Source organism: Strix aluco, chromosome 3 (assembly GCF_031877795.1).
Source record: "Strix aluco isolate bStrAlu1 chromosome 3, bStrAlu1.hap1, whole genome shotgun sequence".
Lineage (NCBI taxonomy): Eukaryota > Metazoa > Chordata > Aves > Strigiformes > Strigidae > Strix > Strix aluco.
Genome location: NC_133933.1, coordinates 5,313,576 through 5,457,754, shown reverse-complemented (window position 1 = coordinate 5,457,754; position 144,179 = coordinate 5,313,576).

Genomic DNA, 144,179 nt, shown 5'->3' with positions numbered 1-144,179 from the left:
GAAACCTATATTAAAATGACACTAAGCTGCAACCCACAAGCTCAAGTCACACTTTGCAAAGTGTTTATTAATTAGTTGCAAATACAGAAAGCTTGATGACATGTATCACATAGATCTAATTTCAACCATGTCTTTTCTTTAACGAACAAAATATGCCGTACCAGCAGAGCTATGACCAAGTGATGATAACATTTGGTTTTCAGACCATGTACGAATCAGAAAGATAACTTTTTTCTCCCAAAACAACAAGAAAATGGAAAAAAAGAATAATCCCAGATCTGGCTTTTTGACCCCTACTGAATAAGCAGGGGCAGATTTTCAAAGACAAGTAAGGTTTCACCATTCCTATCTACTATTGTTTCAAGCAGTATGCTTAACACTGATCTAGGAATTGAGTGCTTCTCTAAAATGTCTAGATTCAAAAGGACCATACATGCGCTAAGACATTTCATGCCTATTTTACAAGAAAGATGAGGAAACAGAAGGCTGAGATGAATGGCTTCAGATTCCATTTTTTTCCTTTTCTTGGTACAGGCTTGCTATGGTGACTTTGGGTCCCCATAATCCTGTTTTCCATCTCAGTTACATTCTTTACCGAATGAGATAGACCTCTGTTCTGCACAGAATCAGAGCCTTTCTTTTCTACTTTTTCTAGCTCAGGAATAATACTTTGCACTGTCAGACATGTCTCAATAGCCTGTTGGGAAAAGATCAGAGCCAGAGACCCTCTCCAGTACCATCCCTGATCTGGACAGACAGAGGACCAGGGTTATGGGAAATCTACCTCACAACTTAGATGCAGACCTGCTTTGACACCAGCAGAAATGAAAATAAAAACTAGAAGCCCTGATTCAAGCCATCTCTGCATTACCATCCTTTCACTAACTAAATCAAATAACCATAGTGTCTCTATCACACTTTCTGAGCAGATCCCTTCAAGGTGAGCAGAGAGGCAGCTAGAGAGCAAAAACACAACATCAGTGACCTCAAGAAGTAGAATGGAACTTTTCTCCAGGGCTGAGTAGATTTAGAAACAATATGATCTGTTATATTAGGTGGAGAACAAAATTCTGGCTTTAGTTGAATGTAAGTCTTCCATTGACCTCCAGGGGCACACAATTTCACATAGTGCTTTCTATTCTGTAGCTTAATATCATCGCAATCCAGGGTCATAATACTGGGAGTTCAGATTCTTCTTCAAACCAGACTGCAACTAACTGAATTTTGGCATGGCTTTCCTGACCATTACGCAGTTTTTAGAATGGAAATAATGTTAGTCGAAGTGAATTACAGTCCATACCCTCTTTGGTAAACTCTAGAATAATTCCACATTTTGGCTTGTAGACTTGCAAAACCCCAATCAGAACTCATCTCATTGCAACAGGGAGACAGTTATCCAATATGGATCAAACCATAAAACTTTGTTCCCACAGTGTTTTCACATTATGTTTTAACCAGGATCCAGACCCTGTTTTGCAAAATTAAGAAATTAAGCAAAGGTCTGTTCCGGTTTCCTGCATAACTGCTCTGACTAATTCTGTGCTAATTCATCTAAGGAAATTTCAACCCAGCTGCCAGCAGGTGTGCTGGAATCTTCAAGGCTATGGCGAAGTCAAATGCAAAGGGACAGCTGCTACCCAGGACACAACGCATGTTAAATCCTCAAAGATTTGTCTTCCCCTACAGTTATTTTTACTGACTCTCATCCATCTTCCTGTACCAGAGGGCTCAGGCAAGTCAGTGTGCTACTGGACTACATCTTTTCTAACACATGATAAAAGTGATTCTCTGTCGTCAGGGTTTCAGAGAGATGTAGACTGCTTCTTATGAGAGGTGCCTAAATATCTCTGAAAAGCTCAGTCTTACAGAGATAAGACAAGGCAAACAGAGGATGCCCAGAGGGCCAAAGGCCAGGAAGATCATGGGACCTCTTAGCATGAGATTCCCAATGGGTGCGTACCCACAGGCTTCCACCAGCTTTGACTTTCCCAGTGATGCCAGTGGGACAGCTGGGCTTAGGTGTGCACAAAGTTGATATCAGACTTTATCATGGGTTTGTGACTGCTCATCTTATGCTTCAGTTCCTTTGATGTTTTAACTTTTCTTTTTTGCAGAAATTGTTCCGGTGACATTGTTGTTTCAGATTTCCACTCAGACTGGCCTTATTACAGCAAAATACAAACCCCCAATATTTATGATGTTGTTTTGTCTCCCAAGTAAGCAGAGAAGTTTTTTCCCATACATTTTGGTTTGATCTTATCTATTAAAGGCTATAGCCCCTTCATTCTATGCAGGTCTCTTTATTTTGTTCTTTAGTAAGAATACAACTTTAGTAAGAATACAAGAATGAAAAAATATGTGTGATGAAGCCTTGAACCCCCTGAGACCTATTCAGTGTGGAACTTTGCTATGAACTTGAATGTACAAAGGAATGTCTCTCATTAATGGACATTTATATATAATCTGCATAATGACTCTTTTTCTATTCCCTCTCCCCTTTTTATGCCTTTTATCATTTGACATTGGCCATACATTGGCTGTCAGAGGTCAGTTACAAGACCAAGCTTTGGATGGGAATATTATAGCACAGTCAATGGAGAATGTAAAATATATAGTTGCCTTTGACTCTGTCAAAAGCCTTTTTCCATATTTAAGGAAAGAGTTGAAATGAGGATTAGATTTAATGTTGATGCAGGTTAAGGTCAAGAACAGTCATATCTTTTTATATCTATTGAACTAATTATAAATTCTAACTGGTTAGCTGGAGTTATTTCAGTTACAGTGGGTACTATGCCTTTGGAAAGCTATTTTGAAAATAACTGGAAATAATTATTTGTATTAATTTATACATGATATTGTATGTATCTATCTGTTTTCTTCAGGTAAAATTTAGAGTATAACTACTCTGATAGTTGACTTAAAAGAAAGGCAAGTACGTTTTTGTTCAAAATCCCATACTCCTCAAACTAAGAAATAAGCAGATATTCCTGTTATAATATCACCTTTCCTCAAACAAATGTATTTTCCAAAGCCCTGAAAAATGTGGCATCCCAAACACAGAAGCTTGAATTATTTTTTTTAAATATTTTTTTTTAGCTTATCCACTATTAAGAGTGGGGTTTGCGAACAAAATGCAGAACCTCAATTCTGCTGGAAATCTGTAGTTCTGAACAAAACCTGTCATTCATTTAGAACCATTGTGTCTCAGCAGGGCTAAAGTATTAGATGGGATATTTAAGTAGCAAAGTAGAAAGAGTAGCACTCTGAGGACCAAAGTACACATTCTGCATGTTTGTATATTTTCACCAAAGTCATACAAATATTTTTGAGGCCAGATATTTATTTAGGATGTTTTTTTAACTGCAAGACATGAAACTGATTTGCCCCTACTAGTCCTAACTATAAAGCCCAGGTTGCTACAACTTTCACTAACACATGCAGGAGGCAAAAAAGACCTCCAAGGAGACGGGCAGAAGTTCCCACAACAGAAGCGAGTAATGAGATCTGAAGCAGAACTAGCCAGGAAAACGGCACTAAACCAGCTTCAATTGCCTCCCCCAATGGAGTTCGACAAAAATTTTTAAAAATAAAAGTCTTGAAAAAAATCATATTATGACTTTGGAGCTGTAAACTTGATATTTCCTTTTTAAAATTAATTTTCTTTTCAAAATATACTTAAGTCTGCATACTGAACAAATAAATCAACAGATATAACATCTCTCAGGTTGCCCAGAGAAGCTGTGGCTGCCCCCTCCCTGGCAGGGTTCAAGGCCAGGTTGGACGGGGCTTTGAGCAACCTGGGCTAGTGGAAGGTGTCCCTGCCCATGGCAGGAGGTTGGAGCTAGGTGACCTTTAAGGTCCCTTCCAACCCAAACCATTCTGTGATTCTATGATAACAACAGGGTGCCTGAAGACATGCAGACTTGCAGTCCCCACACCCCTGGGATCAAGCTCCATCTGTCACTGTGTGTAGTTGGAGTCACACTTTGGTATGGTAGGACATCCCCATAAGCAAACTTAGTACACCCTGCAGTGTGTATCTCCTGGTGTTGTGGCTATTCTGTATAGGAAATAGTGATGCAGGAATGGGAATGTTGACAGGACTGCCCTCCTGAGCTCAGTCCCACCACACAATGCTTGAAAGAGAACTTTGTATATCATCTTCCTCTCCTCCAGGGGTGGGAAAGGAAGGCTACAGTCTGAATTGACATTCCCACCTCTTTTCATTAAATATATTTGGTTAGTTGCAATTGGGCCCTTGGAATTAGGCAGTGATTCCTTGAAGACTGCATGGAGTCCAAGAATTTCCCCAAGTTTCAAAATTCCCTATGACATGAGAAACTTCTTCAGTGGATGATAAAGTTGTTTGTTGAGATTGGAAACGCCTAACTTCTCCAATCCTTTGAGCTTCCCTTTCCTCTCCCTTCTCCACTCCCCAAGTCTCCCCTACCCTTTTTTGGCATCCTCTGCTCCCAGACCCTATCTACTGCCCCCATGCCATCCCATGTTTTTCAGCAGAGCTGAGTGGGGGGACACTTGTTGATGCACTGCAGATGTGGGCTGTTAGTGGTGCTTTCACATGGAACTCAAATTGCTTGAAAAGGTTTAACCCTGTGACTAAATTCTCAAACCTGCAAACTGTAAGCAAAGCCCATGCTCCCATCTAGGCTGAAAAGGGCAAGTTAATGAAAGAAACCCCCACCCTAGCAATTCACAGGATGCATGAAAAGAAACCTAAACCCCCCACATTCTCAATGCTAATTAAGCAATAATGATCAAGGCACAGAGTATTTCCTGGGGATTAATAACTAACTGGGAGGAGATGATGACCCCAGACAGTCATTAATCCTCAGGAAATGCCCTGCATCGAAGTTGTTATTGCTAGTTCAGGCTAAATATGTGAGAAAAGAGATTTTTTAGTCTATCTTGCTGGAGGTTTTCAGTATGTTTTCTCTTTGCTTGTGATTATAAGCCCCCTGGAGCAGGACCTCTCAGGTCCATCAGCCAACCAGATAGCACGAAATATTCCTCCAGACCCCACTACAGTCAGAATTAAAACTGAAATCAGAGTTCCTTACATAGACTCTTCTGCAGATGTATCTTGCTGTTCTCTAGACATTTAAAGCTTGATCCTGAACAGTGTGAAGGTGTGTCAGCTCCCACTGGACTCAATGAGGAGCTCAGTGTCTGGACCCCACATCTGTGTAACCTCTGACACTCTCTTCATCTGACCAGCACCAAGCCCATGGAGCTTACTGCTTAATACCAACCCTGACTCTAGGGTGTGCTTGATTAACGTCAGGCATATGTATGCTTAACTGACTTGAATAATTTAATAGGTGATGTGTAGTGACCAGGAACCCTTTGCACCTGAGATCTCATTCTTAGGTCTTTAACTCCCAGCAACTCATAGTCAATAACAGGACACATGTGCTGAAATTCAAGCGTACATAAAATTTTCAGGAACTGAAACTGCATTTAATGGCAACAGTGGCAACCAGACAGCAATCACCATGCTGTAGGCATCACAGAGGTGCAGTGTAAGGCCGGGGCTTCGTGATCACAGTGAGGCCCTCTCACTTTAAATCTCCCTTATCTCCGGTGTGTGTGTCTGCAGGGAACACACACTGGGATCTTCAAAACAAACAACAATTTCTATCAAGCTTTTTTAAAGGAGAAATGACCAGACCATCCTAATAGTACAACTATATATCGCAAACTGTTGCTTGTAGTGAAGGTCCCAAGACACACACACATATTCATGAATATATATGCAAAAGAAAAGGAAGAGAAAACTCCTGTCATCACAAGTCCCCCACACGCTGACGTTTTCTGGTCTGCTTAAGAAAGAATTTAGCTTCTGAAAACAAAAAATGGAAGTTAAACAAAAACTTCCTCATTATCATTGGTAGTCTTTAAATTTTACTGAAAAAAGAGCTTTTTATATGCCATTAAATACTTCCTTCAGCTTAGAAAGAAAAACTAAGCAAAGAGAGAAAAAATTTAAAAGTTTAATCTACATAAATCTTCCCAGCTAGGTTTAAAAAAACATGAACACAATAGTATAAGTAATAAAAGGTAAACTGTCTTTTCTAAAATATTTACTGTTTAAATAATGTAAAGGTTAATAATGGTACAGGGAAACAAATATGTGGTACACATTTACATATGTATAGATGTGATATGCTCTTTTTAAGAACGGTTTTAGATCTAAGCATCATTCTCTCAGCTCTTCTGTGTCACTCCTTGTCAAAAAAACCCCTAAAGGATGAAAAAGGTCTGATAACAATAAGCCCTGCCTGAGTTCAGCTCCTACGTTAGTTTGAAACCATGGAAAGCAGTCAGCATCTAATAGGATTAAGCTAAAGGAAAATACTTAAAAGAGGATAGTTAAAATTCAGCTCCAACTACTGGGAAAATTTAAAAGTGATTTTGTTTTTCCCTAACTATAGTATCTCTAATCAGAAGAAGAAAAAAACGTTAGTCAATGCAATATACAAACTACAGAAAGCTCTTAAACTAACAAACAGCTAGATGAATTAGCAAACTCCACTTTCACAGGATCCCTGCTTTATCCTCCACATAAATCTCTTCACTTTGCAGCAATACCAGCCCTTAGTGTTAATAACACGATGTCAGCAATTTTGGTAAGATTTATATAGGAAAACTACACTGAAAATTGCCTGGTCATTATACATTCCTTTGGAATCAATGAAATACTATAAATCTTTAAATACATTTGTGCTCACATGATTCAGACATACTCCCTAAATGTACCCTGACATTCATTAGGGGATACTTAAGCATGGTGTTGCAGAGGAAAAAAAAATAATAAAGTCGCTGTGTTAATTATTTTTTTCTTAAATGGAGTACCTACAGAGAATATTGCAAGAGTGAGGTTGGGAGATCTATTTGTCAGATGGAAATTAATAACTGTTCTAAACCAGAACCAACCCTACTGCTCCTCCATACCATGAGAGCAGTCACTTGGTCTAAAGTTTCACGTTGGCCTATTTCTTATTACCTGGGTTAAGCTGGCATCAAGGGGCTATCATCTGTCAAAATATCAGCAGGAGAAACAATTGACAAAGCCACCACTTGAGAATGTTGAGTAAACTAGGTAAAAAGCAGTGAAAGAAGTTAATGTGCAACCTGGCACACAGTACCAGCCCAAGCCGTGAGAACCACTTATGTGATAATTGGTCCCTCACAATATCTTCTGCTCTGTAAAACATTGTCTTGGGCTTGTCTTTCAGCACAGGAACGGATCTCTTTGAGACGCAATGAAACAAACACCCACCTGAAAGCCCCCTCCAGCTGACAGGGGAGGAATTCAGGTGGGAAAGCTTGCAATTTCTGAACAGCTACAAACAGTTTCAGGTAACTCCAGACTCACCCAGGGTCAGTAGAAAAAAGCAAACCGTTTTTTGAAAGAAGAAGAAACACATTTATATGCAGCCATTTATTCACTTCGGACAGAAATTAGTAACCTCTGGGATTCAAAGTATCTCTCTCCATTTTTATCCTTCTTGTTGTCCAGCCTTTAAAAGAAAATTCTTATTGCACTGAGCCTTACCAGGGGGAGAAATGTAAAACCAGGAATCAGAACAGAAACAGAGAAAATTAACAAAGCTGGTCTGTCTACAAAGTAGGAATCCAGGCAGCAGAAATATCAGAATATATGAATAGAGTATGAAACATCTTGTAATACAGGTGTTTCTTAGGGCACCCAAGCTTTTCTCAGCCTTTCTTTATGTACGGTATATATATACACACAGAGGTATATACAAGTTTTTCAAAACTGGGGGAGCGGGGGCCAGAGCTACTAAAAACAAAGCTAGTGAAATATCACCACATTAACACTCATACATGTTCATATACATATGCATTTTGAAAGAACACTGCTGTGCAGAGGCAAGAGTACAAGTCATCATCTGAAACCTATCCTTAAAGGTTTCAGGTTAAAGGTTTCACCTTAAAGGATAGGTGATGCAAAAGCTTTAAGTGGAGGGGTGAAATTCACCCTATAAGGCAAATTATTTTACTTTCTAAAGTTGGTTCACTTTGAGCTTGTAAAGTGACCTAGGAGACTGTTCTAAAATGGGATCTTCTTGAGAGAAAGGATCTGATTTGTAGCTACTGGAAAATATGAAATCTGTGTATGTTTTGGCACATCTTTAGATTCTCAAGAGTCAAGAAATGGGCCTCTTTGTTTTTTAATGATTCAGAGAGTGGCAGCCAGTCCTTAAAAAGTGGGAGAACTCAATGTTTGTAGAGCAAATATAATTTCCTTTATGACAGAAAAGTTCCCATAGCAGAATCTGTTATTTCTTGTGTTGTTTTAAAAAATAGTGATCCATGTTCGGGCTTGTTGCTAGAGCAACAAAGATGTGGGCAAATGCTGTTCTCAAGAGATACGCTCAATAGCAGGCCAGGTGTTCTTTTGTATGGATCTGGGTCTTGTCATATTAACAACTGTGGATGAATCATGACAAATTTCCTTCAGATTCACCAAACATTATGACAGCCATAGTTTCCTACTCAGTTCGTACTAAATCAACCCCTGTTCCATCAAAAGCACCATCCTTTTCATAAGTAGTCATATACTGACTGCTCTCTCAATATGTCAATGGAAAAGTAAAAGGACAAAACAAGTGTTTGGTGTCCAAGATTAATAATAACCATTATGGGATTTCCTTTGATGAGATCACCCAGTGTCTCACAAAAACAGCAATACCACAGCCAGAACAACTACATGGAAATAAAAGAGATAAAAAGAAAGCACAGAGATGACTAAAACTAGTTCTCAGTGGAATAATGCTTGTAGATCCTGCTCTTATGCTTGAAAAATAAGTCAGAGTTGTGCAAAGAACATTGTAAAGTCTGCTATACCTGGACTCTGCTCAGCCCTTGGGAGGGAATGAGAAGGCTCTCATCTGAGGACCCATGTCCACGTGCAGATGAAGAGGGGTCCCTGGGGAAAGAGTGCTGCAGCACTGCACAGATTCCAGGTCAAGGATGCAGCTGTAGACTGGAAATCCCCTTCTGTACTATCCTTAGGCAGATATTTATTCAGATGAATAAAAGGGGTCCTAGAGGTGAGCTCAAACACTGGAACCATGAACATCCATAATACATAACTGCCAGTTCACTCCCTGATCATATCCACACTCCTCCAAGTAGCTCCCTCCCGCACCGTGTCCAGGCACAGGCTACCAATATTTCTCTTTGGGAACTGCTCCCAAAGCAGCAGATATAAGACGTAGTTTGATTACCTCAACAGTTCTGCAATGCTACCCCAGCAGGCTTTACACCCTCAGACACTCCTACGTGCCCTTGTGCCATACCCCTGTGCACATATCACCAGTTTCGTGCTATACAAGCAACACGCTTGAGAGTTGAAACACAGCAGCACTATGTTTCAGGCACTTGATACTGGGGATAAAAACACTCGTGCTAACTCTGTAGGACTGTCCAGGGTCCCCACAGGGGTCAGATGAATTCCAGTTCAAAATGCCATGAAGCAGGAACATGACCCTGCTCTAGTAAGGGAATAACATGAATCAGTCTGCGCCACTTTGCTTTGGGCACAGGGACTGCTCTCTGCGTCTCTTTTATTTAGAGATATAGACACAGCTAAGGAGACCTGAGGCCTCTGAAGTAAAAAAGCTGTGGTTTTAGTCTCCATAATCTGCTTTTATTTGTCTTCAGCTGCCATGTTGGGGATTTCCCTTGTCCTACCTTTCACCCACCCTCCTTTTAACTGAACTAGGAAAGACTTACAAGAAAAACAGGCAACTTTCTGTTTAAAGGACCTCAACTCTTGTAAGCAGAACATTGCTACAGCAGAATTGTGTTGGTCCTCAGTCAAGGCTTGACTGGTCTTACCCCACTGTTTTCTGGACAATCTTACTCCATCGACTTACTCCTGATTTAACATGGTCTAAGAGAAAACCTGGCCCTCCTTTTCTTGCCAGAGGAATATTGTTAGTAAACTAGGAATTCAAGACTGTTTTAGTCTTTGCCTGTAGGTCAAGGAAGGCTGAGATGGTCCAATGTTGTAATCGCCAGTAAGAAAACCATGACTTTCTAAACCAGTACTAGCATAGGGAGTGCTCAGCAGATGGAGTGGTACAGAGATACACATCTGGAATGCAGGTGCTCCACCAGATACTTGGTGGCATTCCAGCAGCTGGATTTCTCTGTAGGCACCCTCCACTGTTTATTGCCAAGAAAGAGGTTTGTCCTAATTGCCATTAACAATAACAACAATATCTCCTCCTCCCTCAAGCTAAAGGCTGGAGTCAGTCATACATGTCACTCTGCTCCCCTTTAACTCTCTTATGATTAGACCACCCTCCTCTTCATCTGCTTTGCAGACTGCTACACTGAGGTGGATATCAGGGCCACCACCAGCTGCAAGTCCTTTATTGCTTGTCAGTTCTTCAGCTGAGCATATTTTTTATTTCCCAGCAGCTGGGAAAAAACAGAGGAGAGCAACAGCTACTTCTTGAAACTTGAATTTATTCAGTTTTACTGGTAGCTTTCAAAGTCTGAGCATTGTCTGCTGTGCTAATGAAGGGTCATGTTTCTGCAATGGAGAATTTACTAGAAGACCTTTCAGACAGGATAGCTCTAAATATAGCCACACTAAATAAACACATCTCTTCAGAGATAGGCCCCATTAATTCATCCAGCCATATACCCTGTTTGAGCTGTGCTAGGCAGCTCTAGTACTCTACCAGGGAAAATATATGTGTAACTTTTAAGCAAGGCAGAAGTTTATGCACATGCTCTGTAGGCCACTCTGGACAGTGCTTAAATGCATGTTCCCCTGAAAGTATGCCGCAGTATTGCAAAGAAAGTGTGAGGAAAAATGGAATTGAGGAGTTTAACTGAAATATCAGTTTAGCTGATTGCTAATCTGTATTTCAGAATGTTGGGGTTTTTTTTATGTCAGTTTAATTTTCATTCTGAAAGGTATTAAGAACCATAGATATTTAAAAGCCAGTTTCTTATTTTAAAACCTTAAACAAGCTATGTAAAACCTACCACAAATATCTGAAATGCTCCATCTGAAGATGTCTCCACAAAGAACAGAGATTTGCTTCAAGCAAAGAGAGGCGTATTTGATATAAAAGGATTTGTGGAATCCTGCTACTGCTTTACTTCTTTAACACCTTTTAGAATCTAGATGGATACAAAAGCTAATTCATTACAAAGTCAGTAAAGTTTTAATAATAGGATCTTGATTAATCTTCTCAAATTGTTGTGCTATTACAAAATATATAACTAAGTAAAAAGATTTTTGATTACAGACTTATAAAAAACAAAATATTAAAAAAAAAACTGTGGTTGTTCAAGAGCAGTTATTAGAAAGAATCACTTTGCACTCTCTCAGCACATGAAAGTTTGTAAAGTCCCTCTATTGTGCAAATTCTGAAGCTTTCTCGCTGGTTGAACTTGTGGCCATCTGTGACGGAGATAACATGATTAGTCATTTCTGAACACACCCTTTTGTCTGAATTACTATATTACCTATTTCCACTATCATTTACCTTCTTTCATCCACTGCATCTTGACTGATAGGTAGACAGCGATCTTTCTGGGCATGGCCTTGATTCCTGACTGAGAACGGCTCACATTAGAGTACCAATGTATAGAAGCATTAATGGTCATTGGTATAGTTTTTTTTCTCTATTGGATGAAGTTTTAGTTCCTTCTTACACACCTTACTCCAGCTGTCCAGCTCTTGAATATAGGGAAAAAAAGGCAGGCGGAGTTGCTCATTGATTTTTTTCTTTTCAGCTCGAAAGCTTTGGAAAGAAAAGATTGCTGCCTTCTCTCTTCCACCCTCAAGTTTCTGAGCACCATGGTCTGTGAGTAGTTAGTATCATACAATGTGCACCAGAGGCAATCATTTACTAACTCACCATTGTAAAAAGAAAGCCTACAATTCACAGGCGAGCCTCAGACACAGAGCGATTCTGGACATGATTACTGTGTTGGTGCTATGCACACACTTAGTGCTGTGATGAAGGTCCCAGCCTGGCCAAATAGGAAGAATAATGCTGCTTTTAGGGCGCTCATCCAAGCATTAGGAAACCATGTCAGATATATTCCGCATTACACAATTTTAAAACACCAACTACAGGTGCCTAAGTTACTTGTCACAGTTACTATGGCGTGTAAAGTCAAAAGACCATTAGGTGATTAAAATATCCTTACTCAGTCATGAAGGAAAAGTAGTTAAGGCACCTAAGTTCAGCATCATAACAGAGAGATCTTACTCAATTTTTCTTTCTTCCAAAAAATAGTTGTTGCCATAGTGGTAAACGCTCTAAATGAAAAAGGTTTTATCATCATAAAATTGTGAAAGCATTGAGTACCAGTGGTCCCAGACTGTCTTATAGAGCAAAAAGATGGAGACCTTAACATCAAAGTAAATTATGTTTAGAATAAATGAAAAGCCACAGGATGATCCCACTGAAAGCTTGTTAAAAGCAGAAAGCAGAGCCCAAACTGTTTGCTGTTTTTTAAAAAAAGCTGTAAACCTAAGTTAAGTTCCCAAGTTAAGATTTAGTTCCTCAAATGCCCAAGGAATCTCAGTTTTTACCACATGGCTTATACTACTTCAGGCATCCATGAGAGGTCTGCAACTCCTTGACTCTCTTACCAGGCTGGAGGTTGAAGTGGGGAGAAAGGATGCTGTTTTAATTTTTGCCAATATAGAAATGATCCTTTGAAGAAATTCAGCCAGATTAGCATTGCTAGATCATAGCTGATTACTTCTGTCCATCCCAGGTGACCTCAGTAACTACACCATCATGGTACCCAATAGAAAAATAAAACAAAATATATATATCTAAAAGGAGAGAGAATCAAGCAATTTTCTCAGGGATCTGAACAAAAGGAGTGTCTGTCTTCTGAGACTAATAGTTGAAATACTGAGGGTCGAAAGCAGTTTATTTCACCACATAGCACTGATGATGGGATGCTTTGACTATGCTATCCCTTGACCCATTCTATTAGTGGAAAGCTTCTTAAGACTTTCATATTCTCCAAGGCCTCCCTTTTTCTTGACCTGGACTGAAACCACATACCATACCACAAACGTATGCTATTTCAGGCACTTAGATAGAGTTTTACAATTCCAGGCTGTGATCAATTACTGACTATTTGAGATTTATAACAAGTGCTTTTTCCACAGAACTGAAATCTGATGGTGACTTCAGCTAAGAGCTGAAGAACTGATATTTAAAGAAGAGGCCCCAAACTGGATCCCTATTTCAAGATTTATCAAACTCGGAATTGGCAACTTTTGTGCCAGATTTAATCAAACAAACGCTGTTAAAGACTGAATCAATTACAATGGGACTTGTGTAGGTAAAACGTTACATGAATATAAAGGTATGATGTGAAACTGGTTACACTGCAGATAGACTGGTATAGTTGCACATATGTAAACATTTATTCTTCCCTCTTTTTCAGATTATTTTTTACCACAGTGGAAATAGCTTAAACTAAGACAATCATTTTCTGGACGAAGAGGCCTGGGTCAATGACTAGCTAGAAATTAGAAGGGTGGTTGTCTCTATGGTCAAGAGAACACAACAGTCAGTTCTAGAGGATACATCTACTTGCATAAGACCACTTCACCAGGCTACCTATGTAATTTGGTTCCTAACTTTAACACAACAGTTAGGCGCCTGAAGTTGGATGGGATGAACACAGACCTAGAGAGGGCATTATAATAATGACCCAGAGAGAGCATTATAATAATGTAGGACTACAGTCCTATAATCTCTTTATGCATTGCAGAAAGGGACTTAATGTACAGATAAAATCTATTTTACTTCAGGCTCATGCAAAGGACCAAGTATTTAAGCCCTCACTGTGTAACACCACATCACATGGAAATGTTCAAGCTAGCTTGAAATAATGTCTACAGAGCCAGAAGTGGTATATTTTTATATCAGTGTGATATTTCTAACACAGTAAATAGCCATTATAGGACACAGATCCAAAGCATCACATTAATGTGAACTTTCTTCCTCTGAAAGCCATATGTAGGGTATTTGCACTGAACTGTGAAGGTAACACCATCTCACTGGGAACTTCCTGCTCTAACAGCATGAGGATGTGGTCATGCCCTTAGTGAAGGCTTTCATTACTCAACCAAGTCATATTTTAATGTAGCACACAATGAGAGCTGCATGAAGAAAATGCTACACTATGCCAGACTCAAAAGTTGGGACTGCAATCCCCTTAGCAATACTGCAGGAAGAGGGAGGAGGTGTTATTTCTCTTTTAGAGTAGATATGTGTTATTCCTTCTGTAGAAATAAGCAAGAATGCCTATAGCAACTCTTCTAATGACAAGAGACACCCCACATGCAAGAGTGGCTCAGCACCATCTTTCTTTCAGAATTATCTATTTCAGAAATACAGGATTCCAGTCAAAGTCTCCTTTAATCAAGAAGCACTGTTAATCATTGCTAGGCACTTTGAAAGCTCTCCTATTGAGTACTTCATTAAAATTTAGTAATGAGTTACACCTCACATGACCACAATGAAAAAAGTACCCTTTTCCCCGATTAAGAAAAGACACAGAGAAATCATCTGGGTTCAGGATGCAGGCTAGGGTGTGGGTAAAACAAGCTGTGTTTCTATTAAGTAGGTAAACACGGGTCCAACTGAGAGGCCCATGGTCATGTGGGAAGCTTGTTCCGAAGCTGGAATTGAAGTCAAATCCCTCAACTGCCTGCTCTGTATTCTTCCTACCCAGCCTACCTTCTGGTTGGCCCTAAGATACCTTAATGATTATGTATAAGTTACTCTAAAAGAACAAACAACTCATATAGCCTTGAGGATTACCGTGATTCTCAGGAATATATATATTTCCTTCTCACCTTCCCCCCACCCTTTTAAAGCATTGTAAAGAATTTTTAAGAGAATGCTCTGCAAAAGACCAAGTGAATTGCCTTGTTTTTCTGAAGTACATCTGTAACCCATCTTGCTAATTCCCAACACAAACAATTTTGTGCACAAAGATACTGAAATTTCCTTTTTCCATGACTGCACCGGTTTTATATGCCTCCACCATTATGTCTCAGTAGTTCTAGGACCAAACCTGTCACATTGCAAATACGGCACATCTTGACGGGCCATACAGATGTATTCCAAGTGTTCAGGATACAACTCAAAGCCATACACAGCTGACTTTCTTGGCTAACTCTCACCCTCTTGGAGTTTTATTTTCTATGTTTGCAATGCTCTTCAGCACATGTAAGTAACAGACCATGTAAATATAAAGCATTTTTGTAAGAACAGATCTGGATGTCCTCAATTACAATGCTTTCATCCATGCATTCCCAGTGATTTCCTTGAAACCAAATATTGTTTTTCACAGGTATTTCCAAATCTGGTCCATAATGGGGCATGAAGAGTAGAGCCAGTAAAATTTTTCAGCTGGAAAAATTTCCCATAAAAAGTCAAGGCTTCCTTGAAAATGAAATTTTTCATAGCACTCAAGAGTTACATTTATCAGAGTTGAAGGCCCAGAATTTTCTATTAACTTCACAAACACTCACTTCGGTGTGATTCTATCCAGGCTTTTAAAAATATCGCAAGCACAGTGCGGACATTCATAGTAAGAAGTAAATCTGACAGGAAAGGCTATATTTTATATCACATTAAAAATGGAAGAATGTTCTTTTTTTCCTTCCTATTCCTTTCAATTTTTCTAACTCAGTATGTATAAAGACAGCGTTCAGAATGTTTAAAGGATATTTAGTAATTATTATCAAAGTCTTTTCAGTAAGGAAGCATATAGGGGTTCTGACTGGGTTTGAGATCTTTGTATCCAAAAGATTAACTTTCTGATCCCATCACACTGCTGTGGAAAGGCCTAAGTTGTTGTACAGGATGGCCCGCAAAGGGACTGTCTGATCTCTCTGACCTATAGAGACTCCCAGACAAGAAAAAGCTGATGATTTTTGATGATTTTTTGATGATTTTGATGATTTTTGTTGATTTTTGATGATATTTGATGGCAACTGTCTTACTGAACTTTTCTGTTATGTGAAATATGATGTTATTCTGTAATCACATAGCTTTCTCTTTGCCCAGAGATAGTGGATTTTCTTCTTTTTTTCCTCTCACACCAGTGGAGGTCAAGGATGTTTAGGTATTTCAACACAGATCTCAACGGTTTTTCAGTTCTTTCTTCCCAATTTCTTAACATTCAGCTGTTGTCAGTTTGCAGGTGGATGGGTTGCCCAGTTGTCATTCTGTACAATGGTTTTGTACAGCAACTGGAGTCAGGTTTTTCTTGCCTTTTTTAAGTCATAGAATTTTCATGGATGGTATTTGCCAAGGCTTGAGACTCAGTAATTCATTGAATAAAGTCCTATTGCATCTACCCATCAGCATCTGTGCTGAAGAAGCCAAGCCTTCTCTGGGTGCATTCCCGTATTTCATCAGGCTAGATACAAACGTGCAGTTTTACTGCTTGGCTTATTAGTTCTAAAATCTCCAGATTCTTTACCTCATTCTGGCAGTGGAAAGCTGGGAGGAGGGCTTTTAACTGGACATATATTACAAAACCCACTACATTTAAGCCTCCTTTATATTGGAATGGAGAACTAACCCCAAATTCTTCAGAGCCATAATGAATAAAAGGTTCACTACATGACTCAATGTGCCACACTCTCTCTACATTTGGTCGGGTGCTTCACCTTTATTGCCTATGTTATAATCTTTTTAAATTTAGAGCATGCACTCCACACCAGGATCTAATCTTGCTCGTTCTTTCTTTACTTACCTATTTAATACTGAGATGAATACTTTATGTGGTCTACTTTTTTTTAAAAAAAAAAAAAAAAACAAACCAACACACATTTTTCTTGCTACTAGAACAGCTGGGCAAACTGATCATTCTCATTTTTCTAAAAATTGTTCTTTTAATAATATTTCTGTTTAATAGTATGATCTCAGACTAGAGTTTTATTGCACTACTTTTTTCTTTTCTTTACAAGATTTCTTTTAAACTTCTTATTTTAAGCACATATAAATAGCTGTTCTTCATTTCAGTTTGATATTTGCTAATCCTGAGCAAGTAAGGAGTATACTTCATTCCTATTTGTCAATACATGGAAGTATTAATAAAGATACCTTTTCACATTCAGCATCCTATACTGGTTTCCAGTTTACTCTAAAAGTTTTAACATCAGGTAATTCAAAGCTTCTAAGACCAAAAAGGCCAGCCATAATTATTAACAGGTACTCAGGAGACTACTAGGAATTCTGAGTTAATGTCTTTCATGTGTCTTGAATTCTGGAGAGGATTCCCTGCTTTAAGATGAAGCTGGGCACTTATTAAAGAAGTCTCACAAATTGATGAGGTGTCTTAGGTTTCACAGTTGCATTCAAACCACGTGCTCCCTAAGCTTCACACTACTGACCTCCTGCCTCTTCCATCCTATCAGCCATCCTTCAATTTGTAGGCAGGCTCCCACACAGCATGTATTATTCATTATCCTAGCCGCCTGCTCGGCTGGAATCCACATAGCCTCCTGGCTATAGTTCATTTTTAGATGCCAGCTTTTAAGACACAAAACGAACAAAGTCAGAGGCTTGATGCCAAGCTTATTCTGAGCTTGCCACATCATTCTGATCAGATCCCCTGCACAGACTCTGCAAATCTACTTTTGACACATCGCTCTATAGATGTTGATGGAGGAGTTGCTGGATCTGACCTATTTCTAATCTGTCTTCACAGGAAGAACCTAGCAGCATTCAATTATAAGATACCCAATGGCTGATGTAAGCTTCTTCCCAAATCTGCTTACCATTTCCTTTATAAGATTGGAAACGGGGAAGTAGTTATTGTTGCTGTGCCAGAGGCCCTCATCAGATTAAAGATTTCATTGCACAAGGTGCCATACAGAACCATATAAAAATATGGTCCTTTCAGCCTAAGTTACTTTTGGGCATGAGGATAACTTTACTTTAAGAAATAACATCACACAGAATATCAGGAAGCATGCTCATGGATCTGGATCCATTTCCACGTGCTTTTTTGGCAAAATTGAGTTTGGAAGTAGAATTCAGCTGATCAGTCTGTGCTGAGTAAACTGCCATCCTTCCTAGTCAGTAGAAAAAGTTATGCAGCTGTTTCAAGGGCAGCTGTATAAATTCAACTTAATCACAGAAAAAGCTTTTTATTCATTATAATATGGCCTGGGGCAAAATAAAGCTGAAGTTATTAAACTGTAACTAAAAGCTAGCCACAGTAAAATATATTGAAGTCAAGATTAAAAGCACATACAGAGTATGAACTCCTAGTGTGGAGGGTGGAGGTTAAGAGAGGAAAAAAACTAATTCCTCAGTGAAAAACTGAAATTCCTGAAATCCCTATTCCTGTAGCCAAAGTGGGTTCTGGGATTTGAAAACTGATATTGAATGTCTGCATCACTCAAAAGAAGAGAGAATCAATCCAGTAATTTTTGCTTAAATAACCAATAATAATAACACGTTCTTTCAATCATGACCTCGATAACTTTTTTAAGAGCTTCAGACAGCACCCTATGTCAAACTGTATTTTTTTCATGGCAGGGTTGAACTGTTTTGAAAATGCAACAGTTGGGCAGGATAAACCTTTATCTTCATTTACCCATTGTTACTTGTATTTTTGTAGCCTTCTGGTAGCAAAAGGTCACATTTCCATGAAGATAAATTCCTTATTAGACCCAACTGTGGTCTGAGGTCATTGCATATCTGTGCCAGGACAGACTTAGAAGTGATGGTGAATAGGAAGTTTTTGTGTTGTATTGTCCTGGCTTACTGCAGCTGGAGCCAGACAGTGTTAGGACCAATATCAGCATGGGCTAGAGCAGGCATATCTTTCTAGTTGCTCATCACACAACAATGAGTAAATAAACACTGTCCTCCATCCAGTCTGAGCTGTCAGCCCAATTAGGCATGAGAATGTCCTAACGCACCATGTTTCCTATATCTTCACCTACAGTTTCTACTGCTCAGATGCCTGGGGTGATTTCAGATAGACATGGCTGTATTTAAACACAGCTACGCTTCTGGCAGGGGTCAGGTCTGCTGTGTCAACACTAATCCTTCCTGTCTACTATCAGCTCGTTTGACGTTTGATTTGTGTCAAGTTTCTGTGTCCACTGGAAGCCAAATATCACAGCTCTGAGATAACACTTTGCCCCACTTTCCTCCATCACTGAATAAGTTTGTATTTTCTCTCCTCGAACTCTGAATCAAGGAGATCACAAGTTACTAAGGCAAAGTTGCATATGCCTGAGAAATTAGACTAGAATGGACACCATTTCACTTCATATAATTCAGCTGTAGTTACAAAATATTTAAACAGAATGTCCTCAAGTACAAGAATTTTATGCCTGACAGTTTGAACATCTCATTGAAGTGTGCTCTCTTGTTTTATCTAGTGCAATGGAAAAGCTCTAATATAACACTGATTTTTATATACATCTTAAAATTTGACGGAAAAAAAGACCAGCCACGCAAAGTACAGAATATCTCAATGTTCACGTCAGACTTGTTCTAAACGAAGCCAAAGACTTCTCTCACCCCCTCCAACTCCACTGAACAGTTTGTTATGACTCTGTGATAAAGATCAGTATCTACTGAAAGATAAGCCCAGACCACCACCAATTTGGGCCTTCAAAGCATGCTGAACTGCATTATACCACAGTGTGAAAGGATATGCCTGTCATGAAGGTGCCAGTTCTTGTCAGAAGGCTGTTCCTCCTATTTTTGAACCAGAGGAGGACCTTCCCATGAGCCCCTGTAGCTGTAGGCTGAGTCTAATTGCATGCTGTACAAGATGCATGTGGTGCACAGTTCTGGCACACACAGCGATCAGCTACATCATGTGGACGGCTTCAAACACAGACCTGGATAATTCTGAACTGGAAAATCTCCACATACAGAGTTTTCAAAGCAAGACAGTATTTCATGCATGGGAACATTTTATTCTTCATGTGCACAGACACAGGTAAATATGGGACAGGTAAATATGGGTAAAACTTGCCTAACAAACAGCACCTACATAAGTTCCCTGACTCAGTGGCATCTCTATGGTACAGATATAAGTCTGTGTAAGAGAAAATAACATTTCTGAAAACTAAGCCATTTCTTCACCAAAAAAAAATAGAAAAAGAAAAAGGTAGAGAATATACACATCTAGATACCTATTTATACCAGCCTAACCAGGCACCTAAGCCAAGAGTGTTGTACAGAGTACAATAACCCTCTTCTGTTTTGGCACTTACACTGTTAGACACTTCCAAAATCAAAATTTTCCCCTCAAGGAAATGACTTAACAAAACTTAATATTTTTGTGAAAAAATAAAAATTCTCTCATCTGAGTTATCAAAGCTATCAAATTTGAAAATGTTTTAGTTTTAGTTCCAGAATATGAGCAAAAATAACAGTACAAAGTATATGTGCATGTGTATGTGATGTAGTCACTATGAATGCAATTATATACTATATGCAATTCAAAGTTTAAATACATTTCAACAGACATTTAGTGTTCTGTTTGGTAAATAGTATATTAGTGCCAACAGTAAACAGTAAGGCTCTTTGTTGAATGGGTCTGTCTTCACAGCACATGTTAATTACCCCTTATTCTAAATGTTTTAGCTCTTTTAAATTTAAAGGGTAGCTTACAAAATAAGAGTTCCTCCCTTATACCAAAGTTACTAAATCACTCCAGCATTTCACACTCATCAAACCACTTAAGACTTCTGTGGCTGAGGCACACTAGGAAAGAAATGTGCCCTCTCCATCTTTGGTGACAAAATCTGACCTTGATCTCATTTGACTCTCTGGGAAGGATTAATCTTGGGATAGAGAAATCCAAAAGGCAAACATTTCTTTTAAATTCTCAACTGGTAGCAAAATACAAATATGCACTCAGGAAAAAAAAAAAAAGAAAAGAAAAGAAAAAGGCTAGAGTTTCAAAAACATATAAAAACCCCAATAATTAAAAAAATAAAGAAAATACAAGAGTTGAACATAAACACTTAGGGTAAAAAGATGTTTTAAGCTACAACAGAAGTTTAAAAACATGCAACAACCCCCCTTATCAATCTTATTGATGAGATATAAATGCATTGCTATCTCACCAGTAGCAGTAGATAAGATTATGCTAATTCCCTGATATATTTCCATTTTCCTGACAGTGTTCTTGCACATCCTATGCTCAATCTTTCAAAGTCCTTAGCTTTCTAAAACCACAGGGAGAGTGGTCAGCTCACTCACAGTTTCCTCACTACTCAAAATTCACCTTGATATTTGTGGAAATTCAATAGCTACCCAAAAAAAAAAAAAAGAAAGAGGAAAAAAAAAAAAAAGAAAAAAGTTGGAAGAGCACTTCAGCAGTTAAAATCTAGGTCTCAGAAAAATAATCACACTCTTTTTCCCTTCCATGATAGTGGAGACTATATTAGAACATACGTGTGCCACGTGCTAGATTTTTTTGGTTCTGTAGGTTAAACAGTCCTCAGGTGAGAACATTATTTGCATACCATGCTTCAAAAAGGAGTCTGGTCTAATGAGATCCTGGGATCTCTGATGCCCTTCCCAACCTGAAACAGTTTCCAATTCTATACAAATGAAGACCCAGATCTTTATCTGGACAGACCGGGACTGCATGTGACTGTAGAATTGGAACCCATGGAAATATAATTTGAACTTTGTTTTTGCTTTGCTATCAGTAGTTTTGAGTTCTTCATCTACTGGTTTGATGTCATTTCAGAGTGTTTATCTTAATTCTTCTGGTCACAGGTTGTTTCCCTTTTACTCATCAAACCTTTGAAACTCTTGCTGTCAATAGTTTCTAGCTTAGCATAGCTAAGTGAGTTGTACAAAAGAGTTATTTATAAGGAAAGCTCAGATATTGTTAACATATTGTACCCTGGTCCTGTTTGAGTAGATTTACTGTTTCTCTTTGTTTTGAAGCGTGCTTTTCAAGGTCTCTTTGGTGTTTTGCTTGGTGCTGGACCATTGCAATGACAGACCATAAAGTCTGTGAAGGAAAGAATTTGTTGCGGATTGTGACATGAAAGGACAAGAAACTGGAATTGCTCATAAAGTCTGCAAGAAACTGAGGGACTAAAAGAATTAGAAGGGAATTTCTGACTGACAGGAAATTCTATATACACTGACCTGTGCTGTGTCTGGGCTACACATACAACACCAAACACAAAGAGGATGAAACTAGTACCTAAACGTGGTACAATACTGATGTTCAGATGATAACTTACACTTTACTCATCATGTCTTAATCGCAGGTGAGCCATCTTAAAATCAGTCTAATGGAGTTTAGGCCTTCCAAACCAATACTTGATAATGCTCATTTTTAATCACTTCTCTCTTACTAACCACTAAGGTGTGGTATGTTATTAAACTCTGCGGGAAAGGAGATATCCACAGAAAAGCTTGAACCAAAGCAAAAGAGGTTTACATGATACTTTTTCCTCCATACCACCTATAGCAACTCAGCCACTCACTTTTCAAAATAGACACCTAAACCAGGAAAATTCCCTAGAACAATTAAGTATATCAACACTACTCTTTCTAAATTTTCATTTCTCCCTTCCTTGTTGTGTGGAAAATTGTTCATATCTGTTGGCCAAGAGGTGGATACGGACCACAAAAAGTGCCTCCACCTCTGTCTAGGATACTGCATCAAAGGTCTTAGCTGAGGGCAGGCAAGAAGCGTGGTTTTCTAGGAGTGGCTAGAGAAGAGGGAGGACCAGAGGGAACTTCAAGTCTGTCATACATCCTTAGTGTATAAAAGAAAAATATCTGTGTCGCATCAGGGACAGGAACATGCTTCTCTTCGCTCCTCTTGAAACCAAGAAGGGAAAAGAGGAGCTGAAGTAGGAGTTTGCCTGTTTTCTGGATTGCTACTCGGGCAGGATGGTTGTTACCTACTGCTTGCAGCCTGAGCACAAGGTAGCTGTGACCAATGTTGTTTTCTTAAGAATTTATATTGTCCACTCAGATGGGCATCTCTTTCAAGAGCCATCCCAAAAGAATGGTGCTATTCCAAGAAAAGGGAACATATAAGACAATGAGCAAAAACTGTCGGTAAAAATGCTGTGAATCCTGACTTGACTCAACAGGGCCACAACTGCTACGATAGGAAGTGTAAGCTTCAGCATTATCTATATGAAGCACACCTCCTACATACTTTGACAAGAGTGGTTGTTGGGATGTTTCACACAAGTCACTGCTGTGCTAACATTGAACATACACATTTGGGTGGACTATGAATCCAATCATTTTAAGGCATAAGCTTTCATTGAAAATATTTTGTCCACTGCTGATGTCGTTCATTACAGCTGTTAATACATAACAGAGAGCACAACGATATGAACAGAATGGACTTCTCCCTGTGCTGAGCAGTTTACAAACAATGTTCCTTGGCTCTTTTATGAGCAATTCCGATTTTCTTGGGGTTTTCCAGCTGCTTTTAGATCACTGGTTCTACTAAGTCACAACATGGCCTAACCAGCCTCTTTTCCCAGACAGGAACTGGAACACATGGGTTGTGGTTGCGGTAAATTAATATGGGGGTGAAAAAAAAAATAAACAGAATGGATTTTTCCCATGTGTTTTACAACACTGCAAATCTGTCCCCATCCAGTTCATATGTAGCGTACCATTCTCTTGCCAGTCATTCCTGTGCTCACTTGCTATATAACACTATTCTCCCCCCCCACACCTCCCAAATTTTATTTTTAATGAGTTCTCTGAATTTCAAAAGGCCAGATACTGATGATGTAAGCTGGTGTCACTCCACTGTAGATTTTTAAATCAGATCCAGATTTGTTTCTTAAAATATGTATTTAAACGTATGAGGAATTCCCTACTTGTATATAGCCTTAAGCCATAATTATTGCCTCCATTTGCATAAGAATATTTACATAGCTATGTAATAAAAATTCTCAGGAAAGAAGTATCTTTACAGATTGAATTTCACTTTACATAAGTATATGACAAATTAGGCCCCAAATTCATACCTTGGGAATAGATAATACAGCATTATAAATTCTTAAAATGCAGCATTTTTCAAAGGTGAAAGATTCACACTAAAAAGCCGGATTTCCTGAAACAAGTTTTACAACAAAGAAAGCCTGTGTTCTATTTTTAAACTACATCATCATCACTATCATTTATTTTTCAGTACAAGTACCATTAGAAGGTTTTTGTGTGGTGTGGTCGTGAGTTTCTTCGGAATTATCAGAGGAATATCCCTGGAAACCACTTTCCATTCATTTCCCCAGGCCTGAGGAGTGTGAGCAGAACTGACAAATCTCAGAAACATGCTGTGAAGAAGCACAGCGACTCTTCTTCAGTCTTTAGCAAAGCTTGGGTCAGTCTGTGGTTTGTGTAGTCCGAGAAACCATTTAAGCATCATGCAAAATTACAGTGATCAAGAGTTGCATTTCAGCAGAGGAAACCTAAAAGGCTGTATAACTAGTTTTCCCACAGTCCATGAATGCAAATTTTAAATCTCAGTGTAGTCTCCCCTTCAGCTTTATATAGCTGATCAACATTTGTAACCAGACGATCTGTTGTTTATCAAAGGATATGGTCCTACCTCTTCCTCAGTGTGATTTTAATTAAGGGAAACAAACCACCAACTGCCTAAAGTTCACCAGAATACACTGGGGAAGTTAAATAACTTGTAAATAAAGGGCCTTGCCATGGCCCTTTACAATCACTCCAGCATTGCTAGCCCCTTGGATGCTCAGGCCTGCATGTTCTCAGAAATCTCCTCTAAGCAAAGTATGAGATCAGGCACCGGGACTCAATCCAAAAGTCCACTGAAACCCATGGAAATAATCCCACTCATTCACTGCCATTAGCATGGGAAACAAAATGTCTCTGAATGCACCTGAAGTATATCCACAGTCAAGTACTTAATCTCCATGTATATATCTTAAAACCATGGGTGTCCACTTATTCATATTCTGTGCATTTACCATAACATCAGAAGATGCACTCTTCATCCAAGACGTGACTTAAGCAGATGATAATTGTTGGCAGTAAAAACATGTATTATGGTCATGCCCAAAATTCATGTTTGTTGTGCCAAGCATTACATATAATTAATTTGTTTGTGATGTGTAATTTGTCCCATAGACATTATCATGCCCCCTTCTCAACTGTTCTTCAGTGCTAGCCACTACACCATGACTAAAAGTAGTATTTGTTGACAGGTTTATAATGCACAAACGCTGGTCCAAATCTAAGCCAGCCATTTACTGTAGAGACTGTACCCAGACTTTACCAGATATTAGAAAATGCTTAATAAACCACAAAATATAATTTGAAGGGAAACTGATGAAAGAACTTGCTACTAATAAGTTGTAACTTAGGCAACTGCTGCATGCCTTCAAATGTGTTCCACCCACTTCTCGCATGCAACCTCTTCCTTCTGTTTTATCAACAAGCTGCTCTGTGAGTAATTTCTGAGACCAAAGGCAATCCACGCATAACAATGTATACTTACTATAGTCACCAAAGGAGGAAACAAATAAAAAGGTACAAACACGTCTAAAATAACGAAGGCAAAATTCTGATGATATAAATATGGAGGCTTCTAAAACATAAGCCATGATGTTTAATTTATTCCTGGGAGCCAAATGTTGGAAAGCTGTCTGCACAAGCAGGTGACCATCTCAGCAAGGCTCCAAAAGGAGTCACAGTTTTTTGTTGGTGTTGGAAATATCCGAGCTTGTCATAATCTGGAATGCTAATGTGAATTTTGGAATGGTTGTTAAACCTCATGTCCTAAAGCTTAAGCCAGACAGTAACTGCAGGGAATCTCTGAGGAACAGATCATTCCACATTTTGCTATTATGAACCTTGAGACCTTCCATTGCAACATTTGGTTATTAGCAGAAACAAGTTACAGGACTAAATGAACCTTCAGTGTGATGTAGTTCTTATATTCATAGCGCTCTGACAAAAAAAAAAAAAAAAAAAAAAAATTAAGTCTGAGCACATCTGAGCCTAAATTATGTATATAGTATCACAAATGATCAGGTGAATTGATCCTCCTTACCTATAAATATGCTGCTTGACCTTTGTGAAACATCTGTGTGATCAGCTTGCACAACTAGATATGTAAAAACAGATGAAAAAAGTATTAAAACAGGCAAAAAATAGGGAAGTCTCCTTTAAGAAAACATCATTTATTTTGCCTCTCTCAGCATTGGATATTCTGCAGTTCACACATGCATTTTTAATACCTTTTTTTTAGCTTTATACTTTTCACTGTAGCAGAAAATAAAAGGCTGATCGAGAAGATATCCATGCAGCGAGTTAAAAAGCGATCTGAGAAAGTTATCCCAAATTTCAAATTGAGATATTATTAAAACTCTTACTGAGAGGCTGTTCCTGACTTTCTTCTTTTGCCCTCCCAAATTTTAACCAAGGACTGCAACAACAAAAAAAGTGCTAAGGAATTATGAGATATGAATCTTTCATACGGGCAAAATAAGGTACTTACAGGTACATGGATACCTTCAGTTACCTCATGAAGGAGGTGGTTAAATTGCTACAGGCTCCAAATTTAGTAATTTATGGTAATGGGAAACTATACAATATGCTCTTGAAATGCAGTTTGAAATGATTGGTAAAGGTTTAGTGTGACTGAACACATACAGTAGATAGATTAAGTGCCTGGCTTATCTGTCTGGTCCTGGGTGTTCATCAGTCAACCTAACTAACAAGCTAAAACTCAGGATTGTGGTCAGCAAGTTCATATTCATCTAAAAATATGGGGTCTGCAGTGAGCTCTTTCACACAAAGAGAGCACATTGAATCTGTTTAATGCTTGCTTACCCCTACTAATGCTCTCCAGCTAGGAAAGGAAAGAGCTGCGGACTTGAGAAGCAAACTCACCCCTTGCATTTACTTCCCCCTTCATTACTTTTTAACATCACTTTAAGTAACAACTGCTGAAACCCATTAACAAAATCATTTTATGGTGCCAGAAATCTCAATAGCTCATAAAATTGTATTAGGAACCATGTTAAATTTTGCACAAGTCAAATGCGATTTAATAGCTTTTAATCAAAACACTGGTGTTTTCTGTGTGGCTAGTTGCCTTCCAGCTTGGTACACAAAACAGCTTCAAAGCAAAGACCCAGCTAATAAGGGTGAAGTGAGGTAAGAAATGTGTGGTGTAGAAGATCTAGGTACAAACTCCTAGCTGGTGCAAAGCTGTATAATGGCACAGCTCTCAGGAAATCCCAGCTGCCTTATTTCAGGAGGTAGAGGGAGTACATCTAGAATCAGTGACTTCACCGATAACTAATTTCACTAATTTAAAGGATGTGACTATCACTATTTTCACAGGTCAGACAAGTGATTTAAGTTGGAAGCCGAGATAAAGAAAATTTAAAGAATGTACTATGGATCATGTGAAGAATTCAGCACAAGATGAGCCTATTCTGAAAGATCAGCTTCCCTCCCCCCCCCTCCCCGCACCACCACTTTGCAGGGGGATAAAAAAAAAATACAAAAAAAAAGGGATCAATGAACTCCAAACCCCTTTGCTGTTAATCCGTGCTGAGTTTCAAACAAGCCTGTGGAAGGACAAGACCTGAAAAGGTATTTGCAATAAAAGAGGCAATGGACACAAAAGTATATGCTGCTAATTAAAAACTTAAAATTATATCACAATGACTTTAAATGAGAATGATCTCAGTCTAATCACATAATACTTTCTTTTGTGCTCTAGGTCACGCCGTCACTCAGATGCAGCATTCAGGAAGCACATTTCATTAGACTAAATAAAGCTTCAATCATGTGTAAAATTTCCAACTTGAATAGGCAGCCATCATATCATTCATCAGTCTAGATGTATTTAATGGGTGTAATTTCTTCCTCATATTTCTGTGTTGATTGTTTCATTTCCATTATGGAAATCTTTCAAGATTGTTCTTTTTGCTGTTCTTTTGGTCAGGATCAATAATGCTTTTTAAGATGTGTCCCAAATACATTCCTTTTTGCTTGTCAAAAAAATTGAGTGATTGAGATAAATTTAAAACAAGACACAGAGAGAAACAACAAACCAAAACAAAACACACTCACCCCCTCCCAGGAATCAGATGATATTACCCGTACTTGAGTGTCTTGCAATAAATAATTATGCTTAATCAAAACCAAATTGAGCAGTCTTGTTCAAACACAACAGTCCCCTGTGGATTCTGACACTTTTTCTACAGTTGAATGCAAAGGGATTATTTTTAACATATGACTTTAAAGCAAAATACAATTCATAAGAGCCCATCTTCATCCCTTGCTTCCTTCTTCTCCCTTTTTCAGCCAGAGATCTATGCATAGGTAAGTAGTACAAGAAAACTTTCTACCTTTCACATTTCAAATGAATAGCATGAATTAATAATTCGAGGAAGATTTGCAAGATCATCAGGAAGAAAGCATAGCACACAGTGTAGCCTTCCAGCACTAAATCTTAGTCTTCCAGCTTAATGTTGAAATGAAAATATTTTCTTCTAGACACTTATCTTACAATTTAGATGCACAGTTGCCTTGCTTATCAGAGGCAATTTTATCACAACTAAAATATAGTTCTGGGCTATGTACATGTTCAAAGTTTCCACACCAGTAATATAACTTAGTAGCTTTCTATCTAGCATACTTCCCTCCCCCCAGCCTTTTTTTTTTTTTTTTATTTTTTTCCTGTTTATTCCTTTGTCAGCCTCCATGGAGGACAGAAATGCAAAACACCAAATTGAGACTGGACTAGATAGCCAGACTAAACCTTCCCTCTTCTGACCAGCCTAAACCTTTCTCAGTTCTGCTCCTTTTATCTTCCCACGTTTTTGTGTGCATTTCATCCATCTGTTGTTTTCTCTTGTGACCTGGGCCCCAAACCTGTAACTGAGATCTGTTCTGTCACATCAGGCTCAGCAGAATCAAACAACAACTTCCATTTCAGAAACCCATGAGTCTAACTGGGTCCCAAAACCTCGCAGACTCATTCTTATTAGCAGCACAGCCAAGTTGGTGAATGAAAACACACAGAACCTTACATTTGCCTTTTCTGATACGTGAACATCGTTCAGAACCCCAGATTAAGTGAACAGGATGGGATAGGGGATTGCATCAGCATATTGCAGCTGCAACCACAGTAGTCTCCCGGCTAGTGATTTTGAAGCCCATGGAGCAGAGTCCTGAAAAAAAGTCTAGCAGTAAAGATATTGACTTTGTAAAATTTCTTTTTGGTCACAACTTCCAACAGAGCCTATTTATTTTGGATGTCACGATTGTTTCTGAGGGTTGGGACACCATGGGAGGAGAGTAACAGGCAGAGGCATAGAAGACATGGCCTGAGAGGCCTTGATTCTCTCCTCATGCTGTAGATAGAAAGCTGATAAATACAGTTACAAAAATAAAAAACATACAACTAAGGCAGTTACTTAGCTGCATCAGAAACCAGAAGAAATTCCACCAAGGATACTTACGACCTAATGAGAATAAAAAGTCATATATAAACCCCTAAGGACCAACTTTCTGGACAGGATAAGTAGGTACAGTCAGGATAACTTTTGTGATAATACAGCTACGCATCCTTTTGATACATGACCTCATTTTCATTCAAGCTAGTGGTAAGATTCTAGTGGCTTTGGTGGATGCTGAATTGGAGAACTTTGTTCAACACCCAGAAGAGAAAGTGAAAAGCCAGAGTCCTCCTCCAGGGACCACAGGGAGGCTGGAACCACTTTTCAGCTCTGCCAAAAGGTTTCTGTGTGACCTCCTGCCAACTGTTAATTTTGTCTGCCCAAGAAGCTCAAATATATTTTAAACACCTAATGAACTTTATAGGCCAGTGCCTCTGTGCCATAATTTCCATTAAAAAAATGCAATAGTACCTGGGAATCTTTTTAGTGCAAGAATTTTTAAATGGTCATAGTAACCACTTTTTCCCTCCTTTGTGGCAAAGTGAGAGTAGGTATAAAACTTTCCTCGTTTATAAGATGTAGCATCAATGTGGACAAGACTGATTTTAAATGAATCCACTTCGTACTGTATTTCTCTGATAAGCCTTCTTAATCAATGTGAAAAGAATTTTCTAAGTTTCATAGATGCTTAAGCTGTTGAGTGTAAAGAAAAACAGATAAAAACCTGCCCTGTAAAGAGAAGTCTGAATCTTCTGTCTTCATTATAGGGTTACTCTTCAGATTCATATGCACGAGTGGAGGATTTAAAATGCGGATCAGCTCAGGCCAGCTGCAGTCTGACAGGTACATAGGATTTCTTGCACTAGGTATCTCAGCATCTTTAATCTCGGAATCTTTCGATTCCAAATCATCACGCATTTTGAAGCTTTTACTTTTTCCTTGTGTTTCTTTTGTCTCTAGTGTCCATAGAGGCATCTGAAAATTCTCACCCAAAGTCCCACTCTAATTAAACTGTGGCAGAGGATTTAGGAGTTAAGACTGGGACACAATCTCAGCATTACATGGGCATTCCAGAAGGGAATACTCAGGGCTAGAGAATTTCCCTCTCAAGAGTTGCTCAAAAAGAGCTGCTTTCCTCCTTAACATGTGTTAACATTTTTATTCCCATTAGCATTTTTTGCTAGATAACATCTACAGGCCCCAGTCATATCTGAGGTCTTGCTGCTTGCTGCCTTTGGACAACCATAGAGATTTAGGAATTGAATTTAGAGCTACAGCTTTCCAGCTTGGACCTATCAGATAGATACTAATGTCTTTTCAGGACAATCTTTACAGAGCATAGCCATTTCCCAAAGGCTAACAAGATCTTTGTCATTTACTTCAGCAGGCACAAGATCAAATCCGGCATTACCATGGATGTATTTCCCAAAATGTTCTACCCGATAAAAATATTTCCACTCTCTAAGGGGAGTCAGGAATGAGAATGTTAGCAGCAGAGTTCATAAACAGAGTCCCAACACAAGAGAGCTCTGCTTTGGACCCAGTCTCAAATTCCCAGCTCATCTGTTTCTCTCATCACGCCCAGCAGACACAAAACAGTTTTGCATGTCACAAGCAAAAAGGGTTAATACAAGCTGGAAGTTATTTACAGTTAATAGCAGTGGAAAAATTGCAGAGCAGCTTGGTCCAGCATCCAATAATAAAAAATAGTTTCTTGTAAAGAGACTTGAGGGCAGAGACTCTGCAAGTTCTTCACGTTTTTTACATTTTTTCTTCAAGAAATAGCACAAAATGCCAGTAATCCCAGCATTCTGAGATAAAGTTTTCCATAGCTTTCTGGTGACCTTGACAATAAGAAAATCAATGACTGGTAATTATAAGGAAAAAAAATAAATCATCCCAATCTGTCACCAGTTCATGGTATTTCCACCACTGTGGTATTTCCAGGTTTTTGACTAGCATATTTAGTGAGAAGTAAGTCTGGTCTATTTTAAGTGTGCAAAGACACTGGAGAGAGTAGTGACATATGGTTAGATTAACTTTATTGATTTGAAACCCTGATGGTCATCTCTAAAAATATAGGTCAAGAAATTATACAGAGATACCCATAAGGTAAGTTTCTTGACTCCGATACAGAAGAAAAAAAATCACTCAAAATTCAAGTCAGTCAAGAGTTGCAAGAAACCTTTCATTGAGCCCAGACATGATGATGAGGCAGCAAGTCATCGACAAAATAGGTCCAAATTTTGTCCAAATAGGACAAAGTTCAGGTCCAAATAGCAGTGTAGTTTTCATGTTTGTAGAAACTTCATTCTGCTCTTAGAGTTTCTTGACATATAGCAAGATGTCTGCAACTGCTTATACCCAATGATTGACAAAAATGGTATGGAACTTCCACATTTTGATATTTCATCTGACTGTGTAATTAACAAATGGTAGGTTTTTCTCCCCCGTCTCCCAGCACCCTTTGATTGTTTTTATTTCTCTTGTTATCAAATAGTTTAGAGGAAGTTAGTTTATGAAAAAGATCTAGTGTAGGCCTTTCTCTGAAAAATTCCCACTGGTCTGACTTCAAGGCTAATAAAAATGCTTTATTGTTTCTTCTGTTGATCCTCCTAACTGGTCAGCAAACCCCTAGGGCACAGTTAGTGCAACAAATTCAACTTTTGAGTGCCTGGTGTCTCATACACAGCTCTAGTTAGGAGTAAGTTTACTGTTACAAAAGAACGGTCCCACTGAATAGCTGTACAGTTGTTTGGTTTTTTTTTTTTTAATTCCTCACCTGTTCTTGTCCATGTTTACATGGATAGCTCACAATGATGATGCCTATTTTCTCACAATAAAATTTTTGCCCGGTGTCCAAAATAAAAATTCCATATTTTATTGGAAAAAAATACAGAGCTGGTTCCCACCACTGTTTCCTACCTCTGCCTGCACTCAAAGCATCACCTCTCAAATTTCTTCTGCATGACTCAGACAGAGATGTAAACTTGAGTATAATCTATATGTTCTATATGGAATTATTAGACAAAACCACAAAAAATGCAACAAATGGAGACTGAAGACCAAAACAGTAAAAAAAAATAAATCTTGAATGTATTTGGGCTTTTATCACCTTCTGCTATTTTATAAGAACCAGAAAAATGTGTATTTGATTGTCTGACATTAGTGCAAAAATTAAGATTGAGGGCTCCTGCAGATACTGAAGAACAAGCAGGCAGTGCACTGTTAATCCTTATAAAGCAGGCATTCTCTCAAATGAGATAGTAAAGAGCACAGGACAAAGGAAGGTGTCTCTGACACTTGCAATGAGCAGTCTTTTATACCACAGCTAGCCTTTCTGATGTCTCTTTGACATCAGGTGGAGTAGGGAAATACTAACGTGTTTTTGATACAAGTTCATTGAGTCCAATGGGAGTGTTTCCACTCACTTCAGAGGGGTTTGGAACATATTCAGTGTAAATAAGGATGGCAGAATGGCAGAAAAAACACAAGAATGTACTATATAAAGCTGAGAAAAAAAGCCATTGTGGTTCGATACCTCTGGAAAAAAAATCAAACCTATCCTTCTGAAACAGGCTAAAAGAAATTTTGCTTTTACCTGTAACTTTTATCTAGTATGTTTTTCATATTTCTTAAACTTCTATACAGTCTACTAAACCTCTAGAGTTGTGGGAACAAGAAGTAATAACAATCTTTCTTCTTTCAGGACTGTGAACAAAATCCTGGCCTCGCTGAAGGTAAGGGAAGCTTTTATTGATTTCTATGAAGCCAGAACTTCAACCCCTGAGAAGAAACTGCAACCCCCATTTAAAAGCAAAATTCTGTCAAGAAAACTGGCACAAAAACATAACTAAACAAAGTACACAAGGGATTTAAAATGAGATTAGAAGCATTGTTTTGACCTTGTGGCTTTCAGAGGGGTGTGAGAAAAACAGAGTAACAGCACAAGAAGCCTTTGCAAACCGGGCAGCCGAGACAGACAGTTTAAAGAAATTGGAAAAGAAAGTCTAAACGGAAATGGAGTGAAAGGAAAACACAGCTCCATCTAGGGTAAAAGGAATGAAGACCAATAATCATTGGGATTCGGCTTTGTTTCTGTGGTAGGTGCTCTAAAATCCATGTTGGAGGAGCAGACAGAAAGGTCATGGAAGTCAGAATTATTATATGAGAAAGGAAGTAAGGAACAATGGGCTCAGAGCAGTCATGACAACTGAAGGATTGGTGGTCTTCCCTGTGAAAGAATGGGTGGCCTTTATTGATAGGCTCTTTCTATAGAGATGAATTACTGTGTGCAATATCTATACAGACCAGAAGTGCTCTGGTGACAGACTTGCTGAATTATTTGCTGTGGATAAACTATCTAAGTATTCTTTCCTGATTTTGATTTTGAGCAAGTCTAATTACTGCTGTACTATGTATTACAAACCCCAGCCTAACAAAGCACATACATATGTTTCCTAACTGCAGCCACATGAGAAGTCTCTTTAGCCCCAGTGGGACTATATATGTACTTAAACTGAGAAGAAGGTTATGTTTTGCAAAGAACAAGATCCACTCGACTAAACACATGAGCAAAGAAGTCACATGAGCAAGACATGGAGGTAGCAGTGTCACAAGGAAGACTTAGATGTCTACTGTCAATTCTTCTCTAGTGATGGTCACTACTCTGTGACTTTGTTTCCCTTGCCACACCATCCTTTTTCTACTTTGTTTACTAAGATTTCCAGCTCTTTAGAACATGTGGTCTTCCTCCTGCATCTGTATTTCACCTGTGACGAAGGAGCCTTGATAACCTATATTCATTAATTGATGGTTCCCAAATTACATATTTTTCATTATTTGTAGCTTGCGACTGATCACTACATACATGCCCCTTTTTAATCTGGAACAGCAAACCAAAAAAAGCAGTAAAGAGTGAGTAGAGAGAATAGGTGTTATTGATTTTTTTGTTGTTGTTGTACTAATTTTGTTGTACTAATTAGTACTAATTGTACTAATGAAGGTATTCATGTGAAGGTACACCTCCAGCAGTAATGTGAGCAAAACCTTGCACACCCCTTTTCTCAAGAACAACTGAGGCAGGCAGGCAAAAAGGGCCGAAATATTTGTCATGAAATTCAGAGGTGCAATTGCAGTAAGTGTCCTGCTGCAACTAAGAGTGAAGGTGACGGGATCTAGTAACAGTTGTTTAATTCAGGTTTAGCACAAGACCCCCGGTCATAGGTGGGAAAACATGCTACATCGATCTTATTTTCAGAACAAAGCTGTTCATTGCAACAGTGAGAAAAGAAAGCACACGAGGACTGGGAGATTTCTGTTAGAGGAGACATTTTGTAGGACAAAACTGTGGGAATCTGTGGGTGTGTAGTATGCTGAGGTTTGAACTTGGGAACTGTGAATGTAATCTCGAAATCCAAGACTAGTAATGTGCAGAAGGAGCCAACACCACAGACCACCTAATCTCTGAAAAGTCCGAGTTGGAGCTGTCGCCCACAGCAATACAACCCATCTGCATGCCATGAAATCTCACAGTTCTCAGTCTGGCTTATGTGCAGACTTATGATTATCTGTCCCATATTCCGTATGGACCTATTCAGTTTTTTTCTATACCTCCAGCGACTTTGAATACATGATTAGCAATATGATGTAGACAAGTGTTTTCTTCCCTCCCAGCATCCCCCCCTCCTTTTTTTGGTCAGGAAATGCCAGCCCTTGTGAGTCTCTCATAGAAAATGAATGGGAAATTTGCAAATTCCTGTAAACACCCACAAACTTTCTCATGATCTCTTGTTACTTTTCAATGGATGGTCCTTTGCAACTCCAACAAGCCTGGGCTGCTGAATACAGCAATCATATTGTGCCTGCCTCTGAAATGTGGTGTTGTTTCACGAGGCAAATGCCCACACTACCTGGAGCTGGGCAAGCACACAATCGCTTTAGTCTAATGGAGAAACTCTAACTTTTTTTTTTAAGAAAAAAGAACAAAACCAAAAAACAACCAACAATGAACAAATACAGATTTGTTCAACAGTAGCTTTTACAGCGTAATCCTTGTTAAGGCATGCTGAAGCACAGGCTGATCCAGGCTTGCACTGCTAGCCCTTGAGAGGGTCCTGCTGGAGGTTTTCTGGAGTGCTGAGCTTAGACTTCTTCACATCAAGTCTCCAGCAATTCCTAAAAATAACATTACCAAGCCCTCTCATACTTGGCACCAAAGGAAACTAAATCATATCACTGTGGAAGAGCACTGCGATACAATTTCACCCAGTGACTCAAACATCAATCCCGCAGCTCCCAGCTCAGCCAAGTGTCCGTTTGAGAAAGACACCACATCTTGACCGGAATACAGAAGAATGAATGAAACCGCAGTGAGGAAATCTAGCAGTGGATTTCATTTATAAGTCTCCAAAAGCATCTAAGAGTTATTGGAAAACAGCATCTGATGTACTATCATGCTTGGAACTGTTCAAGGGAACCAGGTAAAAAGCAATGAAATCAGTTATTTTGAGCTGTATAACAGTCTAGGCTCCCACAAACCCTCAGCCAGATGACCCCGAGATGCCCTTACAGACTCATCAGCAATTCAGCAGCAGCCAGAACAAGGAGGAAATTGGGGACCTTATTAGAGACCAGCCAAAGCAAAACAAACCAAAGTCTTGGACACCACTGCCAAAAATCTGCTTTCACAAGTCAGGAATCCTGATCATGCAGCTGCCTCACTTGCCCCTCATTTGCCCACATCCGCTGAGTTTACAAATGAACCTATTAGAAGGCATGATTTTCTATTTAATTTGCCAGGGGGAAAGATAGTAACAAAAGGAGGCTGTGAGTGAATGAATATGCCAATGCTCCTTTTGGTTTTGCTGGCATATCATTATATTTTAAAAATAGAACTTGATTTTTAAAATAAACAAAGCATAATATGGAGGTTTCTGTGTAAACAAAGCATTGTACATGTGGTGGTATGATACAAAATTTCATGATCAAGAAATTTCTCATTCAGCTTGTCTAATCAGCCAGAACAAACTTGCAGTCAGTAGACTTTAATTATAATTGCATCTAATTGATTCTTTTTCCTTCTTTTTTTTTTTAAAAAAAAAAAAAAAAAATCTGTGGTATTGTGGTGCTGCATCAACAGTAGTTCTTGACACAAGAATGCACATTAGGGACTCTAGGGTAGGAAACGGGAAGAACCATATGAGTAACCATCTCATGCCCACTACATTGTTTACTTACTACTTATTTCCATTAGAAATGCTCAGAGGCACCAGCAAACTGATCTCTGAACCTGAACAGCCATCTTTGTCCTGCCTTTGAGGGGACCCCCTGTCCCTGCAGGGAACAAGAAGGGAAGCTGCGTCCCAGCGGCTGCAAGAGGAGCTGAGTCAGGAGTTCTTAAGTTGGTGATAACACTGAGAGTCAAGCAGTGTTGGCCATGGCCAGATACCTACTTAATCATCTTGAGAAAATCACCAGCAGAAATAGAGGCACCTTCAGGTGAACATGACAAATAAACATGGATTTTCAAAAATCTAATACTGAAAATGTGGGCTCCAGTCACGAGTTCACGTCTTTTTCTCAAGCAATCTCTGCATGACTTATTTAAGGCAGTACAGAGTCCCTGTGTCAGCTGAAAAATATATCCAGATTGCTTGACTCAGCCTTAGAAATATTATTTTTCCCTTAGCACAGTGGCTAACATGTCCAGCAATAGCTAAATGAATTAGAATCCTAAACCACGTTTTCAGAGGATTTTGTCATAACATTCTGTTAAAACAATGGAATGTATGTTCTTAATTCACTTAGTCATTTTTGAAAATGTACAGGGGATTAACAAGGATCATGCTGCAAATACACTTATGCTCTTGGCATATATTTAAGGCTTGCTATCTGCATATGCTGTGTCAGTCTCTTGACCTCTGTACGTATGAAGATGACACTCAGAATTCACACAACCTTCTGCTCTTTCTGTCTGGCCATGCTGACTGTCCCCTAATCAGATAACACTGCCTTTTTTAGGAGAGTTTTCTAAAAGCCCATGAAAAACAATAGACATTGAGAATCAGATTTTGGCTTCATGAAATGGCACTATAAAAAAAAAAAAAAAACCAACAGGACTCCAACAAAGATGTCAGTGACTCAACAGCTCCCAGTAACCACTGCAAAATAAACATTAGACAGTAATTGCTATGTAGGGGTTGAGCATCTGCTAAGAGGAACCATATTTTCATTGAACTATGATTCTAACAAAGTATTCACTCCCCAGCAGAAATATGGCTGAAGGGCAATACTTCAAATGTGGAGTGTGTTGATATACAGCAGTCTCCCCTCATACGCCAAACGCAGTGTGCTCGACTATATAAATAACAGAAGTATTTTGTTTTGAAAGAGGATGCTTTACAATGAAAGATATTTTTTTAAAGTCAACAGTTTTCTGGTTACTTGTGTTGTATCATGTCCCCTAAAGCACTGTGCTAGCAAATGGCTCTGAGGGTACCTTTATATGTGGGTTTGGCCTACATCGTGCAGTGGAGATGCAGCCCAGCGCCAAACCAATACTGGAAGTCAACACTGGAAGTCCACATGCCGAAAACCCCTCTCAGCAGGAATTATTAGCCAGGATGCAGCTGTAAATGTATGCAGCCAGCCTACTTCCCCATGCAAGAGAGTTCATGCGGTCTCGTGAGACGTCTCTGTGCCACACGCTGCACTGCCTCCTGCTCTGTGGTTATTTTGAGTAAAACCAGCTTAAACAGTGTTGTACTGTTAGTGCGATCCTGCTTGTCATCTTTGAAGCAAATGCTCATTCCTGGGAAAATATGCTCTGTTTGGTAACTCAAACTCCTAAAAGAAAGCTTCCTTTGATGGTAAAGCTATGGTAAACTGGAGGAGTGTTTGCTCTCTGCCATAATCTCGGATAATAGAGCCAGTTTTCTAAACCAAGCTGAGCTTTGGGAATCAGCTATTCCTGTCAGACCCAGATTCCTCGTAGCAAGAATGCTTGCAATCCGTGCGACACTCTGTCCCAGGACAGTATGGCTGTGTAAACAGAAGACTACAGTGGGATTATACTGAAATTTCACATCATACTCTCACAGAGAGACCAGCCTCCACAGCCCTGGCTATCTGCTTTTATCTGTTGTGGGATATAACAGTGTTATATCTGGGCAATACAGCTAAAAGAGAAAGAAATCACTGTGCTACTACTCTGCATAATGGGAGAAAGAATGCAACTCTAAACCAGGTTGTATTAAACAGTGCATTTTCTTATTTTTATAATGTGTTGTGTACAAGAATATAGCACACTGGATACATCCAGATGCTAAGCCAAGCCTGGGAAAGCCACCCAAGGTTTTGCATACCTATTTGAGTACCTAGAGTAGTGCAGACTGACTTTCAGAAATGCTGAGAACTCTCAGTTCCCAGTGGAGCAAAAAGGCAGAGCCACTAATACACAGGGTGTACAAGCAGCTACTGAAAACCATGTATCTGCACAATTAGACTCTTAAATGTCTTAGAAAAATCTGCGGCATGGTGCCAACATTTAAGCATTTGGTTTTGCAAACTTAATGACAGAATTGTAGCATTTGCACAACTGTATAAACAACATCAGCACTAGATTTTAAAATCAGTAGTTTACAGTCTTCTCTACGTTTCTTTAATATATATACAATTTGAAAGATTAAATTGTGCTTTCTGGCATAAACATCAATATTACTGCATATAAGTTGTTCTCTCCTACCACATCTCTGGCTAAATAATACTTTTATACCTCACTTTCAATCAGGAGTACCAAATTCTACTCTGGAATTTCAATGTAGAACAAAACCAGTGTTTAGTGAACAAGGTTTTTTTAGGCTGGCTCTAAAATACAATTTGCAGCATATTCTAGAGAGAAAAACAGTTGAACAGAACAAAGAGAGATGATCAGGGAGAACTGCTGCAACTTTTAATACCCCTTTATCAGTAGTGACCCAAGTAATTTCTGTTGTGGTGATCCTCACAATTTCTCTCAGAAGCTGATAAATCCAAGTGGCTGGAGAACTAAAAGTCCCGATCCAAAGTCCTTTAAAGAAACAGGCTTTAGAGAATGACTTAACAAAAACTCCCACCCCAAGCTGTCTGGCAGCTGAAAGAACAGAGAAGAGAGACTCTGAAGGGCAGTTAAGCAGTCAATTCCACTGAAATTCCAAGGATTTTAATCCTTGCATCCCATTTATAACACTGAAAAACCTCTTTGTATCTATTAAAATGTTATGAAGGAAAAGAAGGCTTTTGAATGATACCTGGCTTGCATGAAAGAAGATACCGTATAAACATAGAGGAAGGAGGCAGTCCCTTCCCTGCAAAGTTTACAACATAAATGAAAACAGCAGAGCTCGATATAGCACAAGGAAACAATAAGACGAGGTTGGCCATCATGAAGCGCCGAGTCACAGTAAATCAGCTGCCTCTCATCTCTTCTGTAGGCACTCCAGCAAAGGGCTCAGCAAATTGCCAGACCATGAAACCTCCACATTTCACCTGAGAGAAGCAAATCACAGCTTGCCAAAAACAAACCAGCCTTTAACCTTTTCAGTGTTTTAACCTTTACATAAACTGTGCTTGTTTTCCCGTAGGAACAATGGCCTTATTGTTTAAGTTAAAATACAGTACATGACCTGTGATGTTAGGAAATGAATGAATTGTTGTGTTGTCAACAGTTACTTTTTTTTCCACGCCTCCCTATATCTAGGAATTTCTTTTCATGTCTTTAGTTTTAAGGAAAACATGACGCTTTGGAGAAGGCCACTGATACCCTAAGTTAACGAGTTGGACTAGTGAAAATTATGTGACGTGGATTTTCAGTAATTCAGAAACTCCTAATACAGGCCCACCTTTCAAAAGAATTCCCCTCCAATTTAGGCATGTAACATTAATTTTCAAGAGTTTACATTGCCCAGAAACTCTCATTTCAGACACAGAGTGGGCACTTTACAAAACCTGGCTACTTATTAAAATTCCAAAACGGAAGCAGAGCTTTTCTGAACATCTGGCCAGACTGTGGCTATGTGACTCAAGATGACTGCATGAGAAAATACAGGGTAGGTAAGAGAGTAACAAAAGATTCAGAAGAAAAATTCAGACAGTCATTCAACATTAGTCCATCTTCAAACATTCATTGCTTACTACAAGTTCATTTAAAATTGGAAAATGTCCAAAACAATTATAGCAAAGATGAAGATAAAGCAGAATTTTTACATATAGCAGAGAAAGGATTCAAAGTACCCCTCTTCTCAAGGACAAGAGACAACAACGTAACAATTAAGGAAGAAAAACTTTTGAAAAGGGATCCTTAGAGTCCAAAGAAGTTTTTAAAAAGAAATTCATAAACAATATGAAATGTCCCTTAAGGAATTACACATGGTTTTCTAGATTAGAATACTTCCATCAACTCAGGAAGGAAAAGGTTCTCACTTTCGTGACACCTACTGGACACTGAATGGACCTATGAACAAATATTTATGTAAGGGAAATATTTTCCCAGGTTGGACCAGTTCCTAAATGAAAGGACAGATCTGGAAGGTGTAAGTATAAATGGATTTATCTGGGCCAAAGTACTGTGTGACAAAGCTGATTTCAGACTTCGTTACCCATTTTAGCTAACAGCATCATAGCCTGAGGCAGCTTTCATTTTTTTATATATAGCCTTGAAAGAATTTTTTTTGAGAAGAATCTCTTTTGGCTGGTTTTCATCAGCAGTCTCCCTTCAGTCACTGCTTCTACAAGCCCCTGGGAAATGACCAAAAATACTCATGTGATTGCCTTTTTGTGGAATATGCTTATGTATCACAGAAATGTGAAAGGGATACCACTTCAATGATATAATGCATATTTTAATCACAGGGTAGGGAATTATTACCCTACAGCTCTGAGATTTTAATGTACAAAATTCTGTGTGAGTCCATCAGGGCTAGATCAAGAAGTATAAGTCATCCTTAACACTCTACCTTTAGAAACTGGTATGAATATATCACAGATTGGATAGAAACAGGATAATCTAAAGAGAAAAGAAATAGTATCATCAAAAGAGAAGAGGTAGATCTCCTAAATAAGGATTCCTCTGAGCTAACAAGAATGACATTTTCATGTTTTTCATCAAAAAATGAAAGAAAAGGAAGGAGAAAAAAAAAAGAAATCGTTCCACATAATGCAACAGCTCTTCAGTTAATGTAAACTGGCGCCAGTTCATTGAAGTCAATGGAGCTACAGTGATACGTACCAGCTGAGGATGGGGTTCTGAATGTGTAGGCATTTGGCATAATGCCAGTGTCTGTCTGCATACAGACTAGTATTGTGTATGTAAACACTGTCTGACTCTCTAAAAATCATAATTTTTAAAAAATGCTTTATAGTTCTGATGAATTTGTCATGTAAAACAAATTGTGGCTTTCCTGTGTTCAGTGCCTCCATCTGAGCAGCAGATACTTGCAATCTTGTAGTGCTCTGGTTTTGCTCATCACATTCCACCAAGCTAAAGGATGGCTCACTCTAAACACAAATCAGAACAGAGCCCAAAAGAACAGCTGCTTCCTCTGTCTTGAGTAAAGAAAATTTTAAATTTCATACTGACACTGTTGTGTGAAAGCTAGATTGTGCTGCTAGAGAGTAAAGGATGGTGTTTAAGCTGCACCCCACTAGGAGCCACCAGGACTTTCAGATCCCCCCCTCCACCTTCAATCACTACTTCTTGTCCTCACACCATAGACTAATATTTTACTGTTGTCCTAGACCAACAAAGTCCCTCCTTCACCATAGTGAATAAGAGAAGAATATGTCCACATCTTGCCAGCTTCCTGCACCTGTTTTGGGAAGGGAAGAGACAAGGTCTAGATCTTAATCCCTTTAAACCTGCATTGACAGCCTGGGTTTCCACATGTTTTCCTCTGGTATGTTACATTATATATCTTACCTCCCAATCTTCAGTTCAGGATAGACTTTTGTTCCTCACCAATGTAATACTATCTCTTAAACAAATTTGTTCAGATAAATAGAAGCACATCTTCTGACCTTTTGGATACTCCAGAGCTATCAGTCTTGGGGGTTGTTTACCTCTAGAGCTGCCATTTTACTGGTTCTGAGGGGCTCACCATAATAAAGGAATAAAAAACCTTTGGAATCATGCATTTAACTTATAAACACTCTACACAAGCCATACTAAGCTAAGAGAAAACAGAATTATTCAGATGACGATTATTCAATTCATTTGTATGAACACATAAACAAAAGGAAGGAAAAGCAGACGTACTTAATAATTATCTTGGCTTTAAAGGTTAAATATTTCTCCTTTTGTTTTTCATCCTGTGTGGTTCAGGTGGAAAAGCTGGTCTATCTGAAGAATTGATCTAGATTAACTCCACGGCATAGGTTGATCTCTGAAATTAGATCCTTACTGATGAAGAAGTTCATTACAGGTGCTCATTTGAGATGGCATCAGGTAAGAAGATGATCAGTCAGGATTTTGACACAGGAAGCACCATTTTCATACAGTGGTCTAAGTACATATGAGTCTTATAAATTAGCATAATCTGTAGAAATGTCTGAAAACAAAGACGTTAAGGCAGCAATAAAATCAGAGACAAATTCCCTGTTGGACTTGGCTAATTTTTTTTGGAGCTCCTTTCAGTAGCCTAATTTCATCTGAGGCTCAAAAAGAAAAACTTTTGATTCATTTTATTAATATACCATAAAGGCATCAGAGATTTCCATAACGGTATGATATCAAAGGAGAAATAAATCGGAACAAGATCAATAAATTTAATTCCACATTGACTGTCAAGTTCTTCTACTCATTTAAACTAAGTCATCAGGATTTATGTCCAAAACTGAGCCTTAACTTTGATGTGCATTAGTTGTTCCAAGATTTGCTTTTTAAGTCACAATACTTGGAGAGAGGAATGACTTTTTAATCCTTATCTGTGTGCCAAATTTAATAAACACGTCTGTAACCAACTGCTAACACAACCACATAAAATATTTGGGTAGAATCTATGCCCACTTAAATATATTCTGTCATTTATCCAATAAAATGTAATTATAAAAACAAAAAATTCACCTGATTTATGAAATATTTACATCTCATTTTAGGACCAAAACCAAATATAATTAATAACTATAAAAACAAGGGGTAGGAAACCACCATTGTTTTGCCATGCTTTCATTTGTTGACAGTGGTTTTGGTTAATAGAAACATGTGGCCTGTGAAGAGGAGGGGGGATTGTTTTGGGGTTTGATTTTTGGTTTTGGTTGTTTTTTGTTTTGAGATCACAGATAGTGATGAGAGAAGAAGTTAACAATAATCAACAAGAGATTTCACCAAGAACTCAAACCAACCAAAACTGAAACCTGTTTTGATTGGAAATGAGGAAAAGGAAGTGGGTATTTAGATCCAGATCTAAATTAGGTTTAGTCGGCGGTTTGGGGTTTGGTTTCTTAACCAAATCAGTGTTCTCATACAGACCCGATGATGATGAAATCTTCTGAGCTTGAATCATGTAACCTGAAATCTTGTAACCTGTTGTCTTGAGATTTTCGTCCCCAAGACTGGAAATCTTTTTATAGTTATGGTTAGTTGACTGACACCACTGTTTTCTATGTTTCTTTTGGGATAGATTCTTGAAATTTCTTTTCCTCAGTAACTGTTTTCCACGATGCATAGGAAGAACTCCATATTGAAAACCTGACATTTGCAACTGATATTAAAAATGTTTTAATTGAACTTTAACCATTTCGGCCCACATGCAAAAGAAATACTTTTGGCATGTGCTAGTATATAGCAGAATTCAAAATCCCAGAGAACATGAGGAAGGCAAGTAGCAGAGTATAGACCCTGAACTTCAGGAAAGCAGGTGTTGTCTGATGTAGGGAACTGGTAGGTGGCATCCTGTGGGCAACAGCTCTGAAATATAAAGTCTGTCTTCATGGACAAACACTTCTCAGCACAAGAAATCTCCACCCCTGTGCTCAGGGAAGCAAGTAGGCCTATCAGTAGACCAGTAGATCAGTAGACCAGACTAAACTGGGAAATCTGAGGTAGAGGCAAAGATAGGCTACAAAGGACAAATGTAGAAACATTGCTCAGGCACCCAAGGATGGTTTTAGCAAAATGAAAGCTCAGCTAGAGTCAAAACTGACAAGATATGTTAAGAACTACCAGAACTTCTAGAATCACATTAGTAACAAAAGGAAAAAAAGAAGTGGGACCACTGCTGAATGGCATGGATGACTTTTAGCAACAGCAGGTACAGAAAAGGCTGAGGTACTCAATGCTTTCTATTTCTCAGGCTTCACCAACAAGGTCTATCCAGTCTTTGCACACACAGACAGGGTTCAAGGATGAGAGAAATTATAAGTAGTCAAAGAGAAGTCAGGGATCTTTTAAGAAACCCTGACACTTATAAGTCCGTGCCACCAGAAGGGATGGAGGCAAGAATGCAGAGACCACTGGTGGCATGGTAGGGTCACTCTCTTATCATTGATGAAAAGTCATAGAGATCAAGGGAGGTCCCCAATGACTGAAAGGCAAATGTTTTACCCATCTTCAGAAAGCCAATGGGAGATTACCTTAAATCTTTGAGGCGCTTTACTGGAACACTTTACAGGACTCCCTATGGCAACTATGCTTCCCAGTTCATCTTTATTGTCCATGCTACAGAGCTCTCTTGACTGCACTGATTCATAACAGTAGCAATGTCAGTTTAAAAAAAGGACAAAATGTACAGCTAAGACCAGGAGCGTGAGTGAAGACAGTCTGTTTTCATATCAGATGATACAAGTTCTGTACTGCTTCCACTGGCTGTTAATTCAATATTAATAGGACACAGTATCACTGTAGTCCCACAATCTACAGTACTGAATTATTTCTATAAATGGAAGCAGTTATGCTGGCAATTGTTGTCTTTGGGTTCAAACTAAGATGTGAAAAGTTGTGTTTAAAGCAAAATTCACCCCTTTATTAAAAAGTAAACTCTGCCTTTGCAATAGATACAGTTCTTTTTTCTCCTTTGTGTATGTATATATACATACATAAAGACATTTATGTATACATGTATTTATATATATACACACACTCCCTCTCCATATACGGTCTTGGTAAATACGAACTGGATTTGACTCGGAAGGGAAAGAGACAGTTTAATTTTAATAGGCCAAGCACACATATTATCAGACAAAACGAAAGACAAAAAAAATCCCAAACTAAGACCATGTAAGGTATGTATCAACCAGTTCTGAAAAAGGTTCCCACTGGAATTCTTCCAGACTAAAACAATGAGTCATCCCCTAAGGAATCCTGTCCTCACACGAAATATATAAATCATTGTCCATTTTGGAAGGATTATGCCAATAGCACGTATCATGAAAATGTTATTCCTTTTAAAAGTGCTAAGACAAAATCCAGCATTTTGTTCTGTAGATCCTGATTTGCAATGTGAACAGAAGTCTCATCATGGTCCCCCAGGGACACAGTCACAGAAACATTTAGTTCCTACATAGACAATGTATGTTCTCCCATATGCCTCTGCAAATCTGGGCAAATGCAAATAGGATCACAGCTTTCAGAAGTTTCCTCCCTTTTTTCCTTTTCTTTCTTTTTTTTTTTTTTTTTTTTTTTTTCCCCTCCATGAGACAGAAAAGCTCTGTGAGGTGATTGTGGTAGAACAGAGAAGAACGTAACATCCTAACATGACTTTAAAATCTCAATACTTGAAATCTACGCAAGAGTGTCTTATAACATGAGCAGTTTCATTACTTCTCAGATTAGAATACTGTGTCTGTTTTATAGGCCTGTTATAGAAATTACTGAACTCCTGCTATCCCCTAAGGGAAAAATAAGTCTGTAAACTCTTACCGGAAGGCATAAGGTTAATGGCATAATAGTTGCAGTAGACGGAACTAGCTCATTATATGACATTCCCAAAGAACAGGTTTTATTTTCTATAAAATGTTTTCCATTAGAAATTTAGAATGACAAACACACTTTTCAACGCGTGATTTTAAAGAAAGACTTCTCATGTGACACCAAAACGTCATCCAGATAGATCGTTACTCTTACAAATCGTTTGTTTCTTCACAAATCCCTAAATGCTTCACCCCAAAGTCTCACTGAATGACATATTGTATAAAGAGATGAAAGGGGCTGCTTTCTTCTTCAGCAAATTTGCCTAGGAGAACAAGACAGGCAAGAGATAAGAGAAAGGAAATCTTACAGATAGGTACACAAAAAACAGAAGGAATGACCTGATGAACATTACTGAACTCAGTGCCAAGCCAACAACCACATCTACCATTTGATTCATGAGGACCTACTTTCCTTCCCAGCTGATCAAAGAACAGAAGAGGAGAACTTACAAATCAAACACACTGCAGTGCTTGGGGGGGACGGGGATCACAAATAAGCTCTCTCATATCTAATGTAATTATGGATAAGTTATTCACTAATAACTGTTAAACAAAAAAATTTTCAACTCTTCAGATTAATTTTTATGAAGTAACCTGTCAGCAGCAGTTTACAGAACTCTTCAGCAGCAGGTGTTCCCTTCTTCTGCTGGGAGGGCAAAGGACAACTGAGCTTTAACACCATCCTCAGCAACATCCAATTACTTCCTACATCCCTCCTGGCAAGACAGTATCTCTGTATATGGAAAATAAAGAATAAAGCGGGTTTATTTCCCCCCACTTTATTTCATCAAACCACTCTCTGTTCCTGACAACCCCAAATTATCATTGTAGAAATCCATTCAGAGTCATGCAAGCACAGACTCAGCATATTCAAGCAACTATTTAAAGAAGCACTAGCTGATCTTTAATCTGCTCTCACCTGATCTTGCTTGCACAACGGAAGCCCACTGCCTCTCGAACCAACGATCTGACAGAGATACACTGCCTTGATAGCCTGTGAACCTACTTCAGCTGTCTCATAACTCCAGCTGGAACAACTGGTCCCTAACTTCTGTGGCAAGAGAAATAAAAAAGGGATGCTCCACCTTCAAAAGGAAAGTCACTAATCTACATACTTAATGAAGACATCTTTAGCATTTCTTTTCTTTGGGGCTTTTTTCTCTCAAAGCGTTTCCTTCATGGTCTTTGCCAAGTGTTCACAATGCAACTTCACAAAAGCAGCACCATTTTATTTTGCACCCTGTAGAGACAGTGACTATTAGTCACAGTCAGAATCACATTTATACCACTTCTCAGGCATCTACGACATGAAAGAAGACAACTGGCAAACACTGACAACACTGCTTAGTCACTATGACTTCATTCTGGCCTACTTTTGACCAGTTACATCATTGTTTTGAAATGTAAGGTTTAAATGCTGATGTCAGCATTTTAAAGGTGTTCTACCACATTTCCTATGAAGCCAAAGTAACACAATCTTTCTCTTCGGTCGAGTCCGTAACATTAAACACACATGGTACAAAGTCTCAGTGTAACAGAGGAATTTTTTTCTTTTTTGTGAATAAATACAATGGAAAAATTGAAACAAACATGCAAATTTTACACAGGATTTATTTTTTTTTTAAGTTACCTAGAGAAATATTATAGACACGGCATGCTGGAACAGACAAATAACTTTTTCCCAAGCTTATCAATGCCTCTTTGATTGTTCCAAACCAAGCTTTAATTCTATGGTACATTCAAGAATATAAAATAAATCATAGGACTCAGAGAAGGAAAAAGCTTAGTAATGAGCTTAGCAATCAAACAAATCACTCCTCATCACCACCAAAATAGTTAGCTCTTTACAATATACCCTCCAGTATATTTTCTGATTAGTTTTAACTAACTTACACATACTGCTACTACTGCTTCCCCTGGGAGAACATACCATAGGCTAATAGCTTTCACCACTAGGAACCTTTTCCTGATGTACAGTCTGAATATGCCTTTTTGCTCAGTTTTACCCCATTAGTTTTAGTTAAAACTCCTCTGTATCAGGTGAAATACTTTCTCTCAGTCTGGAGCATTTTCATTCTGTTATTACTTGTGGGCAGCTCTCCTGTACATCACTTAACACTTGCATTATAGCTGACAATGATCTAAACACAGTAAAGCTCAGTAATACAGGAAAAGATTAGGACTGCTCCAGCCCTCATCAAGGAACTACATTTCAGACTTCAGTTATAAACTTGAGTGTAAACTGTACCAGCAGCATAATATTTTGTAAAGCAAATAGTTTGAGTTTCCAGTGCTGGAAAGGGAAAAAAAAAATCTATCTTCTTGCATAATGATTCATGTAAATGCCTTGACCAAGTATTTACTTTTTCAAAACCATTATGATGTTTACTATATCTAAACTCACAATATACAGAACAAGAAAAAGACAGAACACAACTGACTTTTAACTTAACCATGAGCTATCCTCAGACATCCATGGCTTTGAGGACAGTCATCATAAAATTAGTAATTTTTTAAATATTTCAACATTTTTCTTGTGCACTATAACTAATAAGTTTGAAATATAATAAGCTATCATTCTGCTTTTTGCTCTCGTTGATAGTAAGCGCAATAAGAGTAAAGCTGTGAGTTTAAAACACAGTTTTATATACACTATACAAAATAAGTACTGGGATATAATTTGGTGCTGGGAAAAGAAAAAAAATTATCAAAGACCGGATGAGCAGTTTGACTGAGTCATCATAACAGTTCCCTTGGGCAAGTCACTAAGGACACGATCCATGACCACTGAAATCAATGAAAAGATTCCCACTAATGTCTATAGGCCATGGATGAGGCCTTTGAAATCACTGTGTCTGGTGGTTTTCATCCATGAAGTGGAGACAACATTTTATTACCCACAAAAAGTGTTGTGAGGATGACTGCAGTAATCTGTGCTCAGTTAACAAAGACATGGGAGCCACACATGGACCTATATGTACAAAGTCCTCAAAACAGTGAAAGAGAAAGATCCCCACAGCTGAAAGCTATAAGGGAATTGTCATTGTACACTCCCATTAATATGCAAAAACACACACAGTTTGTTATAGGTTTAGGAAGACATGACTCGCGTGGATATCAAGGGCTCATATTCATGCTCCACTTTGCATCAAATCATAGTTTGCACAAACAATATTTGACTTTCCTTCTCTTTTTTAAATTATTTTATTTTTAAGCCCTCCCTTCCTCCTCCCATCCCCCCCAGCAAGAAGCTGGCAAGAGATGTGGAGCATCTGGGTTAGAAATGACAGCTGGTGGGTGAGACAGCATCAAGCTCTTTACTGGCTTTTACTTTGGTCTTCTGGGAATGAACCAAAATGAGACATCTTCATAATAATCACCCCATCTTTTGCCCTTGAATAAATTTCAGAAGTGATCATGAGCCAAGTTCTCTTTGGGCAATCAGAAGGGGTTCTTCATAGCCCATATACCAGCTTTGATTGGAAAACAGGATCTCTGCCCCGTGGGAAATTCCAGTGTTCCAAAACATGCTTTATGCTCCAACTTGGAACAAGTAAATCTTTTTTTCAGTATGAAGGTTTTCTCAAAATAATTATCTTGGAAACATTAAATACTAAATATAATGTTACTTAGAATTAGAGCATGATATAGACATAGAATACTGAAGGAGATACGAGTATTAAAATTTCATCAATATCATTTAATACAAAACATTACAATATAAAAACAAAAAAAAAAAGGAAAAAAATGAAAATGAAACAAAATTCTGTATGGAAAAAGTAAAAATGTGTCACTCAAATGAGCTTAGGCAGAGCACTGTGTGAACGTAACTGCTGTTTGCGATAACAGAGACAGCTTGGTACCTCTCTGTGGCACTTCTTTTGGGACTGCAGAAAACACCATCAGTGTAATCAAACCATTTTATTCTTGCATGACACTTAATACATTCCTGGGCAGGTATTCATCCAGGATTCATTACTGGAAAGCTCTATGGCTGTAATGATCTGCTCTGTTTAAGGACTGGCCCTCAAGCTTTAAATTGCTACCTCGTGTGTAACACCAAAGGCTTGATATAGTAGGTTTTATTTTCCCTTCAATAAAAGCTAGCTTATCAGTTTATTGATACTGCAGCTAAAAAGCAGTAAATACCTTTTGTTTTATTATTTTAATGGGATATACATCCCACGCCTGTATTTAAGCCCCACACCTTAGCCCTTTGTTGGGGAAAGGACACAGACAATGAGCTCTCTATGAGAGAGGCCTGCGTAATGCTAACATGGTCAAACCTACTTGTGCAACCACAGAAATATCAAAGGCAGGGAAGGAGGAACTGGAACCTTAGAGACAGAATCCTTTTCACAGACATTTGACTAATCTGATGATGTATCTGTAGCGCTATGTGCACCGGAGCAATGAACCTGCCTATACAAGCAGTAACCTTTTGCCTGTCAACAGGGTTTACCTGAAGGGAAGCAGCACCATCAGTTTTGTACAGCAAGGCTTCCCACCAGCCACAATTACGTTATGAATACTTAGATTATTAGGCTATAATGTAGAAGACTAATGTGTGTGCATGTGTATGAGATCGAGACTGATTTCATCTGCACAAATGCCCCGAGTGACTGAAATGTGATCGCAGGGGGAAAAGAAAGGAGAAAACTAGACCACGATGCCTTAAATACGTGACAGCAGCACTACTGATACGCTCCTGATGTATCAATAGACAAGACAGCCACAGAAAAGTAAATGACAGATGTAACAAACAGATAATTGGGACATTCATCAAAAGGAATCTCTGTATGAGAAATGGATGGGAGTAAACATGAAAGTGCAAAGTGCTCCTTTGGGCATGTGGACTCATGTTTGCAGGTTGAGATGTAAACAGACAACCTCTGCAGGCCAGATTCAAGTCTCTTTGCAGTTACTGAAAGATTTCTACTGAATTCAATCTAACTTGGATCAAATCTGAAGTGAATACAAATATTTCTTCTCCTGGTTGCACTAGACCACCCCAACAATTCTGCTGTTGGTCCCTGTGAGGAATGAAGGAGGTTCACAGGCAATCTTGGTGACAGCTGAGCTACCATTTGCTTGTTCTTCCCCGTGACCTTCCCTCACTCTATGACTTACCCCTATCACTGAAAGTTGCAACCTGATCAGGGTCTTTTTTCCCTTCCTCTCCTACAACCCTGTCCATTATTCATGCTGACACACAAATGGTCCTGATTTCTCAGGATATTGTCTATCATTCCATTATACAATTACTTTTTAGCTTCTCCATATCTCAAACTCCTTCTCCAAAAACAATTGCTTAGGAGCCAGGGATTATTTACTGGCAACCATGAATGTGTCAAACCCTCCAGATGTTTATTATTACTACTACTTTCCAGGGGTGTCAGCCAACAGTTCTGTTTGTGGCTCGCCCTTTACCGGGACATCAGATAACTGCAGCTTATAGCCCTGAATTTAGCATTGGTCACCCTTTGATCCACAATTCGTTTTGCTTTCTGCTAGGCTGTAAAATGTTTCAGCATTAGTCCATGAAACTCGTCTCACCACTTTGTTGGTATTGAAATACCTATTTATTAACCAAAGGGACATTACAGACTGTTAAAAAAGACTGATTGAGAATTTGGCCTTGTAACTGGATGACACTATTGTGGCAGTGTGTATTATTGGCAGATAATACAAAGAATATTTTAAATGGCACAAACTTTATCCATCATTCAATGCCCCAAATTACCTCTGTATTGGGAAAGGTGAACTTTCTAACAGAACAGAGAGGTAGACAGTGTTCTTTAACAATTTTATTCTGCTTCTTCCAGCACATTTTCTTCCCCCCTCAGTGAATAGTTTTCTGCTCTTCTTGGACCTCCACGTTAACTGGCAGAAGTTCTAGGAATATACCCTTCAAATAACTAGAATAAATCAGTTGAGGACCTCAGGCTTCCAGATAAAACTCCATGCACACAAGTCCTATTAAAATCAAACTTGTCCTAAACTCCAAAGAACAGAATTGAGTCTGTTCCTCTTCCAAGCAACATCCCAAAGAGAGAAAGTGCCCCAGGAGGGAGCACTGGATTGGTAAAAACGATTCCTCCAGCAGCAGCCTGCTGCAGAGGATGCGTGCCAGGTACTGGGTGGAGATAATGCAGGAGATGAATGGACAGTCTCTGGGGATTTCTACCAGCTGCCTGCAACTCAGAACTGATCTAACCTGTGCCATGGGTGGGGCAGGGCGTCAGGAAACCATAATCGCCTCCCAGCTGTTCCTTCCTTCCTCCACCCATGCTCATTGCTGCAGAAGCCAAACACGGAGAAGGGTTTTGGCAGGACAACAGTAATGTGCCAATGGCAGAACATGTGTTTAGCTCATATAATTCTTCCGTGGATGCAAGGATCAACATGCCTGTGCTACTCGCCTAACTCTTCATAAAGGAGAAGTAGAATGCTGCCTTATATAAAACAAGCTAGCAGAGGTAAGAAGCAAACAAGTAGTTCACTTGCAATATTTTTATGGATGAAAGTCAGTTCTGTTTTGGTTTTGCTGTGGGAAAATTCCTGCTGCAATAATAACTTTCATTTTTATGGATCCCTCATGCTTAACAAATTGACAGACTATTTATTTAAGCATCATTTCACCCACCATGGAAATGGAACAGTCTCCTGGGTAAAACATGGTGTCTATTTTGCAGCGCTGCTCCAAAATTTAGGAAAGATGCAAAACTTCTGATCAGTTTGTAACAGTAAATGGCTAGATTTCCAAAGGTGTCTAGAGCACCTGAAAGTACCACCTCAGGCTCTTACAAGCATCCAAAGTCAGGCAGAGTTCCTATTTATTTCTATTAGTATTCAGGCAGAATTGAAAGTCATAATAAAGTCCAAGTAGTTAACTGTCTTGGAAGTTTAGCCTGAGAAAAATTTCGTTTGAGACAGGCACTGATCATCACTGTGCTAGAACCTGGCTTGACACACCACCATCAACAATCATCTTCTTAAAAAGGGTGCCAGAAAATCTATTTCCCCTAACTCCCCCAAGAGAAGAAATCTTTTCAACTCACCAAACAGATACAATTTATTCTACTAAAGTAGTCCCAAAGTCACATTAAATCATGAAAAAGGGTAAAAAGGACACAGGATTACTTTATTAGTATTCTGGCAAGATATTTGTGTTCTCTGAAACCTCCACAACAGCATTCTTCTGATCCATCACAGTTAAGCTTTTAGGCACTACCCTGGATGATATGGTTGTAAAGTTAATAGGTAGAACCATCAATTTGCAAAGCATGTTCATCTTTGCAATGTTCTGAGAAAGTTTGCACTCAAGTCTAAACATCAGAGGTTAATTCCAAGCTTAAAAGCTGTCCATGTCAGAGACCACGACTCATGTGGTACTGAAGTTCAGATCTGTATTCAAACAAATTCAAACAAATAAAAAGGGATTATTGGCAGAATGCTTTACCTATGGACCACCCCAACCATTGCAATTTCTCCTTTCTCTTTCCCAAAACAGCCAAAGTCTATAACTTCTTGGCTTTATTTCAAAACTATTTTACCCATAAATCTCTGAAAATGGTTGCTGATTGGGGATATAAGGTTAGAAAACTATTAGAGATGTAAGGAGTTTTAAGACTATGCATCATCTACCTTACTGAAATGAATTATATTAAGCTGTGCTATTGCTCCTGACCTTAAAGGTCTCAAAAACCCAAGCCTCAAAATCCCTCAGTTAAACATGCATTAACTTCTTTTTATTCCCTTTCTGTATTTTAACTCTTTAGGTGTAAAGATTTTCCCTAAAGCTAAGATGTTTTGGTGAAAGTAGCACATGTCAGGATAAGGAAACTGAGACATTAAGAACTACAACATTCTCAATAAACGTAGAGACGTTATTTTTCTACTTTTACTCTTTTTTTCATTGTTTGTGATATAGTTCCAGGAGGTGTAGAAGATCCCAATGTATAAGCTAAATGCCTGTCCTGACATTTTTAAAATACAAGAAAAAAAGAACCTGCTAGTTACAAAGAAACTGGAATACGTTTTTCCTAACATGCATCTTGCTGGGAAGAATCACAAAGTAGAGAGCAGAGTAGCATAACATTGCAGCATGAATTCTCTGCAGACTCTCTCACAGGCTGGCCGAAGTGATTTTTATTGCCAAAGTGATGTCAAGCATGGGTAAGAAACCCAAAAAAGCTCTAATCTATCCAAGTTTGAACACTTATACTGAAACAGCTCTGAAATATTTACTATAAGACGCTTTCCCCAATGAAAAGCAGAGATGAATGCTTCAGTTTCCAAGAGAGAAAAAGTGAACAAATCACACCCTTCAAGTCTGTAATGGAAAGAGAACTGCAGAATGTAGCTTTCCCCTCTCCTACACCAGTGAATGTAACAACGGACCCAAGATATCTCTCCTACTGAGATGGGAGGGAGACGTCCCAGGACAAGTCTCATGTTCGTTAATTGGAGGAGGGGAAGATTTCAGCCAAACCAAAATGAAACTAAGTAAAGTTTTCCAACAGCCAAAATCAAGTTTATGAAATCCAGCACACTGTTATTCTGTGTTCCATTAGTAAAGAAGAAAACTGGTGTTGGAGAATCGCAGACTAGGTTTTCCAAAGCTTTCTCCACGGGGAAGGGACCTGGGTCACAGGGAAGGCTGAAGGCAGCTGGCTTTCTGGCAAAAGAGTAGCTGAGCAGGAGGAAAAAGTACTGAGATGGACTGATCTTCTGGGTTTTTCAGGCTGTGCTAATGCTAAATTGCATGGTGTACAGCACAGCCCTGATTACACAGCCTTCACAGGGGAAGGGATTCTTTTGCACATGTGATACATGGAGTCCTCATTCAGTTGGCTTCACAAAAAAAGTCATTCAATGGGCTTTTAAAGCTCTTAAAATGAAGGCATACACAAGTTTTTCTAAAAATGACATCATGGCATTTAAAAATGTGAAGTTCAGAGATATTTAGCCTCATAGTTTGAATTCAGCCCCATGTCTAGCAAAAACAATATACAGGATGAGAGTAGTCAGCACATAAATGTCTATCAATGAAACCTTAAAATAAATTGAATTCATGCTGCACTAACTATACCCATGCCAATAATAATGTTTCCATAATAAATTAAAAGGAAAAGGAGCTGCTCAGAAAATGTCCCAATGACAAGGCGATAAGGTACTACAAATGCATGACATGGGCAAAATATGTAACATGTATGACAAGCTATAACACTTCCATTGCTGCTTGCAAGAGGAAAACCTATTCTACGTATGCAACTCTGGCACTTGGGAGTAATGTAATCATTTTTACTGAACAGCAATAAAACTTAATAGCATCCCACACCCCTTTCTATCCTGTAAACATTACTTCCTGTTAATCCTTCAAATTCTCCCATTTAGTGTAAAAAGCAGTTCCTTGCATCTCAAGAGTTAAAAAATACAGGCTCTCCCACATTGCATTTCATCTATAACTCTCTGACATTCTGAAATATAACTTAAAATACTCTTAACCTGTAGTTTATTCTGTTTACTTAGTAGTAAGGTGGGCACATGAAATTGTCTGCAACACATTGTATTTTGCCAAGCAAAATCAAGCTTGGTTGTAGTATTATTAAGCGGCATGATGTCTGTCATCATAGCTAACACCATGGGCTGAGCCAGGAACCTTAAGCCATGAATCAGTATAGCCTGAGCTAAATCCAAGTTCTGTAATTTGTAATTTTTATTAGACATTGCCTGCTTCACTGGGCTCTACAAGAATTAGACATGTCCTCTTCCCAGTCAATTCAGCCTTGGGTTTTCAAGCTAAGATAACACTTTTCTCCTAGATAGCATTTTTGTGTGAAAAGTCTCAGTCTTTTATGAAAAAGATTAGTTTCATCACCTCCACACAAGCAAAAGAAGTCACACAGATGAAGTGACTTATATGAGATCAAGCACAGGCCAGAACGCTGACTGAACCCAGGTATTCCAAAAAGGATATGGACAGCTCAGAGATGCATGAATATGACAGCCACCTTCTAAAATGCTGTAACTGATCCAAGTCTTTGGGTTTAGAATGAAATATCCTAAAATTCACTCACTGTTATGCCAATAAACCCATGGTACCTACCATCTTAATAAAAGATTTCAGAATTTGACAGCGTACAAACAGGCCCAAGGCAAGTTTTTTTCATAAACTTCAAAGAGCTTTGAATCAAAATGAAATCGATGGCTATTGCCAGCTAGAGCTTCATGCAGACCTGATCTCATTCACTAAAAATATGACATCATTTAGTGAACTAAGTAAAATAAACCTGTGATTTCAATAGGACACATAAGAAAAAAGTACGTACTTCAAGAGCATCATTCACCGCATTGCTTGGTGCTCTCAAGGAAAAGTCAAAGCACTAAATACGGAATCAAATGTGTCTATCATTGTTATTCTCATCATAATTACTGTTGCTAATGTAATATTGTTCTTCTAAATCAGTTGTGAAGCACAAGTGTAAGGCAGCTGGAGACACACATCACCCTATCTGTGTGCTGCGCCCAGTCTTGGGTCAATGACAGAGCTTCCACTTCATGCTTTTGGCTTAATGCTAACTCTGACAACTGCCAATTTATATTTTTTTTTACTATGCTATGAGCACCCTCCTATGAGTTGCATTTATTCTAGCTACAAATAAATATTGGATGCGAAGGAACTCTTTCATAAGAAATGAGAGAAATGCTCAACATGCACAAATTTGATTTAAACAAGTTCCAGTGGTAACTGTACTTCGTACTTGAGGTCTATTTTAAAATTGCATTAAATAATAATTTTAATGAAGAAAAAAAAAGACAGATTAAGAGAGATAAGATTAATAAATTATATCCATATATTTTCTTTTCAGCTTTGACCATCATGACACTTTCTCTTCAGTTTTAGACTTTTTTATATTGCCAGACTGTCCCAGCAAGGACTCCAGCAAACAGTGAAATCAGCACCAAGGTTCAATTTCTCCCTGTAAGACATCCTGGTTGTCTTTTACAAGGCCAGTAATTTTTCTGAATGGCACAACTTCATGGCCAAGAACAGAAAGTAAAACACCAGGTTGGAAAGTATCCTGGTGAGAAGAGGTGAGAAGATTGAACAAACCATTTTGGCTTGCCCATCTCCGTGTGTGTCCTGACTTACGTTACCACTTAAGTGTGAGCATGGTCCATGCTAAAACTATGCAGCTAAGGCCAAACCCTCTTCAGGTCAACAGGTGTGTAAGTGCTAGGAAAGTGTTTCAAGTTTTATTTAGTTACAACTTTTCCATTTATATCTTTTCTATTGGAACAAGAAGAATTGCTTAAGAGGAAAAAAAAAAAGTGTACATCTTGTTCTGCCAGACATTTGGCAGAAACTTCAATTTTATGCTCTGTAAGAGCAGCAGGTAAGTGGATTCGGTTGAAAGTGTCTTCGTCTTCTCTTTCACTTGTTCATGGTGTACTTAGTGAAAAAATGTAGTGTTAGTGCCTGTTGGAAGGCAAAGGATCTGTGCAATATTACAACCTTGTAACACACATCTGAAGGGCTGGAGTTGCAGTATAAAGGAAAGGCACACACAAGCTTCACTGGCAAAGCATGCATTTTAAATAAAGCTTCAGTACTCAAAAACAGACAGTCTCCGTTCTCATTCTGAGTAATGTCTGCCTTCTATTCAGTAGAACGGCCCACAATGAAAGTAACAAAGACATGCCAGATGAAAAACATCACAGTGCAAGATCCTGTATGCTGGAGAAAATCCTGTAATTGCTTACTGAGATATTTCCCTCTGAAAATATGTGGGGAATAAAGAAGGGATGCTTCATGTTAAAATGGAGGAGGGGGGAATGAAAATAATTTACGTCCAGATCATTCCCTTTTAAAGTTTTAGTCTGATCAAAATCTGATTTCTGTGGTTTTTGCTATGGGGCTTGTATGGGGCTTCCCCATCTCAGATCCTGTAAAGATCAGTTCACGCTCATACCAACAAAAATGCTTGGCACTGATTCTGCTAGAGTGGGACTAAGGCCTTGCTAGCAGCCTCCAGCTAGGAGAAAAGCTTGTCCGCATGAAGGGCCTGGAAGATGGCCTGCAGTAATGGTGTCACATGAACTCCAGCTCTCTGTGCTAAATGTGGCCACAGACACTGGTTAGCAGACATAGTCACACATCGCACAGATATGCAAATATATTGATTAGTAGAGACACTGAATTGACCAGATTTTTTTAATGTCATATTTTTCATTGTTATGTATCTTTATTAGAGAACTGATTCAGCTACCTGAGGTCTGTGGAGAGACTCATCTTGATTTCATTTGGGTTTACATTATTTTGTTTTATAGGTATCCTTTTATTTGTGCTTATGTGCCTCACAAATAATGAATCATTCTAAACTTCTTACTCAGATCAATACTCACTTCTCTTTTCAGAGTAACGATTACTAATTTTTCTATTTCGTTTTATAGTAATGGAACATTATTTAAAAAGCATTAATAAAATAGAAGGCTTTAGCCTACAGAAATTGTACAAAAATCAAAATGCAAAGGTTGTAAAAAATCCACACTCATTAAAATTAAATTCTCTATTCGGGAAACACTTATGCATGAAATCCACATGCATACAGATTCTGTGGGTGAATGATCCCAAAAGGAGTGAAAAAAGTTTAATACTTTACGCTAATGTATTTGTAGCAAAAAATATCATCAAAACTTAGTTAACAGCATCAACTATATAACTTTATCTTGCCCTGAACAACAGAGGAAGATGAAAGGGAGATAAAACAAATGCACAGTATATTACTAGAGAGTAACAACCTGCCTAGAGATTCTTCAGTCACTTTAAGTCTTTACCAGAAGGTTGGATGCATTTCTGCAGCTGACATTTTAGCTCAAGTCAAAGTTTCATCCTCATCCCAAATCATCAGAAATTCGATCTCTGCATTGCATTCAGAATTGAGATCAGAATAGTCCCAACTGTCCCCTCTGGTATTCAGAGATATGAATCTTTGAGTAATGTCATCTTTGAACATACAGGCCAGTGCTCTAAACTGGTGGCATTCATTAATCCCATGTTCTATGCAGACAAACTGCTGCCAAATAAAAACAAAAAAAAATACCCGTTGTACTTTTCTCTTTCAGGCATTCACCGAGTTTGTAACATTGCATATTCTCACACTCAAGCATCCCTTTCAGCATTTGGGAAACTAGATTTACAGATGGTCCTGGTGGGGTGAATTGGTGAGGTGCGGTGGGGGTTTCCTAACCCTCTGTCACAAACCTGTCTAGCAAATTAGGCTGACAGCAGCAATTATTACCTTAAATATGGTAGCTGAGAGGATGAACAGAAGTTAGGCCTATTTTTGGAAAGCATAGCTTCTTTACTCATAAAAGTGATATATCTATAGGTACACAAACTGGTAATACAAATTCAGAAAGCAAGCTCCTGAGGGAATTAAGGTTCACTCACAAGTCTGCTGACAGCCCATTTTAGCCACAGATATTCATGTATGATTTCCTATTTTTCACTGTTTCTGTCATGGCAGCACTTTGAGATACATGCAAGATAAGGGCTCTGCTGCAAAAATCACTGGGTTAACATATGCTACAAAATAGTTCAATAAATAAAAAGCTTACAGCATAAATAGAGAAGACTGATCAAAAGAAAGAAAATTGGGAAGTGATTCACAGACCTCACAGCATGTAAAACCAAAAGATGAAACAAGACAAGTGGAGCGCACCATCTCCCCAGAAGACAACAGATGTTATCTGATTGTTCATCAATGAAATCACCTCTAGAAAGGACCAGCCTCCAAGTATTATCTACTAACAGAAAGCTCACTGGAGCTCTGCTAACTGGAGACCATTGGACCAGGCAAAATCTTGGGTAAAGGGAAATGATTACATAAGAAACTAGCTACTGAACATGTATGAATAGCTTTCCTTCCACAAAATCAGCTTGGTGCACTCGTTATGGGCTGAAGATCTACTATTACCACTGGTGCTGCATTTAGGTATTAAGTTACAGTTACAGAACAGTATCTGTACAAGATCCAAAAACTTGTCTCACGAACCTAACGTTAAGCCATATGTTCCCATTATAGCATGATGATTCACTGTTAATCCAAAATGCCTTCAGAACTAGGCACAAGATGTGCTACAACTCCTTCATCATCTTCATGCAGAAGAGAACAGGCTGAAGCAAGCATATTCGGAGGAAGGCCTTTGTGATGGGATTTTCAGTCTGGTTTCTTATGGAAAGGGGCTTAGATAATTGACTATGAACTTTCTATCTCCCAAGTTTGGAACCTCTTGCTCAATTTTAACTTCATTTAACATGGAGCCAAGACACACATTCTTCCCTTAAATTTTGTTATAGCTAAATAGAAGAAAGATCCAAATTAGTGATTCCCATTTAGAGAGAGGCTGCAATGCAATCTCACCTCAAAGTGTGTATTTAGAGGTCAGAGCCTTCAGAAACTTTGTTAGCAGTTCCAAGGCTAGCAAAACTAAACAACAATAGGTGCTCACAGCACAGACTGACTACATCTAGAGATTTGCTAAAGAACACAAAACTGTACCTGTTCTAACATGTGAAAACATGGATAATAAAATTTCTGCCCCAATAAGATTTCAGCTGAAAGATGGTTACATTATACGGTGACCTGAGGATCTACTAATTGCTGTTATAGAGCAATCACGAAATTTTAAAAGTAGAAGCTATTCATATAGTGACTCTCTTAAATCCTTGAACATTTGGAGAATTTAAGCTAATCAGTACAGTAATATTTTAACAGCAGGTCCCAAAGTGTGAGTACAGATTTGATGCCAAACAGTTTTATTGATATTTTCAAATTAACTACTGAGCCTCATCCAACTTTGAAGCAAGCTAAAATAAAGTTTCAATTACATTTTCCCCAATTTAGTATTTTCACGTAACGTAAGATAACATGTCATGGCTTCTACTTCGTGTATTTTGATTCATTTAAAATGGAGTAAGTTAATAGTGTTGAAACCTCACCAGAAATTCTGTTTAGCACCATTCCTTACCCAGCAGAACTGCTGCATTAACAACGATGTGTCCAAGCACATTTATATAGCCCCCAGGAAGAAACGTACCTCACCCAAAGCCTGACAGCAAGAAGATACTTTTTGACTTCAGGGAGCTTCGGATTAGGACTCAAATGATTAGCGACCTGGGGCAAAAATAGCAAACTATTTAATATCACCTCTTTGGGCACTCAAATTATCATATTAAAATCCATTTTATCATTGGCAAAGTCAATCACGTTCTAAATGCGAACAGATGTTTTAACGTGTCTCTGGCATTTGGCTTCAGGCAGAGTAAATTGAACATTTTCAATTTCATACAGTTTAGTTTTTGTGAAGTTAAAGTAAACCAAATGATTTCTCCCACAGCATTTTTACTCACTGTCACCACACTAATGTTTACTTTGTCACACATGATAAAAGGCTGGCTTGCATGATGACACTGAACCTGAGTAGATTGAAAAATTAAGAGGAAGGGAGAGGAGGGAGGGGATTCACTTTTAACTCACCCTCTTTGCAAACGGAGCTTTTTAAGATTTGCCCACCCATAAAACAAGACATATGATTTTGTTATACTTGGAGCCTGACTGTCAAAAACACAGTCAATATGTTATGTGGTATTGGGCTGCTTCTACTTTGTATGATAACACTGTTATGCTAAGTCATTTTAAAATGCACTTTGATATACTATACACATGAGCTAATGCACATATGTATTTATGCACTGCATGCTTTGGAATGAAAAGGACAGGAGGCAGTGTGGGAAAAACAGGCTGAAGGGGGGAAAAAAAGAAAAAAGAAAAAGTGACTCTACGATTCCCACAACTCAACAGAGCATATTGTTCAGTTAAAGCATAGGCCAGTGCCTCTCAGGCCCTATCACCGGTTGACAGAATTAGATTCTGATTCATGCTCTGTAACTCGCTGTAACGCCAGCCAGGGACAAGAGCGTTCCATGGGAACGTTTCAGTGGGTCCCCTCCTTATCAGCTTCAGAACAGCTGCCAGACTTTAAGGTCGCTTGATAGAGAATTTAATTCTCAAGATTGTACATTAATTTCTAAATTCTTTCTTATCCATGTTCTGTGATTTGAGACTGCATTCAATGCAGCCCAGCACGGGGCAAGCCTTTCCCATCCACACCCCTCCTTCCTGTCTGCAGACTTCCTTCCTATAGATTTACCCAGACATCTTTGAGCTAAATTAACTCCCTGTACTTTGACCAAGCACTAGCAGATGGGAAACCTGATTTTGACCTCACACTGGCTACCAGGCAGAGGGATTTTAAAAGTTATCCTGCATGTGTAACAAGTTTATTCATCTGCCTTTACCACAAAGTAAAGGGACATTTATTTTCACACTGCAGCTAACCACTGCAGTAGTTCCTTACAGTAATCATTTCCCACCCTATCAATTTGTTGTCAGGCAGAGCTCACTAATGGCTGTAAAATGGTTTGAAATCCCTGGACATATTATGTAATCTTTGAACAAATATTACCTTCGTTTATAATCCTCTGCTCTTTCATATTCATATATTTTCAAATTACTCTTTACTATGGTCAAGAGCACTGCAGAATAAGTACATGAAAACAACCAATGATTGAAACTTCTGGCAAGCCAAAGTGGAATTAAGTTACAGTGGAAAATTTCAGTATTAGAGTTTAATTTGACCAGATCTCCTGGTTTGCCTAGGACAGTTCCAGGTTCCACAATTGTTTCCTGGATGGATGTAGACTGTGCATGTAGTGAAATGAACTCTGTGTGCTAGAGAGAGAACCAGAATCCTCTCCTTCCCTTGATAAATTGGTCTGTCTGGTATTAAGTTATTAATCTAAAGGGGGCTCCTGTCCAGAAGGGTAGGTAACAGCATGGCTATTGCTATTTCTCTGCTTTCCAACCTGCCTAGTTACAGTCGGTCCAGATCAAGTTAAGCAGACAGAGCAAATTAATTTATTCATAATCTTTAATTCTAAACCCAAAATAACAGCTTTGTTCCAAATCATTTAAAGAGAAACCAAACCCCTAAATAATGGTTCACATAAATAGACCATTACAGGAACCCAGACTGGACCAGTGATCTATCTGGCACAATCACACCATGACCATCACAAACACTTCAGAGGAAGGTGCAAGATATTCCAGAGGAGACAAACACTAATAAAAAGTGTTGAGAGGGAGCCACAGTCCTCCTTATGCTGCCTCAAAAACCATTTGGCTTGTACCCTGACCTTATAAATATTATTTTCTTTCATCCCTGCTCTTTTAATTGTGAACACTCTCAATTAGCCTTAGAAATGGAACCCTACTAAATCTAGGGCCTCAGAAATATAAGAGGAACGAGAACCACAAATGCATTCTGCACTGTATCAAAGTCATTTCTTTTTTCAGCTTGCTGCTTTTCAACACCATTGCTTCCCTCCTACCTCCTCCATCCCCTGCAACATGATTCTTACTTCATGTATTAATGTTAATAGCTGTTCCCTCTTCTTTTGTCATTTCAACATGAATAATGAAGACAACCAACAGGCAATCAATAATAACAGAGAGAAAACAAGATCAAGGTCGGTGTAAAAAAATATCCCTTTTGTGCAATTTTATGCTGTACTTATTGAAATTGATGACAAATTCCAGACCCTGGTTATGAGGAATATCCTGGAAATGTAACATAAACTTGGGAGAAAAGACCTATGTGTGCCCACATTTCAGTTGAAAGATCTCAAATAACTGCTTAGACAGGAATAACCATTCTGAAGAAATAATGAGGTGGAACCAGGCTGATGCTGCTGTGTACAGACCTTCCCTCCTATGTATCATCATACAACAGGTTTATATTAAACTGTATACATGTATCAGCCCCCAGAGGTTATGGCCATAACTCCAAAAAAACAGTAAGTGGTGATATTGTTGTCCAGTCTTCTCCCTAGGAGAGGAAAGGGTTTCAATGACTCAAAAATTTGCTGTGGAGACATGATCTACCTGTTGATATCCTGGCTGGCCTTCTGTTTTTCCCCTCTGTGTAGACTATTCTTGTTACCTCCCAGCTCCAGATGGACTTACTTCTAGTGAAGATTTTTTTGCCTGATTCTCATTTGGTTTCTATCAGTAAAGCTTAAGGAATAGATTAGACTATCAATACCAAAGCTCACTCTCAATTTATTAGAGAAGATTGATGAAATTCAAGTACAATTCTGTTTCAAACATGGACGATTGCAGTTGGGAAGAATGGCTTACATCTGTGTCTTGCAATGTTTTCCATTCCCTTAAGAAAGTTGTGAATTTTAATTACTTGCTTACTGTTACTTCTGTAGTAACAACGGGTTACACCCTTAAACCCATTTTAACAATTTTGATGCTATTAGCAGCAGCAGAACTAAATACGCTTAGGAAAGGTTGTGTCACATATCAGAAACCGTTTTTGAAGCCCAATCCCTCAGGCCACCACTCCTTGTTTTTCCCTTTCTTTTTATTTAGCAAGACATGGAAAGATTGGGGAGGGTGGGGGGTGGGGGGTGTGTGTGTATTAATTTTTCATTATTTATTTGATTCCACTTGGTTATTTGAAACTTGGAGGCAAGTAATTAAATAGAAGATAACCAGCTCTCAAAGACTTCCTTCTGCAGTAAGACAGAAAAATACAACTACAATTTAGAAAAATGTCTTTGTTTCTAACTTTTAGTTGGTTACCGCAGACCTCATTCCCATTTATATTTTACACTACTGGCAAAATAAAGGGAAAGTAAAATAAGCATAAATTACAATTGCACTCACATTAAGAAGCTCCAACGAGCCAAATTCCACTCTCATACGAATGTACTGAAGCCGATTCCTCCAGTAAGAACATGTGCATTGTGTCTGTGCAGAAGTTGGTATGGGTATGTTTTACAGTACTATGTGCCAGCTACTGTGGTAATATTGCAAAGACTCTGAAAGCATCAAAAGAACAGTCACAGGAGAGGATGTGGGAATAGCTGCTGATAGACGCGTAAACCTGAAGACCTGAAGCCAAACTGGGAGAGAATTTGTCTCAAAATTTACTCTCCACACACACAATTTTTGGAAGCTTTAACATTTTATGAAGTATTCTCTATTTTTCCAATACTCTACTGGTCTGTGCCACTTCTGCAAAGCTGAAGACTACATTAAGTCATAGCTGGAGACATAGAGCCAGGATCTGATCTTTGCAGACATAGTAGGCTCACTTGGTTGCAGAATAACTAAGCTTCATTTTTATATTAATCTAGTCTAGATCAAAAACTAACCCATTAAATCTACCTCATTAGAAAAGTCTGTTTTGTCAGACTCATTCTGTTTCCTTTTCTTCAACATCTGCAGTACCAGCATAACCTGCTGCTCCTCTCTGCAGCTCAACAGTAAGGACTTTTTGTTCCTTCAGATTATCATCTCGATTCTTTCAACCATACAGCTACAGCAGCCTGTACTTGGAGTTTAGTAACAATAGTACGTGAGAGTCATAGACCGAATTTTTCTGCCCAACACAAACTGCAGAAATGTCCTGTGTCTGTGATGCATGGAGACATGCTGGTATAGGTCTCTTAAATTTGTACTCGTTCCCAGGACTCGGTGCTGTAAGAATGCAAAGAGTTTTTCTTTCCACAAATAGATGTTGCAGGCATATTTGCTTAAACCCTTGAGGTTGATAATCAGCTATAGTTCTTCCCAGACCAGCAACTGCTTGGGAACTGCCAAATATTGAAAACGGAGAGTCCATGAACCATCTCACAAAGATTATATGTGCAGCTACAAGAAGTGGGGATTGAATCTCCCATATCGAGCTGTCTGCTGTTGATCTTTCCCAGTCAACAATGGCATAATGTGGGGGAACTTGGGGTCTAAATATCTTGGCACAATACTGTTTTGGAAAACCCTAACATTTGTTTGAATTTGCCTCTTACAGAACTGTAAAAGGCTTGCTGGCAATTGGAGGAAGAAGAATATAAATAAATAACAGGGTTAGGTCAGCTATAGAAAAGACTTATATCAAGTGTATTTGCAATGAAGATGGGAGATATTAGGGGACTATCACTTTTATTTCCCAAGAAAAGACAATGGTGAGTTCCATTTAAAAGTGGGGATCTCTGGAAGAATTCCTCTATTTTAAATTATTCTGAGGAGTTCCACTTAGAAAAAACTTCTTCCCAGAAGAATTTTGACAGAAAGGGGAGTTCTATGATCTTGCCATGTCCTTCAAGCAGCTTTTTAGGCCAATAAACAAAAATGGCAACCAGTCATCATGGGTGAAGCCAAGGAACACATGGCTTGCGCTTTTTTTTTTTTTTTTTGGATAATATATTTTTATGTTGTCAAATGTCATGACAAAAATTCATGAGAAAATGCCTTGCAGTTCCCAGGAATCTTAAAAGGGGGAAGCCTTTTTGTTAATAAAAAGACATCTAGACACCAAAATCTTCACTAGGATTAACGGAGCTCTCTAAGCAAAGAAAGGAGAAAAAAAAAATGCTTCCTAGGAAATCCAGAAAGGCATCACAGCGTTTAAATTTGGGAGGGGAGAAAACAAGTCTTATTCCTTTCTGTATTTCTTAACACAATGTGTAATTACACAACATATATTTAAGTAACTTATACTTAGCCTATGGTACTCCACCAGAAATTATTAGAGTGAATAGCTTAATAAGCTTCACAGCTGTCCCTAAAGAAAGTGCCATGTCTTCCATTGCAGAAGAGTGACAATTTGCTTAACAAAAGCAAAAATGGAAAGTTCCTGCTGGACTCCCTCCATTCAGTGTCAACCTCAACACTGACCAATCTTGTGTGGCTGAGTTAAAACAGTTAAAAAAATCTCTCCCAACCATTCCATGCTAAGATAATCACTGTCACGTTGGAATCTTGTGGTATCTCTTAGAAGTTCTGTTACTCAGCAATATCCTAGGCAAAGGCCAGACTCTGTTTTTGCCCAAGGTGGGCAAGGATGGGAAAAAAATGACCAGAGTTCAGAGCCATTAGCTACAATTAGATTAGTTTGCCAGAGAGAAGCAGGAAGTTACCCCACTCAGGCTCACAACCCTTTTCCAGGAGTGCCAAACTGTCCTGTGCAGAGAGTTAGAAGAAGTTTTGTGCATTTTGCTGTAAAACTTCTAGATAAAGTACTTAGAGAATAATTCTAGAGTCATGCTAGCACAGACTGCACAGTGATCAGGCTTTTAAGAAACAGCAGTGTCTATCACAAAGAATCTGAACAGAAATCAAGTGTTTCATCCAAAAGGCTTATTGCATTTTGGATGGATCAGGAGAGAATTTTTTAAGCCATTTGTATTTTGTCGTCTCTTCTGCTGAATTTCATAGGAAACTTGGAGCTGTAGGATCATTACCCTTTTGGATTAGAACCCACTACTTGTTCTAAGTTTCTGCCAATACATTTACTTCTAATTTTCAAATAAAATTTCATTTAATTAAAATAAATTGTAAATGATAGAGTTACATTTCAAGGACTTTTACATGTATTAAACTAAAATCTGGAAATCTGCAGCATACTGCAACTGAACTTGCGTCTATCATTGTTCAGTATAGATTATCAAGCCATGAAATCACAGAAATCCCTCAAGGCAGTATAAAATTAAAGGCTTAGACCTCCAATACGGTTAACTGTTTCTGATATGAGTCCTGGCTCAGGACAAAGCTGCCAGTGACTTCTAAGGGACTGGGAATTCATCCATACATCTACAAGCCACTAAATCTGAATGTCTTGAGAGATCATGCTTGATTATCACCGATCACACTTGATAATATTGTCACTGGACAGTGCTTGCTGTTCTGTTTCCCAGTTCTAGACATCCAAAATCAAGTGGCATTTTTACTAATCAAAGACAATACTAGAGAGTCAGATTGGGTTATGTCTTCTGATGCACATTTTCTCTCTTCGCTTTCCTCTGTTGATTCACCCAAAAGAAACCATGAGAAAAACAGTTAAGCTGAAGTTAACCTTCAGCTAGAAGACACTCACAAGTGGATTATTGCCTGTCTGCTTCCGTCTTCCTCCTAATATGCTTTGTTGTGCAGCGTGAAGGAACTGAATGCCTCATTCTATGCCGGAAATGGCTGAATGTCAAACAGTGGCTGATAAAATACAGACAACATTCACAGCCAAACTCTTTCCATGGTTTTGGGGGATGCAGTTTCCACTTCATTCAATACAAACCTCATACTTTCACAGACAGAAGGTGGCTCCTCTGTCTGTGAGGGCAGTGCAGTGTTACAATTCAGAATGGGAAGGGATGGCAGACTTGAACATTTGTCTAACCAGATCTAGTCTCTGTACACATCATTGAAAATGCCATCCTCAGGTCTGATCAGAAGACAGTAAATCTATGGGTTTGACAGTCCCCAGTAATCCAAAAACCTCATATTATTTGGCATTATGCCTCCAAAATATGAGCCCACCAAGAATAATCTGACATAATATTGCAGATGCCAATATCCTGAGGAGTTTTGGCAAAAATATTCCCGCAGCTGGATCCTTGTTACATTACTTAAGGAAGGATTGCATCTCTGAATTTTTAACCATATGTCAACTGCCTTGTTACCTCTCTTGGTTCAGAGTCATTTTTACCTCAACAAAGGGAGTGGCAATTACTCCCCATTACCCTTCATTCTTACTTCAAGTGCTTTTGATATGGATTTATATAATTATTTTGAAACTCAGAGCTTTCTGATTTAAAACTTTCTTTCTCTGGCCTGTTTTTTATGTCACCATCTTATTATGTAGCATAAATTGCATCTAACAATGAGTTATTAAATATCTGATATTACTAAAATTTACATGAAAAGCCCCCAGTTTGTACTTTTTGATAAAAACGTGCTCAAGGGATCTCTTTTAGAGGAACTGTGTTGGTACATTTCAAAACTAGAATGAGTTTTCCTTTAAATAAATATTTCCTAGTTTTTAGACTCCATATGGAAATCACTAGGTGAAATGCTATGGCCTGTAGGTCTGGCACCGTGACCATAATGGTCCTTTCTGACCTCAGAATCTATCCAAATGCTTTGACTTACAGTGCATTATTGAGCATCAGCATGAAAAACAGCTTATTTTTTTCCACATCATTTTTATTGCATTACTCAGGCATTTGCGAGCAGAATGTAAAGCAGGTCCAGTTTGTCATGGATTTTGAAACGACTGCATTTGCCTGCAAGAACCAGATGGAGAATTACATTACCAAGAGCTTGCCCACTTTGTAGGAAACTAATGGGAATATCAGTATAAGAAATCCTAGTTTTAATTGAAGAATTGAAGATGTTTATAAGGTATTTTCTAATTAGTTTTGGAAAGCTGGTTTTTGTGGCCATTGATGCAGTAAGGAAATCTTCTCAAAGAAACAATCCCGAAATGTTTTCTGGCTACAAAGAACGTGAAAATATATGGAAATTGTCATCTGTCACATAAGGGAGATTATACTCTTTGTTGATACGGTGTCAACCGAACACTATTGAAGGTATTAGGTACTTATTCAGAACACATTTAAGTTACTTATTACAGAAATCTGTTCTGCCTCATTATTTCCAAGGCTCCTCTGCATGTATGCTGTTTCTGCTAACTTCGTTTGCCTCTCCTTTATTAGACATTATCTTCTATGCATGGACCATCTCTTTGTGTTCTGTTATGTGTCACTGAGCCAAACCATGTCCCAGTTGGTGATGAGGAAGAGAGTCATAAAAGTCAACATTTTTTGCTATCAGTTAATACTATATCATCATAGCTATGGCTCTTCACCTAAGTTATGACGACACTCTGTTGTCCTGGCAATTTTTGATCTTCTTGCATACAGACCCTCAGCACCAACCTGACATATTTGGGAACATTCAAATCCCTCCCATTGTATTTATATTTCTACAAGACACCATGCTGCACTGAGAGCCATCCCCTCCATACACCTCTAAAAGATCCAAAAAGGATCCTGTAGTTGCCTTAGACCCTGAAATGGATCTTCTTTTTCCTTTCGTGTTGGAAATCCCTCACAAAAGGGATTTCCTTTGAATCTCCACCTTTCACTCTGCGTAGCCCATGCCAAGGTTTGTACTCTGTCAATGTTGTATTCCCTCCTAAGTTTCCAAAATGGAAGATGTGCCAAAGATAAGTCTAACAGAACATCATGGTTCACTTAAGTGCTGTTGAAAATTCAGCTGAACTCTACCAAAGTACTGAAAAGATTTCCCAGTAAGACCTTTCTTCAACAGCAGCAGAATCTTAGGACCTAAACCTCTGCTTATCAAGGATGTTTTGTTTTCACCACACAGGGTAGTTGGACTAACAACTAACAGACCTGATGAAAGGCTCAGTCAAAAAAAAGCTTCCAGATTAGTTCTTCACTCTAAGTTATCCAGACTCCCTCATGCTAATACATCTATACAGACACCACGCAAGCAATTGAGTTGATGGAAATAAAATCTGAAAGTGGGTTAAACAACTTGTAATATGGACTCCATAGCAATATGTTAAGGCAAACCGTAATACAGGATCACAGGCAGAAAGATAAAGGCCTAACTAGTCTATTTACATCAACTATAATCACTATTAATTTCTTCCTAGTAGCATGCAAAATACGCTCAAAATGTCTCCTTTAGTATCAAGAGGGAACACGAACTAGACTGGATAGAAAGTCAGATCTATGAAAACAAAAAAGGCACAAAGCGCTCAGATTTGAAGGAAAGGATGCATCATTTAGAATTTTCTAAGTAGAACAATCCAAATGATTTCAGTATTAGTGCCAAAAGAATCTGGACCAAAATCACACCCATATAAGTATTCAAGCTCATGCAGTAGATCTCTGTCCAAGAAACAGGATCAAATATTCTCTATTATTTTTCTGTCTGGCTTTAGAAAGACTTTCTGGAAATGTCAAACCAATCTATTTTACACTTGAGATAAGAAAAAACAATCGAAAACATGCAGCACAGAATGTTTCAGGACCCTATTTAGACTCCTTAAGTATAATGGAAACATTATCTAAAGGCTTGACCTAAATTTACCACAAGGTAAGATACTGCTGAGGCAGTCAGTCAAACAAACAAGTCAGCTATTATATTATTCCTGCAATAAAAGCAGTTGATGTGTCATGCAAATGCCATGTTGGAGGGGTGCAAGAAGCCAACCCTTCCTTCCACAAAGTTGTTATATACACTGTTTCTATACCACATATAGTCACAATTTATGAGCATGCAATATTTATATTGGTAATGCTGGTCTAAACGTCCCATTCCTAAAGCTAATGTAGATAATGATAAAAAGATATGAGCTGAGGTTTTGCCGATGATCCGTTTTGTGTCACCTAGATTTAAACAGACTTCCCTGAGAGATACTAACCCTGAAGGTGGGAGCACTGTGCTCCAAGGGGAGGAACATGGAAATAGTTATGAAGCTCTGAGTTGGTCTTTTTGTTACATGTACAAGAATGTCAAATATCAGGAAGAAAACAGTTTTGGACTTCATAGACTGATCCCCATTCATTGTTGCAAGATGGGATTAAAAATGCATAAACCAACTCATACACCACTGATTCTTCAATTTCATGCATCTATGCTGCTGCTTATTCTTAACCTGAAGTTTTAACCTTCTATTTAAGGAAGGAATGATGTCAAGTAGTCACAAAGATGACTATGGCCACAAATGGCAAACGATGACAGCAGTGATAAGGAAAATATTTACCATTAGCATGGAATGCTTTGACACAGGGTCTCAGTATTTAAAAACCACATCCTACTACTTTCATCCATGGGCTCTTTGGCTGAGATGCAGAATTTGACAGGTGGGGCAGGTTCAATCAAATATAGTATTCACTAGTATGGGGAACTACACAGTGATGAATAGGGGCCTGAGGACTACATAGTAATGGTAGACAAAGATAGGATAATTTAGAGTCTGAGAAGGTCTCAGAGAAATTCCTAGGAATTATGGAGGCAAAACTCTTCTTCTGCAAGTAAGTTAGTTGAGCAGAAAATAAATATATGAGGTGGAATTCCAAACAGAACATTTAAATATTTTTCAGATGCCACTTCCACCTAGCACTCACCTGATGAAAGGGTTCAAGGAAAAGCCCCCTGGATGAAGATATGCAAAAGTTTTTGAAAACATTTAGTTATCCCAAATGGGCATAAAAGCATAAAGTGAAAAAAGACAGCCTTGAGAGGGATAATCCAGCTTTCCTGATATGAAAAAGATGCTAAGTAATTCAGATGTGTCTTGGACCTCAGTTAACTTGTAAAGAAAAAAAAAAAAAAAAAGGTTAATTCTCACAGCTTCCTAGTAAGGAACATTATAAAGGAAATAAGTGGTGAATTTAGCAAGCTGGAGTTTCTGTATCCTTCACTCTAGACATCAAACAACTCTACCACGTTGCGTCAAGCAAAAGAAACAGGAAGGGAGAGATCACACAGCTTGAGTTCCTTGGCTCCAGAAAGGCCGTAGCACTGCTGCTGTTGAGGATGGAAATCCTATATTCTTCCTCTGGGGCAGGAAGTACCTGTAAACATCTCAGAAATATTCTGCTTTAGCATACTGTAAACAAGAATACATCATATCCACTGCTTCAGACCATGTAGGGGAAAGAAATGGACAACCTTGGATTCAACCTAGAAGAGGAGATGGCAAGGGAACTGAGTCATAGCTTAAAACAACAAGATTAAAAAGAACTTTTGGGAAGGGACAGGAACTGAGGTTTTAAGTGGGGCAATTCCGAAGGAAGGAAGGACACCTACTACCTATTCCAATAATATTTTGCATTTATGTAACTGCAGTGGCTGACGTCCAAGGACCTGAAAATACTGTAGGGCTTCCAGTTAACCAGATTTCAAATTCCAGGGTGATTATAAAGCACGATTCTTCATTTTACAAATACACCACTCAAGGCACAGAAAGTCACATGTTTGGGTCCAGTCAAAACATCTAGCCTAGAGCCAGTTTTACACTTCCACTTTGAGGCCAATGCTCATTAACTAAAGACCTTCAGTCAGTATAAAAGGTCAGTCTCAAATAAGAATCAGCTGCTGTGCAGCTGAGTATGTGAAGTTGACATTCCTAGTCATGCCTACCCAAATGGACATTATATGTACGGACTATACATTAGGACTCTCTGTAACAATGTTTCCCATGTGAAACACATAAAACACATATGGCTACCCTGAAGACTGTGTTCAGAAATTTGTGTCCAAAAACTGTATGTTTAGATCTGTTTCTTGTCTCTTTATTGAGGGAAGACCCTGGGAAGCAGACAGTAACTCAAATCATAATTCTGTTTCTCAGTCCTGCTACAGTTCTAGGAGTGGATGTAATTTATCATATGATTAAAGTTGAATTTTATTTTAGAAAGACTATACCTCTCAAAGCACCTGGGACCTGAGTTGTCTCTGTGCAGGCCACCATTTGTATGAGAGAGATTCAATGCACCTAAAGCCTGGCACTGACCGCAACAAAGCGGATAACAGGAAAGTGGAATAATTGAGGGCAAACGTCCAAATGTCTAGCTCTCCGGATGAACTCCGTACCCTTAACACAGAGCATTCAGTGTAATACCTGTTCCCAAAATGGCCTTGGGAAGCTCATTTAATCTTCTTCAATTTCCATGCATGTAATACAAGAATTATTCCTGCTCTGAGGAGCAGGATGGGATTTGATGATTGAACAACATGCTGGTAAGTGACTGTCAAGTGGCTCTGTATGCCTTTTTTTTAGGCACAGATACTCATATAATCACATTACTGCTCTCTACACTCCACACACAGCCCGCTGCCAAAAATACCTTTGTGTACTTGCTGAAAAAAAAATTCCCATACCATAATCTGTTTTTAAATAGTAAAAAGACTGGAATATAAGCTAAGCATATTTCCAATTCTACATAACAGTGTTCTATGTATAATGCTCAGAGATCTTGACAGCACTGAAGAATGACAACTGAGTGGTAACGTTGAGTTGTAAAGATTACAGGAAGGAAGATGAGTTTGGTGACAGTGATATTTTGGGGGTGATCCAGCTAACTGCTGGATAACACCGATGCATTCTCATGAGGACCTAAAGGCAGAGCAATCAAGGTACAAACTACTGATTACAGAAGTCTAGAGCGTAGAGGTTATGACATCTGCAACACGACGCTACAAATAAGCCCAAAGCAGGACAACCTCCAGATATAATTTGAATCAAGATATTTTTTTTTCTAAATCTTTTGGCTTATAATAGAACTGACCTTCAATATAAGTTTTCAAAATAGCCATGTCAATCTCTAGAAACTCACCTGTCTGAATAGACATCACCGATTAGTAAAAGCTTTTAGGTTAAACATCAGCGGACTTAGACTTTTGCAAAAACACTGTTATTCTAGAGCAAGGGAGAGAGGAAAGACTAAGTGTCAATGCCAGCAGACTAAGAGAGCTGTTTCCTTTATTGAATGGTGTTCCGTGGAAGGAGGAAATACAGTGTTATTATTACTCTAATAATTAAAGCTCTGCACTTCTGTGGAAAAGGACAAGTCTCTCTCTAATGCATCCCAAAAAAGTGCCCAAAACCCATTAATGGAAATCCTCAGTAAACCTGTCTAAAGCCAGAGCAATACACTTGAAATGTCCTACCAATAAGCGACATGAAGCCTGCAGACATTTCAGCTGTAGATTCAGTAGAAATGTGAAAAACTTATCTTTTTCACTTCAAGTTAAGAATAAATTACAAGTATTTGAAGAAGGCTCAAATAGGAAATCTGAAATAACTGAAGGCATATCTTTGCTGCAAAATAATCCAAAATAACAGCACCTGGAAGCGTGCAGCCATACACACAAACATCCAGCCCATCACTATATTTTTACAGGTACTACTTTGTACCCATCTCCCTAGGATATCAGACAGCAGGTCCCATTACTCTTGTGGTGCATTGGGATGGCCTGGTCTGAATTTTTTTTCTCCCCAGTGATTGAGGGAAGAGTAGTCCTCCATTATAGCTGTAATGGTGGTACTATGGAAAAACAATGGAGCACTACTGGTGCCTAAGTGCTTTATCTTGCACCAGTGCCATGGAGTGGAGACCAAAGGGACAGCAGGACCCAGGTTACAGTTGCTGCTGCCTACAGCTAAGCCTACAGCTAGCACCAGGACTGATTTTGAGCGTGCATGAGAAGGCTGAGGAAAACACTCAAGCAAAATCCTGATCTAACTACACTGAATTCAAGAGCAAACTCTGACAATCTAGCCTATTTCAACCCCTGCTTACATACCATAACCCACACTGTACCAAGTGTATTGACAGGACAATGAACTACAGTCCTCAGAAAAGAAAACCAAGCTTATATTTAATCGGAGACATATGACATGTTAATGGATAAATGCAGATTAATTGAAACCATTGGTAACAAGAAACTAGAAGCTTAGAAGGTAATATCATAGAAACGGTTTAGAACTACTTGTGCTGATCAGGCAAAGATCTTAAGTAATGATACATATATTGAATGTTCTGTTCTTTGAATAAATTGTTTGATAGACACTTCAGCAAAGTTAGCTGAGCTCACCGGGCAGAAAATTGGCATGGAGACCATTTCAATATAGATCTGCCACCATCCAGAATATTAAGGAATAATGCTCTGTTTGTAATCTGCTGCACAAGAAGAAACTGAAACATATCTCAAAGTAAGAAAACAGTTAACAGATACCAAGTTTTTTTCATGTTGTTGTATGTCTCTGAGGTAGCAAATCTGCATCAAATGGCCTATAAAATTTAGTGGGAGCAGATTCCTTCCAAAAGAATTAGCTACATAAGCATATGAAGTCTAATATGATGAGGAAAGGAAAAAAAACCTTTCAAAGTTGGGTATTTTATTACATGTTTAGCTGACTACATATATAAAAAAAGAATCATATGAAAGAGGAATAATATTCCCATTTATATTCATATGTTCCTTATAACTCAGCTATGTTAGACAAATCATCTACCACGACTATTATGTCAGACAAATCATCATGTATCTGTGCCTGCTCAATGTACATGCATTACAGTATCTCCAAGTTGCCTACCATGTCTCTGGATGCCTATACCCAGACCTATAGTGAGACTTTTAAAGAGCTCTGTCATCACATCACTATGGCTGATGCAGATCATCAGTGAAACAGCAGTTTGGGTCCACTCGTGTGCTTAAAAAGGACATCTTGAACGACTGCCTTGGCACAGTGTTTGCTGAACTCTCACCCACAAGGCTTGAGAGGAAAGATACAGTCTAACCACAAAATATTAAAAATGAGATCCACCTACAAACCAATTCCATCAAAATTACTGAGAAAAAAATCCACCTTGAGAATTCCATTTGAAGTCCATGAATTCCTTTATGTTCTGCAAAGGAGATGCAAACTTCCATGAGGCACTAAATTTGCCAGAATTCTAGGGTTTTTCAAGCCAGTTGGGTTTATCATCATTGTTATTCTGGATATATTTTAGGCAAAGTTGTCAGAAAGAAGCACAGGACTTTCTTGGATGCCATTTTGTGGGTAAACCACACCTCTCACATCATGGCAGGTGTTAATAAAAGCCTGACCTAGTTGAAGTGGTCTGAAACAGAGGTGATTGAGGGAGACGCTCAGGCCCCACCTCTCTTCATCATTGAGGAAAAAAGGATGAAAGATCAAAAGGGAGGGAGAGGGATTTGTCTCCCTGCCAATGCATTTTGGCAGGTCTATAAAGTTGGGATGCCCAGACACCATATAACTGCTCTTTAATTACCCCGCATGTTATCCAGCCCAAACTGCCTTTGCAAGTGTCTGGGGATTAACAGTATTTGCAATTGTTACTAGGCTGCTTAGAAACTCTTTCTAAACTTTCTTTTGTCAGAAAATTGGGGTTTCAAACTGATTTTTTTTTTTCTTCTGTCTTTTCCTATGCATTGCAGGAGGAGTCTGATTTCCTCCCAGAGAAATTACTCATCTTTTGTTTGAAAGTGTTTGTTATTGTTAGGTTTCTCTTTTTGCTTAAAGTGGTTTTCCTCCAAACTTTTAGGGGTTTTGGCACTTCTCACCTGAAAATGCATTTAGTTGCTGCAAACTGAAGAGACAGTCCTGGGTTTTGGCTTTCCAACTAAAATTGTTCTTTTAATTTGCTATTTTACCTTCTAATATAGAAATCAAAATATTTTCTGAGCAGCTCAGCAATAATGCAGTGTTCTTTTGAAGATGTTTAGAGTGTAACTGGAAACCTGCCTTACAAAAATCAAATTACAGTTCAAAGCCAAGCTACACAGAAGAAACTCGTGCTCCAGTCTGTAAGTAGCAACATATAAACTAGTATACATGAAATTGCACACTCACATACATACTCAAATATTGGTGACAAACTCCAAGTAATGGCTTTTCATGGACACATGCACACATTGGCTTTCTACCTGCTCAGCCAGAACTGATGCCTGTGACAACCATGGGTAGTTCAGCTGCATCACTCAAGTAGTGCCTCAAAATGCTGTGAAATGAAGAGGTCTTTTAGAGTCAGGAGGAAAATACTAGCTCTCATCTAAACGCTTATAAGGACCCAACTCCCTGTTGCAATTTCTTCTACCCTTTGTTGCAGTGAATAATACTGAAAACTGCAATAAGTCATGGGACACTTCCACATGGTGCAGAGTGTTTCTTACTATAAGCAACTTCATTGAAACCAGTCAGATTGCTCATGTGGATAACAGATACAGGGTAAGAATACTGGATTACAACCCACAACCCACTGGACTGCCAGCAGACAAATACAAAAATTGAACAGAATTAGCAGAGACAGGTTCCAGCCTCCTCTAGCAATAATTGCACCTCCTGACTTGATGATAAATCCTGAAGGCTTAGTAAAATACATGTATCACTACTGAGAAAACACAGCAGGAGGAAAATTAATATTAACTGGCTCACCTTAGAATCACATGTTAGTTCATACCAATTGAATTGAACTTGTTGCAGAAAGGTTATGGATAGTGTCAGCTTTATACCGTTACAGGCAAAGCATGTCTCCTGTATGCTTTTTATTCCAAATCCCTTTATAGTGATCTAAGATGTTGGATCTACAGATCATTGTTTTTCTCATGTTAAGTCCAAGAAGACATTGATATTCCTATGTATTCATTTGTTCCCATGGGATACTGCTATCTGATCTCTTTGGGCATTCCTTTTTGCAGTCCAAAACCACAAAAATAGTTTGGCAGCTGAAATTAATGACTATGTTTCTCATTTGGCAAGATACTTAAATACATGCTCACCTTTAAGAGCACGGGTACCCCATTAATGCAATAGTTATTTACTGCTTGAAATTAAGCAACTACTAACCCAGGATGTACATGCTTTTGTGTAACATTTTACACGTACTTAGAAACACACATTCAGTAATTACTTAATTAGCCCTTTTTCATGACTTATGCAAAGCTGACCTGAAGCTCTGTCTGTTCGCTCTGTAAAAGGCTTGTATAGCCATTTCCACTAATTCTTAAATTTATGCCAGTGTGTAGTGATGCACACAACTCTGGTAAATCTACTTGTATACTTACTGTTTTCCATGGCTCACACAACCTGCAAGACTACCAGTTAAACATTCCTGCAGAAAATGGATTAGGCATACTTTAGGTTAGATCCCAGACTCCACTGCAGCATCTCCAGTTTTGATGCAGAGAAGGTACAAAAGCCTAAAGAGAGCTTTCACCTGCCACCTCATCCAGCAGGAAAGTGAGGAAGGACTGTGCAGATGACAGCAGCTGTGGTATCTTACTGGCCAGTCCTTGGAGGGTATTTCCAGCCAATCCTACTGAGCAGTTTTCTAATTAATCAGAACAAGATGACTACAGTCTTGATACTATCTTGATGAAGTCAGTATGAAGTGAAGGAGGTCTTTCTGTAAGGTACTAGGGCATTCCCTCATTACTTTCATAAAATAGATAAAAACAGTACCATATTTTTTAGTGTTGTAACCAAAGCTGTTAAATATGAGTTTGGTGCTGTGGAGATGTAATGGACTTCCATGTACATGGAAGAGCTGTCCTTCATGCCATGTGTTTTTTCACTGAGGAAAAAAGCCACTAGTGAAGTAACAATTGTGATGGTTATTTACAAAAAAAAACCAACCAACCAACCAAACAAACAAAAAAAAAAAACCCAAAAAAACCCCAACAACAACAAACTTTGATGGAGTGTTTGTTTTAAGCTAAAAAGACTACTTTTGAGCAAAAGAGAATGACTAATGTCAGCGTATGCTCTGTATGTGTGGTATTCAAATTATATAAAAAAGATGGTTTGCAAGGAAGTCTAACATCTCAAAAATCCTTCAGTACTGTATCCATATGCATTTCTAGGAAATTCTGTAGTCAGTCCAAATTCCAACTGTTAAGAGGGAAAAGTTTCTAAGAAGTCAAAAGACCGGGGGGAAATCTCACATTTAATTTACACTCTACACACTGTTTGGTAAATAGCAGCTATTGTTTAGAGTAGAATGCAGTCACCATTCATTATATTTTGACTCTACATTCTTCATTGGGAATTCAGGAAGTGGTTCAGACTAAAATATTCCCTTATGTTATTTGACCTGTAAAAACTTGGAGACAGGCCAGATTCTGCAGTTCTTAAACAGACAACACTCCCATTGACTGTGGGATTGGGCCTTAAAGTTGACTGGCCGATACCACTGTGCTACTCAACTCGGAGTAGTCAGTCATTTGGTGCATGGGTGGTGTCCATGAGAAACTGAAAACAAGACCATTTGATCTGGTTGGCACTGGTATTCATTTGCCGAGAGTCAGTGGTCATTTTGTGAGCACAGCTTGTGCAAAATAATACCTTAGAAACAGAAATAGACATTGTAGGACCTCATGGAACTAATTTTTTTAATAATTGTTCCTTCCTGTTTCTTCTTTTGATATAAAGGCATTATTGAGTTGAACGTAACCAGTAGTTTTTCAATGCATCTCTTGACAGGACCCGTTCAGAACAAGATTCTCACGGTTACTAAGTTTATTCTTGTTGATCTGAGGTAGAAGTAGGTATCCAAATACCCTGCAGGTCTGGATTTCAGTGTCTTGTATTTTTAGGCCCTAAAGCATTTGAAAATCAAGGCAAACTCCCAGATTTAAGGACACAGTGATTTCATTTCGCCTTTAAGACACCGTTTTAAATTCTTGTTAAATATAAGGGACCTTAGTTTAAATCTCATCACGACACTTGGGGGACTGAGGGAGAAACACTAACACCATCATTGCTTTAGAGTCATATTCCAGCTGTCACCACCCTATAGCTCAACCCGCTTTGAAAACACTATTTGTGACAAAAAGAGGGTTAAAAGTACATAGGATTATGCAAGGGAGCATTCCTGTTGGCCACCCCTTCACTCTCACCTTTGCTACTCTCCTTGATCTCCTTGATTAAGAGTGAAGCTTCACTTCAAGAGGGAATGGCCTCAAGTTGCGCCAGGGAAGGTTTAGACTGGCTCTTAGGAAGCATTTCTTTACAGAATGGGTTGTTAGGCGTTGGAATGGGCTGCCCAGGGCAGTGGTGGAGTCCCCATCCCTGGAGGGGTTTAAGAGTCGCGTTGACCCAGTGCTGAGGGATCTGGTGGAGTTGAGAACGGTCAGTGTGAGGTTAATGGTTGGACTGGATGATCTTCAAGGTCTTTTCCAACCTAGACGATTCTGTGATTCTCAGAAGACTACAAGACAGCCACAATAGCTGTCTTCAACTAGCTATTCTGATCGTGCATGCTTTTCCACCTGAACACCCTAGTTCACATCTAATATGGTCCATAGACGCTACACTCCAAAATATACCTTCAACAATGACCTGCACAACATGTACTATGTATCTTATGAATAGAATTAAACATCAGTTTGCATATGTGCAAGAGGGAACCTAAATAACTTACGAATCCAGATTTCATTGTAAGTGAAAGGAATAGTGTTCCTGGAAGACTTGCCATTGAAAAACTTCCCTTTGCAGGTAAGAACAAACAACTGGTGGGTGTTTGGTTCGAATCAGCGCCTGATATTTTTAGGCCACTACACTTAAGAAACATTAGTTTAGCATTTATCTTTTAGAATTTAATCTATCAGATAGGAAATGCTTGGTTTGGCACCGGTGGTAGGATTAGTCAGTGTTAGCTCACTGGTTGCATTTCCACAGACTTTAAGACATTCTTCTTCTTTTAGACTTAATTTTTTTTTGATAGCAAGTTAATGCATGAAGTTTTCTTCACCATTATGCTACACAATGGAGCCAGGTAAGGGACTTCCAGTCTTTGTGTAGCCTTTTTCCTTGGCAAGTGCTCTCAGTTGTGTTAGGAATGCTCTTTGTCTCTCTTCCAGAAGGAGGTTCGCCTTGTAGCGCCCTGTGACTCAGAGCACATTCCCTTCTGAAAATTGAAAAGAAAATGGAGTTCTCTTCCTTGGTGTTAGCAGCAACTTTGCAAGAGGCAGGTTAGATTCCCCCCCTCCCCCCCCCATTTTTTTTATATTAAATTTTGAATGATCTTGTGGAATTCTGTAAATATTTTATTACATATTTTATAGGTGGAGCATTTTATATCTAGCAGTCTTTTTGGAAGTGTAGTCATTTAGTTTGGTTTCTCCTGCCCCATAGTTCAGCTGTAACTGCTTCCATCTGTCTAAACCTATGTGCAGTTCACTAATTGTCGACCCCTTAGGTAGGCCTTGCTGTTTCTATAGGTTTATTGTTAATCATTAGATTCAGGAAAAATAAACTTCTTTGACATTACCAATAAGGGTTTCCAAGAATGAAGAGAAAAATTCCTCATGCTTTAATTGCTCTTACCATTTTTAAAAAACATTCTTTTAGCAATTGAGTAGGAAATGCTTATTGATAGGACTGGTTAAAAGAAACATATATCAAAACTCCAGGAAAATTGGATTAAACTATCACTACTGCAAACAATTCTAAGAAAGATTAACTTTTCAGCAAAATAATGTTGAAAAATTTGTCTGAAAAATACTCTTTGCCTGCAACTTCCATTCATATTTATCTGAACAGATTTCTCATGGTCATACAATCAGAGAATAAACCATATCCTTTCAGGAACAAACTGTATTTTCTATCATCCTCTGATGATACCTCTTCCATGATTTTTCAAAAAACCTGAAAACCTGGCTCTCCATGGGGGAAGCCTCACAGGGCAAAGGCAAGAAATATAGTTTAAATGTCTTATAAACTGTGTCAGCAGCTATGAAAAAGTTTCACAAAATTTATATCATAAGGGATATTTTCCTAAAAAAAAAAAATATAGTACGTGTGACTTGTGACTTGTTTTTCTTCAAGATGTTTTTATAATCTATTATTGTTACATTGTTAGATATTGGATATTTTTTACACCACCACCCCCCCACACCCCCCCCAATAAATAGCACACTCAGTTCTCTATGGTACTTTATATCCATCGCATACTACATCAAAATACATCTGCGTTCCAGCAAAACCTATTGATTACTGGGGATAAATATTTCCCTTTTAAACATTAATTTTTCAAAATGTTTATTTTGACAAATACCACTTTTCATCTCATTATTGAAACCAAGAAATCATAAAGAAATTGATGTTTTTAAGTGACCCAAATTGAAAATATTTATCTGTTTTTATTTTTTAGCCTGCAAAAGTTTTGAAAGCAAATTTGCAAAGCAAACAGTCCAAGAAAACAAAATTTACCATAGAGAGTTTTTTGAGGCTTGGGTTTTTATGTGTGTGTGACATGTGTTGTTTGCTTTGTTTCTTTTTCAGATTTTAGTTTTTCAAAAGTAGAAAATTCATCTTTTAGTAAGTAAAAAGAAATCATAGTCACTCATCAGAACATGCAAGAGTCCTAATTGTGGACCAAGATATCATTGTTCATAATGTCTGATTATCTTCCAGGAAAATTCATTAATTTCAATCATGAAATACAAGGCTGTAAAACACACAAACTTATTTATGCTTCTTTTCAAGAAGTTGAAACATTCATCACCCCTCAGTTACAGTCTGCCCTTAGCATGACTGTAAAAAAAAAAATAAATATAAAAGGAGCAAACACAGTGCAGATGACTATTCCACCACTGTAGAAATGAAGAAAGCCTTGTACCTGCAAATGGCACAGGGGGCAAACGGTACAAGGAGCTGCCAGAACAGAGCTCAAGACCCAAGCTGGAAAATAGTTGACTTCAAAAGGAAAACTAAAAAAAAAAAATCAAAACACAGCAAAGGATGAACTTGTAAATGGAATTGTCTACATTTTTTCCACAGGCTAACAGATAAGCAGCATTACAGCATGAGAGTAACTTCACTCAAGCGCAGAGTCCAACTGAAGCAAAGAGCACTTGTATTTTGTCATATATAATGTGGGTTAAACTAATGCTGAGAATGATTTGAAAAGTACTGCTGAGACTAAGATCTTGTATAATAAGACTGAGCTTGAAGAGAACGTCTGTAGCTAAGACAACCTCAGTTGTTTTTTGCTCTCCCTGTCATCTGACTTACGCTTTACGTAGCAGTGGCATAAAAACCTAAGCTGTGCAACAATATATTAATTTTATCCTTATCAGGTAATGTCTAGGTGTTACCCTATACTCCCAGAAGGAAGTAATTGCAAAATTCACCTTGATCTAGGTTCTCAGCCTCTAACTATCCCTCTACACATGATGAAATCAGAGATATTAAACTACCATACATGGGTGTATGGTGTGAATAATACAGCCAACAGGGTTTTCACATGTAGGCAGAATATTATATATATAAATAAATATGCACTGACATACAGAGTCACAGAGCTCAAAACAGAAAAAAATTGCTGCTTCTAGAAAATCCCCCACCACTCCTCTGTTTCGTAATTTTACTTAGGACTTTCAATTACATTTGTAAATTGCTTATTTATAAGAGAACCAGAGGAAAGTCCAGTAGAACTTTAACTAGATGTTTGATGTTCAACTCTGGAAGCTAATTTAAAATTTTTCATATATGATGAGAAACTTTTTTCACATAAAATGTATCTCCAGACTCATTAGAGACCTGGGAACAGAATAAAAGGGCTGTGACAGGTACATCTGAGTACGTAACTGTAAATTTAGTTCCTCATGTGAATTACAATTGTTATGTTTGCAAACGTGTTCATTTTCAATGGAAAAAAATCTGTTCTCATGAGAGAAAAATTCTGCTTCCATGAGATAATTACAGTTTTGGCATTTCTCTCTTATGGAATTCCCTTTAAAAGCTGCTGATTATACCATGAAAAGCAGCAGCTGGTGAGTATCTTATTTGATTAAAAATTCAAGCAAAATTTACATAAAAACTCAGCATACAAAATCACAATTTCCAGAGGAGGATGGAGTCCTGCCTGCTATGTGTCTCTGCAGTGCAACTGATTTCAGCACAAGTCCTTGCTCTGACGTGTCTGGGTATTGTATAGGGCCAAAATTCCCAAACTGATTTAATGGATATTACTACTAAATTCTAACAGTCTGCAAAGTAATTACACAGATCCATTTGCATATTTTTAATTGCCTCATTTTTTTAAATATGTATTTTTAATAGGCATGTTTCCTATGATTTCTATAGAAATTTACCAATAATGTTTGCAAGAGGATAGGGAAGCAAAATGCAAAAACAAAACAGTAAACAGTGGGTTTTAATATTTCACATGTGACTGTCCAGCACAAAGCAGCCAATTTGTAAATAAGACATTCTTTGTTGCAAGGTGTATGAAAGGATTTCAATTTTTTTATTAGAACAGTCTGAAGCTCTGATTTACATTATAGGGGACACTTATAGAGCCACCTATATACAAATCCAAAGAAAAGAAAGAGAAAAGAAAAAAGCCACAGCCTTTACTTCTCACCTCCAAGTGAAGTCAGTGATTGGTTCTAGCTTCAAACCCATCTCAGTTTTGTTCTGTTTCTCTGATCAGCTCATCCTATTGCAAAGCTGTTTACCCTACAGTAGTGTTTCTACCTATAAAAAAAGTGAAAAATGTCTCGGGCGCTCCAACAAGCCAGCAATGGATCCAATTCAAATCCCTGGAGCCATTAGGATCAGACCCTCCAGGTGCCTTGTCAGGGACACAATGTGACCATTTCATACCTGGAACATTATCTTCAACACATTTATATCCTTTTCTTTTTACTGCAGATTCTAGGTTTTCATGCAGCTTGCTATGTTCGCTCCTTGGGTTTATTACAGGCCCTGGCAACTTTACCAACTCTGTCTTCCCTCTGTACTTATAATGGGGACTCAATTTGCCAGCGCCTGTTGAACACAAAGAGTCCCTTTAAAGTTTTTGTGTAAGGGCTGTTGTCACTGAAACACCAGCTATAGGCTTGATCTTATTCCTCTGAATTGTAATGACAGCAGGATCGGGCCCCAAATGAGATAGTGTCTCTGACTTTTGAGTCAGACTGTATGGTTAAAATTCCCATTACTAAAATGCAGCCTTTCTATTCCTTTGTACGCAATCCTCAGGACTTCTCAATAGCAGCAGGCAAGAAAATTCCAATAATGCCAGAGGGATCTGTACTTGCCTCAAGTAGAAGAGAATCCATGGGAATTCTCAGAAGCTTTTTTTCTCTTGGTCCCTGCAATTATTTTCTATGCTAAAAGCATAATTGAAGGGAAAAAAGCAGATGACATCAGCTACCAAGAAGGAAAATATCAAGAAATGACACACACTGTGGAACAGAAAGATACTTCACTACATTAGACACTAAGCTGGGATAAGAGAACAGCACTTTCTTCCAAGGTTGGACATAGATTTCCCATACGACCTTAACCAATTCATATCTCCCCTGTATCTTTTCACTACTTCATAGGAAGCCTCCAGGATAAATCTGAATGCTAGCTCAGAGGTGTTCACAGGGGACAGCATTGAAGGCTGTGTACATATCTAGATAGTTACAAAGCAAAAACGATGTGAGAAAAAGAGGGGTGAAAACAAATGAGTAGTCAGGAATAATTACTCCTTTACAAATAAAAGAAAGTACAAACTGCTTTGCCTGAAGATGTAAGGCACACCCGCCCTCCACTTGAAAAGCCATTGCTGTAGGAGATTGCACTTAAATTACTGAGCTGTCGCAAGAAAGCTCGGTTCTCCTTTATTCTGATGGGATACATGAAAAACAAATGCAACCTCGTCTTAAGTGCATTAGGAAAAATGAGTCAAGTGGGACCATGTGCACCTATAGTGGGGATTTCCCCACTCTCAGTTAAAGCCACCTGACACCCTTAGTTTAAGCAGAAAACCAAACAATAAATTATTTTCTTCCTCCCATCCCACCCCCAAAAGCCAGATTAAACAAACTACTTCCCATCACAAGCGGTTTACTTGAAAACCTGAAATGGCAGCCTGCAGCCGATGTGTGTTAACTGCCAAGGCCCTATCAGCAGGGTACGATTAGACACCAGCCCACCTCCTAGGCCCTTTTGCATAGGCACTGTGAGTTCACCACCACCAATCCATAATTCTGCGGTCTCAAGGAAACTTTTGTTGCCCTCTGGCTGACGGGGGGTTAAATCCTGCCTTCAAATTTGATAGGGCAATTCATTAAGTGCTGTGCATCACATTGGGATGATCTGTTGCAGCTCAGCATTACTCTTGAAGACAATGCCAAAGAATTAGTAGTTTTGGTACACAACCAACCCTAAAGACAAGGGAAAATCTTGGTTTGTGACCCCAAGTTTTCTGCTCTTACTTTATAGATGTTCTTCCTTTGTTTCTTACACGAGACTATAAGAAAGCTGACCCCCCAAGAGTGCATTTTACATGACTTCCTTCAGCTTGGAGTGACTTTCCATAAAATATTTTTGAATGAATAAACCATCCTGCTCTATACATTAAAATTCCTCTGCCTAAGATAAATGAGACTGTGACAATTAACCAAAGCCACAGAGACCCTAATAAACCCTTACAGAAAGGATTTAGAATTTTTTATTTCAAGGATTTAGAAAAGGCAAAAATACCTTACCTAGTGGGCACCCTATGAGAAACTTGGAAAGGGCCACAAAAGGCAATTTAGTTGGATATTAAGTCTGATTATTCAAAAATTCCCAGTGTGAAAAGAAAAAGGAAAAGAACACAGAATAAGCACATAAACACTGTAGATAAGGAAATGCCCATAAATTGAAATTTCTCAGTCTGGATCCATTCTGGATTCAATGGAGTTAGTACCAAGCTACACTGAGATAGGGAAAGCAGAATCAGGCCTTAGATATATATCTATAAAATTAAAATAATCCCTAATGGTTTTGTGATCTAAGAGTTTTATTGTGGCAAAGATTGTGTCCATTATTACAATAGGCAATTTTCCTTATATAATACACACAGGATGATGCTCATTACCAGACTCCTCTGCAGAAAGAGACACAAAAGAGGGAACTGGAAAGGATTTCTCCCTTTTCCATCCCTTTCCCTCCCAGCAGTTACTCTGGGTGGCCAGCCGGTTGACTGCTCCCTTCCCACACTTCCTGCTCTCCAGGTTTCTCCCTGACTTGGGAATCATCTGGCCCCTGTGCTGGACACTACACTAGCAGTCATCCCCTGGCCCCACACATGTGGGGCTGTATCATGGATCTCTCTGTGAGACCAGGGAAGCGCTTTCCAAAAAAACAATGATTCATGCACGTGAGGGACCATCTTGCTGGACTCAATCCAACAGTATGTGGAGATGTTCATATGGTCAGGCCGTGTCGCCAGAGTCAGATCATCAGAAGAGTTTGGCTGTCTCTCAAGATCCAAACCAAGGACCAAACTAAGAGCACAGAACCCCGTATCTCTGATGGGGACCTTATTAAAAAGAATACCAAAATGTTTCATATCTAGTTTATAGAAAAACCTGGGCAGTTATGGCTACTAGTGCCTTGGACACTGAGCCTGTAGCCCACAGAGATGCAGAATGCTGGCTGTCCCATGCGTGAGTTAAAAGAGAAGGCTTTCACCAATGTACCCTGTAAGGCACTAAGAAAAATTAACACATGGCTAGGCATCCACAGACTATTTATTTAAGATAGTCTTCATACTTATTTGCTAGACAACTACTCTGGAAAGTCAAGATTTTGTTATTTCAATCCTATACATTATTAGGAAGTCATAATTTTAAAATTCCAAAGATAAAAGGTAGGATTTTGCTGAGAGGGAGGGGAAGGTAGATACAAATACCACGGCTCCAAAATTCCCAGGCATAAATCGTGTAATTTAAATCTCCTAAATCTGTGAGTGAAGCCACACTTTATGTTTACAGCTGTTGTTCAGAGTGGAGAAATCTTTTGGCCCGTGATAGAACAGCATCTTATTTCTTTAGTCTTGCCTAAAATTTATTATTCATGGACCATGGTTCTTTCCCTTAAAAGCACTTGTCTAGAAAGCTCTGCATTTCATGCAATCTCACCCAGATTAGCAAAGAAAACATTTAGCATTAAAACAATGTCTGTCTATTTACATACAGAATGATGAAGAAACTCTCCAAGCGGATGTGTCAGTTAAGCTGCTCCAGCTAATGTGATATTCCTTCACCCCCCTTGTTTGCTTAAAAAGTTTGAAGAAAATTTTATATGATTCATGAAGAAAACCTGGAGGGAAACTACAACATATCCTATGACTTTATGTTTTCTTCCCCACCTTTTTTGTTCTGTAATGAACAGCTGCTTGTTGTTTAAAATAGCAACTCCTTTTTCAGTCTTTTTCACGTCAAGAGGAAGCCATCTTATCCGTCCAGTTTTCTAACCCTAGAGAGGCATAAACACTCATTTCCTAGTGCCAGCCTTTACACATTTCAGCTCTGTGAACCCTGGCATCTAAAGGCCAGAACAACATCTCCACATGATTTTCTTTCTTACCTCTTATCAAATATAACAGCTGCCTGTAAAGCACCTTTCCCTTTAGGATCACGTGGTGAACCTCCACTTGATACGTTCTCTCAAGCCTAAGTCAGAGATGCTGATGTAAAGGGTGGAGATGGCAGTTGTGTTGTGATACCTTATCAGTGGGCAGATACCAACATCTCAAAAAAAGCTTCTTAATGGCAAGAGAAATTTGCAACTTTCTCATGTTACCAACATTTCACATTTCTTAGTCCAGTGTAGCACAAATACCTTCCAATCCTTTTTATTTTAATGCCACAGCACAATTCTTACAGAATGTTTTATGATTTCCATTCCTGAAACTGTGTAACTGCATAATCTACACAGCACAGTGCGCTGCTGCTTCCCTACCTCAGCTAGAGGAAAATAGCTGTACAGAATACAAAGTAATCTTTTATTTATGGATTTATGTATTTTGAAATGAGATTTTGAAACCTGTCAAATTTTAAATCCAAATGGCCCTGTCAGGTTCAAGCCAAGAACTTTTCCTGATAAAGTAAACTAAGGAAACTTCTGTAAAAGTAGAAGTGTCTAAAAAGAATTTAGCAGCATTTAGTGATAACAGAGGCTTGATGGGCAGTAACTGAACCAGCCCTCTAAAGAAAATACTTACAGATTGCGTTTTCACCGCTGCAAAAACTTTTTTTGTTGGTATAAATCTCTCTCTCAAAAAAAAAAAAAAAAAACAAAACAAAAAAAACCCCAAAAAAAACACCAAAAAGGAAGAGTGTAGGTCTGACTTTTTGTTTTTAAACTCAAGAACTCTCTGTTGAAATGAACAGACATGCTATACACCAACGCTACTCAGAAGAAAAGCAAATATTCAAGTATACTTGGAATTTGAATGTACAGACATATGCTTAACACTCTGTTGCAAAGCACATACTAAAGTGTTCATTAATCTAATTATGGGCCAAATCCCGGAAAAAGCTTTGCTTCCCCACATTACTCTCCCACTGACTGTGTGGATATCATTCACAGTAGCACTAGTTATTACAAGCCAGATTCCAGCCCTCTTTCCCACACTGATCATGCTAACACATGGGTAATCTGTTGATTTAAACAGAAATCCTTGGAGAGTCTGGTGCTACTTGAGCTGCACAGACCTGCCACTGCGATGGTTCATTTGGAAAGGTAAGAGTCTCCTGAATTCCCCTCCTGTGCATGCTGGGCCAAACTCTGCCACCCTTGTACCATCATACCAACTCAAAAAAAATCCATATGCTCCATATAATGCCAATATACCTCCATTTGCACTAAGGAGCGAGATGGGACATTCATCAGGTGAATCTGATAACAGCCTCAAGTCACTGCAGACTTCTACACTACCACAGATAGGGAAAGCTGTACAAGCATTGACAAAAATCCAACTTGTACACCAGCATCCTATGCTTTGTCTCAATTGATGACAACGTTTTGTCTCTTGACCGAAGTTCCAGTACAGACTAAATAGGCCCAAACCCTTACATTTCTGAGCTTACACACAGTTAGACAGCTAAAAATAATAGTTAATTAGTAAAGTAGATTAAAATAGTAAGGTTTTAATTATTCAGTGTAGCCTTCCCTGGGGCAACTTTCACAAGAGATAATAACACACTTTTCACACAGTTCTCTCATGAAATCCTGGTCTTTGCAGAAGCTAAGGTTTTTTATTTGTTTATTTTCTTTTTATATGGATTCTTTGTTTTCACCATGGAATTCCACCCAGTCATCAGAATTTCTTCTATGTGAGAGATGAGGCTAGAAACTAACAAGGTGTCTTATTTCCTTCTCTAATATTCTTATAGATCCAAACTGGCTGCAGGTCACAGCAATGAGCCATAAAGCAAATTTGCACCAACTCTCAGAAAATATGAGGCCACAAATCCATACAGACCATCCTTCACTACAACAGATTGTGCAAGTTTTACTATTTTTCCTATTCAGTTTCAGCCTCTATATCACATGCAGAAGGCCATTTATGTAACTGTTCTAATCAGCCAACTAGCTTCCCATGATGAGTTTTTCCATGAAAAGCTATTTCTTCTTTTAGAAAGTGAATATTTTCCTTTTATTGCCGACAAAGATTCCATGATTTGTCCTAATGCTACATTTTGCTTCAGCCAAATTTCTTCAAGGCAAATTTGCAACAGTTTTAATTAACATAAAATTAGCTTTAAAATGACTGAGGAGGTATTTCCTCCTAATGTTGCTTTTATTCAGTATGTATATAACAAGAATTCCTACTTCTCTAATGGATTTATTTTTTGTCTATAATCAGCAGGATTGTGCAAGAGAGGACAAAGAGAAGAGCTACCAATTATATTATCTTCCCTGTATTCTTTAATTCTGAAATCTTAAATAAAGTGGGTCCCAGGAAAGTATCTCACCACAAGCATCTTTCATTTGCCCAGTGAACCCCTTACTCAGCAAATCACTGTAGGTTTCACTGACCTTGGTAATATTATAAGGGTCATATTTTCCCATGGATGAATTGTTCTGAAACAATTTCTCCAGTGTGTTAGGCACACTGGCTGTTCTTTGGCATCAGGCATGCGTATCCTCTTGGTTTCTTTTTTTCTCTTAAACAAACATATTTATTGTGACTACCACTAGGGAAATCTCCCTCCTCTGAAACTTTAGCATTTTAGCATTTCTCCCTTTGTCCCTTTCCTCATTCCGTATAAAAAGGTGTTAATGAACTATACCACTTCTGCATCCTTGTAGAAATCCCCTTCTCTGACTTCTAGATGCGACTGTAACAGAACAACTAGTAGAATGTATTTCACTTTTCAAACAGCAATCCACTGGTATGATTGGCATAGAAACAAGTCATCAATAATCTCAGTACTAATACTTTATCTAGAATGAAACAGCCAAGCTCAGAAGGCACTCTTCATTTCCTCACCTCAAAAGCTTGCAGAGATACACTTAACAGTGAATCCAGAATGCATCTCAGTTCAGATCAAAGTTCAAGCCACAGACATAAAACTATCTATAAATCATCTAGGATATATAGATAAACCCTGGACAAACCCTCAAACAGGATAGAATTTCTCCCAGAATTAGGCTTTGTGTAGCTTGTTGTCATCTAATGATAATGATTTGCACTTTGGGTTAGGTCCAAGTGGGCAGGGAAAAAAGAAGCCGTTTACTAATAAAAACCTTACATGAACTAACTTGGGTAAAAATAGAATTATGACTACCCTTTGTAAAATAGGTACAGGAAAGGGTAAATAACAGTTCACTTAAAGCTGTTACATGGCTTAATGAAGATGTCAGTCACATAAATAACCTTTCCTATCAAATGTGTATTCAAACATCTGCTTGGGTAAAATAAAAATTTACATTACCACATTGGAAATAAATATAAAACGGAACAAATCTGTATCCCAATTTACAGTCCCATCTGCCATTTTTGTTTACAGCCAGCGCACTCACTGGGAAATGAAGAGCATCAACCCACGTTTACAAAAGAATTCTAGTGAGCATATCCGATGCCTACGTTTCTTTGCACACCTCTTACAGTGAAAACACAAACTAAATACTTGCAATTTTTAACATTGTTAGATATGCAGCAATGATTTATCAGTGTCACAGAATTGAATTTGTGAAGGTAACTGCAGCTACCTCTATATTTCATGCAGTCAGTGCCTCTTTCAGAACATTTTTGTTGCATGGAAGAAGTCAAGAGACTTTATGCTATTTACGTTAACTTTTGATAAACCAAGTGCTCTCCATTAATTGTTTCAAAGCAGCAAAAACCTTAGTAAGGAGCATTATGAAAGATTATTACCTTCAGGAAAACAATACACAGGGAGGTATCAAGAACTGAAGCCTAGAAAATGAGTATGGACTTATTCACCCATAGTAAAACTACTATTTTAGGAAATAGCTGAATACATGTGAAGCTGTCTGCAAACCGGGATTTATCATTTGCCTTGGATACAGCAAAACAGTTGGCATTTCAGTTCAAGGGATAATAAACTTTAAATTAATAGAACTATAGATTCTGAGCATTTTCTTGGATTTTGTACATGTTTTGGTATTCCTTAGGATTAGGCACTTCAGCTAGAAAAAAAAATTATTTATAATGAGTTTTCTTAGGACTGGTCAAGCAATTTACAGAACGCTGCCCAACTGTGGGGTTTTGCACTAGGTGTGAGAAGGGAGAAAAGAGGAAATTCCCATTGGATTAAAAAAAAAAAAAAAAAAGCACATACAAAACCCAAATGAGTAAGAAACTTGCTGACTCATTACCGAAGGACATTGTGGAATTAATCATCCCTACTCCTTCCCCAGAGGTCAGAAAGAATTAGTTTGCTGTAATATTTTTGGAGTATTTGAAATACCTAGAAACTAGAAAACAAATCAGCAGAAAAACACAGACCTTGACTGGGAAAGTTTGGAAACAATTTCTACCAAGGATCAGAATAGGTTTTTATAAACAGCTCTGAATTTTCTTGGGATTTTTTTTTTTTTCTATGCAGCAGCTGTTGTTTGAAAATGTCTTCACTCTGCATCTATGGGAAATATAGGATTTGCACAATAGTAGCAAGACGTCCACATCACAGACAACATCGCCACTGGCCTGGCTCCTTCTGACTTCATCTGTCGAATGCTACAAGGCAGATATCCTCCCACACTAGCCCTCCATTTTGCCCAAGAGCTTGCTGAAGCCCAAAACCAGTTCCAGTAGCGTGGTAAGTGCAAGAGCACCTCAAGAAAGAGGGGAAAAAATAATGGACGTTTTGCAACACTAGTCAGAGAAAAGTTGCTTCAAACTCAAGATCTGCCTACTTGTCACAAATTATGTTTCTAATTTAACAAAACACATGTGCTCTCAAATACGAGTATGTGTGCAGCTTCATTGACTTCACATACTTAAAGCTCCGTTCAGATATTTTGCTAGATCAATTCATATAATAAAAGTTGCAGAACTAATACCACATGTTATTTAATGCCTATTAAAACATGGGTTTGTATTTAAATGTATGTCATAATCTACATCTATAGCATTACTCAAAGAATGAAGGTCATTAAGTTAGACAGTAAGTAGTGTGTGTTTGCAACATGCTTAAAGATGGAAAACTTTATTTATTTCTCTTCTTACTACTACCTGACATTGGTCAGCCTAGTTATCTCACATATATCAACATCACAAATAAGACCTGGCCCCATTTGATAGAGTGTGGTGAAAGGCCAATTGGACTTTAACATCAAGAGATAAACCTTCTCCTGTCACAAAGCAGAAAGTTATTCTGCCAGTGGATGTGAATTTATTTATAACAAGGAATTTGGAACCTATTTTCATCACCATTGATTTAGTACTCCTAAAAGAAATCTGTGATAACAATAAAATCCTCTATACAGGGTGTGGGAATGGATTCTAGTATTTGTATGTCAAGTAATGTTACTCTGTGTTTATGACATTTGTTTTCCTATTTTTACAGCCTTGTTAATGTATCAGGGAGACATTTATGGGACCAAATTAACACAAGTTGTGGCCTTCTGACAGGATTCAGTTCCTAAAAGGCATACATTTAACTGATGATGCTTCATCCACACATACGGTCTCCAAAGTATAAACAATACCCATAGAAACAGAGGAAAACATTGAGATGTTTGAACAATAGATACTCAAGTTCATAGCACATTAAGGTTCCTGTGACACATGAATGTGAAATGATTTGTGTTTACATCATACACTCTCCCTTTGAAATAATTTTATATATGACTCAGAGGTCTGGTCCAAATCCCAGAGAACTCCATGGGAAGATTCCCACTACCTCACAGAGCTTTGAAGCAGGCTCTGAAGTACATCCATATTTTTTTTCAATGCACACACACACACTATTTTCTCAAGTATGGAATGACAACGCATTTGACAAGTCTAACCAGAAATTATATAGAGGTCTGGTTGCATTCTTTAAACCTGTGCCTTCATTTCTCATTTTAAAAACCCGCTGACCACGCGAGCCTGAGAGGATGGGATGAAGTCAGCCACAGTAGTACTAAGAGTCAGAAGGAAAACCAGCTCCTAATTTCAGCTGAGCCACTGATTGACTGCAGGACCCTGCACAGGTCTTTATCTTTCTGTCCCTCTGTTTCCCTGTCTGAAAAAATGGTAACACAGACACACGGCATCACTAAAACCAAATGTTGCATCTGACCAACAGTTCTCAAATAAACACTGTGCCAAAAAAACCCCAAAAAAAACCCAAACAAAAAAACACAACCAAACAAACCCAAGGCAACCAAAACATGCTATCGTAAAAAGAAAAGCAAATACCAGGAAGTCATGCCTTTAGTTTTCAAATTATTCCTTCTACCTCTTCTCCTTCCAATTCATTTTACTTCAGCATATGTACATGTATAGATACACACACAATAAATTATTTAGGAAGTAAAGAGATCAAATCTGCTTTTCCCCAGACATTTAGAAAATTATGATCTTGCTATATTTTCTGCATCTGCTTCGTCAAAACACAGTGCTTTACTGAGATGAACCTAGTGAGGATTCAGATCCTTTTCCCAGGCTCGACTAAAGCAGCTGGCAGAGACACATGACCAGAGTAAAGGTGGAGAACTTCAAAATAAAGACGTGTTTTGAGAAAATGCAAAATGATTTAGTGACAGTTCATAGTATTTCCTCCAGGCTAAAACTCCCTTTTCACTTCACAAAAACTTCAAGTAGCCTCAAGTCTTACAAAAATAAATAAAACCAAACAATATATAAGATGCCTCTTTGCACCTCTCAGATTAAGTGACCTGAGCCTCCCTTCAGGCCAATTGCACATTACTACTGGGGAACTGATTTATAAGGGACCCTCCACAGGTATCTGACAGCTGTATAAACTATGGAGATAAAGCAACAATGCACCAACACAGATTGAAAATCATTTAAGCAGCAGAAGATTTTTAAATAAATATCTGAAAGCTGAATCCAAGATAGAAACGTTTAGTTAGCTATAAAGCAGAAATGCCCTCATTTGCTTCAGAATACCTTTACTGCAAGAAACTAAACCTTGTTATTCCTTTATTCTTATTTATTCCAGGTCCAAAGAAATAGCTGCTATCAGACGGTCTGGCATTTTGCATAAATCACTCACTGAATGACAAAACACAATGACTGAATGTTAGAATGAAGCATATTTTTTAAAATGAGTCTTGCTCACACTGCATAAATTTGCATTACGCAAAGTTGCAGTGTTCCAAAGATCGCTGAAGTCAATAAAGGGACATCCACTAAATCTCTCATTAGGCTCTGATAGAGTACAAACACATGAACGGTAACACAAGCGTTGTCTGGTGGACCAAGGAAGGGGTTTAATTTCTAAGTTGATAGTATCCTGTCACCAATCCTTCTCCCACCGATATTAGGAGAGGTTTTCACCTTCTGTGGTAATTGTGGCATTTTTATCATCCTCAAGATCCAAATCCATGCTAGAGAATTGAAAAGGTAGGTGTGTTATTTTTCTATGCCAACATATGCCTAGCCCATATTTCTGCTTTCACACACAGTGATCTTAAAATTGCAACACAGATATTTGCTTTTAAAGAAAGCCTTCTAAATCACTTTCAAGCCATGAAAAAACAAAGCTGAGAAACTCTCCAAGGTAGCACATGCATAGCCAAAACGTGTAGCCTGGTCTTACGATGTATTTCCATGTATCATGAAAGGAGATATTATGTATGACTGCATAATATTTTTCTTGTCATCTACCTCTTCCCTTCACAGAGCTAAATGTCACAGTCCAGCTTGGCAGCAATAATCATACTTCGCTTATGTGTTTCACACACAATTACATGCACACGGATGGTTGTATATCTGCAGGGTGTGACATATTTGGGATAGACCTTTAGCAGACAGAACATCAATATAAAGATGCTGAAGATGTACCCTAAGCTTGCCCAAGCAAATCTCAATGATCCCTGGCTTTTTACCACCCTAGGCATTAAGACCCTTGTCAGCGATGCGTGGGGAAGCCAATGATTCCTTTCTGTTGTGCTAGTTAAAGAGAGGTAATATTTTCCAGTTGCCATGTCGGCAAGCTTCTGGTATTTAGCTGTGAGCAAATAACATTTTAACTATATAAAAACAGTTTGATGAGGTAATATAAAACATTACAGTGGCGCCCAATAGAGTCTCCCAGGTCAGTAATATGCAATTTAAAGTGTTCCAAAATAACAAACAGGCTCTATATACAATAGATTGTAATGGCCCTTAAAAATGCCCTCATCACCGAGTTAATTTTAAAGAATCTAGTATTAATAGTAACTTTAAGTACTAGAAATATTTTTTTTTAAATTAGCGGGTTCACAGCCAAATGCAACAGGCAATGCACTCACTTCTTAAGATTTTTTTTTTCTGAGAATATAAGTCCAGCAACTCCTCCTCCACTGTACCAAGAGCAGAGACGCCAGGTCCTGCCTCAAGCACAAGCCATTGTCCAAAGAGCACCCAGCTACGGCGACAGCAGCTGCAGCAATTTCACTCGACACTGTTCAGGCTTGTTGGGACAGCGAGCCAGAGAGCTGCCCGCAAGGCCACCTCCTGCACAGGTATAAATATTATGACAGGTTACAAAACATTTGGGTGGTGGTGGCGTTTCAGCATTTTGATTGATTTGCCAAAACATCTCGTTTTACTTCCCACATTCAAAAGTTACCTGTCCAGTCTAAGATGGATAACAAGGCTCTTCTGTATTCAGGAAACAAAAGTAAGTATAACCAAAAGGCTGCAAAGGTGGCCATCCCTCTCCACTGACTGTAATAAAGCCAAGACTATTAATTTTGACTAAATGCCTAATATTTAAATTCCTACAGTTAGGTGAGAATTAACTCCTCAGAGTGTGGTGTTCCAGGTCTTTAATGCTAGGATGTTATTTACATTTTTTAACAAAAGACAGAGTCTAACTGGAATTGCTGAAATGAAGCACTTGAACAGCATGAATCAAGACTATGCACTACCTACAATTGTAGACGTGTCCTGGATTCTTCTTCCCCTTTCGGTTTTTGGATCTTGTAGATTCACCTACATTATATTTTGCAATTTTCCCTGAAAACCAGCATTTTTGTTTGAAGTCATAACTGCAAGTTGAGATTCTCAAAATTCTAGTACTGGAGCTTTAAATAAATCTTGACTTCATAGTACCAGTAACAACCAAAATTAGAAACATTTCTTAAGAGTCAGAGCACAGAAGTCTGGGCTACCACACTGACATAGGTGCTGCTTCATTTGAGAAGAAGCTGTAGGTAGCATACTGTATGATTTGGGGTCCAAGATAACATTTCCTTATCCTCTGATTGAAGAGTACACTGGATGCAGTTTACTTCCATTGCTTATTCCTCAAAAATGCCTACAGAGATTAGGCCATTGTATTTATTATATTTTTCAAACCTTGAAGCAGAATAAGTGAAACATTAATAATGATGGCTACTTTTTCCTATATGTTTTATCCTAAAATGGATATAATATTCACATCACTGGGTATTTTCTTATTATAATAATAAAAATAACATAGTGTATTCTGAAATATGCAAGCCATATCTATTCAAACTTTCCTGCTACTCCACATCACAAAATGCTGACATAGCTACATTCCAATAAACAGCCCCATAGCACCACAATGATACCCCCTTGCATTCTTCTCAAAGTATATTAAGCATTTTTTCAAGTTTCTTAAACCTTGATTATCCAAACTTGTTCATTTTCCTCCACATTACTGATGCAGTAAAAATGAACTATATGTCCTATACTTCTAATTTCATTATGTCCCGTATGTTTCATCATGCTCTGGTTATCATTAAAAGCATATATACACGTATATACATTCTCCATGTTTCTTGAGCCAAGTATTCTCCAAGGCACAATTGAAGTGTAAAACAAAGTTGTAATTTTAAACAAGTGGAATATCCCTGATTTAGTAAGGGGAAGAATGGGGTGTTAGTCCTCAAATTGCTGTTGCCTTTTAACCACGAAACACACACCACAAAATGTTACTTGCGGTGGACTAAGAAAGAAGAATTCCTTTCATAAAATTTAATGAGTGTAATGTTTCTATGTTTTATAGGGCACAAGGTGTGAAAAACAGCTCAGTTTTAGCCCTGATGACATTTTCATATAGGTGAAAGTAAAAATAGAGAGGGATTTGACATCTTGACATAAAAGGGGCACAGTATTATGTTGCAAGGGTACTATGTATAAGTTTGGAGTGAAAGCATAACATCTGATTCTAGTTCTAGGCACATATGGTTACACAAAGAGAAATTTGGGCATGTTTTCTCTTCACAGCTAATAGAAAATACAGTGATTTGAGCATGAGGAGGATGTAAGATTTGGGTTGGAAAAAATGGAAGTTATCCCAAAAATATTAAGATCAAAACATCCTTCTGTGTTGTTCTAGAAACTACCAGCCTAGAACCAATGATCCCAATGTATTCTATTACTTGTTTAACATCAGAATATTTCGATTAAAATCCCTAGTATTAAATCAGAGAAACAAGGGTATACAACTGATCGGGGAAATGACAGGATAATGCAGTAATACTATTGTAGCATCTAAAATTCGACAGGAAATCTGAAATGTAAATTAAATCTGTAAAGCAATACTAAAACATACTTTTTACAAGCTCGCACAAAATTTTAAAATGTGTCAAAAGCTTCTCATTTTTTTTTTTTTTATAATTTACAATATTACAAAATTAAACAGGAATGTCAAAAGTATTTGCCTTGATAGTTTCTGGTCCAAATGTCTCAAAACCACCCAGTAAAAACATGATTTTAGTAAAGTTTAAAATCCTTCCAGTAAACTCTGGTACGTAGCTTTATGGTCAGCTCTACATTTAGGTAAAAACATTACAATTAATCAGTTGCACTGATTTCATCCTTGTGTTTCCCAGATACAATCCTGATTCAGGAAACATTTCAGCATGTGCTTACGTTCAACTACATGAATAATCCCTCCCTGGCAAGCCCTTCAGCAAAGGCTTAAATGCAAACATGGTTTAGTTCTAAATGAAGGACTAGATTTTCACTTAACATTTTACATGACCCAAATCTACAGAGTTTAAAAAAAAAAAAAAAAGAAAACTAAACATAAAAACCACAACAAACAAACCAAACCAGACAACACACAAAATCCCATGCAGGTCAAAAAGACAAAAGCCCTCAATTTCTAAATATTAGTTCAAACTTGAAGAGGGCTGTGATCTTGACCAGAGCCCAACAAAAAAGTTGTACAAACTCTATCACAAGGTCAGTTCAGCTCTCGCAATGTTTCAGCCACTGTATTCCCTCCCTGATTAATGGCCTCCACGATATACCAGGAAAACACAGCATGACAGTTCACTCCAATCAGTAGACAATCAAGTTGAGCTATTTTTTATCACTTCCCTGATCCCAAGGAATATTTTTACCACAGGGGACTGCTGTATTTTCACAGCTATGGCGTTGCAATAGGTTAGTATGAATCTTTTCCACAGCCCTTAGATGACACAGCTCCATCGCAGCAGCTAACCTCCCATTGGGCAGATTTTTTGTTTGGTTTTTTTGTTGTTGGTTTTTGGGGGTTTCTTTAAATACCCTTTTTCATTGCCAGAGGGATTTTCTTCTTCAATCTTATTCCCCTCTATAGAAAAATTAATTAATGAATAAAATGAAGCACTCTCTGATCTCAGAATGAGAATACAGTTTCTAATACTACCCAAAACACGTTATCAAGCTTAATTGCTGGCACATATAGAGCATATGCACTTACATTTGCCTGGCTTCAAGGATTGACTTGTTACTCACCAACAAAAGAGCACCAGCTCACATCAGGACCTCAAGGAACACAACACTCTCAACAGAAGGATTCTTTCAATATCTTTGGCAATTACTTGATTGCTTCATTTGGGCATCTAGCTACAGACCTTAGATAAGCAAGCAAAATCAGGCATGTAACAAAAGATAGCCCAGAAAGCCTAGGCTTCATCTAAGACTCATAGAGGCAGACAGGAACGCTTCCATAGATTTCAAAGTGTTTCAGATCTGCCCTGGGAAGTGTTGCTCCAGCAGATACCTATGACAGATATATTGAGTCTGTTTATATAGAATCACAGAGGGAAGAACATAAACAACACAAGAACTGGAGCATTTTGCAATCATGCAACATTTGCTGTCATGTCTCTGACTTGAATCATAAAGCTTTATTACCCTACCATTTTTTTCACCAGATTGGATGAATGTAGTACATGAGATAATAACCTTCCCTGGATTTTGCAATGTCTGCATTTTCTCAAGCACGGTTAAAAATTTACATGTCATTAGCAGCAGCAGAACAAATTCAAGAGACATTTTTGCCTTTACACAGTACTTGGAAATAGGGGATTTTCGTTTTTAAGGGTTTTTTTTTTTTTTCTTTTTTTAAGTTAACTATTTGCTACATCAGGATTTTAGAAAGACTCTTCCAGTCTATTTGGGCTCTTACAAGCTACAGCCTCTTACAAGGGCCATGGCCCTTCCCAAATAAATGAAGTGACATTGCTTGACACACATATCTCAAATTCTGTCTTTTGTCCTTCTCTCATTTTTTAATTATGGGGACAGTTGTGTGCCTGATGAACTACTCCATCATACTTCTCTATTACAGTTTTATTTAAAATTTGAGTGCATACACTATGTAATTCTATGTTAAAGAACATAAGAAGAAAAACACATCTTTGCACTTGTACCAGAAAGGAAACTGCAATAGTCTTTAGTTATTTGAAGACTTCATTCCATTCCTGAGGTAGCCTGCCAGGTCCAAGGTAACGAGGCTTGTATCAAGGTATCTAGTTACACATACGTTGCCATTTTAAAAATAATGTTAACTCAGAAAGAGCCAGATGAAGCGAGAACTATCGCAGAATAGGTATTATTTTTGCTTTGTTGCATTTTCTCCATTTCGACCACTGGTATGCATTATTCTTCTCTTTCTGAAAGTCTGTACACAAATGCCAGTAGGAAAGTTTGTGATAAAGATTTCACAGCATTTACAGTTTGGCTTTGACCATTGACTACCGTGACAGCACAGATGAACCTGAACTCGAACTCTATTCATGTTCAGTTGAAAACATTCAGATTCGGCATGCAAGACTAGAATCAGATGGATCAAAATAAAACTTAGAGGTGTTCAAAATATGAAAAAAAAACCAAATCAAAAACCAGAAAGCTATCTAAAGAGCTCAGGATCCTCTCTTCCCTCCATCTATCTTGCTAGTCATTCAGTCAGTTCTTTCTTAGCACTTTTCCTTCCCAATTGGTCCGATACAGGAATTTTCCCTGGCTAGACTGGGAAGAGAAGAGCTGCTTATAGCCTCCTTGGCCTTATCAATGGCTGGAAAACACACATCAGGTCTGTGGAAAGAGCAAGCAAAACTGCATAAAGCACTGTATCTGGAGATATTGGTAGCTTAAGGACAAAAGTCTATAGCTACAATAATATGATCTCAAGGTTGGCATGAAGCACTAAAACATTTTAAGTGATCAAAAAGTAATCTCAGGACTCCATGATATCCAATGGAGGAACAGAGCTTTTCTGATAAAGATGTGGTATGTAGTTGCAGAAGAGTATCATGAGATACTGTAGAAGGATATTAGGATGTACCTTTTACGAACATATTACTGTAAACCTTAACAACCTTTTGTGGTGGTGTTTCTTTCAAGAAACCCCCAACAACAAATAGAAAATTTGCATATTTTTCCTTCCAGGACTACTAAGATATAGTTGGGTGTTTAAAAAACAAAAGTAAAGTTTTGATGAAACAAGAAAATTTAAAGTTATTCTCAACAAAATATCAACATTTTCATAGAAAATTAAGAGGAAAAAATCCATTCCTGTTCTAGTATTTTGTAAGCCCTATCACAATAGAAAAAAAACACAAAAAAAAAAAAAAAAGGAGAGGCAGATCCAGTGCTTCGAAAATAGATTCCTGCTTATCTACTACAAGATTTCAAACCTAAAAAGAGCCTGCGTTACACATAATCCCAAGGTATAGATGCACCTTCTGTGACCTTGAGCAATGGAAATGAGTTACCTTGTTTCAGGAAAAGTGCTGTTGAAAACCTAGCCTTCAACTGTAAAATGTGAAAATGAACAGGCATGAATTTGAGAAGCTTTGATATACTTGGTCCTTTTTTCTGTTTCTGAATTTATGACAGTGAGACTCCAAGACTGTAATAATGCTAGTCAGTATTAGAAATAGAGAAGATGCTGGAGTCATAAAAAAGGAGCAAGTTCAGCTCTCGTTGCCCCTTCGCTGATGGAAGGTAATTCTAGAACTACAACTATTTCCCATGTGACTATTCTAGCAACTTTTGGATTTATTATTTGTTCTAATTATATTTTATTATGCCTTTGTGGCTTTGTGTCATTTTTATGGCTATATTTTAAAGCACCTTGAGTCATGTGCAAGGTGATCTATAAATCAATTAGTAGCAGCAGTTGTGGTAATAACAACATCATTATTTTGATGGAGCCGGTGATTAATCTGTAAATAAATTAAGAGATTAATCTTTAAATGTTTGATATGTTTTCATACTGGTTCCTTCTTAATGATAAATTCTTCAAGAGGAGTGGTTAAAATGTTCTAAAGAGGCTGAATATTTGAGAGCACATTCATGAGTCAAGATTTCCTGGAACCACAATACACTGAATTTGTCTGAAAAATATGTAACATGAGCATTACAGGAAAAAGATCATTCTAATGAAAGGGAGACCCTTGAAAGTGTCCACAAAACAGCAGCAAGCAGTTATGCAAAATACCGTTCACTATTTTGTTCGTACTGCCATCATTTTCCCCATATGTTTCGAACATGTTCCAGATTTCCCAAAGTGCTAAAATATTTCTCTTCTGCTAAGCTGTTTTCTGAATGCTGGGCAGTTTACAGGGTGATTGATGATGAACATAAGTTGCTTTGCTTCTCTTGGAATACTTTATCTTAAAGGATTTTTTTCTTCCCTCCCTCCCCTCCAATGAACAATTAACACGTTCTCTTAACTGCTATTGTACATACTTATAAAAAAATAACCATTAGGAGGTAGTAAATAACTCAGTACTTTCATGCAACACTATTTGAATTCTGGTATTGCTGAGAAGTACGTTTGAGCCGCAGAACTTTACCATAAGGTCCTGTAAAGACCCCTCAGTATCACACTTGTACCCAACAAAATGCTACCTATGGCTTGCTCTCTTCACAGACTTAGTGAAAAATAACAAATACAGCAGAGTCATGGTTCACTGAGCCCAGATTAAATCCTCATTCTCCACTTCAAGCTAACAGCAAAACATTCTCTCATACAAAGCACTATATACAGCAATCCCTGCTCTTGCCATGTAGACAAAGACGGTAATTCACTCCTGAAGATTTGCTGATGTCACAAGTGTCTATGATGTCACTGAGACCTTTTTTGTGAATGTGGCTTTGTATTCTATCTACTATCAAGCCTATAATAAATGTATAAACTATATCTCTAAAGCTGTAATTAACCCTTAATTTTCTTAAATGTAGTTATCAAAAACCATCCAAAGTGTAAATGAGATTGAACAAATCTATGCGAGCTTCCAACATTGCAATTAATAAAAACACAGAAATCATAAAATAGCACAAAAGTTTTAGCATTCATGTCATTTTGTACATATACATCTTTGACTACCATAAAATAATCCATGGGAAGACATGGGCCTTAACAACAACAGGATAAGCTTTCATTAATTTTACATAAGAAAAGAAATTCAGGTTCAAAAGGAACATTTTCCACTCTATGTAATCATCAGGTGCACCACTATTTCTGAGAAAGTCGGTTCTGCCAACAGCTGGTGAAGGGACAAAAGTGGCCAGGTGTGTAAGAGCAAATTACTGCTTACAAATCACATCTTTTGATACACAAACTACTGCTAATTTCAACATGTAAAAACTCGGAATTTAAGGTCAACTTTGCAGGGGAAAACTGAGCAAGACAGGATTTTTAGTCTTGCTTTATCAAAACAAGTTCCTTCTCTTATTTATATACTGAAGAAAAATGAAGAAAGTTACCAAAAAAACACCCCTAAAAAGAAATTCAGACAAAAGTCAAGCCAAATTAAGAGGTATTCAAATTTTACTTTTTTCCATGAAAGTGTGGTTTAAAACAACTTCTTGCAAAAAGAAGTTTTAAAAGAATGTTTACTTTATTTTCTACTAGAAAAATCTAGAAAATAAAAAAGATCACCAACACTACCTCTTCATCATGTAGTAAAAACCTCAAAAAAAAAAAATTTAAAAATCAAGTTTCTCATAAATTGAAGACTGTTTCCACTTTAATTTTTCATCTATTTGTCAAAAACATATTTCCTTTCAACATTTTTCTAAAAAAAAATGTTGCTGTGTGATTCAGCCAGCACTCAAGTAGAGCCATTGCACTGCATTAAATACACTGAAATCAGAATAAAGCCAAACTGAGGTTTCACATCCACCTCTCTCGACCCTGGTAACCACCGTACTCTATTAGCAGGCATTAGCAGAGCAGAAATGACTGAGGCTGGCTGTACTTAAGGATTGGTCTGTTTATTCATCAAACAGCTACATTAAGGCAGCCAACCTTGGGCTTTTAATAAACTCTTGACCATTAGTTTCAAAATTGAAAACCTAGATAAGATTCAGGTCTGCTTATTTGTATTCTCAAACTTTGCTTGGTCTCAGTAATTTAAATCTGGTTCGCTGAGGGCTGTACAAGCTGTGGAACCCTGTGAATTCACATATGCAGCTCATGGAATGATTTTCAGCATTGGTGAATATTTTCAACAATAATTTATGTTGTTTGCCTTAGTTTCCCTGATAGCAGGCAGACTTCTACTCATTCCAGTGTTTTAGTTTTCCAAACTGTTACCTGAACAGTCTATGTAAATACATAGTTTGAAAATTGTGCAGAAAGGGATTTTTGACAGTTCTTTAAGTTTCAATGTTCTCAGGTCCTACCATTTAAACAGATGTTCTGTATCTGTTCCACACCTGTGCGGGGACAACTCCTGGAATCAAGAGATGCATCAAAATATTCAGAATCAAGTTCCTTTCCACGTAGGCTGTCATATATACAGAAGAGCTACAAACACTTCAAGATGAGTGCTGCTCAAAATCAGTACTAGCCTTCAACGTGAAATAGCTGAGCTTTAGTTCAAGTTCCTCAATGCCAACTTCAGTTGGTCACACTGAAAGCGCTCCAGGCCACTCTGGACCTGGCTGAACCTCTGGGCACGTACAGGGAAAGCAGCACTGGGCAGCATATTTTGTTGGTTGTTTAGGTTTTTTTAGCAAGTGGTACTAATACTGCTTTCTTTGTAAATGTTTTCCAGCGATACTGGCTGTTTCCCAGACTCCAGTGAAGATGTCTCTGAAGTCAGCTGCAGTCTCTGAAGTGTGCTGTAAGTATCCTATTGCAGAATTTTAAATGCCTACTAACTGAATGCAGTTGCTTTTTTTGTGAAAGGTGGTGCCAGAAGTATTATTACATTTCAGATTCTTTTCCCTGGATAATGGCGGAAAATTCTGGTTTAAATCCATCCAACACAGCAGTTAGACATAGGAATGTCCGGGTTTTTGTTTTGTGTTATTTTTTTAATTCCGACAATTACATTCCTTTGCTTTCACCTTCACCTTTTTAAACTATGTATCAAAAATCACATGATTATTAATCACATATGTAAAGACCCAGAGGTTTTATACATACTGATAATAATGTTTGTCAGAATAACAAAACACATACACAATAGCATGTGTGTTATGAATGCTAAAAATAAACCCCGATTGATAGGTATTTTGGTCGATTACTACTGTTTCTGACAACAGGCACCAAAAAGTGATAGAAGCAATTTGCTGGTTGAAAAGCTTCCAGTGACTAATTTCCAAATCAAAAATATGGAAGTGGAATGGGTAGAATCAGAAAAAACTCATCTCGGGAAGTCAGAAGGCAAAACAACATAAAGGAGTTACTTTCTCTGAAAGAGAGTAAGAATCAGCTGGACAGATGTGTGTAGCATTAATCCAATGCCAACGTGTGTTGCATGTTAGCTTGAGAGGGGCTTCAAGCCTGTTCACCACAGTTCAGGAACGGGCTCTTTATTCTTCACAGAAATGTCTTGCTCTTTTAGATATTCACCTACTTTTTGGCTCCATGTGAAGTTGGTTAACCAAGTCATGTTTTCTCCAATATTGTTTATTTGTTTGCTAAGTGCTTGGTATATGGAAGACAGAAGAGGCAACCAGAGCACTTTACATAATAAGTTCACTCAGTGTGCTATTAATAATACCGAGAACTGTTAGTACAGGTCCAAAATAATTTAGACTTTCTTCCATTTGAAGCCACAAGATAATAAGAGGAGGCTCCAAGAGAGGTGTGGATCACCCACAAGAGGTCTGAAGAGCAATATGTATTTTTACTGGAAGTCTGCTAACTAGCCAAAACCTTTGGAACGTCATGACACCAATTTGGCAAAGTGATATCTCTCTCTGCTTTATTGAAAACATCTTAGACAGCATAATGAAAAAATGCACTTCATTTTCATGGTTTTAAGCTTGTCTCTCTGCTGGCCTGCAGTCTGTCAGAAGAGTGAAGATTAGGAAACACATCAGAGCCTGACAGATTTCATTTGACAAAAATACAAGAGAGCAAGAAAGAAAAGAAAATTTGAAAAAGAAAAAACTATCAAGAAGTCTGGGATGGGATTTTCCCCTCCAGTGAAGTATTTATAGCCCCTAAATAAGGATCTAATCCAAAGTCAACTGAAATCAATGGGGAGACTTATTGACTTCAGTGAGTATTGGATCAGACGCTAAAAGCACAGCTTCCAAAAGTACAGAAAGTATTTTGGGACATGATGTACTAGAAATTATCACCAAGAATATGAAAGAATAACCCAGTCATATTTAGGGTGGCTCGCTGGTGACCAGAGCAGATAAAACAGCTCATCTATCAGATATATAGGTCACAGATGGTGGGACAAAGCTTGGCACCTCTTCAAAGGTCCAGACAGCTGAAGTTCTCATTTTGGTGGAGCTTTCTGTCTCTTGGGCTTTCAGCGTGACAAAGGTCAGAAATGTCATAATGCTGCTGAAAGATTAAGTTCATCAGATCTGTGAATATTCACACAGTAGAGATGCTACTTGATCAACTTGACAGTACCTTACCTGAATACCCCCTGCAAACTTCTGTGCTATGGTGGTAAAGGTAAAAAATGTGATTATACATTCCAGAACCTGTTCCGATAACATATTACTGTCTCCTTCTGCCACGTGACTAATAAGTAGAAGAGAAATGGGAAAGATGTGGGACAACAGCAACACATTTTCATTATAACGTTAATATAAAATTACAGTAAGTGAAATACCTGATTCTTCCAGAGCTCCCACAATTAAGACTACCAAATACAGGGGTTTTTTGCCCAGATCTCATAATATGGAGTATTTACAGATAATAAGCAAACATACCAATTACCAGGGGTTTCCATGTCTGCAAAGGTAGCTGAGAACAATGCATGTTTTTATAGATTTAGGCAGTAACCAAAGGAACAAAGTTCAGAAGTTTGGCTGTGTTCTGCAGGAAGGATGGCTCTTCAGAGATTATTACAACAAACACATGTGAATATGTGTAAGTTTCAGGAGTTTAATTTCATGTGAAGTAACAAGCAACAAACATCTCAAGGGCACTGTCCATACTGAGCATGGGTGTTCCTTTCCTGTTAATCACAATCTTATATTCAACTCATCAGCAAAAGCTAACAAGACCTTTAGAAAACTTGCCAGAAACCTGTTAACCTGGCAAGCATTCAGTTTTGAAATGTGTTATCTATTTGGCAGCTGAAACATCCACTACCTATAAATTCAAGATGCTTTAGAAGAACATTGTACTGGAAACATGGAGAAAGCTAAGAAGAGAAAGTGAGCTGGGGATTAGCTCCTCCATATCAGCTGAGGATCTGGTCTGCTGTATCCAATCAGCTGGAAGTTGACTACGATTAGCAAGCCCATAACAGAGCTGATATAAAGATGGCCTGAGTGCATTTGTCCCCAGGGAGCTCACTTGCTATGAAAGATGACTGCTGGCTGGTGTGAGGAGATCTATAGCTAAAGCTCCTATCAGTTTGAGTAATGAGGATATGAGCAGGATATGAGAAGATGAGTGGGGAAAGGGTAGAGAAAAAAATGGGTTTCCTATGCTGGCAGACTTGCAAGTCAATTCGTGGTTACCTCATGCACCAAGTATCTATGGTTTATTTAAGCATTAAGACATGGTTTTAACTAAGGTTACTATCAGCCAGATAATGACTAGCTGAGGTGCAAGCCTATGCCTCTAGCAGTTATGACGGACCAATCCATACTAGAATCACTTCAGAGATATGAAAAAAATAGACCTTTTCAAATGTTTTCACACCTGTCTTATACTTCCTAAACAGAGAAGGCATTTGCAAAAATACCTGCTTCAGATATTCCTAGTTAGAGAACACTTATTTTCATCAGTGACCTTCAGAGGGCTGGAGCACCTCTTTGATGACAACAGGCTGAGAGAGTTGGGATTGTTCAGCCTAGAGAAGAGAAGGCTCTGGGGAGACCTTAGAGCAGCTTTCCAGTACCTAAAGGGGGCTACAGGAAAGATGGGGACAGACTTTGTAGCAGAGCCTGTTGCGATAGGACAAGGGGTAACAGTTTAAACTAAAAGAGAGTAGATTTAGACTAGGTAAAAGGAAGAAATTTTTTACAATGAGGGTGGTGAAACACCGGCACAGGTTGCCCAGAGAGGTGGTAGATGCCCCATCCCTGGAAACATTCAAGGTCAGGTTGGACGGGGCTCTGAGCAACCTGATCTAGGTGAAGATGTCCCTGCTCGTTGCAGGGGGGTTGGACTACATGACCTTTAACGGTCTCTTCCAACCCAGCCTGCTCTATGATTCTACATTTCCAACTACTTGCAAGCAGCCCTAACTTTGCTGGACTTCTAGATCCACTTTCCATTGAACACCAGCCTGCCACTTTAGAAATTAAACATGAAACAGACAGAAGTTGTTCTAGACATTCATTATAGAACTGCACTATATATGTTCCTTTACTCTTAATTTCATAAGCACCAAAACCCAAACCTTGCAGGAGATAGTGGCTTTGAAAAGTGTTCAGTCTTTCCCCTTTCTCTAGGCAGGACACGACTCTAGTCACAACTTCCATTGGGTGTTCAGGGCAACTCCTCTGGGGCACTGCTATGAGTATCATTTGTACTATCTTTAGGTGATCTTAAAAAGTAACAGCTTAAATAGAAAAGAAAAAATAATGAACTGCACTGAGAGGGGTATAAGGCTCAGCTGAGATACATGCCAGCAGGATCATTGACTGCTCACTGGTTCAGCTAGCAGAGAAAAGATAACATCTACATGTTATGAACTAAGAACTGCCTGTCTTAGGACACTATTGCATCATTTGCCCACTGAAGAAGAACACAGAACTCTGCACAGTTTTTGACTGTGTGAGGAATATTCTGTGTTACACTCCAGGATTTCTGAAATATCCCCCCGAAAATATTTAAATTCTGATTTCTGTTTCATTTTTCTTTGGGAAATTTTAATTTTTCTTGCAAACCATTTTATACACTTTTGTCTAGATACAATATTTTCAGCAAATGAGAAATGCCCCTGTTGCAACAATCATGTATATAAACCAGACAAAAACCTGATTAGGAAACACGAGGGGGGGGGAATGGGATCAGCATTAAAGTGAGAAGTGAAAGTCTTATTTTACTATACAAAGTTGTTTTAAATTTTTAAAAAGGGAAAATTATCTGTAGAGATGTATTCACCTGTTCACATCCAGAGAACATATCTACAGAGACAGATATATAGCAGGAACTGAACTAGAAGAAAGGAAGAAAAAAAGTTTCATCATCTTTTGGACAAATCTGTAAACTTGCATAAAATTCTTATGGCATTTTATATACCCTGATTTCCAAAATATGTTTGCAGCTATGTTGAAGGTCATACAAGTGAAATCCCACTATATTAAAAGAACTGTTTTAAGAAACATTCAGATTTAGAACAATATTAAATACTTTTTCACTTTTAATTTTCTTTTAGATTTTGCTTTTAGGAGACAAACTGCAGGTGTTGAAGGGCTAGAAGGAAAGCACTAGAGCCTTTTCAGAGGTGTTTCTTTTTTACAACATTGCCATGATTTTTGAAACACTGCACTTCTCTGACTAAATTCAAAATGTCAGAAGATGGACGCCAGTTGGAGACAAGATTGAAAGACTTATGAATTATAAATCATCAGTACTTTCACATAACCTGTTTGCTTTAAGCACACATTTTGTACATTATGCATCAGGCTTCTAGAAAAAGTGAAGTCCAAAATTGAAGTGATACATGTAGAAAATATGAAGGACATTCCTTAGAGCTAAATTAAATACAGACCACACATTTTATTATGATCAAAAAAACAAGATGAAATTTCATAATAAGCACATAGGGCCCTGAAACCAAATTCTTTTAGGGATATATTCTTTCTTAGGGTACATACTAAAGTCTCCTGAAATTCAAGAGATACTTTCCTTTGACTATAGCTAATTCTGGCACCTTTTCAGGTTACTGAACAGTTTTCTAAAAACAGAAGGCTCTACAATGGTCCTTCTCATCTTATATTATTGGTAGGTCTGTTGTTTTGCAAAGCTGGGAAGTTCTATCAGCCTAACCAGAGTTACAAATCCTGGCTAACACAATATTCTGTTGCGTCAGTAATTACCAAAATATATTGCTAGAATTTAGCTAGAAGCAAAGGAGACTGGAAAGTCTGTAGTCCTTGTGGCTGGGTCATGAGGCATGGGATCTTTTTGTATGGATTATCTCAGTGAGGTTCATGTCAAAAAGAACCTTTGGATCTTCACATATTTTTGGAGGGTGGAATGGAAGATAAGTGGAATGTTACCCAAGGTAAGGCAGAAATATCAGTGAGGACCAAGGCTTTTCTCAACTGAATGTTGTAATACTACGAACTAAGAAATTGTCTTTCCTATCATTCAGAATAGAGGCTGTGAAACATAGAAACACTTGAGGTAAGAATTATAGAAATCAATCCTGACAGAACAATTGCCAATAATACTCAGAAATAACTAGTCTATGGGTAGGTACTGACCATTTTACCCATCCCAGTTGGGATAGAGTAGACATTCTTTCTTGCAGCAACAGGTGACAGCCAAGTCATTAATGTGGATAGCCAGTAGCTACTAACATCAGAGAGCAAATCACTGGCATTACTGATACTGGCACTAGAAAGCAATCAGTGTATGGCAGGCAACTGCTGTGATCCAAAACTGTGTTTAACACACAATATTAGTCAAAATATCATAGCGAGAAACTGAAGGCCAGCCAGCCATTCTGTATTTCAGCTGCAAGGACTTCAAAACTTTAAACTCAGATTAATGTACTCGTAGTCTAACTCAACATGTCTGCAGTTATTTTCCAGCCACTGGGAAAACAAGTTAGGCATGGCTTTCAATGTAAGGTCATAGCAGTGTAAACATCACCCTCAACAATACTGATGATAAAGAAAGTAGTGACTAATATGCCAATCAGCATTTACATAACACTTTTCTCTTATACTACATTCCTATCCACAGACCTCAATGTACTCCATGAAAGAAATTGGCAAATATCCCTCTGTGGTCACAACTGTAGAGGCTGAATTAGGAACCTGGCAGTTTCATTGCTCTGTTTTCTACACTGTGGAGCATGAACATTCCCTTGCCCTTCCTTCCAGACGTCCCCCAGCCCCTGCCACAAAGGAGAGGCTGAAAAAATAAACCCAATCTGGTTGGCTGATAAAGAACACAAATGCATTCACGTCTAAATACAAAATGGCAGTCATGCTTGAAAAGTTTAAGTAGCATGCGACACAAATATTGCTGAGTTCATGGGAAATGAGAAATACAAAAGGTAGCCAGATGCTTCAAAGAACCTGAAAGACAACTGTCCCAAGACACCAAGACAGATGGCACAAAATTCTTAAAGCAATAAGAAGTAAAGAGGTCACTTCTAGCTTTCCAGACAAGTGCTCTGAATCACACTCTGGTCCTTCCAAAATTCTGTATTAATAGCGTCAAAAGTTACTTAAGCAGCATACCAGGTACCACTTCTGCATTTCTAGAATTTTTCCAGAGAAGAATCGGAAAAAAAAAAAAAAAAGACTCAGAGAAAAATGAAGTGATTTTCAAGAAATCACAAGCAATATTAGAAATGTAAATATATAAGACTTATTCCTAAGGACCATAAACTATCAAATAAACAACATGCAAAATGAACTGAAAAGAGTTGATGCTGTTGAAGAGTGGAAGGTTTCCCTAAGAAAGGAACTTAGGGGGGAAAAAAACAGCATCGTAAATACTCAGATCTTATGAACCCTCCTTATTTGCTAGAGCTAAACCGAGGAATGGAACTGTACAACATATAACTTCTCAGCTGGCACAATTCTGCAAACCTTTGCTTTCTAATGTATTAAGGTTCTCTTAAAAAGTTAAGGCAAGAATATGGATGAACTTGCAATAATTTACTTAGGTTTTCCAAGGGACTTCAATACAGTTTCTCACAAGAGCCTTCTGAGGAAAATAATTAACCAAGGAGATAATTAACCAAGGAGACTATCATCCTTTTCACACACAAACATTCACACACACACACACAAAAAAAGCAGCAACAGGAGAACAGTTATGATGGAGAACTGCTCCTCAGAATGAAAAAAAAGCAACTGCAGGATAACTAAGGATCGCTTTAAAATAGTAAGGGGAAATCCTCTTTATTCCACTAATTTTGTACATCTCATGGTTCAGAAGTTCACCTTACGTAAGTTGGATTTTCATTCTGAGTCTAAGCCACAGATAAATTGATTAAAAATAGAATTGTGTGGGAAGAGAGGCAAGAAAGCATGACTATGGAAGATAGACACAGAAAAACAGACAAATTCAATGGAAAAATAAAATTGTGGATAGGTAGGTGGATGTATATTTATGGGCACATTCTCAGCCTACCTTTTGTGAATACCTTTCTAACCATAATTCAGTACAGATTCAGGAAAACCATACTTTTGTTTTGAAGTTGAATCACTTTTAGGGCAAGGAAAAGAAAATTAAGCCAACCATGGGTTTGAATGATGGGAAAAATAAGGTCTCTGAGCTCAAACTGGTTTTCACCATTCTGATAAACATTTGAAGTAATGCTGCAGAAAACCTCAAGATCCACAGGGTTTGCTCATCCCTTGCATGGGACCAGTGTCCCAGGATATATTTAGTAGCAGGCTGTGCTCAGCTGCCACATCATGTCTGTGGGGTGAGACGGTCTCAGCATCTTTGAATCCCAATATCCCTGTCTGCAACACTCCTGGACCAGATCACACACCAGCTGTGTCCCAGGTATATCAATTGCTTCTTCACAGCAATCTTGACACCTGCAGTCATCTCTTTCGGGTTGGAATTGTCTTCCATTGTCCATCACACCTATTGAATATATGTATGAATGAGAACAGACACTGCAAGTGCTTGGACATTTAAGATGGATGGATGGATGGATGGATGGATGTTAGTCATCTTGCTGCTCAGCTTGCAACACCCCATAAACTCTATCATTAATCTGTATCTCTGCTGTCTGTAGAGTGCCAAAAGCTACTGGGCACACAGCAACCAGTTAAACATGGTGAAATGGGGTTTAAAAAACAGTAGACCCCAAGCCAAAAAGAAGATTCACTGGACATCCAATGTGACAGAGATTCTCAGTGTCTTGACTCTTTTTTCAAGGTCTTAAAGAAAGTATACATGCTAACCCCAGGTGCCCAGGAGGACCCCTCAGAAAGGCTCATACTATGCAGCCATCTGCCAGTACACAGATGCCAAACAGGGCATTGAGTTCCATTGCCAAGAGGTACTACCTACTGTAGCCCAACACCCAAATAAAGTATTTTTTCTACATTTTGACAAAGCCTTCAAAACTTGACCTGTTAAAATGAACCAGCCAGAAACTGCGGTGCTGTGAGCTCTCACAGATCAGGTGCGTATTTAAACAGCTTTGATGATATCCTAGGTATCAAATTAATAATATGCAAATGCTCATAACAACTTGTTACCCTTGACCAATTCAATCAAAAATTCAGATGCTGGGGTGCAGGAGCCATCAATGTGCAGGGAGCTGCACGCATTTATCCCGTTGAAGATGTACTGCATTACAATGAACGTTTTCACATGGCACAGCAGGACTTTGTTTCCTTCCACAGGTTTAAAGGAACTTGTGCCTGTTCAGCAAAACTTTCCCAAATTCTTCTTTCCTCCTAATTCTTCCATTCAATTCTGGTCCCTCCCCCTGAGGAGAAATACATATTTGCCTCATTTGTTCCATTTAATGCTGAAAATTAGATAACATCTGTTGCCAGACATATAGGTTCAGAGAATGCTTTTTGGGATGAGGGGGGTGAAGAGAAGAATTTTTTTGATTTGAAGAGTTTCTATTCACATAAAAAGCTTTGCCTGCTGTTGAGATAGATTTCTAATGCCCAGCTACTTTATTTTTTTTTTCTTATGAACATTTGACTTTATCTGAATTATTTACTGTATTTTCAGACTGCTTACTCAGGTTCAAAGAAAGACTCTTTGTTTATGACTATTTGCGCATTCCTCTGGGACAAAAGGGTTGGTGTGCTTATTACGCACTTCAGTGGAGGAAGATTTTGTGTGATTGCTTCGCACATACGGTAACAAAGATTTTTCACAATTGCAGAAGAGAAAAACTGTACATTTATGTTCCAATACTTTGCTCAAAATGGCAGCTAGAAATATCAAGGAGCATAATCTTATAACATGAGTCAAAAAAAGTTTGCTTACACCGAATTTGCTAGAAGATGACTGCCAGGAAAAAAGGGCACTGTTGTACAATGAGACTAGCTATTTAAGATTGTCAGACTAAAAGCTGCCTGAGATAATATTGGCAAACACACCTAAACTGGAGTTGGTTAGCAATCTTTGCCACCTGGATTTCCTATAACCTTAATCCTGCAATGCCTCTTACAGCTGACAGAAAACAAAGCAGTCCTGAGAGACATCTGCTGATGGGTGGCCTTGCAGGGCTGTTCCTCCATCAAGCACACGTCACAGTGCCAGGCTTGGTTTTAACTGGTATCACTATGCCACTAGCACAGTGATCTTTCATGAACAAAAGGTGGGCACATTAGATCATCCCACTTCAGATATTTTGCCTAAGCTCCATGAACAAATATGTGGAGATGTCTTTCCTTTAAGTACACAGAGAGCTATAATGTGATCAGCGGTCCTGAATCATCCTTTAGCTCAACGGCCAATACACTACCACCAATACTTTTCCCTAAACTATCCTGTTCTATCATCCTATAGACAAGCTCCAAAACATTTACTGTCATAAATCAAAAACCTTTATTCTGAAATATTTGCAATATTAAAAACTCTTGATACTTTGTTTATATTTTATCTTTGAATCTAGTCCTGTATACATTCTATCTTTTTACATAAATGTATAAAAGCTGGGCTGAACACTGACATGAACGCATTAAAAATTAAATATTCTCTTAATAATTTGTGTTCATGCGGAACAGAGTAGGGAATTTAAAATGAGTCCATTAAACTTTTCATTGGCCTAAATTAGCATTTCTAAGTGAAAAAGCAAGCTTGTGGAAAATTATACACAGCTCTAGTCGGGATGCCTCTCCTCCAGTACTTTTTCCCCATTAATAACTGACTGTCATGCAATTTCAGGAACAAGAGGATGGATCTCTTAATTAGCAACCCCAGAGAATGGCAAGGGGTTTTGCATGGCACGCAAATAACAGGATCACAGTAATTAGGGATGGAAAGGCTTATTAGGTCCTGTAGACTCCATGTCAGGGAAGTTTCTGGGACTCTGAAGGGAACATTTGAATTATCTCAACTTGAAGACTACTATGTAGGAACAGCATGTGTGAAAAGCCCACAGAGGAGGCTGTGCAGTCTCTCAGCAGCTAGACAGGTCCATAAACTGGGAGCTATGAAATCTAAACAGCGAGGGAAAGTGGGTCAATGATGTTATGTCTCAGATGCATGGCAGTATCAGCCACTGACAGGTACGCTCAATGGAATCAGCTCACGGAGGTGAAGCAGATGAACCACATGGGGTTGTTCTCCCATGGTCTTTGAAAAACAAAGCAGAATCAAAGATTTCAGCTCTGGAACAAAAGCTAACCCTCATGAGATCCCTCTTACATACCATGGGTTGTAGAGCTGTGAGAGCCTCTGAAACAGATGCTGAGCAAGATTTTTCGGACAGAAATTTAAATAAGCTCCACCATGTTCAATTCTACCCTAAGGTATACACAAACAATATTTCATGAGTGAAGTGAGGGTTGAAGTCTGTTACATCACTCAATGTTATTTTCTGTAATAGCATAAGACCCCCAATACAACAAACAGAGATTTTACTAAGTTTTCTGAGTGCAGAGGGGGAAATTCCTGCTGCTCCCAAGGCAGGATATTCTTGCAGGTTAAACAGTAGAAGAAAAATATTCAATAAATGGAAGATAGAGTTTGTGGGATACACAATTGTTACGCCACAAATTCTGCTGCTGAATCAATAGAAAGGGGATCAAAGACAAAACAGGAGGTGTATATCACCACATCTTCTGCTCTACCCCCTCCTACACAGGACCAGGCCAGCAGTACAGAGCACCAATTCTTCCTACCATTGGGCTACAACTTATACAAAGGTGTTTTAAAGTTGTTCCAGCACGCAAGATGCTGAAAGGGGAGAGACTATTGGCCTGGCTGTGACACAGAATTTTTCCCAAGTTTGTAATCTTTCCCCTAATCCTTATTGCCTTTGCTATATAGATTGATCTGCTGAAGAGCTTGAGAGGGTAAGAAAAAAGTTCTAAGCAATCCTCCTTCACTGTATCGTTAATGAAGTGGTATGCTTTTCAGAAGCTCATCATACTGGAGAAAACCCAGAGGAAGCTTTGTCTCATTGCAAAATAAGCCGATGACTCTCTGCTCTGGAAACGTAGCAATCTTGAGCATATTAAAGAGTTTCATGTACAGCTTGTAGGGTGGCGCTAAGAGGAAAACATTCAGCCCTGATTTTGACACCCTCTCTTCGCTTCATAGATAGGGAGACCACTGATTTTGAAGTTAGCAAGTGGGAGGAGGGAGGGAAAGAATCAAAAGAGAAAGCTTTTCCTTAGAGGAAGAAAGCCATCACATCAAGACATTCATAGGCAAAAAATAAGAGTAACACTAGATTTTAGTTTGGGGCATAAACAGAGTTGTTACAAAAGCTCTATAAAAATGGTCTTGCAAAACATGATGACTAAGAATCACATTGCTGAGGCACTATTTCTTCCAGTTCACAGTGAAAGAAGTAATTGCTCTTTCCCTGAAAAAAAAAAAAAAATCATGCCAGTTTGAGCCCATTCAGCTCAGCCAGCTAGTGTTTACAGAAAGGAGCCTCCAATTACCTTCCCTTCTTCCCTGCCCAGCCCCCCCTGCTCTCATGTACACCAATAGGTGATGCATGAAAGAAAATAATTCAATGCATAGGTAGAAAGCTAGAACAGTTTTGCAGCAACACACATTCAAAAATTAGCTAAGCAAAAGAAAAGCAGTAATGATGGCCTCACTTCCAGCATCTTATTTAACATAAGGATATATTTAACATCTCTCTGAGCTGAAAACTTTTCCCGGTAATACAGGGTCCTAAGTAGATTTCCCATAAATACTGGGAAAGTGCTTTTAGCATGCAGAGTAAAGCTTTGATCATGTCTACACTCATTTCGGCTTTTCTCTTTACTTCAAATCCTCATCATCATGCTGACCACATATTTCTCTGGCTTGTTTGTTCATGGTAAACACAAAGCAAACATTACCAAGAGATCTTTCTATATGAAAGTTCTATAGTTACAGCAGAAAAAATCCTCAAATGACTCAGTTTATGACATAAAGCCTGGGATATCCTAGGCATTCCCAGAATACTATGATTTGATATAAAAAGAAAACCAGCAGGACACATTTGCTCTACTCTAGTTTGCTGTGTAAGCAGGCATGACACACTGCTGCTACCTCTCACATCTGGGCCCTGAGTCTAGGAAATCAAGTTTGGAAGAGTAAAACCTCTCTTGATCTCCTTATTGCTTTGTGCAGACACATATTCCAAAGTGACATTAAATGCCTAAATAAGCAAACAAAAAAGCATATTTCCCACAGAAGTGAATCATTGTTGACTGTCTTGTCTTTTTTTTTCTTTTTTAAAGACTTTATCTAGAGGATAGAGACAGCATACACAGCTTTGCCTTGGCCATGCAAATAGCATAATGAAGCAGAAACCATTTTTCAGTGTTCCTGACTGTGTAAGTTCAGGAGAAAGTGTTATGAAGGTTTTTTTAGTTTGAGGGATGGAGCTGCATCGGGGGGCATGTATTTTCTTGGTTAAGATATATGTACAAGAAATCCCTCAGGAGCATTTACAGCCAAGTGATAGCAGTACCCTTTTCTTCCTGGAAGAGTTTTCATTAAATCCCATTGCAATTAAAGGTTCATCTCTAAACAAAGACTAGAGGCTTAAGTTATGGAAGGAAGTTCTACAGAGGAATGGCCTGTTCCTCACCTCCGAAATGCTTCTACGCACTCCAGCCTCCCGTTACTGTTTGCTCCCACTACTGACTTGGATTTCTGTAGCTCTGGGGACACAAGGCAGACACATTTAGTCCATGCAAAGCCCACAGAGAAAGCAAGACTCCTTCAGTGTTGCAGGATCACACACAATAGCAAGATGCTTGTGAATTGGTGAGGGAGGATGAAAGTGAATGCTTACACTTAATGAACAACCTCTGCTATGTTGGCTTGTTGCCAGAAAAAATAACCCATTACAATCAAAACCCAGTTAAGTCAAACAGTCCATGCTTAATTAAGCCCACTCTAAGAGTTTTCTGTTCAAAGCAGCTGATATTTTCAGCAGGTGAGACTGAAGCTTGCCAGCTCATAGTATCAAGTCTAAACCCTTAAACGTGGGTGTCCACACTGTGTGTATTGCTAACACGGAAAAGGGGATGTAGAGCCCCAAACCAGAATATTCAGAATACAAAGCTTCAATTGAAAACATCAATAGCTATGCCTATACTACCAAATAAAGTGGGCTGGGCCTCTTCTCCGGCCCTGAGGCCAAATGAATGCACAGCACAGTTCATATTCACATCAGCTGAATATGTTTTCTATTCCCAAAATGGTGTCCTCACTCCTACACTGGGACAAGGCCCTGGCCACTCCCTATTCCCAAAACATGCCCAGAAGTCACTTGGGTGACTGACTTGTTGCATGTCAAAACTGTGCCAGAAGTTCTGCTCAGCTGTCTAGCAATTAAACACTATGAGCAACCAACACGAGCCTGTATTCAGACTCATTACCCAGCCTTTTTCAGTTTATTAGGATGATATGTAGCCCATCCATCCTGAGATCATCAGCTAAAACAAATAATTTATTTTGAGCTTAATTGAAGGGTCTTGTCTTAGAGGTCACTACAGCAAGTCTGAAGTCAGCAAGATTCCTTCCAAAACTCAAACAAGTTTCACACCCAACTCACAGCACCAGTTCCTGCGTACTGGCTGATGTACTAACTCGTAGCAGACTCTGTACCCTAAATATATCCTGACTTTCCTGGTGTAGAAGCAAGCTCAGAAAGCCTATTTCTGAATCTTGTTTGAAGTGCATGGAGGAGGAGGGAGAAGGCTGACTGAAAACAATGAGTATCAGTTCATTTTAGCCATCAAAACCACAAAAATGTCTACATTGTAGATCAGTCATAAAGAACAGACAGGGAAGATAAGGAAGACAGGAAATCATACACCTAAACACACACACACAGAAGCACGCATCTACACACATACACCGGTTTATCAGTGCTGCTTGTCTGTAAGAGACATGCAAATAAACAGCAATGCTATTCAAAAGATTTCTTCTCTCATTTTCAGACAGAGGTGTGCAAGCCAAGCCTTGACTCGTTTGGGGATAGGGTGTTTCATTGTGGTTTGGAGATGCATCCAAAATTTTTTATTACTCAGAAACTTTGGTTCTGAGTGTATTTTTATAAGGAGTCTGAGAATGAAATATGATTCATATTTACATCTGTTAACATGTTGGGAACCAAAAAAAAAAAAAAAGGATGAGCAAACTGCCACTGAAATAAAAAAAAAGAAAAAAGGTTGGTTCAATTTCCCACAAGACTTTCTAGGTTTGGGCTGCAAATGTTTATATTACCAGAAACACTGTAAAAGAGGTAAAGGCAAAAGACAGTGGCAAAGTCAGCAATGATTTGAGCTGTGCATCTGGTCTTCTGGTAATGTTGATTTGGAGAGCACATAAGAAGTGTTTCAAATTAGTTATGTCAATTCAGGATTTTGATAAAAACTGTTTAGTCCCATGATGTAATTTATTCTGGCTAGCCAGAGCTCTTCCCCTGTAGAAAGAATACATTGTAATATTTTTGTCTGTGTGAATGATGAGTGTACATATTCTTATAAATAAGATGTTATGTGTAATCTTTCCACATAAATCTGGGACAGCTGAAGTATAATGGAAAGAAAATGTCGTGTATTGCAAAGAATTTTTTCCCCAAATTAACCTCCATAAATGTCTTAAGAACAGAGAGAGCATCTAATGAAAGGACCTTTATGCAGATGCAGATCATGACATTCCATTCATAAAACCAGAGAGAGGCAACATGATGTAGCTGCAAGACTGGGGGGGGGGGGGAAGAAAAAAAAGAAATAATAATTTCAGAGCATGGCAAAAGCTCAGAGACGTCTTGGCTAAAGCCATAATAATCTGTACCATCCAGGCAGCACATCAAGATTTTTCTACTATCTAATTCTGAAAGCCTAAACTTTTTACAGGGCTGTGATTTCTCATATCAAGAAGCATTCTCCATAAAAATGCTATTTATATCAGAGTAATTAACTAGATTACAAGCAATGATGGGCAGGCAGTGATAGGCACTACACATGTAAACAAGTATCAAGTCAAGGCAAACATGAACAACCACAGATGGGAGAAAAGAAAAACTATTATTCATGCCTTACAGATGAGTAATGAGAGCAGATGTATTCACCTACAGGACCAGACAGCCTAAGGCAGAGTCAAGAACGGAAATCAGAAGTCCTGCAGACTAGTGCCTTTTTCTTAGGGTCTGCCATCCTCAGTTGAGTGCCAGTTCCAGAATTAAAGCTGAAGTAAAAACATTTATCGAGCATCTTGCCACATAATAGGAGGATGAGAAGATGCCTCTTAATGAATGAATATTCAGTGAATATTTTATCCATATTGGGTTAGGCATGGTTTTAATCTATCCATACACAGAAGGGAAGGTGGTAGAGACAAAAGGACAGTAAGGGATTTTTCTCAAGTTATCATATAGGGCAAAACCTTTCTCCAGTGAACCACACCATCTCAAAAAAAAAAAAAAAAAAAAAAAGAGGAGGCTCAGCAGATATGGAAATTAAGGGGATGTCTGAACAGTCCCCACTGAAGGCCTAACAGTGCAGGAGTACACTCAGGAGACTGCAGACCAGATGCTACAGAGGAAAACTGCCAACCAGTCACAGCTAAGAGAGAAGCATTCAAAAGGAGAATCAAAACGCCTTATGCTTCTTTTGTAAACGTTTATTTTCAGGGGTGTAGCTAAGCAAATGGATGGCTACCCAAGCCCAAGTACCTGAAGGAAGCTGCACTCTTCCCAAGTTGTTAAAGCATGCTCACGTAGCACTGTGAGAAGGCACTGAGAGCTCCCAAGATGGAAACCACATGCTAGCATACCCCCCTGGAAAGAGCCCAATGTGCAAGCCAGCGGGCAGACCACCAACTAACTACATGTGTACAAGTGCTCGCTGGGTGTCTTTGACTTTTTTTGAGAAGCAAAAAGGAGGGGGGAAGAAAGGTTCCCACCCTCTGGAAAGAGGCTGACACATGACATGTGTAGTTTTGCTGCAGGGAAAGAATCCCACTCCAGTGAACGTGTTGGAGAAGCTGCCTGACAAGATGAAGTGGCTTGCTCCTTGCTTTCTCTCCCGCAGTTTATCTTGTCTGATAATGAGGTAAACCTGGCATGGTGTGAATTGGAAAATTGCTAATAGGTCACATTTTGCACACTTCCTTCCTTAAACTGATCACTGTAACTATTGCTAAGGTAAAGAAATATATTAACACTGACATTCTCCTATATCAGCGACCAATCATTACAAAGGATGTGGAAAGAGCACTGCTGCTGCCAGAGATTCACCTATCACATTCACACCAGAGTGAGGTTCAAGGTCCTCTCTTTATATTGCCCTTGTTCTCATTTTCCTTGGATGCTGTCTCCTTGAAATACAGTAAGATTCTTCCTTTTGCTGGTACCTCCCCTCCACTCAATTACGTTCTCCCTTTTCAGTCTTACAGTCACCCTCTCGCATCAAGAAGTGCCTTATATGTCACAATGCCTTGAGACATAGCCTTGTTCTCACTGTATTATCTCCAGGAGAGGTGAGGGTATCATTAGGATTACCTAATTCTTCGCATCATAAGGCACTCCTCTAAGGTTGCTTATAAACTTGTCAAGCTTTGTGAAATACAGCATAACTGCTCAAGGAAGACAGGGCTCGCTCTCATTGAAGGTCCCATTATGATACTCAGAAATTTGGCCTCTGGTTGTGGTTTCAAAACTTGGTTTCTGGTTATGCTACAGACTTTCACTAAGCTTGAGCTTATCCTTGGATTTCACGTATTGAGGTGCTTTTGAAAATCTGGCCTGTAATCTGTACTTGTACCTCCCTGGATGCAAGGAAAACACTTTGCTACTGAACAAAACTTTCCACAGATAAATTCCCAAACACTAAAGAGAAATTCAGAATGGGAGGGCTAATATATCTTTTGCATAGTTATGCAGACATCTTTTCCCTTTCATAGCTGTCCCCCTCAAAATCCTGCAGTCACATCTCAGAATACTGTAACACAATTGTTACCTATTGCGCTTTCAAACTATTCCTCTGGAGAGATTTCAACAGCAGAAAAAACACTTTGCTTGTTTTTAGTCCATCAAAGCAACACAGAACAAAGATATTTTTTGTTGTTGCCGTTTAAAAAAGGTATATCCAGCTTCAAATTCTGCCAACATTTACATGATGACACCAAGCTGCAAAATATTATAGGCAATAAGAAAGTAGAGATCTGAATTTTGATCTCTCCAGAATACAGGTAAACATAAATATTCTGATAAATACAGACTACCCAAACATAAATCCTATACAAGTTTGTACATCTTTTTTGTTAGCTTTTCATATTGCAGAATTATTTCTGCAGTACTATGAGGCTTCAACAATATAAAATATTTTTTTAGACTATGATTTACCAGATCTGAAAACTCAGCTGTACTTTTATAACACAATTTGATCATTTTTACATAGGGTCACTCTCTTATTAAAATGTAAATCCATGTGTAAACATCACCAGACTAAAAGCCTACTGTATTTCCAGTATAAGAAAACAAGATCTCAAACTATATTCACTTTAAGGGTATCCTGAAACACAACATAGTCTGTGGGTGAAAAAGAATAAAAGTAAATAAGTAAAAATTAACACCCCAAGGATCAGAGAAGCAGAAAGACTAGACTGCATGCAATCTCTAATAAAAAGGTAGCTCTGCCTTTATGTTAACCATAGAATAATTGAAGCAGGAATTCATGCCTGGTATATTTATTTTTAAAAAAAATTATACTCAAATAAGTTAGTGTTACACTTTTTATTTCTTACCTTTTTTTTTTTTGCAGTTAACAAGATATTCAGTATCTAAACCTGCAGTATAATAATTTTAACCTTGTCTGCTGATCTCAGATTTTTAAACAGATGTAAACTTACACTGTTCCATCCAATGCAACGGCTTTAGATCAGCTGTCTCATCACTGGTAACGATCTGACTTTCAAGACAACCACCTGGAATATCCAAGTTGCACAGGTGCTTTAATGCTTTATCACATCAGGACCTCATTGGGCAGACAATCAGGAGCAGGGCAAGCAGGTGTAAGCAGACGATAAATGACCCCACCAATATACTTACCTACAACCTCCAGCCCTCTCTTGTGCTGAAATTCATTAATTGAAGTACAGGCAAGGAATGAGATTTGGGATACAGATTCATGGCTGTTAGGGACTACAATGAGACAGACTCTTTTTGACATATGACTTAAATCAGTATCAGGTCTCCAAGATGAAAAGCAATTGAACTAAACCACTGTACAGTAGCAGAGCTTTGTAGTTTTCTTCCTACTACAGAAAAATGTAACTTAAAGAACATAAAAAACAGACTCTGCTATTCTGCTCAGCACTGAAGTGAAAGTGAGCCCATTTTAAACTACACATTTCTAAAGATAATCTACTTCCTTTTGTAAAATGTTGATTAAACAATTGTTTAAAAATATCAGGCAATTATCACTACAATAAATAGTAATAGCCATCAGGATGACTTAGTAATTGCCCTGCAATTTGAAACATTTTAGGTAACTACTGTAGAGGCCTTACTGTAAACCTAAAGACACATAAATATGTAGAACTGACTATGTAATAGGCATGAACTACATAAACAGTATAATTCTTAACAATGAAAGAAATGTGAAGTCTCCCCTGAGAAAAAGGAAGGCAGCAAACACTGGGCCTGTGTGAATGAGTGACTAAAGCATCAGCACTGAAGTTTTTTTATTACAGATCAGCTCAAACCTGAGGTTAACTATCAGCTCTAATAGATCCTGTGGTCTCACTTCAGAGAACAGAGATATCTCAAAGCAGTAGTGGACGTGATGCACTACCAGGGCTGCTGACTGAACAGCTGGTGTTAACGAGAAATATCAGTTCCTTTGTTTGAAGCATATTAAAATAAAGCTAAGTTGTTAGATAAGAAATGTATTAGCTCCCATTTTTGTTGGTCAAAGTTTGTAGAATTAAATATTTCTGGTTTGAGTGTCTCCCCTTAATCTTTTCCCTTTAAAACAGTTGTAAATATTGAGATGTTATTCTGTTTGGGTTTGGGTTTTGGGGAGGGGGTGGGGTGTGTGTTTGTTTGTTTAAAAAAAACCCACCATATCTAACTGAAGTTTAAAGAATTAAACATTTATAGTGGAGAGTGAAAAAAAAGACAGGTGAGGGAAAAGTAGTGCAAGCTTTGTTTCCCGTATTTTGAAAAAAAACTTTTTCCTTTTGGCTTATGACACAGCTAGAAAAAAGCTGCAGAGCTTAAGCAACTGCAAAGTCTCATAGATTATGTTTCACATTTCCCCCATCCAGCAACTAATAATTTTCTTACACTTCAATACGCAATTCTTGATTCTCACTGTTAGAAGTGACATTCCATTCGACTCCAAGATATCCCATAAAATTAAATATAAATTGGCAAATCAGTTTAAAGAATATTTCCCAGAAACATTGAGAGCTTATTTTACCTTTCCAAAAAAATCATTTCACTTTTCAAGCAGCAAATTTTGCTTTTATTCTCTATGTTTCATGCTACTGCAATGAAATTTCTGTGACATATTTACAACTAGAAAAGTACTGGATGAAGGCTCATATGGCCTAGCGTAGTATAAAAGCACTAACATCTTTCCAACTCTGCCACTGTATGCTGAAGATCTAGACTAAAAATCTAATGTAGGAAGTGTTTTTTCTTCAAACTGCTAAGTCTATGTTTTCCTGTAATGACTCCAGGTGAGCTCTATTAACACCAAAGTAATGCACAACCACTCAATTTCACTCCAAATCCCTTCAACAGCCTTTGTCTATCTATGGAAGTCCCACCAACACTGTCCATATATTTTATTCCATCAGCAAGTAAAGGAATAGTATTCACTGTTCGAGCCTTGGCTGCCTGGCAATGCAAGAAACTTCTGAACAGAGCAGGAGACTTAGGAATGTCTTGTGTTTTAGAAAGACATTAGATATCAAAAAACAATTTATTAATTTATTTATTCATTTTTACGAATGTCCGTGAAAAGAAGTCTGATTGCCAGCCGTAGCGTAACTCACTCTGATAACACAGACAGAGACCATAAATCTTAACTAACAGCTTAACATGCGAGGCATTTGATGTGTCTGGGAACCTGCTGTATGAAAGAAATTAGCTGTAAAAAAAGAAGCAAAATGCCTATTCCCATGGGAAGAGTCTGTAAGACTGGTGATAGATCATTTGTTCATTTGGAAGACACTTGTTCCTCTAGTAAAACAGCAACTAATATTTTTGCTTTCCACTGCTCAGACAGGAAATATGGTGCTAAGGGCCAATAGACAGAGCAAATCATCATGCTAATTACACGGTCAGTAAACATTTGCTCTCCCATGTTTCCTAAAGGTCTGAGTAATTCCTGGTTAGAATTCAGCAGTGGAACCAGTCACCTTCTTCCTCTCTGATGTAAATGCTGAGGAGATGTATCACATTTTAGAGGATGTCCAGGTTAAACACCCCTATGTTAACAGGATGATCATGTCACCTGGAAAAGGTTGAGCACTACCACATTTAGAAGGGAAATTAGAAGGTTTTTGAAGTGTCAGAGTGAGGTTCTCAAACTGCCCCTCAACATGTAGCAAACATCCAAATTTAAACAGCCTGAAAATTTTACAAATGGGATTGTGGAGCAGGTTGCTTGCTAGGAGTCTTACTTGATAGATGACAGATCTCTTCTAATCCTGCATTCAACTTTCATATAGAAGTCAAATTTCTCACATGCAGAAACATTCAAAATTAACGACCTGATTATGCAAAAGAGCACGATATGGAATAGCCTCTACATTCCTACAAAAACAAAGTGAAAGAAGAATGTTTTCTTTTAAGGCACAAAGACCTACTTGCTTACTGTAAATTTTTCAGTTTTAGCACACCGGGTCAGACTCTGAAATTCAAACTACCCCAATATTCTTTTATTAGGCCACATCTTCATCTCTGCTGACTTTTTTGCCAGGCAAAGATCTAGTCCAGGAGCTGCCCACAAACTGAACAATGTCTTAGGTATCTGACCTCCTCTCAGAATGGGCTTGTATGTTAAACAGAGAGATCTATCTACAGATTCCTAGTAAACTATCTTCTTTACATCCTCTCCATGAAAGAAAGCTACCTTCCATCCACACAGTGCTCAAATTGCTGACTGCTACTCACTGGATTAGAATGGGCAAGTCATGGGATGCAGTTGTGTCAACATCAAAGGAAAAACAAACATTCAAGTGTTTTGAAAATGCTTCAGAGCGAAATCCTGTTTCTCATGTGCCCTGAGTGTAGCTTCACCCTCATAAATTTTAAGTAAAACAGCTCCCTAATAGTATCCTGAACAGCACAATTGCAGACAAAATGCTTGACTTCCACCCACTGCTTCTCCATGCTCTCAACACGTGCCACCAATCATTTCCATTTTGATGTATAGTTGCTTTTAATTCTAAATGAGTTGGTTTTGTTGCTTAATTTAAGGAAAAACCAACTGAAGACTCAAAGTGAGGAGGAGGTTGGTCAGATCCTGTACCGCTACAGACTGTCAAACCCCTCCTAGCACCAGTAGAGCTGCTGCATTTGATATCAGGAATTACAGTTTCTGTAAAAAATTGTGCAATTGCTTCTTTCACATCTCTACTCAGCTATATCTCAGAACTAATGTTTCCAAAGAGGGTGCTACTTTAGGAGTGCCTTAAGTGCTGGATTTTCAGAGACTTACAGGTCTAATTAACAGCAGTGCTGAGCATGGGATTCTCAAATGCATGAGTAGAGTTTGAAATTCCAAGTATCTCCCCAAACACTGGTGGTCCCCACAAATCAGCAGGGGGAGGGAGCAACACACCACTGAACCAGAGGCTGCTTCTAAAACCAGCCCTAATCAAGTCCAAGGCACTGAATGCAATGGCATTATTCGCATCAGGCTTGAACAGGGGGTGCTATGCCCATTGCACTGTTTGATAACTACTGTCTCTTGTTATTTAAAACACTGTTTATTCAAACTAAAGTTTGACTATTATGAGAGAATAGGACACACTTTTGCTGGACTTTTCCATTGTGAGAGTTCAGCTGGAGATAACAGTAATTATTTAAGTGATATTTTTAGCCATATTTGTGACCCTTGGGATTTGATAGACTTTTCCCATTGCAGCAGGTTGTTTGACTGGTCTTTCATCAAACATACTTTAATGATTTTATTTTCACCTCCATTAACATTTAAAAGCCTCTATGAGGCATTACAGTCAGTTACTCTCTGCAGAAATTGAAGAACACCACAAATGACTGTGCATTTATAAACATGCAGAAAGTACCACAGTTTTCTCCATTACTCTGTCATCAGAGATATCTGCTCTAGGTTGTGCTCGGAGCATTAGCCCATGTAGCCTGATATGAGTTCATGAGGCTGGAATTCAAAACACTAACCAGCTGTGGGAACCCGGGAAGAAGGCTGTCACACTAAATGGTATCCAGATTAGAGCTGTGAGAATTTGGGAAAGCCCGTCTAGCAAGCATGATCTCTTGCAGGGGGGAAGGGAGGGGAGAAACAGTTCCCAAGTTGTTAGACTTATAAGCCTAAAGGAAACTAGGTCTCTCTGTTAGATACTGAAACTGCAAGGCTTGACTGGAACTAAATCTGTATCAGGGGATATTTTCCCAAGGGAAGAAATCCAGCAAGTTATTTTCTTGAATTAAAATATAGATAACTACCTCTACAATGGTTTTCTCTCCACAATGCAGTCCAGGGCTGGATGCACACGACTCCCTAAAGAACCTGGCTGCAGTAAAATTGATGGGAATCACGGTCCAAAAGGTGGACCTTCTGTGCTACCTTGAATACAGACTAGTACGTGTCTGACATGCAGGTGCTGGATTTAAAACCACCACCCACTAGGCAGCCAGATTTGAGTGAAAAGGATGACTACACAGTTAGATATGCAAGGAAGAGAGAGAATGCAAATAATTTATTACCTATCTAACCTACAAATGATATTGGGGGGGGGGGGGGGGGGGGGGCAGGAAATCTTTTTGTCTGTCCCCAGCTCCAGTATCAAAGGTGATATAACATGGAGAAAAATCTTTACAATCAAGAACTGCAATACCTTTTTTAAGAGATTTCTTTTTCAAGTCTTGCTAAGGTATAGCATTGTTGAGGACCAAGCCCCAGACTTTTATTTGCTGCCCCTTTATAAAGTCTTCAAAAATTCTCTAAGAAAGTAGGAAAAATAGGAACTTTCTGGACAGGATAATTTGCATCCTGCTTGGTTTCCTGAGATCTAGCAACATTAACTCACCACTCCAAATGCAGTGCCCACACACAAATGGGCCAGCCAGAGTTTCAGGCGAGGAGAAAGTGCTAATTTAGCTTTGGGCACATCCATCAGAGTCAATACCAGAAAAGCGATGCCCTTCAGGTGTTGGCTGTTTGAGGTATCCATCATGGGGTGGAAGAGGCTTGTTCAAAGAGAGAGATACCTCAGGAAGTGATCTTTTTCTGCATACTCAGCTAGTGACCCTGAAACACAGGAGCCACACAGATGGTGTCAGATCCCTCTGAGACTCCAAGAACACGGACTACAACCTGATTAATGTCACACCTGTGTAAGACCTGTGGGAGTAACTAATGACATGTGTCTAGTGAAATTCCCATTTGCAATTTCCCCCCTTTCATTAGAGGCAAATGTATTTATCTGCTAAACTTTGTTCCAGACTCAGAGGGAAGAAAAAAAAAAAGAAAAAGATCCACAAGTGGTTCTCTTCCATCAACATGTTAATTGGTCTGATTATGAAAGAAAACAATCACAGGGACAACAGAAAAAAAAAAAAAACAAAAACAACACAAAAACAGCAAAAGGGGCACTTACAGACTCTCTAATATGTATAGCAATGAGACAACAAACCAAGGAAAGACAAAAGGACACAACTTTCTTCCTCTGTTAATTTGAGTGATTGACAGTAGTCAGGAAAATTTGGTGTTCTTTTATCTTCCAGTATATTTTGTCCAGTATATTGTCCAGTATATATTTGAAAACAGCCACTATATGACAACTTTTCACTGTTGAAAGTTTGTAATGAAAATTGGCACAATAGTCACATTTTCCTTTGCATCAAACAAAACTGCAAATTCTCATTACTAGATGCTTTCTTCCCCTGTTTTTTCTTCTTTTCAATAACAAAATACTAGACAAAAAGAAATCAGGAAACAGAATGGCTGTTAAGTCTTTTGAAAATGGATTCTGAGCATAACTTTCACAGCTCAGGAGAGCCTCTTCATAGTAGTGACAGAAATCAAAATAGCATAACTCACACATTCCCACCTCCATCTTCCACATTCACTTGCAGGGATCAGCAAGTTCTGGCTGTCATGCCTGTTTTTAACTCAAGCGCTGTTGAAATCTCTGCTTGGGATACTAGCCTCAAATTTGCTTTTGGCCGTCTTCCTATGCGTTATAACATCAGATCCTGAAAAATTCCATATCTTGCATGTCCATACAACAGAACCTCTCTCTCCTTGGGAATCCCCAGATCAACCCAGGGCACCTCTCCAGTCACCCAAGAGGCAAAGAATACAGATGTTGATTTTTCCTGAAGTTTCTTCCCATTCTAGATAAAAACTATACAAGTTCCTGCAGAAACCCATCTGGCAGTCTTTACTCATGCAAAAACTCCACCAACTCCCAGCACAGAAAGTGACTACGGAAGGATGTACAGGATTAGGCTGTAAGAGATTTAACCTGAGGCTAGTTAAATATGACTCATGAAACTAGACATCAATTACTGAGCATGGGAGACAGATTAAGGAAGAAGTGGAAACTGTTTCTTTTCAGTAACTCGTTTAAGCTGTGTTTGATTTAAGAGGTCTTTGACAAGAAATGCATTTAAGGGTTTTAATACTTCAGCCATTCCAAACTGCAAGTGAATAAATCCAAAGGCCAAAGCACCTTGACCCCTAAACACTGATCAGCCAAAAAACAGTCAAGATAACATGTCCGGCCCCACATCCTTTCCCAGATTTCAGCTGTAGTACTACAAAGATTCAAGCTGTCATGATAAAAGACAGTAAAGCAGCTCTTCTGGCTTGCTCTGTATCGGCTGCAATGATGGGTCTTCTAGTGATACAGTCAAGACAAGTCTACCTTTCAATTTGAAATACTGATTGTAGACAGTTTTCAGCTGCCCAGTATTTATTACAGCAGCCTGCAGAAGCTTCAGATGTTCATGAGGACCAATTAAGCTCAATATTGAACACAAGCAATTTGTAGAGGTCTGTACAGAACAAACAGAGTTTCTGCCAGGTTTGAGAGTCAGGAACAGTCTCCCAAACTAAACTGACAAGTGGATGGGAATCATCAACAGCTGAAAGGCTTCATCCTGCCTCGAATCCCTCAGTTCCAATATATCTAGGAAGATTCACTGGTTCTACACTTCCCCAGAATATTTCAAGGGAGGTTTAAAAGAAAAGTAAAATAGCAGTTATACTCTAACAATACAAGGATGCCTCTGTCTGAAAATATTTATATACATCAAAGAACAGCCTGCCCAGTGTTTTAATAATAAGTCACTTGAATTTTTAGCAACTATTACACAAGGTCTTTTTATTTGTACTTCTGCTTTTGATACTTATTTACTTATTAGCAAATAATTTTCATCTGTTAAACATTTGCATCTTATATTAGAAACATCAAAAGCTTCAGACCTTTGATGACATTCACCCCATCAGTGCATGGCAAATTACAACAATGAGAAAGAAAAATCTGAACAGAAGGCACTCAAAGACAACCAGCATGGAAGACAGAAAAGCATCTAGATCCAAGCAATTATATCTTAATGAATAAACATTGTTCTCCACTGCTACCTCATGCTAAGAGATACCCACAATGCAGTCAACACAAACTTAATTCTTTCCATTCCTCTTTCTTCCGTACAGCAGCTTTGTCACTTTTGTTACAGCCTAAGGTTTGTATCTGTAATATCAGCTGGGTGAACCCAACACTGATGATAAGACTATGGAAGACTTTTACCCCCAGAAGCAAGATTCTACAAGGGGGCGGGGAGGAGAAAACCTCATATACGAAACGTACAAGTATTAGACACTCACTGCCCAGTTTGTAACTTCCATCATGCTACATACTTCTGAAAGGTCCTATGTATAAAGAGACACATATTCAAACTATTGAGATGTCATGGAAGGTGTGGGGGTGGGTAAGAGGGAGGCAAAAATTTTTACTTAAAAATCGTCCACTGCCTTTTAAAAATTGAAGTCTCCATTAAATAAAAAAGTGCAAGATTTTAATTTACCTAGCTCTAGAAGTTATGCTAAGAAAATCCAAACCTTGATGATATTTAGCTCCAATGCAATATCAGAAAATTGTAAATTCTCCATTAACTATGAGCACAGCCTCTCTTTTCTGAACAAACTGCCCTAAGGATAAATAAAATGAAAAAATCAATAATCCCATCTTGCACATAATTTTGCTGTTTATCAATTCAATAGATGTATTACTAGAAGTCTTTTAGGTGCAGCTTGAAGCTTGTCTCTGGAGTTTCCCTTATGACTCTTGCAGGTGGAATGCATTAGCTAAGTCTTCACCTATGTTAGGCAAGGAAATAGGAATTATTTCAAGTAAACAAATGTACCTTTCTCCAGTTAGAACATCATAAGTTCCAGAGCTTCCTACATTTTCCAGTGAAAGCACAGCTTTTTATTGTGCTAAACCAAGCCTATATTTCATCAGTTACACATTCTAAGCTACTCCATAAGATGAGTAGGAAACATTATTTTGTTTTCCAATTTAGGATTGGTAAGCATCATTTGGATACAATCACTCAGCAATATATTGTAAGCAGGTGTAACTAGGGATATACGTAGAATTCAATCTCACAGGTGTCTTAGTTACAGCTTTAAGACTTTGTAACATACATTGATCATAGATCAATCACTTCAGCCCACTTGCCATGCTGTGAGAAATTCTGACAGCAAACCATTGAAATTTCAGGAAGAAAATATATAATAGATTGCTTTCAAGGAACTAACAGGGTCACAGGTGCCTCCTCCTTCCTGTCTAGTACCTGATACTGGGCTACCTCTGTTAGTCAGCAATAAAGAGAGAAGAATTTCACTGGGTGGGGGGTCTCTACTCTAACACCAAGCCAGCAGGCCTCTAACAGCCATGAACTCTTGTGCTAGCACAGAGAGGAAAATAGTCTGCTGCTTACAGGACCAGAGTACAGAAAGAGACAAACACTTTATCCAGAAGCAAATGCACCACAGTGGAAAAAACATGATTCTAAAACAGGATTTCCTTCACCATCTGGTTAAGCAGCAGCAGCACTACACACTGCTCTTCAGTGAGGTCAAGCACAAAGCTACAAGCTTGCCCTCCAGTAAAATAAGCAAAACAATAGTTTTAAAGTCTTTCAGGATTTTTAAATCCTTTACATAGCTCCTGTAGCTATGCACAGTAACATAGCAAAGACTTTCCACTGGTATGAACTTGAGTTCTGGTACATACATAAAGGCCAGGATTGGGTACATACTCCAGACTGTCTTCTCTCAGATCCTATCTGTCACTTCTTTATCCAAATATTCCTTAATTCACGTGAGAAACAACCAACAGATTCAACAAGTGGAAGGTTTAAAAAAAAAAAAAAACAAACCACAAAAAAACCCCCACACAAACTGCAGGATAAGGCCTCTTTCAGCATGCCAATGTTGATTAAAAGTAAGAGTCAATTAAAATGGTTACATTTGTAACAAAGTGTTAACAGGTTGACTTTAATGTTGATCTAATAATTTGAGTGAAATATTTATAATTGTAGTTTCAATGGAACCTCCTAAAATGTCTTTTGCATGGGCTTATGTTAAACCTACAGTAAGATGAATGCTTAAAAAGCAGTATCCTTAAAGCTACTCACATCGAAGAAATTATCCTGTGGATTGAATGTCTCTTTCAGTTGACAATTAATGCAATCATAGAAAGAAAAGGAGGAAATCTAAGTGCCAAGGGATGGGAAATGGGAGGCCTAAATTCTTTTGCAAAATTAACTCTTGGGGATGAAATAAAATTCAACCTGTTGGCTAAAATTTGGCTCTCTTCCCATTAAAATACCTTCCTAATCAGTTCAACATGTTAGATGTATATCAAACTGGACCTTGCACCTCTGGGGAAAACACCACTGTTGATTTCTGGTTTTATGTAGGGTACTAACTAGAATATTACACACACCCGGGCCTTTTTTGGTTTTAAACCAAGTATATCATTAGTACACAGCAATAATGCTAATAGATAGTGCCAGGTCCTAATAAACAATGTCTAAAATATATTTCTAATTAGCAAGGAGTAGTGAGGTGTCCAAAACTGAAGTCAGCAAAAAGTCCTTTTACCACAGGACAGGGTAGTAATTCAGAAAAGCTAGAGGTAATACATTGAACTGTAACTTGGAGCACACACATATACAAGGGAATAGAATCTCATAGCAACATTTTTCACTAGTGAAACATTAGAATACTTATTTTAAAGCCCGTATTTAAATCCAATCAACATTTAAAAGAATTGAAGTGTGTTGAAATGCTTTACGAAGCTAGGCTCGAGAAATAACTCACTTCCATGAGTTACTCTTATACTAAGCTATAATATGGACTGGAGTGGCCCATACATCCCCTTCTTGCAGATGAGGAGCCAGGACTCCGAGCATCCTTCCCCCACTTCCAACTACTAATTCATCTAGCTGTGCCACTGCAGGCACTTTACCATGGTAAAAAAAAGAGCAGTATCTTTCTATTTTACAGTCTTCAGAGCCAAGGGAAAGCAGGGAGGGATTTTTTTGTCTCAGCAGCATGTCTGTGAGTCACGCTGCCTCCCGGGGCTGCTCCTTGGGTGGTACAGTTTACACACCATCCCTTGCTCAGAGGATGTGCCTAAAGTCACCAGCAAGTCCTTTGCGAAGGGAACAAACAAAAATTTTACATACACTTGGTCATATGGTCTGTGTGATGTTATCCAACATGTAATTAACAAGAGCAAATTTTCTAAAGCTCAGACTGTTTGCTTCCAAAGTAATCCCAGTGGAAAGCATTTCTACTTCCACATTTCCCTGTTTTGAATATCCTTTTTTTTTGGCTTTGGTTTTCCAGGTCCTCTAATAATTTATACCACCTACTCAGCAAGTTTCAATGCAGTCAATACTGACTGACCACATCCATATAGCAACTCAGTGCTCGTTCCAATTATTTTCAACAATATATGGATTAGATTACACACATACTGCCAGAAAAAACGATCTACCTCAGATTTAAATCATTAAGAATGACCCTCTGGAGACAATAATCTCTCCTAAATGTGAAAACTACAGACAAATGTCAGAATGCTGTCTGGCCCAGGAATGTTTCCTCATAACAAGGCTGGTTTGTGCAATCAATGAGGCTGACAAAATCTCCAATATGCTCTCAGGGCCTGATCCAAGGCACAGTGAAGTTTATGGTAACACTCCCATTGACTAGAGCTGTGTGGGAAACATTTTTTTTCTGACCCATGAGAATTTGAGATTTTGAAAGCTTTTTCACATCCTGAACAAAAAAGAAAAATTAAAATCTCAAATTTTTGCAAACTGAGAATCTACTTGCACCACTCTAATACAAGAGACAAGATTAAAAAAAAAAAAATCAACCTGATCATAATAATTTGTTTAAAGTGAAGGGAAAAAAACTAAAAGTTTTGAAATTAAAGCTCACATTTTCAAAATCAAAGACTTTGTATAAAGAAATTGGCATTTTGCAACAAAAACGTGACATCAAAAGCTTATTGAACAATTCCAACTTTCTCTCCTGAACTGTAGAGCCGGCCTTTCCTGCATGAGTGAGTTCAGCTGGGCTATTTTGCTCTTTCAAAAAATCCATCATATACAGGCACACTAATCACCTTCATAACAAGCATAATTTATGCTCCAGACACTGACGAGGGATGGTCTCTCTCTGCACACCAAGAGGTCGAAGCCATTTGATACAAGTAGTATAAAAAAAGTAGAGTAATTTCTCACAACTAATTGCAAAATGTAAACACCACATTTTTAATTTTTAAATTCATTATGCTTTCTTCTGCAAGGTGATAACTGCAAAATCATGTGTTTTAAAGTAGCATTTTTCAGACCTGTAGGTCTTGAACCCCTGTAAGCCAAGCCCTGCATTCATATTATAGCAGAAGCCACTGGATGGAGCTGTTATAAACAGTCTCACAAGCTGTGAGAGTGAGTCATGTTTAGCCTTTTAAGAAATCTGCATTGTCATTATTTTTAAGACTTTTCCAACAGGAAAGCTGTTGCAAGCAGCAAGGAAGGTTTCTCTGTGTTTATAATATTTACACAGAGTTCTTGCTCAGTGGGTAAAAGATCTGCCAGTTCTGCAGAAGCGGGGACTCTCTACAAAGACCCTAAGATATGACTGATGTGTTTTGTGAAATAAGAGCGAGGAGCACTAAGAATTCACACCTACATCCTCATACCAGTTTCATTTGTTGTGAGGTGAAACCATCTTGGAAGACCCTCAGTATGGGTTATCATTCAAAAAGGTAAGGAGAACAAAACAACCTCCACTCCATGTAGAGCAGAGAGAGGAAATGGAGGAATAGATATCTATTGACTTACTGTAGTCATAAAAGAAAACATGAACAAAAGCTGGAATTTGAACTAAAAAATTCTGATAGCAAATGGTAAGGCAGTCTCCTATGCATTAAGGAGTTCCTGCCAAAATTTGAGTCATTGCAATCCATAATTCTTAAGTTTCCCAGACAAAACGTCACTGTAGTTAATACAGAGCTGAGGAGTTCGTTATTCTTTCTATATATGGGTGTAGGTATATATAGCTGGATAATAATACTGAAAATCAAAGAACTAATAAATGGGGTGACAGCACCTGTAAATATATGGGTCCTCCATGAGAACTTCTCAATTGACATTTTCCATGCAAATTCATCTGTCTCCAAGGGCTATGTGAACTGTCTCACCTACAGAACCTAGAGCACACTTTTCCACATGACAGAGAACAGACAGCATCCAAGACTTCAGCTGACTGTTAAAAGAGCAGCAGGCCACATTCAGAAACACCCCGCAGCAGCGCACACACTGTGCTTGATGACACCGCCATCCGCTGTGGAATGTGCCACTCCAGGAGCACATACGCACAATGTGCAGTAAATCCTCGTGCTCCTGCTTGCACCCGTGACTTTGATGACCAGCACAGTAAGTCAAGCTTCATATTTTTCATAATAACTTCAAAATAAGCGCATGTGTCAGCTTAGCCAGCAGGCTACCTAGATATCTCCACCTCATATCTCTGGCTTTCGATGAGCTGTTAGGAAATTCAGGATAGCAGTCAGTTCCCTCATTTCTAGCTAGAGCCTAAGGCCAGTTTTGCAGACACTCGTTTAACCTCCCACTTTAAACCTCTTGCTGAGTGTGCCGTGTTTTATATCATCAGCCACCTTTCCATAGCTATCATCTTAGCTCCCACAGCAAGCAAATTCAGCAGCTTTCCCAGCACAGGAGCCCTCTTGGAACGTTTCCTGGACAAAGTGATACTAGAGGCCCACGACTCCCCTAACCCCTTATTCTCGTGTCCTTGCACCTATTCACGCTTTCGTATGCATCAGGCCAATTCACTGCCTTCTTTCCAAATCACCATCCAAATGCAAAGTCTCGTCTGTTGCCTGAAAGGTTTTCAGATTATGTAACAGATGGAAAAAAAGCTTAATATTTCTCCAGTTTGTTGTGTCAATGTTACGTATAGCACGTGCTGTTAAAAAAGAAACTGGGGAGTCAAAGCAAGCTTACATCTTGCTCCTTCATGGGTTGTGGGTCAGGCGGGGTCCCCCAGGGCAAGGGAAAGATTGTGTCTCTCCTAAGAATAACTGAATAAAGTAGACTTGGTTTCCAGAGGGCAGGATGGGTCCAGCTAACCCTGTAAGCCAGCAAAGAGCACAAAGGGAAGCTGGCAGACTCCTGAGAGGATCAGGAACTTGCCTACAGCAAAGACCTTAAAAAAAAAAAAAGAGCTTCAACATTTGTGGAAAGATGCAGAATATTCAAAGGCTCCATAGACACTGCATAGAATTAGTTGCAACCTCAACAGTCACCAGTAACTATTAGACACAAAGCAAGACTGAAGGATATAAAGCACACTGCAAGAATGTAGTCAGGGAATAAATGAATTCAACTGGTCTCACTTGGAAGTTGTGAGCTTTGCACGCCATGAGGTTATGCGTAGAGTTTTTTCTTGCCATTTTTTAACAAAAGCACAGCCTAAGAAACTCTGAGCTTTTTGACAGAAACTCTGAGGTTTTTGACATCTTCTGGCATGTTTGTTTAAGAAGAAAAGTGACATAGATCTACCTCAAGACTAGTGCATCATCCCATTATAGATGGGCTCAAAATATTTTATATATGTATATATATGAAGACTACAATACAAGAGAGTCAAAAAGCCATCAAGAGGTCTGTCCTGCAAGGGACAGAGAGAGAGGAGTTAATATACGTACATTACTCAGCAAGTGATCTGATGTTCAACATACTCCTGAATACACTGTCATTAATTGATAATCGCTAACTTGTTCTCCACTCCTAGTCTCAGTTTCCATCTATATATTGAACAGGTTTCTATACAAAAATGACATGGTTTTGTTCCCAACCTGCATATTCACATGCATAGAATGTGACTGATTACAAAGACAATGGATAATAATTCTATCTGTCCCCAAAATTTTAATTACATTTGGAAATTAGATGCCCATTTCCTCTTTCGTATTCCCGCTTTTTTTAAGCAAAGCAAGCTGAAATAACTCTATTGTTCTAATGCAGAGAGAATTTCCATATTGCTATCATAGCTTTATGAATATGTATATACATACAGCTGTTCATGCAAGCAAGAGGATGGAAAAACTTTACATCCAACTAAGAAAACTTTTTTCACAAAAGTGGAAAATTAAACTTTCAATCTTTGAACGACCCTTTGGTTTTATTCTTTCTTCCTGTCTCCATGTTATGACTAAGTAGAAAAGGATAAAGAGTGATAGTAAAAAAAAAAAAAAAATCAGGAAAGGAACAAAGCTTGCAAACTTGAAATCAAAACTCCAAAGTTCTACCAGTAATTCTTCTAAGTATAAGAACTCCTTCCTTCTTCAAGAAGTTTAGAGAAAAGTACATTGATTTCTCTTAATTTTGAAAAACCTTTTCTATGCCTGAATCTGAACTATTAGTACTATTATTATTGTGTTTGTTACACCACCACTCATCACCAAGGACTCCACAGCTATAAGTATACACACATGCACATACTTACTAAAAAGACAGCATCTTTTTAGCATAACAGGGCGTGTCATCTGTTAGCATTATATCATTTATACCTAACTAATGCATGGTCTTGAAATTTACTGATTTTCAAAATGCAAGAGAACAGGAAGATTCTACAAAAAACACATTGGTTTTGTACAAAAAAATAAAGAGTCAGTCACAGCATTCTTCATCCCTGAGATAAAAGGGCAATTTACTTCCTCTGCTCTTTGCTCGTACATACCACTTGCACTCTAGAGGACTGAACAATGTGATGAATTTTGAAATTAGAGACACCAGTACCTCTAATGTTTTTTAAACCTAAGCTCACTTTTTTGGCAGAAATATAAGATAACCCCATTCCTCATGATTAATGATCAAAAGACAGTTAGAGAAAGAATGTTGTTTTAAGTGCAAAGTCTAAACTTCATGGATTTACAGAATAACTTTTCCTGTCATTCTGGAGAAGAAAGGAAGTAAACCCAAGCCACTGAACCCTCTGGATTGCACAGGCCTGCAACGACGACCAGAATCTTATCACTGGCTTGAAATGAACACCAGAGTCATGATGAAATAACATACTCAACACTGACATTTTTGAAAGGGCGCTCTTTAGGTTAAGGCCAAAGCTCACAGGTATCACAGGTAAACAGCATTAACTACGAGGAAAAAAATCCTCTATTTTGTCTGTAAAACTGTTCCTTCAACACCCAAGCAACAGACAGGCATAGATGCATGCACTTGCTTCTTTTATGCTGTTGGGAATTTTGCCAGCATGTAGGATTAAACCACATTTCCATATCGTACCCAGATGTGCAATCAAGAGAACATCCTAGAGCACCACCTCCACAGTCTGCGCTAGGAATCAAAGCCCTTCTTTATCCCACCCACCATTAACATCTCTTCATAATTTCATCAACTAGTGAAAAAGGGCAGCACTTATACTGAAATGCTGCACAAACTTACAGTCCTGATTAATTTAATGGGTATTGTGACTACAAGACCTGCCTCTAATTTACCATATTGTAAACTAACTGCTCAGAAGCAGTGCATGTTTTCCCAGGCTTCAGCTACACTGTTTGAGGCAATCCATTCCCTGTAGTAATTTCCACTAAGAAAAGGGAGGCGAAGGGATGCAGCTGTGAGGTGTCTGCCCATGTCTGACCCTGGGTCAGCAGCGAGCCATGCGGGCAGCAGCAATAGCCCAGGAGGTGCTGGAATCCCTCTTAACCTTCTGGAGGATTTTCACAGCGTCGCATTTTTGTGGTGCGACTCTTCTCCCCCACCCCTGCCAGTCCCATCCCTAGCATAGCTTGAGAACAATACACAAATGTGATTTCAATTAGGTCAATAACAAATTCATGAAGGTTCAGCCCTCACCATCTGTCCAAAGGGAGCACGGCTCTGTTTGGTTTGGGGCTTGGGCTTTTTTCCCCTCCTCCCATCCTCCTCTCTTATGAATACTATTTGACAAAGCCATCTACATAACAGAGAGATTTAATGGGGTTTATGGCAAAAAACAAAAGAGCAAATTAAGGCAGTTCCACTATTAATTCCCACCACATTGGAGCGTTACATAATTTATCACTTAACATGTACATAATTTAGCATGATTCAACATTCAAACACATTAAACAAAGACAGAAAGACAATAGTGAAAGCCTCCTAATAAATACTAATTCTTCCTTTAGAGGAGTTATGTCTGTCTGAAATAGCAGTCCCACTATAAACTTCAGTTTCAAAAATTTAGGTGCACTTTGCATTAGAAGTGAAAAAATTGATCATTGTATCTGAAGCCAGCATAACTAAACAGGAGGAATTTTATAGTTTGTTACATGACTGTCTCAAAATCCTTACTTCCTGTACATATATAGTCAGTAAATTTAGATTTTAAAAGTAATTTAAATCTTGATATATCCTGTCAGATACTTACCTTGTGCTGCAAAGTGCTTTCCAGAGGAAAAGGTCATGCATAGGTCTACATGGACAACTAGTGCCTCACCCTACAGATATTTTACATGTGGTAACTTCCACAACACTCTGTTTCTGAATTAACTTGGATGGTTTGTGGCCCTGGGCCTTCACCCAGAAAGTATGTTCAGACCTCATTTCTTCCATGAAGGGAAGAAAAAAACCAAAGGTGCCATAAACCCGAATGCAGCAAGAAGTGTCAGTGCACACTTACAGTGAGGTATGTAGGAAAGTGCTGAGGTGATGCAAATGTAGATCCAAGTCCAAACACCTGGCACCAGGTGTGTTTTAGGATGCTTTGCAGAGCCTGGGCCATTACAGAAACTGCATCAAAAACATGTGGGTGAGGAGGGGGAGGGTGGGGAAGAAGATAGGAGGAGTAAGATCTTTTTTCTAACATACTGAAACAATTTATTGGAGCAGATTTAATCATTTCACTCATGTTGAGGGGAGTAAATTCATGCTAAACTTGCCACACTGAAGATAATGGAACAAGTCATGGGAAGGAAGAAGTTACTAAGTTAAAGAGCAACAAGGGAGAAAGCAGCAAAATTATTTGTTTTGTTTTAAGATACTCTGTAAGCTTATGTCATCACACTGAGATGCAGGGATGAGTAATTCATTCAGATCATGGATTTTCCACTGAGGATTTTTCTAGCTTTGCCTCAGTTGATACAAATTTAACAGTTCAACATCAGGGTTTTCAAAGATATGGTGATTTCCTATGTTAAGAAACTGCTTAACTTTTGTACTCGAAAATCTAGTATTTTTCTACATGTCAACCAAAACATGAACTATTTATTTACCTATATTGCTCAATATCTGAAGCCTGAAAGGCATCTTTGCACACTGGCATCACTATCAAGAAAGTGGGAATATACCAGGCAATAGAACTCTTATAAATTATCTGCCATGTGTGGAAAAGTAAATTGACATCACCTTTTTCCTTTCATCCCCTAAAATGATGGTTTCACATGAGGGAGCAGGAAGGAGCAGAAATCAATTCTTTTACTTACAAATAATTAAGACATAAGAGGAGAGGCTGATTTTATTTCTAAATATATGATTAACCCCAAGTTGTAGTTATACCATTCAACGCAAATATAAGTGACAAAAAAATAAAGGTTTAAACAGAATTAGAAAAGATGGAATATCAAAAGTATTCAGCATTGGCTGAAATGAGTATAAGGGAGCTTTAGTATGGGCTTCAAGTGAGTCACAACTGGGTGAAAACTGGTTTTGAAAACTTGTTTCTAGACCTGTATTTCAGCAATTTAGTAAGAGTCAGGGACATCCATTCCAAAGCCTGCTCCAAAATCCATCTCCCTGACAATCCAGCACTGGTGAGTCATCCTGTTTTGGATGACTATGGGACTGAGCACCAGAAGAGCTGCAGCTCTGTGGTTTAGTAACATATTCATGGATTGACCATTTCTGGCATTGTGGAAAGCAAAGACCAAAGGATGCAATCATAACCTATCCCTCTAGTCACAGGCAGATCACGGAAATCTTACCTAGACCTCCCCAGGAAGAGGAAGTTGGTACCTTAAAGTTAACCTAA